At 43.7% G+C, this 144,179-nt stretch overlaps 3 protein-coding genes across 4 annotated transcripts in view; 1 reads left to right on the top strand and 2 right to left on the bottom strand.

Annotated features, from left to right (window-relative positions):
- Positions 1 to 20,734: 20,734 nt before the first annotated feature.
- skia (v-ski avian sarcoma viral oncogene homolog a) lies at positions 20,735 to 91,195 on the bottom strand. The gene is made up of 7 exons (XM_038723447.1): positions 89,826 to 91,195; positions 29,930 to 30,046; positions 28,950 to 29,065; positions 28,100 to 28,404; positions 27,651 to 27,979; positions 25,245 to 25,475; positions 20,735 to 24,458 (listed from the first exon to the last, which is right to left on the bottom strand). Exons 1-7 carry the CDS (start codon positions 90,729 to 90,731, stop codon positions 24,270 to 24,272), a joined length of 2,193 nt encoding a protein of 730 aa, XP_038579375.1. The 5' UTR covers positions 90,732 to 91,195; the 3' UTR covers positions 20,735 to 24,269.
- An 8,918-nt stretch (positions 91,196 to 100,113) lies between these two features.
- Positions 100,114 to 112,761, top strand: si:ch73-70k4.1. Its single transcript, XM_038723450.1, has 4 exons — positions 100,114 to 100,314; positions 101,757 to 101,904; positions 109,177 to 109,700; positions 111,326 to 112,761. The coding sequence occupies exons 1-4, from the start codon at positions 100,166 to 100,168 to the stop codon at positions 111,396 to 111,398; spliced, it is 894 nt and encodes a 297-aa protein (XP_038579378.1). The 5' UTR covers positions 100,114 to 100,165; the 3' UTR covers positions 111,399 to 112,761.
- Positions 112,762 to 113,562: 801 nt separating this feature from the next.
- prkcz (protein kinase C, zeta) overlaps positions 113,563 to 144,179 on the bottom strand; it is a 135,591-nt gene continuing 104,974 nt past the window's right edge. For both annotated transcript variants that reach the window (XM_038723448.1, XM_038723449.1), the window contains 4 exons: positions 142,534 to 142,613; positions 140,301 to 140,390; positions 126,008 to 126,123; positions 113,563 to 117,132 (listed from right to left, as the gene is read on the bottom strand). In XM_038723448.1, the coding sequence (XP_038579376.1) occupies positions 117,045 to 117,132; positions 126,008 to 126,123; positions 140,301 to 140,390; positions 142,534 to 142,613 (374 nt within the window). In that variant the 3' untranslated portion in view covers positions 113,563 to 117,044. The remainder of the gene's footprint in view (positions 117,133 to 126,007; positions 126,124 to 140,300; positions 140,391 to 142,533; positions 142,614 to 144,179) is intronic.

Consider the following 144,179-nt stretch of genomic DNA (forward strand, 5'->3'; position numbering starts at 1 on the left):
TGGTCATCAGTATTCAGACCCTTTGCCGTGACACTCATATTTAACTCAGGTGCTGTCTATTTCTTCTGATCATCCTTGAGATGGTTCTACACCTTCATTTGAGTCCAGCTGTGTTTGATTATACTGATTGGACTTGATTAGGAAAGCCACACACCTGTCTATATAAGACCTTACAGCTCACAGTGCATGTCAGAGCAAATGAGAATCATGAGGTCAAAGGAACTGCCTGAAGAGCTCAGAGACAGAATTGTGGCAAGGCACAGATCTGGCCAAGGTTACAAAAAAATTTCTGCTGCACTTAAGGTTCCTAAGAGCACAGTGGCCTCCATAATCCTCAAATGGAAGACGTTTGGGACGACCAGGACCCTTCCTAGAGCTGGCCGTCCGGCCAAACTGAGCTATCGGGGGAGAAGAGCCTTGGTGAGAGAGGTAAAGAAGAACCCAAAGGTCACTGTGGCTGAGCTCCAGAGATGCAGTCGGGAGATGGGAGAAAGTTGTAGTAAGTCAACCATCACTGCAGCAATCCACCAGTCGGGGCTTTATGGCAGAGTGGCCCGACGGAAGCCTCTCCTCAGTGCAAGACACATGAAAGCCCGCATGGAGTTTGCTAAAAAACACCTGAAGGACTCCAAGATGGTGATAAATAAGATCCTCTGGTCTGATGAGACCAAGATAGAACTTTTTGGCCTTAATTCTAAGCGGTATGTGTGGAGAAAACCAGGCACTGCTCATCACCTGTCCAATACAGTCTCAACAGTGAAGCATGGTGGTGGCAGCATCATGCTGTGGGGGTGTTTTTCAGCTGCAGGGACAGGACGACCGGTTGCAATCGAGGGAAAGATGAATGCGGCCAAGTACAGGGATATCCTGGACGAAAACCTTTTCCAGAGTGCTCTGGACCTCAGACTGGGCCGAAGGTTTACCTTCCAACAAGACAATGACCCTAAGCACACCGCTAAAATAACGAAGGAGTGGCTTCACAACAACTCCGTGGCTGTTCTTGAATGGCCCAGCCAGAGCCCTGACTTAAACCCAATTGAGCATCTCTGGAGAGACCTGAAAATGGCTGTCCACCAACGTTTACCATCCAACCTGACAGAAGTGGAGAGGATCTGCAAGGAGGAATGGCAGAGGATACCCAAATCCAGATGTGAAAAACGTGTTGCATCTTTCCCAAAATGACTCATGGCTGTATTAGATCAAAAGGGTGCTTCTACTAAATACTGAGCAAAGGGTCTGAATACTTATGACCATGTGATATTTCAGTTTTTCTTTTTTAATAAATTTGCAAAAATTTCTACATTTCTGTTTTTTTCTGTCAAGATGGGGTGCTGAGTGTACATTACTGAGAAATAAAATGAACTTTTTTGATTTATGGAAAATGGCTGCAATGAAACAAAGAGTGAAAAATGTAAAGGGGTCTGAATACTTTCCGTACCCACTGTAGAATAATAAGTTGAGAAATGGGTCTGTTCTTAGTTCATCTTGCACTGCAGCAGCTAATAAAGCCCATTTAATGGAGCGGAAAACTACTTACCTTTCTCAAGTTGTACAGTAATGTCATATATGTGTATGAAGTGGACAGTGGATCAAACACAGCTAATCTTAAATGTCAAAGTGGAGAAGAGCCTAGTAGGCCTATTTATTTTCATTCTTTACACATTACACAAGATGAATAAACTATGCAGACAGTTGTAAATAATCTAGAATGTTCACACTTGTTATCCTGTAGTTACAGCCTATATGATATTAACACTACATAAAATAGCCTAGTGGCTAGCGGACTTTTCCTCTCCTCATAGCTTAACAAATTACATGCATTATTCATAATAATTCTTACTCACCGCTGGTTGAGTCACTGCATCTCCTGAGGGTTAGGAGAAGGGTTAGGGTTACACCACGTTTGAATTTTCACCCTTAATGGCGTTTTTTCACCGTAAATACTCGAACAGGAGTGCACTCCAGATTTTGCTGCGGCTAACTGACCATGTGGTTCTCAGAAACAACTGCTCACTTTCCTACAGTTCTGTGTCCGTGTAAGTTGCTAAATGAAAACTCTGTAGGTCCACACGAAAAAGAAGGACGACATGGCTGGTATTATTGTTGAGCAAGCTTGTTGATGTGTGCAGGTAGAGTAGGCCTAGAGCTCTCCCGTCTGACTGGTCCACCAATAGGGGAGAAGTTCACCCCCTGAGACACAGCCCCTCCTTATTTGCATAATGAGGCAGAAATGCATATGCTCCGTATTTGTATAGCGCCTTTCTAGTCTTTTCGACCACTCAAAGCGCTTTTACACTACATCTGCATTCACCAGTCAAACACATTCATTCACTGAGCCTAAGTGCTCAAACAGAAACTAACATTCACACTCATTCATATAACAGCCGCCAGGGGCAATTCGGGGTTCAGTATCTTGCCCAAGGACAATTTGACATGCAGCCTGGGGGAGCCGGGATTGAACCGCCAACCTTCCAATTAACGTCCAACCCCTCCTCATTTGCATAATGAGGCAGAAATGCATAGAGAAATGTATAAAGAGGAGACATAAATAGGGTAGAAAATGCAAAAGAAGAATAAAACAGACAAAAATATTAAAACACACACATAAATAAATACATTTAAACAAGAAGTAATTAATAAATAAAGTTGAAGATTATAACGGACAATAAATAAATAAGGTAATTATTACAAAGGTGAATAAGTAAAGATTTAAAAGAGATATATACATTTATGTCTCGTTGTATAATTTAATTAAGCCTACATTTTTTTATCTACTTTATTTTTTGTGCATTTAATCGGATGCTTACTTATTTATTGATCATTTATTTATTGCTGTATTTATTTCTGAATTTGTCAGGATCAGTCCTCCATACTCGTGGCGCAAGATCTCGTCACACCCCTATTTACCAGACTTACATTTCCTTGGATGGATGATAAGGTGGATGTAATGTGGTGGACTGTGTGTTGTAAAGATAGATAGATAGATGCATGTCTAAAGCTTCAAACTAAGATTACACATTAATGGAACTGCTCTAACAAACTGGCAGAGATTGTATTCTGAGCTGAGGGTGACTTGATGCTGTGTGATGTTTGACTGTTCAAAGAAATGACTGACAGCACATTAAAGCGGTACCTTCAGATAGTTCTTAGTAACAAACTGATATCTAAACGGGATTTAGATTCTGACATTCAGGCTGTGCGTGTGTGTGCTATGTCAGTGACTGCGTGTACCTGCGTCTACCCACCCGCCCTTTTGTCAGACGAGTTGATTATGGTGCCTGACCAGATCTGGAGCAAATAAAAGCCCCACCTTCCAGTGTGGCTTGTTCTTTTCTTCTTCCCTGCCACCGCTTGTACTTTATTTGGCTTTAACCTTTTACTTACTTTCACCCCACAGCACCTTGCGCACTATTTTCACACATCCACACTAACACTACTGATGTGTCTGACTGACACAGTCGAAGTTTCGTTTCAGTTTATTTGGATATGGAGGAAATGAAATGGAACAGGGAGGAGAGGGAGAGAAACTCAGGCTTAGGTTAGGTTCACAGAGTTACAGTTGAGGTAATTACTGCAGTAATCACAACAGTGAAAACGAGTGACATCTGAGGTCAAGGTCTAAATCTACAATTACTGTCTTTGCTCCGTAGGACATACTAGTGGCTAACGTTAGTGAGCCAGCTAAGAAGGCATAGCATGTGAATAAGCCACTGTGCCAAGCTAACACATCCTGGTCTAGTCTCACTACTGAAGCAAACAAGCCAACCCCAAAATGTCAGAGTAATGAAGCCTTACTGGGATTAGTAACTGTAATGTAATTACTAGGGATAAGAGAGTACACCACTATCTGTATCTGTATCTGTACTCTGAATGGGCAGGGCTTAACCCAGATATGGGTGGGACTAATCAAAAGCTACTTAAGGCTGAAATTGGCAGAGGTTGATAAGAAGGTGCAATAGTTGTTAGAAAACTATTTACAGAGAAGCCTCAGAAATAATCTTCAGAGCAACGTTTTTCATTGTAATAGTAAGAGAACCCTTTTTCAATAAGATTCATATATTTATAGTTTATTAGAAAACATATTGACATCTGATGATACTCATAAAAAGTACATTGTCTGTACTGGATGCTTGTTTCAAGTGAGTACTTGCTCAACCCTTTCAAATTCTAATCCCTTTTAAAAACTATTTGTTACTGAAAATGACATTACTATAACACGTAACTAAGTGATGCTTTACTGTCCAACACTGATGATATTTAATTGTCAGGCTTCCCCCAGGCTGTGAGAGTGAACTTTGTCCTTAGCACTACACCGTGCAAAATAGTTTATTTCTGTATATAATTGTTTGCTTTGAGAGTAGCAGGAAACGTCTCGGGTTACGTATGTAACCCTGGTTCCCCGAGAAGGGGAACGAGACACTGCGTCGGTTACGACACTATGGGAACGCCTCTAGGCGTAGCAGGTCTGAACGTGAATGAAATCACTCCATCCTATTGGCTTGTTGCTAGAACGGTAAGGTTTGACGGAATAACCGGAGGAGTATAAAGCACACCTGTACACACTCATCATTACCTTAAACTATGAAGCAGGCGCTTCAGACGGGGAGACCTTCTCGGGGGACATACGTAACCCGAGACATTCCCCTTCGAGGGAACTCGAACTGCGTCGGTTACAACACTATGGGAACGAGATACCCACTAAACCGTGCCGAAAACCCAGCCTGCCCCAGTGTGCGATAAAGTGGCACGACTAAGAGGAGAGTGCACGAGTGCCAGGTGCCAAAGGAAGGTCAAGACTGTAAAACTGAATGAATGTGTGCGGAGTGGCCCAGCCAGCCGCTAAACAAACATCCTGCAAAGAGGCCCCAGAAAGGAGGGCTCGAGAGGCCGCCATGCCTCTGGTAGAATGAGCCCTCACAGCCACAGGTGAAGGCAAACCACACACCTGATAGGCCAGGGAAATAGTCTGAACAATCCAGTTGCTAATAGTATGTTTGGATGCAGGGAGGGCAGCCCTGGGGGACCCAAAACACACTAGCAGCTGGTCAGCCTTCCTCCAACGGGAGGACCTCAGAGTGTAAACACTCAGTGCTCCTCCGCCGTCACATGAGGTGGAGGATGAAATGCCTGCAGCACTGTGGACCCTGCCGCACAAGAAGGCACTTTAGGGATGTATCCTGGACGAGGGTGCAGGATAGCCCTAATATTCCCCGGGGCAAACTCCAGGCTTTGCGGGGAAACCGAAAGCGCTTGGAGATCCCCCACCCTCCTCAGAGAGGTGATAGCAAGGAGAAAGGCCATCTTGAGGGTCAAGTGCTTAGCCTCAGCTGACTCCAGGGGTTCGAAGGAGGCCTCAGCCAACGCCCCAAGAACCACCGCCAGATCCCAAGTGGGAACCTTGGACCGAGTCACAGGTCTCATCCTCCGGGCACCACGGAGGAAACGTACAACCAAGGGAAGTTTCCCCAAAGACCCCTCCCTCAAAGGGGTGTGGAAAGATAAAATAGCTGCCACGTACACCTTGAGGGTGGAAGGGGAAAGACCAGCAGAGAACCGGTCCTGGAGGAACTCAAGTACCTGAACCACCGGGCAGGTAACAGGGTCCACCGACTGCTCCCTACACCAAGTGGAGAAAACACTCCACTTCAGGCCGTATATCCTCTGTGTGGATGGGGCCCTGGAGCTGAGGAGGGTCTCGACTGCTCCGGCTGTTAGACCCGCCTCTAGGTACTGTGCCCCCTCAGGGGCCAGACCCACAGTCGCCATATGGCGGGGCAAGGGTGAAGAACCCGTCCCTGCGCCTGGGACAGCAGGTCTCTCCTCAGAGGGACCCGCCACGGCGGGCCGGCCAGGAGCGATCATGATGCCAGAACGGGGCTACGAGCAGTAGGCCGACCCCCGGGAGCAGAGCGACTGGGGGAAAAGCGTACAGACATAGCCTCGGCCACGAATGTGAGAGAAAACCATAGTGGGCAGTGCGTAGTCTCTTGAGACGCAAACAGATCCACGTCTATGGGGCCGAACTCTTCGCACAAGAGCTCCACCACTTCGGGGTGAAGTCTCCATTCCCCGGGCCTCAGCCCCTGCCTCGACAGCAGGTCTGCTCCCTGATTTTGCGTCCCCGGGTGATACATCGCCCTGAGCGATAGTAACCTCTGCTGGGACCACAGGAGGATCTGACTCGCCAGTCTGTACAGAGGGCGCGAGCGCAGACCGCCCTAGTGATTCAGATAGGCCACCACCGCTGTGTTGTCGGAACGAACCAGGACGTGGTGGCCTTGGAGATTGGGCAGGAAACTCCTTAGAGCCTGGAACGCCAACATCTCGAGACAGTTGATATGCCACTCGGATTGATGCACCTGCCAGGATCCCCTTGCAAAGCGGCTGTCCATGACCGCGCCCCAGCCCGTGAGGGAGGCGTCTGTCGAAATGACCAGCCGGCGACAAGACCCTCCCAGCACGGGCCCCTGGGACAGGAACCAAGTTTCCTTCCAAACTGATAGGGAACGAAGACACTTGCGCGTAACCCAAATCAGACGGAGAGGATTTCTCCTCGGGGAAAAACCCTTGGTCCTTAGCCACCACTGCAGGGGTCTCATGTGCAGCAGTCCAGATGGTATTACGCTGGACGCAGCCGCCAGGAGACCCAACACTTGTTGAAAGTGTTTTGTAGTGATGGCGTGGCCTAACTTCACCCCTTTCACGGCAGCCAATATGGTGTCGACACGTGCCGGAGACAATTGTGCCCGCATCGTTGTCGAATCCCATACTACCCCTAGGAACGTAGTCCGTTGGGTGGGCGCCAGCACACTCTTCTTTGCGTCTTCTTTGCAGCCCTAAACGCTGCAGATGAGCCAGAACGACATTTCGATGCCGAACTGCCAACTCTCGAGACTGGGCTAGGATGAGCCAGTCGTCGATGTAGTTGAAATCCGGATGCCCTGGAGCCTCAGCGGGGCCAGTGCTGCATCCATACACTTGGTGAATGTGCGAGGGGAAAGTGCCAGGCCGAATGGAAGAACCCAATACTGGTAAGCCACACCCCTGAAGGCGAACCTCAGGAACTTCCTGTGAGAAGGACGGATGGAGACGTGGAAATAGGCGTCCTTTAGATCTATCGTGACGAACCAATCCTCGAATTGGATGTGCGTCACGATGGCGGGGATGATGAGCATCTTGAACCTGAATCAGCCCTCCGTCCTTCTTGGGGACTATGAAGTACCGGCTGTAGAACCGGCGTCTCTGTCTGGGGGGGGGGACACGTTCCACGGCCCCTTTCCTCAGCAGAGTAAGAACTTCCTGTCCCAACACCGGACCTTGCTCCGGGCTGACCACAGTCCAAACCACCCCGTTGAATTTTGGAGGGCGGGTTTTGAACTGTAGTCGAAACCCATCTATGGCAGTGCGCAGTACCCACGGAGAAATGTTCGTCAGGCTCCGCCAAGCCTCTGCAAAGTCTGCCAACGGAACCAGCCCCTCGGGGCTGGTGGTCGGTGTCTCGTGTGATCTTCTGGTGGACCCCTGAAGCCCCAGAACGGCAGGGGAGAGCCACCGAAGATCCACGGTGAGTGAGTCTGAACGCCGCCTGACTGCAGACCCTCGGGCAGGCAGTACGGCGTGGACTCGATGGTGGCAGGTGCGTCCTGAACGTGTAAACGGCGGCACAACATCACCCGTTGCCACGGCGGAGGGGACCTCGATCGGCCTCCGGGGGGGGTGCGGCAGGGGAGAAAGACTCCCCTACCCCGGTCTTCCCTGAGCTCCGTCGGGACTGGATGACGGTCCTCAGATCACGTCTTTCAGAAGGCTGAGGGTGAGAGCGCCGTCTCGCTGCCCCAGCTCCTCGGGGGGGCCCCCGAGAAGCGACACTCTGCTTCCTCTCCTCTCCGTAGGAGCTCGTAGAGGGAAGGGACCTACGCCTGGCAGCCTCAGCTGCCTTGGGTCCAGACCGGCGAGGGAGGTACTGGCGGAACGCTTCGCCCTGCGTCTAACGCTCCGTGGTTCTGCGAAGCTCCGCCAGATCTTCCTCAGAGGGACCCCCCCTCTGAACCATCTCCTGTAGCAGGTTGGCTTGGTAGGCTTGAAGCACGGGCCTAATGATGAGTGTATACAGGTGTGCTTTATACTCCTCCGGTTATTCCTCACACCTTACCGTTCTAGCAACAAGCCAATAGGATTGGAGTGATTTCATTCACGTTCAGACCTGCTATGCCTAGAGGCGTTCCCATAGTGTCGTAACCAACGCAGTTCGAGTTCCCTCGAAGGGGAACTACAAATTTCAGCTCATTATACAACCGTGTGGTAAAATGACAAATAATATTGGAAATCACAATCAGTTAAAATCCAAAATAAAGTCATTACTTTTGTGAGGTGTCACTTCTTTTTCTGTTTTAACTGAGGATCCTAGATGGTTTATCAAAATCTGTCAGTGTTGGGTTTTAAATTATCATGCTGTTTTATATTTTTCATACAAAGCAACTCTACTAGGTTTTCCGCACACAAAGACTGGACTGAACAGTTATTTATGAAACTGTTTGGCCTTGGCACACAAGTAATTTTTCAATGTTTTACTCATTCACCATGAGGCCTTCAGCATGTGTATTCTTTTCATAGTGTTTAGTGTATTTAACGCTTACCCCAAATGGAGGTGATTTGACTAAAGTAGGATACAATTTAAATTGAATGAGTTTTTGGCACTGAAATGTTCAAAGAAAGACTTATAAGACTGAAAAAGGAAAAAGAAGTGAAGGCAGTGACAGCAGGAAAGACTCTCTTAGGAGGGTTACAGTAAATGGAGTTAGCAAACAGGAGAGTTGAAATGTGAATGCTCGACCTGATGTTGCCTCTACAAAAGTGACTGTGATTTTAGTTGGATACTGAAAAAGTAAAAGTCCTTTGATGAAACTATCTCAAGTCCCGCTTTCTTGCTTATTCCGGAGCTTTTGACGATCCCACACGGTCTTCATGGAGTTTTCTTAGTTGTCATGTAATTGTAGATTGTAGATCCTTTATTGTGAGCAACATTTACTCGTTCATGTGATTCAACAGTTGATTCTTTACCTTGGAAACAGCAGCTGAGCAAACAGTCTCACCTCAAAGTCCACTTAAGGGCTCAGTGTGCTTCAAACGAAGAAATCTGAAATTCATGTTCACCTCACAGAGTGTTTGGCCAGGTGTGCAGAGATGAGAGACTAGGCAAGGCGAGTTTATTTGTATAGCACATTTCAACAACAAGGCAATTCAAAGTGCTTTACATAAAATACAAAACAAAAACAACATAGGTCAATATAAAAAGACATTTCAAAATAATTCAGAGTTATAGAAAATACACAAGATAAAACACAAAAGTAAACGTTACAGTGCAGTGTAAGATATTAATCAAACAAACTGTTCTCACTCCCAAGTCATCACATGGTCAAGAGCCCTTGGCGTCAGTTTGTAACGCAGTGGGAAGCCCCCTTAGCAGCATAGTTCAACACACTGGGGGAAGCCCTGTAGCGTCATTTATGAACACTAAAAGCAGGTGTAAGATATAAAAAACAGAAAAGTCAGAGTAAGGAGATGGTTGGGGTGGACGGGTGGCCCAGAAACCGGACATTTACCCAGGACCCATGCGAACCAAAAATCAACATTGATTCTTTATAGTTATTTCAACTCCAACCACAATCTTTTCCTAAACCTAACCAAGTAGTTTTGGTGCCTAAACCTAACCAAATTGCGACATTTCACAACAGTAACACATGTTTTATTTTTAAAGTCTAACCAGATGTTGCATATTTGTTCTTGCTAAATTGACAGCAGAGCCCTAGACATCCAAAATCGATACCCAGTGTGTTAAAAAGCGAGGCTAAGGGGTCTTGAAAAAATGTCCATATGTGATAAGTTGGGAGTGAGAATGTGTTGAATCAAAAGTCTTAAAATTTGATTTAATAAAAGGCAAAAGAGTCAAATAGAAGGTCTTCATTCCTTGATTTAAAGGATCTGAGAGTTTCAGCAGACCTGTAGTTTTCTGACAGTTTGTTCCAGATATTTGGTGCAAAAAAACTGAACACTACTTATACAAGTTTTGAGTCTGAAGACAGACAGAAAGGAAGACCTAGGTGAATTCCAGTTCCATTATAATATGAGCAAACCCACTTATTTAGACTGTCGGACGCTGTCAAAATCTCTGGAATAAGCAAGTAAGTGGTGATTGAGTTGACATTGTTTTACTTTTATCAGGCTTTAGAGGCCAAAGTGGATTTGTAGTAAATTGTAGACTCAGAGAGCAGCTGGTGAACATAGTGGAGCATTTAGCGGCTATGGAGCCAGATGTCTCCCTTCAGGAGCAGGTGGAGACCAAACACAGCTAACAGAGAGAGAGAACTATACTCACATTCATCACATGAACCATCATGTTGCTCTGTAGCTGCTGGAGGTGGAAATAAGTTCAACATGTAAACTTAAAGTGATGATACGTCAGTGTTGTGGTCACACCTTTTTTCTGCTAAACATCAGTTATTGCAGATTTAAAGCTTGTGAAGCCAAGTCAATTTAAGCACATTCAAAAACAACCAATGTTGAGAATTCCACAGCCGCAACCGGAAAGACTCTGGGATGGCTAAAAGGAACTGGTTTGATGATGAAAGTGGCCTGGAAGAGTGATAAAACATTATGAGATCTGAAATATGAGATGGAGCCAGTCCATGTAATGCCTTAAAAACAATTAACAGTCTTATTATCATCAAATTACGAAAACGGATAGAGCAGTGCCTTTGAACAGTGGTGTACTGGGACTGAAATTCAGACTGGGGCCAATTTCTTGGACTCAACTTTAAGGGAGAGATCCTTAGCGTTCACCCAGACCATTTCACATGGAGTGTAGCTGGGGGCCGGTTTGCAGCGTCAGTTTGCTTGTTTGCATTTTGGTTGAAGCGTGAACTAGGGCAATCCTGGTCTTTTTCCAGATCCTAAAGCCATGGCACATCTGGGCCTGTATCGAGGGAACTGCCAGCTCACGTTCCTGGGAGGGAAACAGTGGGGGCTGATAACCAAGAGTGCACTGAAAAGGGGACATACCAGAAGAGGAATTGATTAAGGTGATGTGTGCGTACTCAACCCAGGGAAGCATAGTAATCCATGATGATGGGCTGGAAGCGATGATGCAGCGCAGTGCTGCTCAGTCAGACCATTAGTTTGGGGTGGTATCTGGAGGAAAGGCTGGTCATGATGCCTTGGGAGAGACAGAAGGCTTTCCAGACTTGAGATATGGGTTTAGAGAGAGGGGGGCTGGCTGTCCGGAGGGGTGGAAGTCCGCAGCGACGTGTGCGTGGTCAGGAGTGGAGCGTTTGCAGGATCAACTCTGAGTAGGCCTATCCCTGGCTCAGGTTCCCCTGTGTCATGGGGCTGCCCCATGCCTTCATTTAAGCAAGTGGTAGCATTGGTCTTGGCATGCTAAGCTAGCATGAGCATTAGCATTGGACTTTTAGCATTAGCATTACCTTTAGCACGTGGGCTAGCATCAATGGACACATGGTTTGTCATTTCATGTCACTTCATTTCAGTTCATTTAAGTACTAGTCGAAAGAGTAGAAATCATGATTAAATAAATACAACACATACACAATTATTTTCAAGTAATTTATTTTAGGATAATTGGATTTACCTATGGTCATCCAAATGTTTGCATGGTTCTTTTACCTGTTCTTATCTTCAAGCAGGGATCTGGGTTGAAGTGGCAAACAGGAATTGATGGAGTCTCGAGTAATTTATAGAGGGGAAGACCTGGAATGGTCCAAGTGTAAGCCAGTACAGAGGGGTGTACTTGAGTACCTAAAGTTTTTCTGTTTTGAGAAGCTTGTTCAGCATCTAACATTTAATTTCTGGTTTTATATATATATATTGTGTATTGATGTAGCCAGAAATGTTTGGGAATGTTGAGGAAGCATAATGTTGTTTGATTGATTTGTCTTGTAGGAGGGGCTTCCAGTATAAAGGAAGGAGGCAGACGCTCCTCTGGGCAGAACAGCTTTCGCCTGGAAGGGCACATGTGCTAGAGCCCAATAGTCAGGGCCTGATATTTTGTTTTTTTGGTGTTGTTTAATATCAGTTTGTAATGACAATTTGAATAGTTTATACTTAGTTTCCTTGTTGTTTGTTTTTACATTTTTGATATACTGTATTTTTGCAATAATTCACGCTTGCACTACTTCACTTTCCACGTGTCTGGTGAAGAAATAAATTGAAGCACCACGTGAAGAACTCCTGAGTCCATGTCTCCTCCTTCCACTATGGGGCTAAAGATTACACTCTGCTTTTACTGATTGTACAGCTACATATGCACGAGAAGAACATCAGTAATAAATATGACTAACAATAATCCATTCTGTAATTCTAAAAACACACTGCCCCTGTACCTGTCACTCTTTTGTCTGGTTCCATTTACCTTCTCCTCCTGCTGCTTCTGTTCCCTGTCCTCCTCCTCCTCTTGTTCATTCTCTTCCTTGTCTCCCTCCTCATCAACACGACTGGGGTCATCATCACCCTTCACCTCCACTGACTTTAACAGCTAATATACATAAACATACAGATATTCTAAGCTTATAGACAGATGTTGTCTTTGTGCGCTAACACATTGCAAACAGTTGGTTGTAATATAGGCTATATAAATACATAGCCTAATGTCTATGCCTATACATAAATGCATATATAAATAATTTCAGTATATAATAAATGCATTAGCCTCCTAATCGTGCACCTGTCTCTGCCTGTGCAGGGTTCTGGCACACCTGCTACAGCAACCTTTCTGCCAAGAAGTTGGTTAACTTGGCGCATTTAGCTGCCTCTTGTACCAACACTTATTTTTTCTAAATTATAATTTTTTCGGCACAACACATTTCTTTTTCCTCTTTCTCTCTTTTCGCCACATTTACCATGTCTGTTGTACTTATCACACAACCCAGCGCTGACTTCACCCCCAACAAAACGTTTGGAAATTGAACTTGCCCCAGATGATAAGTAAACTCCTTTGATCGGCTTTGTTGTGCCAATCAGATTTCAGCAAAAACGAGGATCAATCCACGTTGGGAGGGGCCGCTCGGATGTAAATGCTCCGTACTTGTATAGCGCCTTTCTAGTCTTTTCGACCACTCAAAGCGCTTTTACACTACATCCACCAGTCATACACATTCATACACTGAGCCTAAGTGCTCAAACAGAAACTAGCATTCACATTACAGAGATTCATTCATACACTGGCGGAACAGCCGCCAGGAGCAAATCGGGGTTCAGTATCTTGCCCAAGGACACTTCGACACAACCAGGGGGAGCCAGGGATTGAACCGCCAACCTTCCGATTAACGGCCAACCCGCTCTACCTCCTGAGCCACAGCCGCCCGAGCCCCCCTCCATATTGAAAGTTTGGTTTAGCCCAGTCTGATAGACTCACACGCAGCGTTCGCTGCATCTGACTAGCCGGCTGTCGCGGTTGCAGATCATAAAGTAAAACATTAGAACCTGAAAAATAACACCTGACCCCCTGCCGGTTTGGTCTGAAATGGACTGGCCACAATCGCCAGTCTGCCCCTGCCTTTGAACCACCTGGTTTTAGCAGTAAGTACAGCTGTGTATCATCAGCATAACACTGATGTTTACGGAGAATGGAGGCCAAAGGGAGCATACACAAAGAGAATAAAATGGGCCCCAGGATCGAACCTTGAGGTACTCCACATGTTATCGGTGCTGTAGAGGAGATCTTTCCACTATTAACAGAAAAGGTTCTTTCTATCAAACAGGAGTTAAACCACTGTAGAGCAACATACTTTGCTGGAGGCGATCCGGGTCAGGGTCAAAAGCAGCACTGAGTTCGGGCAAGAGTAAAATAACACAATTTCCAGAATCTCCAAACAGCAACAAATCATTTAATTGTGCTGTTTCTGTGCTTTGCTGTACTCTGAAACCGGACTGAAAGCACATTATTTTCAGTTACAAATGAGAAGAGCTGAGAAAGAACGACCTTCTCCAGACATAAGAAGAAATGCTGTAGAAATGGGCCTAGAATGGTTGAAATCATTAGGTACAAGATAGTTTTTTTTAGAGAGGCTGAATCACAGCATGTTTAAAGCTGGATGGAACAGTAATAAAAATAACTGTAGTTTTACAATATTTTTCCTTCCTTTGTTTCTCATTTAATTCTGTTAAATCCACCAGATGGCAGGTGAGGCTGCTGGCGTAGGAAACCCAAGTAAAGGATGCACAGTAATACATGTCAACATCCAATTATCTCATATTTATCAGGATTTCAGTTGTTCTCACTGTTGAATTTAACTGTAGGACAATCAAGCAAAGACTGTAGTAGAATTCAGAGCATTTACATATTCCTCCATCCATCTATCCATCCATCCATCCCTGCTGCAGAGCTCCCGGCTGGAGCGGCTTCCATGGCTAGGAATCCCAGCTTATTAGCTGTCTCTCTGTGACATCCTGACGGCTCATCACGGTGACATCCTGCAGGGCTGACCGCAATGGCAGTGTATGTGATGTGCAGAGCTGCTGGATTGACAGGCAGAGTGCCTGAGATGCTGATCTTTTTTGTCAAGCTGAGACAGTAAAATGCTGCAGCAACCCATAAATATTGAACCTGCCTACGGGCCAATGATCTACACCGGCTGAATGTGGCCTTTCTGGCAAGGCAAGTGGTTGTGTGTGAATGTTTGAGAGCGATTAGTCTATTAAGCTGCAGGGAAGTGTCCATTCAGAGGAGAAAGGGGGGAAAGGTCAAGTCTGCTGTATTTGGTGTTGTTGTTTTCTGGGTAGAATGATGCAATAATAAATAGTATCAACACATGCTTCACGTTCACATTTGCCTTATATTATACAAATCAAATTACAAATAAGATGTAATAGCATACATTTACTTTTCTTAACCATCATTGTCCATCATGTCTGCAACACACTCAGACTGCTGTGGGTAAAATGTTTCCCAGTAATGTGTTTCTTTTATAGATTAAACATGTGGCAGTTGGAAATGTGCATATGAAAACTAGCACGCTGATATAACCTGAAAAGTTTGTTCTTAAAGTTTTATTGTATTAATTGGTAACATTTTTTATCAATGGACAACATACATCAGCTAATTGGCATTCATAAAATTGGCTACAGCTACAATTCAAAGTGCTTTACATAAGACATAACAATGCATTAAAAAAGGATGTAAAGACACAGTGATTAAACAGACGAATAAAATCTTTTAGTATACAAATAAATAGCCCTGAACTACATTTAAGAAAAAGCAGTGTGAAACAGAAACGTTTTAAGACTCTGGAGACAGTAAGTAGACCTGTTCAAGACCTGCTAAAAGGTCTGGGACAGAATGTAGAAGATCAGGAATGTACTGTGGCAAAGATCTTGGGTGTTGACCCTGTCGATGAAATCCATTTAGAGGTTGAAAGCCTATAAATGGCAGCCATTTGGAGACAGACACAGTGGCAAGAAAAACTCACTTTTAACAGGCAGAAACCTCGATCAGAACCTGGACTCAGGGTGGACGGCCTCGACTGGTTAGAGAGGTGGGCGGGCACACAGTAGAGATATAAAATAATAATAATGGTAGTGGTAATAACACAAATATCAATACAAATAATACTAATAACAATAAAATAGTAGCAGCAGGTGTCAAGCAGGAATAGGGTGGCAGCAGGAAGCCCGCACCCACAGATCCAGACCCTACATCTCCCAAGAGACTAAGAGATGGTTCAGGACTCACCTGTGCCAGCCTTAACTTTAAGCTTTACTAAAGAGGAAAGTCTTAAGCCTACTCTTAAATCATAATTCTTCATCTACCACCGCTGGACCAGAAGCTGTGTTAGCTTGTGGCACCTGAGTGGCAATTAAACAAATGTATGATCACCTCCCAAGCTGCCTCAGGCAGGAAGCCCGCACCCACAGATCCAGACCCCACATCTCCTAAGGGACTAAGAGATGGTTCAGGACTCACCTGTGCCAGCCTTAACTATAAGCTTTACTAAGATGAAAGTCTTAAGCCTACTCTTAAATCATAATTCTTCATCTACCACCCACCAGAAGCTGTGTTAGCTTGTGGCACCTGAGTGGCAATTGTTTAAAAATGTATGATCTCCTCCCAAGCTGCCTCATTTTGTCAAGAACTCACAGTTTCAGCCTGAGACAAAAGAGATGATATAAAATCATTCTGGGATCGGATTAAACAAGCGAGATGATCTGGAGCTGGATTAACCAAACCAGGTGCAAAACAGTATCAGTATGTCCATATTGGACGCCCTGTTCTTCCCACTCTCTGTGCACTGTGAATGTATCCTGTTGCCTTTAAGTACCCATTGAAAACAGTGCACGTGGTCAGTTCATTGATGCCCAGAGCCAACCCTACCACCTGCCCCAGCTTTACTGTGTATCAGATAGTTTATGGAGATTTAATTCAACGCAAATTATGTGCAGCAAGTGAGCATCAACTGACATAACAAAGGGATCCAGATGAAATCCAGATACGGTTGAAGACACTTTGCCACATGTGTGCGTCTCTGTTGGACGGATCACAAATCCGTCTTTGTTTTCGGTTCCCTCCTCTGGCCCAGAAGGAGGTGGTTCCGAAGCAAAACACCATATTTATTAATTATAATTGTAAACTAAGAGCAAGACAAAAGTTTTGTAATACAACAACCTTGTAATTAATGGCCTTTCCTGTGTTTCCCCTGTTTTTTATAGACTTGTTATTGTTCTGTTGGATTACATTATACTGTCGGCTATTCATGTTATTTTGTCCACCTATTTACTTTTAATACACGTGTCTTTTTATCTCCAAAACATGCTGGCCTGAAAGACATGCCAGCGTATCTAAAACCGTTCATAAAGCCTCCTCAGAATGTACCAAATGAATTAAACATGACTTAGTAATTGACTGTACATTATAACACAGCAGGAGACACGGAGGCAGAGGAAGACTGAGCGAGTTGCACAGAGACTCCAGAGACTAATGAGCTAACTGCGGGGCGTTCTTCATTCTTCTTCTCATGTGACTGCTGTAATTGGGTCAGTCAATAGCCCTGTGTGGTGCTGCTGCTGGTTCAGAGGAGCCGAGGGCTGTCTGCCGTCCTGGCCCATGCCAGCCCTGACGATGTGGGCCACAGCAGCAGGAGAGCTGCCTCCAACCAGCCCAGTGTCTGCTCACTTCCTGTACCTGAGTACAGTCCTTTCCATAATAAGGCAGCTCAGTTTTGCACTTGGTTTCCTATTTAGCTGTACATTTCATGGGTCTGTGATTTTACCCTTACTCATACGCATTTTAAAGGACATCTGTTCTATATGAGCACTGCATCAGAGATCTATATGAATGAACATTAAAGTACACTGAAATAAAATAGAATAAAATAAAATAGTTACTATCTAACTAACTATCTATAACTATCTTACTATAGTTACCTGGAATAAGTTAAATATAAAGAGTCAGCATGTATTTACACACACAGTGATCGATACTAATTCCAGTGCAAATTATTCAGCAAAGGTGATCCATCTAATCTGATTTGCTTTATTTTATTGTATTTTATTTATTTATTTTATCATTTATATTTGTAGTTATGTTTGTTGTTTTTTTAAGTCAAAGTGAAAAAGTCTACATTCTAAAGTAACTTTTCCAACTCAATGTCCACATACTAGTTTTTCCTAAAGCTTTAAACCATCTGTGCTGAGAGATTGAAGAAGATGAAGACCGTGTTGGTTGTGTACTTCACTAGCTATCTAACAGCTACAGCAGAAGTCTGCTACCTGATCCAAACAAGGTATTGGGTTTCAAGCCACTTTGTTGAGTAAAGGCCTCAGGTAAGATTCGGTAATTTCTTTAAAGAATGTTTCTCTTTCTCTACCCGTGTCCATTCTGTATCCATGAATGTTATTTATTTCTTTCATAGTGGAAAAAGGAAGAGAAACAGTTGCATTAGCCTGACCAGCTAAAGGTCAGCAGTGGATAAATAGACGTAGTTCTGGGTCTCAACTGTGGCTGTTGCCGTCAAGTTCAGTCACAGTGGGACGGCTAGTTTCCCCTCTCAGTTTTAGGCTTGTGTAGAACTGTAGTGCACAATTGCTACAGTGGGTGTGTGGGACGAAGATGAATTCATGTGTACACACACAGATTGCAAAACACCCCAGCAGTCAAATTCATGTGGATAAAGTGAAGCCAAAATCATCATCATCATCATCATCATCGTCATCACCACACAGTAGTGGGTGTTGGTTGTTCAGTCTGTCTGCCACTGTGGTCCAGAATGAAATACGTCAACAACTATTAGATGGACATTCATGTTAACCAATAGATATATGCAACTTTTCACCTCGCACCACCAGCAGGTCAAAGTTTCCAGTTATCCAGTGAAAGATCTCAGCTCCTCATGGCTCCTAGCTGATAAATGTGATTAAACACTAGTGAGCCTTGACTTTGCTCGTAGTGCCACCAGATTGACATCTTTGGTTCAGAATGAAATGTCTCAGTAACTATTAGATGGACTGCCATGATACTTTGTTTAGACTTCATGTTCCCCTCAGGGTGAACCTTAAAATCTTTTGTAATAACCTTTTTTAACATGTTAACGTGTCCAACGCTTTGGTTCATGACCAAATACCTGCAGAACTAACGACATTCCCATCATCAGTTGCACACTGTGTTTGCTGCTAACTAGCAAATGTTAGCAACATGGAAAACATTACCAGCTAAAAATCAGCATGTCAAATTGTCATTGTGAGCATGTTAGCTCATAGCATTGCTGTGCCTTGGTAGCCTGGCAGTAGACTCTTTGCTTTGACCTGTAGAAAAGACAAGAGCAGGTTCTCAGTGGAGCAGAGTTTTCTGCGGGTTTAGTCTCTGCTGTTATCTTTCAGTTTCTAGCATCCTCTTTTTTTATTTATAGTTTAAAAATAAACTTCATTTGCTTTTATTTCGATATGGAATTAAATTTAAGGCCGCGTTGGAAAGTCTTTAATTTGTCTTTCAGAGAGCTGCATTATCTGGATACTGAGGAGCCTGCAGCTCACCTATACTGTGCACACACAGCAATATAACGTGGCTGTGTGTGTGTGCATACACACTAATTAATGTTTACATCAAGTCTTGTCAGGCAGAGTGGGTGTTAACTTGAGACCTAGTGTACATTCCTTTCTAGTTAAGTGTTTGCAGCTCTTCTTTTCCTTTTTAAGGTTTTCGTAGTAATTACGGGTTTTCTCCAGCAGCAGCTGCCCTAAAACCAGATCTGTGTACATAAACCGGATGAGAGGGTGAAACGAGAATGTTTGGTGTTGTGTTGGTATGCTGAAATGGCCTCTGCACTGAGACAGCTCGGCTTTGTTTTAGGTGAAAAGGGTTGGATCTATATTCTTCCACATGTAATGTATTTTTTATTGACTTTCGCCTTTGTCTCAGCGTGTTCAGCTGCTTTTATAAGCTGCTTCTATTCTCTGATTGCTGCAATTAGGGATTCACGCCTGTAAGGCTGAAACCAACTTGTTTGAGATTTGTTTCATTTGTCTTTAAATGCTCGGAGCCTCAGAAGCAGCTAGTCTCACAGCAGTCGTGTTTGTATCTCCTCTAATCATAATAAAAATTAAACATGGTCTGATGACAAGATTTATTGTTTTTAATAATAACTCCTGAGCTGCCTGGTCTCAGAGTTCCTTACTCAAGATTAATCCATTTACTTTTTTATATTATCTGCATCTATCAGTCAATGACAAGAAGTCCTAACTCATCTACACTGTTAGCACAAGGACCCATAGGATACACATGTTTGAAAGAGGCAAATGTGTCTGTCGCTGAAAAATGAACTCACAAAAAGTAGAACACATTATACGCAATATAACATGTCAGTTTACTCGTCATGGTTAGAAGTTTAAAAGACATGGGTATTTACATATATTTATGTAGCTCGTTTTCATTGAAACAGTTCTTTCTAATTAACACCAAGGCCACTGCTGACTAGACAAAGAAACAGTTTGCCAGCCAGGTTTTTCGTTCACTTTTGGTGTAATGCACCTGGAACGTTTTGAGGTTGGCAAATTTTCACTGGGAAATTTTGACATCCAATTGTGACTGGAACGCAGCATAACAAAGGACGTTATTTTGTTTAATTATGGGAAATGTAGGATCCACTGTTTTTGAAGCGTGACCCATACTAGAGACAAATGCAGCAGCTAAGTGAGCCAACTGCTTTTGTGTATTTGTTCCATGTATTTGTGTACTAGTTATGCTATGTTGTTGTTTTTGTATTGTGTATGCGTGTTTTTGGACTCCCTTGAAAATGAGATGCCGCATGTCAAGGGGCTATCCACTAATAAACTGAAATTAAATTGAAATTGAAATAAGCTGTGTACAGTAGCTTGGAACTCGGAAATATCCGACCTCCAACTACAAAAAGTACAACTGAAGTTCCTACTTCTGAACTCGATGGCCGACCTTTTAATTAACACCAAGAGCACTGCTGAGCGTTCAAGTGCGTGCACGCTTGACAAAGAAACCTCAGTCTGTCACGGTCAGCCATGTTTTTCTCTCTGTTGATCTCTCTGCTACTGCTGCTTCCTGTGTCTTTGATTTTGAAATCCTGACAGCAGGACACAATCCCTTTTGGACAGCAAATATTTTAGTGTACTGAACTGGATTCTGTCTGAAAATTTGGCAGCATAATCAGGGTTTATATTGTTTACCAAACAGGCAGCAAAAATATGAAACTGGGTCACTGGATCTGGACAAACAACTTTATTTCTGGTAATGCATCTATACACTGTACATTCAGTCACTGTAGTATATAAGCATAGCTATTTTCAAACATAATCTCATAAAGTCCTTTACTTTACAATATAGTCCGTGTCGTGAGAGAAGGGGAAGGGCGTCGTTGTAGGAGGGATGAGGAAAAAGGCGTGAAAAGATGAAGGAAACAAGGGAGATAGATGAATACGCCAAGCTTGGTTTTCATACTGTATATGTGGCATTAATAAATGGGAAAGCTTACATTTACCTCTTACATAAAAATAGTTCTAGACTTGTAAGGTTTATATAGTATTAGCAGCAGCATAGGGCTAAAAAGATACATGAGGATGAGGGGGAAACAACCTGCAAGGTGGCGTAGTCAAGTGTGTGTAGGTCTGCTATCTGATACTGAACATACTGTTAAAAATATATATGAACTGGTGAAAAAAGCCATTTCAATATAAAGACTCTACAGTAAAAAAAAGAAAAGAAATGGATTAACATTTGTATGTAGGGAATATTCTCTTACGCACTGCATTAACTCTTTTTGAAACATCTCAGTTAAAACACAAATTCAAAATCAAAAACAAAAAAACAAGACAGCTATTGTAAGAAAAGATTTCTTTTTGAAAAAGGAAACACCATGTACATATATTATACAATATTGTAAATGAAAAAAATATTTACATTTGTAAATTCTTATTCAAATCTTCACACTGGCTAGTATTTGCGTATTAATATGGACTGTTATTGCTGCTTTGCTGTCCATTATTTAGCAAAATGATCCTTTAGAAAACGAGACGTTGTTAAACTGCTTTTTTCTTTTACCGTGGGAGAGCGAAGAGCCAATGTTGTTATCATCTCCCTTCTTTTGTAGAAAACCATGAGTAAAGTAAACTACACACAGGCTGTCAACTCTTTTGAGTGTAAAAACAACTACAAAATGTACCAATTTTAGGTCTGCCAAAGTCGCAGACGCAGTGTTGTTCTGAGCAACATCAGTGATGTTCGATAAGAAAAGGGCCTTTAACATAATGCCCTCTTTATTATCCTCGACATGTCCGCCGCCTTGGGACAAGTCAACAAACTGGGAATAAACACTTAAGTCCCTATATACAAACCAAAGTAACAATTCACTGAAGCAAGTGGCTTTTCAAGATCTTCTATAAAAATTGTTTGAACATGCATATCATTGATTTCAAATAAAGGAAAAAAAATACTCATTCAGAAATAAAAAAGCCTTAAGCATTCTAGCATTTGTTCAATTGTTCTCTGCATTTTAAAAAGAAAACATGTTTGTAAACTGGTTGGTTTTAAGAATACTGATAAAAAGAGCTGCTGAGCGAGTGAGGGGCTTTTAATTTGAAACCTGCAAACAGGAAGTTTATGAGAGGCCCAGCCCCAACAGCTTCCTCATCAGTTTTCCTACTCTGGAAACCTTTTGCCCACGTCCAGGCACTTGAGGTTGTCCAGCATTGCATTTTAATTTTTTTTTCTTCTTTTGGTTTTTGCAAGTGTGAAGTTTTTACTAAAGAACAATATACGGCGTGTTGCTTCTTTTTTTAATTACCTTTTCCTCTTCTAAATAAGACAAATTGCTTTATATTGCATAACACAATAAAATCCTTACATGTACAGCATCGATGCCCAATAACTGACTATATGTGTGGCAAACCTTCTCAAATTTCATGCATAAAGAAAATATGAGTTTTGAACATAACAGACAAGCAGTAAAATATCTCCACGTTTAAAACAACATCAACAACCAAAGGAAAAATAGCATTAACTCAATGTACATTCTGATTGCATTGTACCCACTGTGTGACGGCAGATTCACGGCCTCTGCCTGCTGAATAAAATCTCATTTTATTGTCTGAAGGTGACTTTTTGTTCAAGCTCAACAATTCATGTTACATGTTGCAAACCAAGTTTTGACAAATTTGTTGTGAGTTGTAACCGTTAATCTGTTATAATTATATTACAAAAATAAAAATAAAAATGGGAGAATGCGCTGCCCGTAACTTTCCAACAATTCCAGACTGCATCAGCAAGCAAGAAGTGGAGCCTTTTTTCTTCACGTTTATTTACAATACTTTGCCTTTAAGAAAACAGTTTTTATTCGAAATGCATATTATCAAACAAAATGCTTACTGGGTTTATATGGTAGCAGTCGTGTATAAAGATGATATTTTCAAAGTAAGATTGAAGACAATAGTGGGAGTACAATGCATTATACCAGTATTTTGTTATGACAAAGTGCGATTCATTATTGTAAAGTAAAAAAAAAAAAACAACAACATATATTCATATTTACATACCTTAATTTAATTAAAATGAACATTTTTTTTGTGGTTCTTGCTAAGGTTGCCCTGTCCAGTCCACTATGATTTCATACACAATGGTTCTGATTGGTTCTGGAGTAAAAACATGCCGGATTTTCATCACTCAAACGGCCACACACACATCTGGAGTTTTTTTATCTTTATAAGATAAAGACTTCAGGGTTTTAACCCAAATGCTTAAAATAACATATGGCAACCAGTGTGTGTGTGTGTGTGTGTGTGTGTGTGTCTCAGAGACTGTAGGAAATTGTTATTGATCATCCAAAAGGTGCCTTTAACACAGCATGTTTTTATGTAAGCATGTAATTCCCAATGCAGGGTTTTATCCAGAGAGAGAAAGATATCACCCTGCAGCTTGGAGAAATTAGAAATCAGAGATTTTATAAAACAACAACGGGAGGAAACGGCGAGGTCGACCTTGATGGTTTTTCCTTCTGTGGACTGCGATGGCTTCCTGAAAAACCGACAAAACCACGGTGGCACTGTGGAAAGTTCATTTACTTGTTTTGTTCATCTTCTAATTTATTTGTATCTTTTATATTTTCACACTCCAAAAGCACAGAGAAACAAAGAAAGTCTTTTTTTTCTTTACATATCGCTATGTAGTCTCTTAAATAGCTTATAATGTGCTCAAAACCCTCCATCTTCGTCACGGCGAGGGACGGCGGTGGAGGCTTTTTTTTCGGGAACTGGGAGTTAAATGTGTCCTCCTGGCCACACCGCTCTAACACCTCTCAACAGCTGATCACTTTCAGCATTTCTTATCACACGTCTGTCCAAAAGTCTCACCGCCTGTTCCTGTCAGAGGAAATCCATATCTTGTGCTATACATCCATTTTTCTTTCGTTCTTCACAATCTACTTTTCAGTTCTGTGAGTTTGGAAGGTGCGAGCCAGTGCTTGATTTAGAAACACGCGTTTCCTTGTTGCATCATTGTGCTATTTCCAGTCTTCAAGAAAACCACTCACTTGACTTTTCGTGCGCATGGACGAGGACACAGGCCCTCGTTTCTTCTCTCTGCCTCTGGGTGGATGGTGAGAGTCTTTTATTTTTGTGTTCTGGAGGGCGAGCGTGATGGGCAATGGTGCGATGTGGCCGGCCCCGGACTCCTGGTGTATTTATGGTCAGATGTTGGGGATCATGGCAATGGCGAGGGGAATGGTCGGGCGGTGACATTGGCTCCTGGGTTAGTTGACAACTGGCGTGTCCTTGGGCGTCCCCTCCTTGTCGCTGTTGGATTTGGGCCAGAGTTGCTGCTGTAGCTCCTTCACCACCCTCTCCAGGTGCTCCCTGGCCTCCCGCTCCTGCAGCAAGTCGGCTCGGAGCTGCTCGCGGTCGGCCTCGGCATGCTGCAGCTTCATCTGGAGGTCCTCGATCTGGAAAACACATGACAGGAAACACCTGAAATCACACCGCAGAAGACATCTGACAGGACTGCAGCTGGATGACTCTGAGCTGTTTAAATACACTGCTTATGGAAAATTTCATTCATGTCGGATTGACCATAACTGACTTGTAAATAACGTTCACGCTAACATCCGATGACCTGAAGTTTTTCCCATCTCTTCCACTTGTCCCATAGGATAAGAACATGGCGATCTCTGCACGACAGAATGTGAATGTGATGTTGTTTAACTGGTCTTTGTCCCTGGATTGTTTCAGTTTCTCGGTCTGGTTTCTGGTCTTAAAACCCCTCTCTAACATGCAAAACAAGATGTTTTTATTTTACTATTTCTGCCAAGTTCCGAAAGTCTAAATAGTTAAAACATATATACAAAATTCCAAAGTCGACTGCAGTCTCTGCAGGGCGGTCCACAGATGCAGCTGGAGAGCATAACCTCCCTCTTGTTTTGTCTAATCTGCATTTCCCATGGTGCCTGAGGGAAGTCGACGTCTCTTCCTGTTTTCCTTTTGGAGGGGGGCTTATCATACGTCTGTGCACTTGGGGCTACGCCCATTTATTTTTGACTGGGGAAGAGGAAATGTGTTTGACACAATCAAGTGTGATGACTTTCTGCCATCACACTTGCAAACTTTGGACTATTAGTGTCTGTCTACATGCACAGCCTTGTTTGGCCTCTTATGATAAAATATTTTAAGCCCAAGGACTGATTAATTGACAGATTCTCGAACTTTTCACAAGCTCCATTGAGCTAACTGACCTGTGCAGAGTATTTTGCGCGGAGACGTCCGGCCTCACAGCCTTTATCGCAGACCCTCAGCTGCCGGGCCTGCTCCAGCTCCCGCTTCAGACGGATCCGCGACTCGTTGGCTTCCTTCATTTTCTTCTCGCTCTCAGCTCGCAGGCGCTCGATTTCCTTCCTCAGGTTTCGCTTTGCCTCGGTTGCCTCCCGCAGCTTCTCCTTCTTGGCCACCCGCAAGAACTCCAACTCCTGGAAAGAAGAGATTGTAGGGGTTAGCGCCGAAGAGAGGGACTGTCCAATGTAATTTGTCCCACGCTGCTTATGCAACTGCTGTGAATGCCGGTGGATTTGTCTGACACGTGGCTGTTTACCTTGAGCTGTTGACACCTGAGAGCAGTCACTGGTTAAAGCAGGCTGCAGTGTCCATGTAAGTGAGACTGAGCCAAGTCGGGGGTTAGGACAATGTGCGGGCTGACAGAAGTTAGGCTTCCTTCCTCTGAATCACTGAAAGACTGTGTGTGTGTGTGTGTGTGTGTGTGTGTGTGTGTGTGTGTGTGTGTGTGTGTGTGTGTGTGTGTGTGTGTGTGTGTGTGTGTGTTTGTGTAGTGGTGAAACGCCCAACTCCTACTTATGGGAACACAGCAGTTGGGACAAACATGTCTATCATCAAGCTTTGTTGGTTCCTACAAAAAGTGTGAAAAGAAATTATTTCCAGTACACCCTTCTTTCTACACAGGCTTTACATTGGATCTCTTCAGTAACATCAGGGTTAGGGTTAGTTCAGCTAAACAGAGCAGGAATTATACCAGTGGCTTGTTTTAAAATAACTCTTCATTTAGTGTTTACCACAGGTCGTTTGGATTTGTGTTGCCCCCCCCCCCAGCTCCTCTGAACACTGATGGAAAGTGAAAGTGGAATGCTGTCGTGCTGGAAATCGCTTTTCTTTGCTCAGGATGCATTTTGTGTTGCTCACCCACACAGACTCCTTCGTCTGCTGTTTTTTGTTCTGAGTCCAAGACTAAAAATAAAAATGGAAGTCTGGCCTTTCCCTTTGCAGCAACATCCGCTCTCATTGTTAGCACTTGCCAACTCATGCTAAGCTTTGCGGACAGAGATAATTCACTTCTAATCCACTTCACATTTTGAAGCCTGAGCTGAAGTAATTTCCTCAGTGTGCCAACTTTGAAAAGTTTCTGTCTAATCTTATTTCAAGAATGTACGGGGAAGCTTTAGGTTTGTATGTGTTGTCACGGGCAGCTACGGTTGGGAAATCCCTTTTCTATCAGCCAGCAGTGATGGTGCATTCACTTAAATGAAATCATATACTATGTAAATATAACATATCAGTGTGAGAAGAGAGACACTTGTGACCCCATCCACACTAATGCGTTTTGTTTTAAAACAAAGACCTTTTGGTACATTTGCACCTGTCCAGACTACAACAGTGAAAACAAACACCTAAAACGGAGACGATGCTAGTGACAGTGTTTTTGATTTAGTATTTTTATTAAAACATTTTGTACCATGCTAATAATACTTAGGCTATAGCCTACAATAGTAGGCTACTACTGTGTATGTCGCTGTAATTACTTTGCGACGACTCCCAGTCTGTTTTCCGCCGCCATAGCCGCTTTTAACTCGTGTGTTACATACAGTAACAGTCCAGGCTCATTATTGGTCCATGCAAAAAAATATCTGGTGTGGTTCTTCGTCTGTATTACTTTATTCTTTTGCCAAATCATCTATAACTACAGAATAGACCATCTGCTTCATGTTTACACCGGCACCTAGTGTACATGGCCACTCAATGTGCATTTTCAGTCTTTTTAATGTAGACAGAGATCAACACTAAAACGCAGCTAAAATGCTGGTGTGGACGGAGATCATATTCGTTTCAAAACTCGAGTAGTGTGGATGGGGCCTTAATCACTGGGGTTGTAGATCTAACCACTGATGGCTATCAGGTTGTCGCTATGGGCACCAAAGGCAACACATTCATAAGTCATTGTTTGTATGACTGTTCAATTATTTGCCCACAGCATAATCACAGTTACTCAGACACATTTGACCGGCTGGTGGACTTGAATGCCACAGAGGTTAGTTTGGGTTAAGCAGTGTGCTCATAAATGTGGTATAATGATTTAAAATCTTTTTCAAAATGTCTTTGGCAGAGCTGTTCTCTAAGCTTCTGGGACAAATGCAAGTTCCAGCCGGGTGTCAGGTCACGTCAGGTCAGAGGTGGCAGGTCAAGGAGCTACTCTTTCCAGTCTCTGACGAGCATTAAAAAGAGACCCACTTTTATCCATTCAAGCCTCAAGTAGGTCAAGTGTCAGACCGAGGCAGAGGTCAAGTTTGTGACTTGGTGTGAGTGTGTTGCTGTATTTTGTTTCTCTTAATGAATACGTCATGTGACATTAACCATACCTGCTGGAGGCTGCGCTTGGCCTGCAGGGCCGACCCCAACTTTTCCTCCTGCTTCACTCTCATCTTAACAATCTCGTGCAGAAACTTCTCCTTCGACTCCTTGGAGTCCAGTCCGCTTTCCAGCGCCTGCCTCAGGCTCTCCAACTCTGACTCCAGCCCCAGCTCTGGAGGGGCCGGCAGTGCTGGGACAGGTGCAGCCACAGGGGCGCCACCCTCGGCCGACGTGACTGTGCAGATGGGCCCCTGGGCGCCGGGCGAGCTCAAGTCCTTGGCTGAGCTGCTGGACGAGGTGAAAGATGGCGACGACAGGGAGGACAGGGACGAAGTGACTGTTGGGAGAGACCAGAGACATGAGCAAGGTTGGAATTAACTGAAGTTTCTGCAGATGTCATGACAAAAAACAAACAGTCAACACACATCTAGTTGCTGGTATTGAGTTCTTTGCTTACATTCGTCACGGCTCTCCACTTCGATCTCCACCTCAGAGTCTTTGTCGTCCTGAGGCAGTGCGGGCTTGCTGGCAGCTGAGGAAGGAGGGCAGGGGGCCTCGGCCACTGGGGGTGGGAGCTCCCCTGTGGCTCTTCTCTTGCGAGCCCTGGAGTTGCCGTTGGCGCCCTCACCTGGGGGTTCACCTCCACTTGGGTGGGAGGTGCTGGGTACCGAAGGAGACAGGGGGCCCACCTTCCCCAGGGGCAGTGGTGTAAGGGCGACGTTGGGGGCCACAGCTTTCTCCATGCTCTTGTAGTTGTAGAAGCTTAAAAAGGAAACCACACAGTTTAACTGCATATCTCGTGATGTGTACGTGCAGAAACCTAAACCAAGATCACTTAATTAACGAAAGCTGAATTCTGTATGCAAGTAAACACAGCCAGTGCCATGTTGTACAGTCCAACGTGAACAGCCTATGCCAACCAGGGGAGAGAAACATTCAAATAAAGTGCCTGCAGCTCTTTCCTCCCACTTAATGACAAACTGGGCCAGATCCACTGTGATATGGTGCAGCCTGCACTGACATCGCCATGCCAATTGAGTGCCCACAGAATGAGTGTGTGTCAAATGTGTGTGAATGATGGAGTGTGGGAGACTGTGGTACAGTCAGACTTGACCTCTCTGACACCAGCCCACCCAGACAAGTGAGAGAGCATGCTGGGAGCTCGTCAGATCCAGCTGAACAAAATCGCTGTCGTATCATACAGTAAAAGCCTCTTCTTGATGTTTCATTGTTTGGAATTCATTTTCAGTGAAGTGCTGTTTGGTTAGAGTGTCCTCCATTTTGGATCTGCACTGTGCTGGGCTCACCTGTCTCTCAGCAGGGCCAGGGGGTGACTGGAGGGCTCCTTATCACCAGCAGAGATGTGGGGGGACCAGGGTCTGAAAGCTGAGGGCCTCTGTCTAGGCTGGATGCAGTTAAGCCCCTTAAAAAAAGATGTGACAACAATTAAAATCACACATAATAAAGAAATGACATTTAGTGATGATACAAGCAGAGAGCTCAGTTAGGAACGGATATCCTCTGAAATGTTCATGCACTGTTTTACCTTACTTTGAGAGCCAGAAACATGTAATTCCTTTTTCATTTAACAAAGATAAGCAACATTTATCACATTGTGATATTTTGTCCATAATGTCAGTATACTGAATAATATTTCTTTATCTCCTTTCCTTAAACCTGTATAGTCTGTCACCTGGCCTGTCGAGGCAGTTACTGGCAGTTCTTCCATCATGATTTTCTCTGCATTTGGTTGTCTAATTTCAGCGCACAATTTTAGATCCACAAAGAATTTCTGTTGGATTCTGAGCGACTAAGGCCATAACTTAGAATCACTGCAGATGTTTACTCATCTAGTTTGAAAGCTCTCCATTCCCAAAAAAAAAATAAATAAATAAAAAGACATTTACTTATTAGCATTACGACGTGCTGTAGGCTGCGGACGGTCCATATATATTAAAAGTGTGTGAATACGTCTGTTGTTGAAGAGTATGCTGCCATTCTAACCGTATGTCCAAGGCAGTTTTTTTAGGGAATATTGATCTTCACAGGGGACATCCATCATTATATTGTGGTTATATTCTGTTACACTGCTGTCTCAAACTCCAGCTCAGTAAGTGAATCGTGGCGTCTATAGTTACCCCCTCTCTCAGCACAGCATGCCAAGTCTAAATTTAAGCGCTACCCTCACCCGAAAACTTCTGTATAATATTACATGACATCTCATCTCATGCATCATCATTCTCATCATCAGCATCAACGTCTCCTTCCTGAGCTGAGCGACACTGACCTTATTGGAGGCGGACAGGGACTGGAGCCAGTCGTGCTGCTTCTCCTTGTCAGCCAGCGGGGACTGCGACGGGAAGTCTTCATATTTGGACTTCTTGATCGGGATGGGATCAGATGTCTGGGAGAAAAGAAGAACATTTGTTGATCAGGACTACATTCAGTCTGCAAAGAGAACAAGTAGCACAAGGCTGAATGTACACAAACACATCCAAGACGATTATTTCTCCCATGCAATGGAAATGCACCAAGAGCTGGCCACTTGGCAGGTGACTAAGGGCTGTCACAATTAAAAGTGAACTAAAAATGCACCTAATAGTGTCAAACAGACTGATTACTGTATGTGTGTGTGTGGATGCCTGATAGGGGAGTTCCAGCAGAGGTGTGCGATTAAATGATAGGTGTGGCGTTCACTTTGAGTATATCTTTCCCCACACACATACACAATCCAGGTTATAGTAATGTGTTACACACACATACACAATATAGCTAGGTGTGTTTGCTCATGACCAGCCAAGAGGTGACTGGGGCAGTGTGTGCGTGTCATACACAGATAGACCCATACAGACAGACAAGTAGAGGTTTGTTTCTCTTTCCCCCGTGAGGCTGGCTTTGTGGCTATGAGCTCAGCCTCTCCAAGCTGTGGCTGTCACTAGCCTGCCTGCCTGCCTGCCTGCCTGCCTGCCTGCACACACACACACACACACACACACACAGCATTTGCAATGTATTTCTGATTGAACAGAGTGTATGTTTTAGACTTCATGATCTTACAGATAGACTTAAAAATGGACCATCCCACAAATGTGACATTCTGTGAGTTATATAATATTTGTATTAAATGGAAATGCAAAAACACGTCCTTTAAATCACTATTCCGCAGCAGCCAAACATACAGAGGAAAACTACATGATTAGTCCTGACTACTAAAATGAAGTCCAACTTTCTTTAATTCTGAAATTATCATACATGTTCTATGTTTTCACTCGTTCTTGGTGTTTAGAGGTCATGTGTTGGAGTGGAGGTCACATATGTGATGCAGATCTGGGCTGGCTGTGATGAACAACCGATTTTTCTAGAGGGGATATATTCACTCTCGCTCTCCGTCTCTGGTTCACTTTGCGGTGCTCTCTCGCCCTTATTTTCTCTCTCGGAGGATCTCCCTCAGGAATCCACAGCGTTCGGGCAGCAAACTGCTGCAGTGTGCAGGAGTGGGCAGGACACGCCATCACACACACACACACACCCACACACCATGCATGGTGTCAACAGGTGGTCATTTGCAACGGGGTTAGATACTCTCTCTCTGCCTCTCTCGGCCATGTTGGCAGTGTGTCATGCTGTGCCACATGTCTGTGTAATCAGAGCTGGTCTCCCAGGAAAGCAGCGTGGCTAGACGAACAAATACCGCCGGGGCCTGCCGACGTGACAGCTGTCCTCGATCCACCATGGTCCTGATGTACAACTCTATGACTTTCAATGATTTTCCATGACGACGTCAGAGTGCTTCTAAGACTATTTCTGAAGGCTTGTATCTATTATATGTTAACAAAGTCCTTTAAATGTGTAAACTACATTTATGGATTTCTAGTTGTTTCATTTTAAAGAGCTCTTATAAGGGGCATTAGACAACAGGACCTTGTTATAAAGCTCTCTAGGTAGGTAGGTAGGTAGATAGATAGATATCCATATATATACACACACGTGCTGGTCATATAATTAAAATATCATCAAAAAGTTGATTTTATTTCAGTAATTCCATTCAAAAAGTGAAACTTGTATAATGTATACATTCATTCCACACAGACTGATGTATTTCAAGTGTTCATTCCTTTTAAATTTGATGATTATAACTGACAACTAATGAAAACCCCAAAATCAGTATCTCAGAAAATTAGAATATTGTGAAAAGGTTCAATATTGAAGACACCTGGTGCCACACTCTAATCAGCTAATTAACTCAAACTTAAATGGTCTCTCAGTCTAGTTCTGTAGGCTACACAATCATGGGGAAGACTGCTGACTTGACAGCTGTCCAAAAGACGACCATTGACACCTTGAATAAGGAGGGCAAGACACAAAAGGTCATTGCTAAAGAGGCTGACTGTTCACAGAGCTCTGTGTCTGCTGGAGTCAGTGCTTCAAGAACCACCACGCACAGACGTATGCAAGACATGGGTTTCAGCTGTCGCATTCCTTGTGTCAAGCCACTCTTGAACAAGACACAGCGTCAGAAGCGTCTCGCCTGGGCTAAAGACAAAAAGGACTGGACTGCTGCTGAGTGGTCCAAAGTTATGTTCTCTGATGAAAGTAAATTTTGCATTTCCTTTGGAAATCAAGGTCCCAGAGTCTGGAGGAAGAGAGGAGAGGCACAGAATCCACATTGCTTGAAGTCCAGTGTAAAGTTTCCACAGTCAGTGATGGTTTGGGGTGCCATGTCATCTGCTGGTGTTGGTCTGAGGTCCAAGGTCAACGCAACCGTCTACCAGGAAGTTTTCGAGCACTTCATGCTTCCTGCTGCTGACCAACTTTATGGAGATGCAGATTTCATTTTCCAACAGGACTTGGCACCTGCACACAGTGCCAAAGCTACCAGTACCTGGTTTAAGGACCATGGTATCTCTGTTCTTAATTGGCCAGCAAACTGGCCTGACCTTAACCCTATAGAAAATCTATGGGGTATTGTGAAGAGGAAGATGCGATACGCCAGAGCCAACAATGCAGAAGAGCTGAAGGCCACTATCAGAACCTGGGCTCTCATAACACCTGAGCAGTGCCACAGACAGATGGACTCCATGCCACGCCGCATTGCTGCAGTAATTCAGGCAAAAGGAGCCCCAACTAAGTATTGAGTGCTGTACATGCTCATACTTTTCATGTTCATACTTTTCAGTTGTCCAACATTTCTAAAAATCCTTTTTTTGTATTGGTCTTAAGTAATATTCTAATTTTCTGAGATACTGAATTTGGGATTTTCATTAGTTGTTAGTTTTAATCATCACAATGAAATGAAATAAACATTTGAAATATATCAGTCTGTGTGTAATGAATGCGTATAATATCAAAGTTTCACTTTTTGAATGGAAATAGTGAAATAAATCAACTTTTTGATGATATTCTAATTATATGACCAGCATATCTCTCGATCGATCGATCGATAGATCGATAGATCGATAGATAGATAGATAGATAGATAGATCGATAGATCGATAGATCGATAGATATGCAGTAGTTTTGAAGATTTTCAGGCTTAGGTTTTATATACAGACTAAAGTGCACCACAAATCGGTCACATCATGGAGTGCTGTGTCACTTGATGCATTCCACTTGATGTCTGTAGCGCAGACAAACACAAGCGCTGTATCCATAGTTGACACCACCATTGGCAAGTTAAAATTTTCACCTCATGGTGGCACTTGATGAAAAGACAGGGGATCACCAGAGTGGAGCGAGTCAGTAGGATTCATCCTCTGGGTACCTTAAATACCTGTATTAAATTTCATGGCAATCCATCTGAGTGTTGTGGGAATACTGGAGCCACACTGCCAGCATAGTTTTGCATAATCATTGTTTTCATCATGGCCTTCACATTGTGCAGGATTCACTGCACTTTGGCTAAAATACCCACCAGACAGACTACATTACACAAGTGTTAAAGTGTTGAAGGGGTTGTTGCATCTAATGAAACCTACCAGCTACAGCCCAGACTGTAGCTGGTAGGTTTGTGGGTTATCTAGAGATGAAGAGACGTGTCCTACTTATCAGGGAAGCAAAGCAGGGCTAGAGGCGAGAGGCTAGTGCCTGCAGTTCAGCCCAGAGAGTGGCTGATGGCACACACACACACACACACACACACACACACACACACACAGGGAAAAGTCTCTGTGCCACGTGCCAGTCCTCGTCTCGTGGATTACCAGTTGCCAGCCCTGTGGCTTTCCATCAGGGTGAGATCCGGCCCGGGTAATCTTGGACGGAGGAGAGCATTGGGGGGTCAACAATTGGCAGCTGAGCTTGTGGGATTCGGCGGTGGGGGCTTCAGGGAGGTAGAAAGCTGCATGTCTAGATTACTGAACAGTGGGACTGTGAGGCACGAAGCAACCAGACGGCCGGGTGGGATTCCCTTTTTTCAATAAACGCCTTGACTGTGGTACTGGATCTCAGGGGCCAGTTTCTGGTGAGCCAGTGCAAAAAAGGAGGAGCAGCGTAAATTCACTGTGATATCTTCCTACAAATGGGGGGTCTCTGTGGCTGAGGGTGTGACATGGCGACGTGAGAAATCCTCCTCCAATAGACACACACACACACACACACACACACACACACAGACCCTGACTGAGAGGTGAGTAAGACACTTTTAATGGAAACTTGACAGAGCTCTCCTGATAAGCATCTGACTTATAGCAGGTGACAGACCTGGGCTAACGTTAAGACACCCAAAAGTGTGTGTGTGTGTGTGTGTGTGTGTGTGTGTGTGTGTGTGTGTGTGTGTGTGTGTGTAAATACAGTTTACCCTACCCTTATGATTCAGTATGGATTACACAGCACAGACAGGATGTCACACTAAAATAAGGCTTTCCGATTAGCCGAGATGTGTGTTAGACGTGCCCAGCTTGCGCAGTCTATGCACTCAGCTCCAACACCTCACACTGAGAACATGACACCTCGCCACATCTGTGCACTAGCATTGCAACGTTATCTGTGAGATGACACCGGTCTTTTATTAACAGCCAGATATTGGTTTATTACTATTAGACTTGCTTTCAGTGAAGAGTTGCAGTGCTCTGGGGGTCTAAGAGCTCATTTCTTTGGCATGATATTAGCAAAGCAATGGCACAAAACATCTGCAGTGGACCTTTGAATCTGTCAGATGCTCATTTACAGGCCCTTCACTTCACACATGGCAGCTAGGAATAGTCCCTTCATGAGAAACTCACTAAGCCTCAAGTCATGGGGCAGCATATGTGGAAATAGGCTTGCCTCAGCTGCCATAGGGGGGGCCCCATGAAGGGGCTTATGTGTGAGCACGTGTCTGGGCGAGTGGATGTGGGTGTATACGTCTGTTAGTATGTGTGTATGTGTGGCAGAGACAGGATGGGTGGAGTGATAACAGTCTTATTGGTTGAAGACTGTCTGTGCCTTTTGAAAGCCTCGCAGCTTCAGAACACTTCCTCTGTCTGCAGGCCGCTGGTGTTTGTCACAGTGAGACAAACTGCTATGAATAGCATTTCTTGAACAATATACACTGAAGGCTTTCTGAAGGCTTGTTCCTTGGTACAACCATTTTTGCTGCTCTAAATCAGCCTTTTTAAAAGGTTCTTTGTGTGTCAACACAGCAGACATTTATGGAGAGAAAAGGCTTAATTTCTAAAAAAAAATTCCCCAAGTGTTTCTTGCTGAGGACATTCAAATGAATGTGCGTTAGACCACGAAGCCCAGATTCAAGAGATATTTCCACAAGAACTCCCATCTGACGAGGAATCTGCAGATGCATGTAGTTTAGAGAAGACATACATAGCTGTTAGAAAGAAAGCTGGGGAAATGAAACTTCTTTGTTACACTTTCACAGTGTTGACCTTTAGGCAGTTAAATAATAAGTCTTCCTCACCAAGTTGCAGAAATTCGTGGTCCCACTTTGGGGAAGCACTGCTGTTTAAAAAAAAGCCTGCAAGGAATGAAAGAAGTGTTCAAAATCAGCCGTGCTTTTTGGAGATGCACTGGCTTCTTTATTCTGTTGTGCCTTTTTTAAGACATCCGAAGGGTTTTATCTGTTAGCAAGAAAACTGAGGAAGCAAAGGTTACACAAGAGTCAGTCAGGAGAGAGTTCATGAAGAGGTAAAGGTGGAGAAAAGTCTGTGGCATTCTCTTCATAAAGACACCAGTGAGATTTATGTCAAACACCCAAAATAAGTCCTCTGATCAACACATCCTCCCTCAATTTCTAGTTCAAGTTCTACTAAATTCGTTTGTAACAAGCAGTCAATAAAGCCACAAACGTGATTTCAGGACATGAACTCCAGGCTGAGATGAAACTCAGGAAGGTGCTGAAGTGAGAAGTGAAAATAGGAGTGACTCGAGAGAAAAAAAAAAGGCCAGCAAATTCTGCAGCTTGAATTTGATTAGAGCTGATCTGGTGACAGACAGCTTTATGAGGTAACACATAATCTTTTTCTTGATAAAACCTCATCCCCCACCCCCCGCTATCTAACCAATCCCCCCTCCCCACCACCGCCCCGCTCCATTCGTCTATCTGTCTGAGTGCGTTTCCTGTGTCATAGATTACAGGATGTCCTCTACAAACAAGCAAGATTCCAGTTGCAGAGAAAGAAAGCAAGCAAAATGAGTTCAACAGAAACTTCCAAAAGCATGTGTAAACAAAGTGTCTGCAGCTAAAAGGAGCTCCCAGCGCAATCTCACGGAACAAGAGGCTGTCATGAACCAAAATACACCAAAAAGAAAACATCAGTACACTCGACTGTAAAATATAAAGTTCAGGACATTTCAGTTTCTGCTTGTTATTATTATTTAACAAAAACATCAACTGTTTTTGCCAAATATTCCCAAAGTATTACTAAAATAAAAACACGTAATGGCAGAGCAATGTTAGCTAAATTTGAAAAGTTGTTTAAGAAAAATACCTATTAAATTGTTGTAATACTTTTTATTTTTATTTTCTTCTGTAAGTCACTTTGGATAAAGCGTCAGCTAAATGTTCTCTCTCTGTATTTTTATACTGTGTAAATCTTGGGTATTCCCTAAAATGTCACTTTTATTTCCTTTCTGCAGAAAAGATTTGTTGCTCAGTGTCAAGACTGCAGGCTGTCAGAGACACTCGCAGGTCATCTAACCCAACATCCCTCAGACTAGGCCAAGATGAAAGGCCAAACAACCTGTTTTCTTTGCTCTTTCTTCACTCCGAGGGTGAATGGAGCCGCACCCTGCCTGTGACCTGACTTTGGCCTCCCTGCATGTCTTGCTAAGGGGCCCATAGCGGTAGAAAGGGAGGGGCCCTTCCTGGCTCATATAGCATTGGCCACAAAAAACACATACACACACACACACACACACACACACACGCTGGGAAACAAACAGGTGTCAGACAACATGTCGCTCCACTGTTTATGCAAAAAAAAGAAGGAAAGAAAAGGCTGACCTGGGACGCTCAGGTTCGAGGCTGACTTCATTAGCTATTGGCCTTGGAGCAAACAAACAAGCAGCATGTAGCGCTGTGGTTTCCCCTGAGGTCTGAGTGGGATTTGTGTCTGTTACAAGCTGAATTGTTATGAGCTGTGTTGGGAAAGTGAGCGTTGTCTAGAGAGTTGAAATCTCCTTTCTATGCTAATCTCTCCAGTCAGAATGCCACTTACTGCTCTCCTCGTAACATTGTGTGAGTTACATTCAGGACAGAAATAAAGCGAGCGCTGCTGCTCACTCGAGTGAGATTCCTCGACTGTGTGTTTGTGGGTTACACATGCGCACGCAGAGCTCCAATTTTGGCAACTAGTTCATCCCACCATCGTCTCCTTGGCTGAGGAGTCACAGAGAACAATAGGGCCTCTGTCTCCAATGAAGCAAATAGCAAAAACACTACATAGTTACATTGAAAGTATTGCAGCACTGCACTGCAAAGGATCAAAATAATCTTATTATTCAAGCCTCTATGGTTCTCAGTCCTGCTGAGGCTCAGTTCTGACTTTGAGATGAACTGGTTTGCTGACTACACTTGAAATTACCTCATCTAATATTCACTTTGATATCGTGAGGATTAATTTCTCCCGTGCTCAGCACATAAGTAACTGTGTTTATTCACTTCAAGTTTGGAATCATAAAGAGCAAGTATTGACCTGTTGAGCTTGGGGGAGAGTGGCGTTAGAACTTGAAGGTGAAGACACCTGCCAGGCAAAAACTGCATGAGTGTGTGTGTGTGTGTGTGTACACACAGACAAATGTCAGATGTTCAGACTATCAGGTAGCTGTATATAGAAAGGAGGCCCCAGCAGTACCTGCCTGTACCACCTCTCCCCGCATAACCCATCATTTATCCCTTTTGCAGCGAATCGTCTCCTACATTGAAAAAAAACAGAAAGGCACTTCCACGGTCCTCGCCAAAAACAGCTGTACTGATACTGCTGCTCCGTACAAACATGCTAGCTCGTCTGTCACCTCCTAGCTTTTCCTGGAGGGACAGCATAATAATGCTAGACATCTCACATTTCAATCCCCTCCTATTTCAACATTTACATTTGAGAATTCTTTTCCCTGAAAATTGTATAGCAGTGGGTCTGCTGTTCTTCCAGAGATCTCCTCTTCCAGGAAGATCCCAGAGAGGCTAGTACACAAAACCTCCAAAAGCTGCTGTTGCTAGCCAGGCTAAAGGTTAAACGCTTGTAGCAACTAAAGAAAAACAACTGCCAGATAATCTTTCAATATGTAATGAAATATGTCTTCCATTACACAATATACTTACCTTTTAATAATGAGGAGCTTTTGTTTTCTACATTTCAACCATACTTCAGCAGAACAAAGAGACAGGTGGCTAGTGAAACCTTTTGGTACTGTAGCACCAAGCTTAGGTACCTAGCCCCGTGTATGTTTCTTCTGGTGAACCTACAACAATGTGACTGAGCACAAAATCTAAATTTGGGGACATTTAATCACACAATCAGAGGTTCCTTCATGAAACACTACCCTTTGCTACAAAAGGTAGAGGCGATGCTAGATTAGCTTAGCTATGTTAAACTACACAATGCTTAGCTAGGCTACTGTTATTACAACTGAGAGGACAAGAGGCTAAATAAGTCCCCAAGTCCCAAAGTAAAGGGGGGCAGCATTCCAACCAGTTTGTGGCGAGCGATCAAGTATGAACAGAGAGCAACAGTCAGACACACAAACAGACGGCTTCTCAGATTAAATTCTGCTTCTCCAAAAGGTTTTCGCTAGACCACCAGTCTGTCTGATGGGTCTTTAAAGTTACCATTAGCTGCAAGGGTCACATCCCGTGGAAGACCATGCAAGTCACAAAAATTGTTTCAAAGTGATGTGCAGAGTGAGAGAGAATAACAAGAGGGAAGGCAACGAGTGACTCCTCCAAGCCTTCCCACTGCTACAGAACAGCTTTGAATGCACGCACACACACACACACACACACACACACACACGCACAAAGAGAGAAGGAAAGGGAAGAGATGGGGAGGTTTGGGAAGGGAGCAGGGTCTCCATTTCCTCTCGCCAAATTTGCTTTGGCAACTCTTTCCGTGGGAATGATGAGAGACCAGCTCTTCTCAGCCGTAGAGAGCCAGGGATCGGCCCACCGAGGAGACGGGAAGCTCAATAACGTAAGATGGAGATGGGGGGGGGGGGGTTGTGTAAGTAAATACAGCTGGACTTTTCCATAGTTTTTCCTTTTCATCCCTTCCTTGGCTTTTGCTGTTTTTGGAGGGATTGAATGCTAGGCAGATAGGCTTAATGCGCACAATGGAGTGTCAACACCAGCGTGTCGAATAAGACCAACATCAACATCAGTTCAATATTGGACATCTACATATTGACTCCATTTCAGTAGAGTCCGAATGATACTGAATTTTTGAAGCTAATACCAATATTTAAAGAAATCGGATGATACATATGCAGATAATATTTTGGACCCATAACATTTGTTCTTAAGAATTAAATATATGAATGTAAATGCAAACATACAGTGTAAAAATAAACTTGACAGTGCTGTCTAGTAGATAAACTCTGCAAAGGCAATTTAGGATTTCTTATCAGTTTGCTTTTATCGGTTCGACAATAAATATGCTATGGATCAACCTTAATTATAATCATTATTTTGAAGGTGGATGACGCTGACTGGCAGACGGCCATATCAACAGACGGCTGCTTACAAAGCATGTTTACGTCTGCAGCTTTGCTTTTAGACCAGACTAGTTATGAAACGGATAAATAAATCCAAAAACAGAATTTAATGTCCCTTTTATGGTCTTTGACAACAAATGTTTTATAGCCATCTAAAAGCAGGATAATTCAATTTGCTCAGTTTTTAAAGCTGTTCTATTCCCCGCTTATAAACTAATGGACATTTCCATTGATCTGGGTGTGTGAGTATGTGTGTGTGCATGCACTTCTGATTGTGTATCCAACCTCATATAAAGATGTCTGAATGCTTAATAGCTCATAATATTAGATGACAACCTAAACCTTTATAATAACTGGCATGGCTGCACATCAGTCTGCAGCCATACAGTATTTCTGTTTGTGTTTGAAAAGCAAAGGTCTGTAGTTCAGCATATACAATTTTTGCAGTTATAGTATCAACTATTTCATAATTTGGATCAATTGACGGAGGCTGTGATGAGCCAGAATTTTGTTTGGCATCAGAACTGTGGAGTAGCAGAGGAGAGACGAGAATTCCTGCATTTACAGCCCTCGTAAACGTTGCTTTCTGGTTGGAGGAAGGTTTTAGGGAGAGAGCAGGAATCTGCTGATGGCTCTTTTTCTTGCATCGGTGCAAAAAGCTGCCCCGTTTTAAAGGATGCCAGATGTGAATTATGGGTGATGAGGGGAGGAGTTTGTGTGTGTGTGTGTGCGCGTGCGCACAGAATCGGGGAATGCGGGACATAGGGCATATTTCTGCTTGGCGTGTAAAGTGCCCTAAGGTTGAGGTTGCTTGTGAAAGGGTTAAGTCGCATGACTGAGCAAATACATAAATAGCACTGGGGGCTGTGTCTGGGCATGGATGGTGCTGCCAGCTGGCGTAGAGGGAGAGGGGGCGCACACACACACACACACACACACAAACTGGCAGTTTGATTTCCAAGTATTACTTATGGGGCACTGCAAGCAGACATTTTCAGGTACCCCAGACAGACTGCAGCACATGCCTTAACATGTGACAGCCTAGCCGAGAGCGCTGTGCAAACACACATTTGAAGTCACACTAACTTACACACACATACAAATGCAAACACACCGAAAAAAAGCTAACCGGCCTCCTCCCACACTTCAAAGGAGCTCGTAGCAGCAGAGTGAAGCTGCAGAGACGGGCCACATCCCATAATAATAAATCACATCCCAACACCTAAAACAAACTTTCAACCTTTCTTAACTGCACCAAGATGGACACCCCAAACAAAACAGATGACTGTTGGACAGGTTTAGTCTACACGTGCAGCATTAGTTGTGTTTCTCACCCATGTCCGCAGCTGTTAACTGCTTACTGCATTCAGTAGGTTAAAAGGTGTGGGAAGACTTTCTAACATGGGACAGGTGAATGGCTAATAATGGTCTGCCACAGTGTGAGTGCATCGTGTGTCCTTGCACTGGCAGTTTGCCGTGCACGGATCCTCCTGTCAGAGGGTGAGAGGGATTTAAGCGAGGGTAGGGGCTTGCAGTCAAATCCCCTCTCATCTTACAGGCATCATTACGCCTGCTAAAGCCTCATCCCTGGAGCCCTCTACTACCAGGGACCGGGACAGACCACCAATTACAGTCTTAACCTCTCTCTTGCCCTCTCTGTCTCTATCTCTCTGACACCTATAGCTGAAGGGGGGGTGAGGGTTGATAAAGATGCTGCCTCATGGGAGACATTGAGAGCTGCCGCCATTACAGGAATTATCTGCTGAGCTTGAGTAAGACGCGGTATTTCCTCTACATAGAGCCATCTGTGGTTCACTGCCACATTTTTACATCTTAAACAATGAAAACTCCGTAATGATATTAAATTTTACTATAAAGCTGTACTTAGTGGTGCGTGAGGAAAGAAACAGAACTGCGGTCACAGATATTGTGGTGAAGATAGAAAGGTATGCTTCTTTAACTGGTGTATTACCCAGGGCTGCAGTACTCGAGTCCTGTCTCCTGTTCTATTATCTCAGACATGTCTTGGTCTATACTTTTTGTGTGTGTTTTTAGGTCATAACTTATATCTATATTGAGTATGACAGCAGCTCATCAAATATAAAGTAAGAGTGTTGCAATCAAGTTCAAATAAACAAGACTAATATATGATCAACAAGGTCTATAGTGCAACATAAGGGGACACAGCCTGGACTGTCAGTTAATGCTTCCAGCATACAGCTACAGTATAAATAAAAATGCTCCTGGGATGATAATTCACAGTCTGCTGTGACAGTTGCTGTAAATGAATAAATAAACAAGCCTTTAGCACTCGAGACTGCAAAGGTGATGTGACGTGTAGAGGACAATGGAAGGTGTGAATCTACACGTGTGAGTCCGAACGGGTCAATTCATGAACACATCCAGCTCCCATCCACGGGAGCACCTGGAGGAGCGGTGAGCCACAGTAAACAAGCGAGGTCACTGGCTCAGAATGAATGAATACATGCATATGTGTGATTACCCAGTTCAGCCATGTGTGTCTGTGTTTACAGATTGTGTTAACTGTAAACACAGAGTGAGGGTGTAGCAAAAAATCTGCAGGAAAACACTTAGTATTTCTAATTCAGGAAGTGGAGCTGTTTTGGCACTGGAGCCAAGACGCTTCATCCAAACCCCTGCACGACTGCTGCAGTGACGCCAAAGCATCAGCTACAAATTTCCATAAGAAAATCCACCACCTTTCTCTAACAGCTGAACTCCAACTTCTGCCCAAAGCATGATATGGGGAGAAACGTAGGGTCGGGCAGGATGTGGCGGGATTAGGACTGTTAAAGGGATTGACACCAGAGGGGTTCACCAATGACGGCTAAATCCTCCGACCGCTGTCTGCTCAATCCCTTTGATAAAAGCAGGCAATAAGTAATCTCGCTGTGTGCAGGGTTAAAGCTTTGGACACATGTAATCTAGAGGGGAAACTTGTGGGAATCCACTGGGTTGTGACAGACACTAGGGTTCAGTTGTTCTTTGCTTTCAATATTCAAACTGAAAAAATATGACAACTAACTAACTTCTCTGAAATTCCACCAAATTCAGTTCCTGAACACGTTTGAGAGGCGCCAGTCACAGATCAGTCCAACACACATCACGTCATGCTTATTCAGTTATCAGTGGAGGTTTTCTACACTAAATCTAGAGAATTTACAGTATGTAGTTTAAAAAGCTAGAGTTTAAGTGTCCAAATCCTGGTCTATGGTCTAAATTTAGATTTCATCTATAAGACAATAAAATTCTGGGTACTCTTTTTCAGTTCAAAATATATTTTTATTAATAGCTTCCATCCAAAATTATCAAAACTTATAACAGTTGTAGCTAGACAAGTAAAAGCTCCCTTCTAGCCATGCTGTTTCTCAAAGATCCTCCAACTGCTTGTCGAATGACTAACCCTTCGCTGTACACAAAACAACTAGTCTTTCAGAGACCGCAGCTTTTCCTTCCTGTCTGTGGGGTAGGATTAGGTCAGGCTGTCAGCTGTTTCAGACACCATGACTCGCCACCGGGACTCTCCTAACCAGGCCCTCGTCTGACAAGCCCTGCTGCCCAGGCCCGCCTGCTTTTTAGACAGACCACCAAACACACTGGGTCCTCACAAGCAGACAGCGGCCGCCTATGTGCTGCATAAAAAGGCGGCTGTATCTATTGATGGCCGTGTTTGTTGTAGTTGGGCATTAAGTGGGCCAAGCATGGCCACACTAATGGATTTGCAGACATAGCGGGTCAATTAGAGCACCACGCTGAGCCCATCATCTAACATGGAGAAACAGGCTCTTACACATGCCAGCTGCTGAGACGCAAGCTGTGGTCTACAAGTGTTATTATGTGGAGAGACAGGGGGAAAAAAAGGTGGAGGGGGGTTCGATGAATGAAGTGTTCTGTGTACTATTTGACATACTAGCTATATTTGTATACATTTATATATATATATAGACAGAGAGAGAGAGGGAGAAAGAGGCAGAGGGAGGTATGCAAGCTGCAGAAAATGTCTGCCAGAAACTATGGAGGGTAATTATTAGGGCCCGAGCACGAATTGTGCGAGGTCCCTATTCTTTTTCTTCTAAGTAAGCTCAATTTTGGGGGCCTAAACATACTCGAAAACTCATCAAACTTTGCACACATGTCAGAACTGGTGAAAAATTTCGTATTTTATGGGTTTCGCGCATGGGCGTGGCAAAATGACTCGCTAGCGCCACCTAGAAAATTGGAAAAAATTAGCCCCTTGTCCACATTCAACCTACATGCAAAATGTTCAGAGGACATGTATCATATCAAGACACACAAAAAAGCCTCAAGAACCCATACCCTAAACTCAACAGGAAGTCGGCCATTTTGAATTTTACGGCCATTTTTGGATGATTTACACACTTCGTACTTTAACGAACTCCTCCTAGGGATTTAGTTGGATCGACTTTAAATTTCTGATGTGCCTTCTAAAGGCATTGCCGATGAAAAGTTGTGCTATTTGTGAGTTTTCGTCAATGGGCGTGTCCGTGGCGTGGCGTCAAAGATCAACTCTTCGCCATGACACAGGAAGTTGTTGTAACTTCAATGTACATGCTCACATCTGCACAAAAAATCTGAAGTATCAAACCCAAGCCAAGACGACCCTGATGACATATTGTCAAACTTTACAAAGCTACCACCAGAGCTACAGAAGACCTTAATCAAATGTTTTCCCGTCCTTGTAATACTCCTTGTGACAACTAAACTGATTTTACAGTCTTCTTAGTTTCCTGGTTTGTTAACGATGTGTCTGACTGGTTTTCACTTAAACAACTAATGACTTGAAAGCTCAAAGGGACATATTTGTTAAGTTCTCTGATATTTCATGACTTCCCCAAATGATATATCAAACAGGAATTCCATCAGCAGCACAACAACCCCTTTGGAAAGTATGGCAGGTTTAGGGTGAAGACCCCTGCTTAGAGTGGCAGTAGCGCTGCTCCCGCACAGACAGCCCTTCCACTTTCCTTCACATTTCAAGCACAACACACTCAAGCAGCCAATGCTGCTGAACTGCCAGTAACAACCAGCTTTCCCACAGTAAATACTGTAGTATCATCAGAGCCGACTCGGAATTAGCATTAACACCATTCCCATCAGTTAAAAGGCACTCGCAATTAGAGTATCTGTCAAGTGAATACACCTGAACGTGGCCAGTGATTGCTTTCCCTTCACTCAGACAGCCTAATGGTATAGAGATGAGAGGGTTCTGCTTTTTCATATTGCCTCTGCTTGTCCTCTTGCATCAGGAAAGATTGCATTTGCATGTGAGCCTGTGGTGTTTTATCAGCACTTTACATCTCACTTCCAAACCATTTAAAAAGGCAGAGGGGCTGAACTTGCCCAAACAAACAAGAATGTAAATAGAAGTCTATCAGACAAAATGAAGAAAAAAGAATTCAGAGATTAGAAAAGAGAAATTAGGTCATGTCCTCCTAAGGCTAAGTGGTGCGTCTTGGGGATCTGTATGAAAAGACACACCAGCCATGTTCCTATGATGCTGCAGCAGGAAACTGTGGCTATTACAAGTCACTAACCAGCAGACTGGAGTTCCAGCTAACACTTGAAATATTTATCCCACAGGGGACAGGGCAGCAAGCAGAGTGAGCTCCATCCATTGCTGTTTCCATACAGGCATTTTTTGGGAGGGATAAACTGTCCAGGCAAAGTCCCAAAACTGTCACATGCATTTTCCTGAGGTGAGAGACGCTCCAGTGAGACTCTTGACACACTCGAATAAGGTGAGAGAAAATGGCTGCCACCACACACGTGCTGCATGTACCCAAGTCACATCTCAGTGTCTGCAGGGCTCTGTCTGCCGGCTTACTCAGGAAGTGGAGGCCTAATGGTCTGGGTTGTTAGCGAGCACTCCAGTTGCGCTGTGATGGGAATGTTTTCGACAGCTTTCAGACACTTGGCACTAATGATGTTCTGCATGCCCTGTGGCCAGCTGGGAGTTTTTTTCTCTTCTCCCTCCAATCAGCATGTTGAACAATTTTACCAGCAGCCACGCAAACTCGTAGAAACATGCCAGCTCAGCCAGGCTGCTGCTGCTGCTTGTGTTTAGACAAGATAAAATAGTAATGTGTTTAACAGAAAGTAGGTGTTCTGTCCTGTTGAATCATCTGAAGTGCCTCTATCTAAACATTTAAATCAAAGTTTAACACAATTTAATTCAGAAAATACCCATAGTTGTGAAAATCAGTCTACACTAAAGGTCTTCACAGGTCCAGAAGGTTCCTAGTAACCGAGGCTTGACCCAGGACTCAGATCTGCTGGGTCAAATTACAGTCTGTGGGAAAAAGTGTCAAATACCCGGATGGATCCAGCTCGGCTGGGGAAGGTTTTCTATGGGAGCTTTCAGATTAGGTCTGGCTTTTTTAAATAAATGTGTGCACACTGGTTTTGCGTAGGTTTTCCTAAGGTCCATTTCAGATTGGACCTGTGAATACCTCTTCTGTGCAAACGCTCATCCAAGTCATCACTGTGAGTCTTTTCTGTGAGTTTGCTGTTGATGAAGTGTGGAGGGTGCTTGTGGCAGCCATTGCTGGTCCTGCCAACTACCCAGTTCTGCTTCCAAAGGTCCAGAGAACGGCCTATCAGACACTGATATTAGATCAATATCAATTTGCGCTGGTGGCAACCCAAAAGCAGATGACTCTATTGGCATCCAGCAGTAAATTCAATCTCTGTCATGTTGAAGTAGGGGAGCCTGTGTTAGGTGAAAGCCTAGTTAGAGCCAGTCAGACAGCGCGGACAGGAGGAACCAATCAATGAGCACCAGAGGCTCCCTGAGGGCCAGCACAGAGGAGGGGAGGGTTATTGTAAATCAATTGTCGGCCATTTCATTTCCATTGATAGCATCAGAATAATGACACGCCGTAATAAAATGGTAATCAGGGCCTTTAGCTGCGGGCGGTGGAGAGTCGTTTGGCAATCTGAGCTGCAGGGAAAGTGGCAGTGGCCCACATTCTCCTCTCCTGCACTGCTGAACATGTGTGCACTTATCCGTGTGTGTGCATCTGCACTATTTGCTCGACAGACTGTGCCATTTGTTTTTGTTGTGGCTGGGTATGTGTGTGTGCCGTAGCGGGAGTGTAACTCGCTGTGTGCGAGTGTTGCACAGGGAGCATCTCACGTGCTGCACAGCCTCTGCTTTAATCCCTAAGATATGCAGCTCAGCGACGGCGGCAGATGGCTCGGTGACCAGATTAAAATCTCAACAGCTAACCTCGCGCCAACCCAAACAGACACACTTTAAGTCAGTAAGAGGAACTGAGACAACTGTCGCACAAATCCAAGCAGAAGCAGAGCCAAGGGGAAGGAGAAAAAAAACAGACATGATGTTTAGATGATTTTGTTTGGTACTTAAGGAACCACAGATAGCCTAAACCTCCTCCAATCAATGTCAGGGGAACCGATATTAAAACCACGGTTCACAGCTGAGGTCAAACCTCATGAATCAGCATAATTGGATGAGATATGGGTGTTATGAGGGAGTGAGGGAAGACCATAATATGCTTGGTCACATTGTGGGTGGCAAGGCAAACAACTGCTCCTTTAGCGTTGGTGGGTAATGAAATGTGGGGCATATTAAGGTGATGCCATTGCAGAAATTTAACCGAGGCTTCCCATAACCTCACCTGAGGCTTTAGTGTGAGCGGTTCTTCCTTTTAACAATATTCTACAACTCAGGTAGTTTCAAATATTTAAATGAGAGAAAAGTAGAAAGCAAAAGCAGCACACATGACAATGGCAAAGGGCATTTTGTACATTCCCTACTGAAAGGCGAGGTATTTGACACTCCCCTGCATTGACAATGACAAGTGTCTGAAATACATAATGCCCCCATCAGAAAAGAAACTGGAATAGAACCAGATGGGCCTCTTTCCCTGTTTATGCCAGGAGGATGGAGGAACACTGCTGCCAGGACCAGTGCCCTATTTCCACCCATAAAATGTGCACACACGATTGATGTGCCAGCCTCCCCAGAGCCATCCACCGCCATGTTGGCAGTGATTTCAGAGAAGATAAAGATACCAGTCACTACCAGTAATCTCAGCTCAAATATGGACTGCTGCCCATCCAAGGTCTCCCACATTATGTGGTGCCACAACAATTCAGCTGATAACTTTTATTATTTACCGACAATGCGACTAAAAGTGTGTCTTCTGGTCTTGCCTGGGTGTACCTCAGAGTTAGCAACGTAGTGTCTGTACTATGAAAATACTGACACAGCTGTTGTCACAATACTAAGTTACTTTATATCAGCGGCCAAGCAGCTTTAACCAAAATATTTTACAAAGTCAAACCATACTGTCGGCCTGATTAAATAAACTAAATTAAATGAAGTGGTAAACTGTGGGTCGAGGCATGGAGGAAGTGTTGCACTGCTGCAGCAGCAGTTTTAATGAGTAAAAGGAGTGCAGTCCACTGAAGTTGTCCAAAGGGCAGGTTAGGAGGGTGAAGTTGGGGTTGCTTTGTTTTATGCTCCAAGAGGGGACACTGGTGTCTGTTGCAGGAGTTCATCAGGAGGTGAGCAAGCAGACCCATGCCATAAACAAGTCTGAAGTTTATAGCCACTATTTGGGTTTGTTGTTCCGCCACATTCTGGCCCTGACGGCTCACCGTGGGGGGGTGGACAAAGACACAACAGAGACGAGCAAAGCGAGGACGCTGTAAAAAACAAAGAGACGTGTACAAAAAAAACATGTGGCTCACAGGGAGGCCAAGTGGCCACTAAAATGTGGGGTCATTCAGAGAGCAGCTTCAGGTCCAACTCCTCAGGTCAGTCGTGCTGCCATCTTGGTTCTTGTTCTTACTGCATGTAACTCTCTACAGCATTGGAGGAACAAGTCGCTAGCTTCCAGAAAAGTAAGGGAAAGATGGGAACGGGAAAAGAAAAGGGAAGAAAAACAAATGACAAGATGTTGCGGTTATGTGTGTGTGAGCATGTGTGTGTGTTTTTATGTGGGGGTAGCAGTGGCTCTTCTTTCCTCACTGGAATCTGTCTTAATTAAAAAGGATTGGTTTTACAGTGAGTGTGTACCTGAGGGGAGCAAGGAGGGGTCGGACACTTTTGAGTGCTTATATCCTTACACGCTCTTAACAAGACGAGTTCTGTACAGTACGGCAACAAGGTTCTTTAAGTGCGAGTCATGGCGGGACCTTTACATGGTGCAGGGAGGCAGGAGATCTCAAACATGCCAGAGATCCAAATTAGACCAGACTGAATGTAAGAATCCGTAGCTCTCGACTGCCACTTTGCAGACTGAAGCACCCTGTTTTTTTCCAGGTGTGAAGATTTATTAGCAGGTGATGGGAGTTGAATGAAGAACCAGTTTGCAGGTTGAGTGAAAAAACAATAATGAAGCTAGAAACAACTCACGGTATATGTGTGTGTGTGTGTGTGTGTATACTTGGCCTCCATCCAGATTCTGTCTCATCAATCAAGGTTTGTTTAGATGTGTTAACTGCCATGCCTTTGTCAGAATCTGCACATATCCATGTCCACCTAACTGACTGTCCATCACAAGATCCCAGACCACAAGGTGATGTCTCCACAGCACACTGCCTGTCTTTTAACTCTCTAATACTCAAAGCTATTCAATTAATAATGATATAGGCAGCATTTTCCATGCTGTAATTTAAAGATATTTTCATTCAAAAGAAGCATCAGGAACGTTAGTGGGCTGAAGCCCAAGAAAACTTAATAAATTGATATAATAGAGTATAAAAATGTATTAGTTTAACCCAAAGTCAGCCCAGGCCTGCCGTGTCACTGGGGTCAAGGCAGCCGTCCATGTCGATGTAGGAAACACTTGCAGCTCATCGGCAGTGAATGATGGAGGCAGCCAGTCAGGCTCTGGGAGTACCAGAGCTGTCACTGTGGCAACTGGTAAACCATTGCTTTTGTGGAGAAGTGTAGACTAAACTGTTGATACAGAGTCAAAGCAGACCGGTCCTCACTGACCTGAGTCACCTTGCTGACACACACACACACACACACACACACACAGAGCGCAGGGATCACTGTGACCTGCCAGAAACAAGCTGTACACTGTTGTTTTTTCGGTCAGAGTGACATCTGTTTGCTCGTGGATTTGGCTAGATGTTCAGCATGTATGAACGTGTTGTGTGCGTGACAGCGTGTGTGGGAGAGTGCTGCGCACACACACGCACACACACACGCACACACACACACGCACACACACACACACACACACACACACACACACACACACACACACACACACACACACACACAGCATGAGTAGAAGGGCAATGAGACTGCCAGTGACTCACCTCACCTGTTAGCAGACAACACTAGCCATGAGAAGTGTGAATGTGTGTGTGTGTGTGTGTGTGTGTGTGTGTGTGTGTGTGTGTGTGTGTGTGTGTGTGCGCACTGCATCTCTTACAAAGAAACATGTGTGTGTGCTGGCACATTTTGTGTGTGGGAGTTATTTTACTGCAGGTGAGCTGCATACCATGAGTTAAGCTGTAGATAGATGGACTGATAGCAGACAAGCAGGTACAGGCATGACACACACACACACACACACACACACAGAGGTGGAATGATGAACAAAGAGAGATTCGATGCAGCTGCAGCAGACTGACAAAAAAACAAGAGTGCTTTGATTTAGTCTAAACATTCATTTTAGCACACCTGCAGACACACACCAATCAAGGAAATGGCATAGCAGCAGCAGTCTCACACTCACCGCTGACCTTTCACTCACTTCAATCTGTTAAATAAAATGCACCCCATCAATCCGGTTTTGGCACTGCTTACATACTATACCTTGAGACACACACACACACAATCAAATGTCAGTGTGCGCTAATGCACCTCATCTTTCATTTGTGGAGAGGAAACTGCATGAATAAGCAACAGCTCTGAAATGTGGGATTAGCATGGCTAACTGAGCTGAAGCTATCACTGAATGGACTCGATACAAACACAGCACTCTCCACCGAGTGGACGTGTCACTCTCCACTTGGCGGACGTGTCCGCATGATGCTGCATGCCTTAGTTTATTTTGGCACAGAGACAAACACCATCTTTTTATCGACACTTTACTATGAGGAATTTAGGAAATAGAAGCCAATCTTCCCTAATGATGACTAGACGCAAGCAGCCGACTTTGCTTAAATTAACTTGTGTAAAACTGGCAAAAACAGTCTATTAGGATAGGGCTCTGGGAACCCTTTTCACAATTTTCTGATATGTTCAAGACAATAATGTCTGAAATGTATCTAATCTAATAATTCTATCGCTAATAAATCAGATAAAATGAATCCAAATTTGACCAAACCCAGCAAACTCCATCAGTTCATTAAGACTGTAGGTGCGGTTTAAAGCACCTGAACAAGCTAGAAAGTGGACCCTTTTGTTTTGGGATCATTCTCCAACTTTGGCACGGCAACATCACTGGAACGAGACCTACACACAAGTTTTATATACGTTATGATCAAAATCAGGTGTGCAATGACTTTCTTTAGCTCCGCTTCCTGCTACTTTCAGTGCAGCTCATTGTGTTATTTGCAGACTTTATAAGCACCTATAATGAGAAAATAAAAAAAGGAAATGGAATTCATCTGATTCACCCTCTCCATTAGGTGAATCATTTGCATTTGCAATTGAGTCTGAGCGCAGTGGCTCATGTAAATGCCTGAAAGCCTTCAAACATGAAATGATTCAAATAATATTGCTGTTACGAGTCTGTTCTGATATCAGTTATTGGTTGCTTCGTTTTGTATAAGCCTTTTAAAACTCTTGTCTTGCGTTTGCTGTTTTAGAAAAGGTGCAACATGGGAATCAGGACTTTTTATTCCTTTTAGGCTCAGTTTATCCACCGAGTAACGAAAGAGGCTTCAGTGTTTCGGTCTACTGCACATAAACTTTTGTCTGTCGAGTCTTGCTCACTGTGATTCCACACCCTCGTAATTCTTGGAATCGAGTTTCCCTCGCTACCCCACCGCCACTGCCCCCCCTCCTCATCCCTGCACATGCTTCTTTTTTTCTTTTTTTCTTCCTTGTACTAGTCAAGTCTGGCATGGCCTGTGTTTTTCACCATAGAAACCGACATAACAGACCGACACAGCCATCTCAGGCTCAGCAAACAGAGACCAAATAAAATCCATCATTCAGTCGGTGAGTGCGAAAGCCTTTTTTCTTTCCCCCTCTCTCCTTGAGGCACTCACGTGTTATTTTAGAGCAGTTCCAGAAGGACAAGGAGGGTGGGGGAAGGCTCGAACAAAGTTTTGTACACAGAACAAGTCGCCTGCTGAAGGCAATGAGCATTTCAACGTGCAAGAATAATCCAAAAATTCTTCTAAAAACATTACAAAACCTGCAAATGGAATAATATGCCAGACAATATAATACCATGTTCAGAGGAGTCCTGTAATGTTATGATAAAATTATTCATGACTATATCACCTGGTGAGACATGACATTATGTGCTCCAGACCGGCTGCTAGAGAGTGATCTTGTACAAATCCTTTGTTCTTACAACGAACTCGCTTTAAAAACGGCAGCTCAGCACCTTCCCAGCACATAAACGCAACTAAAACCTACCAATCTGATCCCATTCTTATGATGTAATCCCCTAAAATGTCGGATATTTGTTTTAGTTATGTAAGCCCTCGGCCCCTTCAAACCCTCCACTGGGTCTGCCAGATGGAACAAATGACGAATCTCAGACGTTTGGCGTTTCCTGGCCAGAGAAGCAGGGGAGTGCTTCCAAGCCATTCCCTAAGATGCAAACTGTTCAATGAAACCCACACATATCAGAGAGCGCCCGAATCTGTGGAAAACAACAGCAGATAAAAGAGCCGACTGCATGCGTTGTGCTGCGGCAATGCCTACGTTTCGCTGCAGTAATGCCAGTAATTGCAGTAATTCCCTGAGCCAACTTTAAGACTTTTTAAGACCTCATTAATGCTAGATGCAATTGAGTTTAAGGCCAATTTGAGAACAAAATGGAAGAAACAAATCTGATGAAATATGGCTTTCTGGTAATGTATGTGCTGGTGGATGTTTCTGAAAGTTTTGGCAGCAACAAATGGATTTCCAAACAAGCAACCAACAGAATAAGTAGCTGCTGGTCACTAGGCGGTGTGCGCTAGAGTCGACAGAGAAACATGCTGAAAAATAAGACCATTAACTAGTTTGAATAGTATCTGAAAACTTTTTAAAGGAACCGTGGGTAACCTAGAACTTTCTGAGCTTAAGTCTCATAAATAACACGCTTTTCTATTCCCAAAAAGCACACATTGTACAATACGTACACACACACACACACACACACACACAGACCCCGTCAGCTGACACTGGCCAGCGCCAGGCCAATCGGCCCAGCCGTCTGTCGCTCTGGACAATCAGCCCCGCCACCCTCCGCCATCCCCACGGCCCTCTGGGATATCTGGGCTGGGAGAGAGGGAGAGGGGAAAGGGAGGGAGGGCGAGCACCGGTGGTGGCTATAGGAAAAGTGTACGTGACACACAGAGAAGAGCCAGAGAGACAGACTTTGGCAGAAGACGTCACAGACTCTATATCAGCTGTCTCTGGACTCTGTCAGCTGTCTGTTACCATCTCTCTTTTTCTCTTTACATATCCTTTAACCTCCATCTCTAAAATGTCTTCCCTTTACCCTGTCTGTCCCTGTCAATTAGGAACCCCAGCAGCCCCTGTTACTCACTTTGAAACCTGTAAACATGAAGAGCTTTTTAGCTACTGCTTTCTTGTACAGCTTTTTGTTTTATCTATAAATTGAATTTATGTTTTACTAGACTTTTCAGTGGTCCACAACTTTCCTTCCAGTTAAGTACAAGGTCTTTCCTCTTGTCCAGACGCCTCCCACCCTCCTCATTTCCCCATCCTCCGCAACCATGACACAGTTACATAATTGCATTTGGTAAACTATGTGACACCCCCCACCTCCTCCTCCTCCCTTAAACTCCCTCCAATTTCACATCGCACTCATCTGTTATGTCTGAGGCCGCAGAGACGAGATTCCCAGACAGACTTATCACAGTCTGTTTTCTTGCTGTGCCGTGGAACACACAGTTACTTTCATCTGTTCCTTCAAAAGAAAATAATTCCTCCCAATCAAAGATTGAATTTGCGGGCCGTCGCTTCAATGCTGAGAAACTCCAGATAAAGTCACCCGTCTGTAATCTCCAGTTAATCAGTTAAGCACAATACGGCAAGACTTTTCGTATCGGCCGTGTGTGTGTTTGTGTGCAGTTTCCTCTCAGTGAGCTCATTGTTTCTGAGAACATCATGCTTTATCAGTGCTGGGGACTTGGTCGGCACAAATACTAATGCTAATGTTGGTGACACAACCGGACAGCACATGCCTAACTAACCTCGTAAATGGTACACTTGAAGACCTGATGGAATTAGAAAACACATTTCAATGGTGTAAAGCCATCCGCCCATGTTCAAAGCAGTCAACGCAAATGCAGATACAGGGACTTTCGGCTCTGGGCAGTGCTGTCATTGTACACTCAGGCAAAACAGGCCTGTAATTTTTAAGGCTTCTTGCACAAGCTGCTCCTGACCTCTTTTGTTCAGTTTGACATGAGGCCTGGAAGAAAAAATTCAAGCTTTTCGGGGGCCTAATTTGCCCACTGGGAAACCTCCAAAGGTCTTGAACGGGGAGGGGGGTAAAGTTGGAGAGCAGAAAGATAGAACATCTGTCTTTCTTTCTCTCAGAGGACAGGAGAAATCAAAGTGTTGTGTCCAGAGACAAGAATGTACCAGTTGGAATGGCAGGCCTGGAGATTTTCCACGAGCTGTACTTCCCTAAGAGGTATCTCTCTCTCCAATCTCTGCCTCTTTTTCTCTTCACTGAACACTTTTCATTTTGTCCCAAGACAAAGTGTGAAGATAAGCCTTTCACATAGACACTAAACAAAAGGAGTATGGAGAAAGGGGGAAAAGGGAATGGGGTGTAAAAGCTGATGTGGTGGCAAGAAGAGGAAACGACCATTTCCTCCACTTCCCCATTCCCTTTATTTTTTCCTGTCACGTGGGAGGGAGACTATAGCTCCATGCCAGGAAGGAGAAAGTAGGAAGAGACAAAAAACAGAGGCAGAAAATATCACAACGAAAGGGGGTGGGGGGAGATAAAAAAAAAAATGAATCAAGAGCTGAGGACGGCAGGAAGCTGCCTGTGGGCTTAAGTGCAGGGAAATTAACATCAAACTGTCTTTAGCTCCGCTGCTCACCACAAACAAGGGCCTAGCCTCTCCCCGGCATCTCTACGGTCTGTAAAAAATACATTTAAAGGAAGGAAATACACTTGCTTGTCTCGCCGTCGAGGTGAAACCACGCACTTCACAGCGAATACGTTAACACAAGGCCAAAGTTTCAAATGTGACGGGCAGCCGTGTTCACGCCAGCAGATAAGCGCTGAGGGCCGATAATAGATGTGGTGAATTAGAAGGAAGCTAAGGTGCTAATGGCCCGAGACTAATAAGGGCACTTAAGTCAATTAGGGGGAGTACAACTATCATCCCTCAACTGGCTTCACCCCTCCATTCGTCTAGTTTTATGTTCCCTCTTACTGCAAAGCCAACAGCTCTTAGTTATTTAACTGGATTAGTCATGAAAAATGACTTCCAACACTTGCAGTGTGTAGGACTGTGTTTCAGCAATAAAGTATGGACAAGTACTGGCATGTGTGTGAGATGGTTTCAGAAAGGCGGTGTCAGAGGCAACCGCTGAGATCGCACTGCAAAATCGCTCTGTTGTCACTTTGTGCGCTACCACCATGTGACCACACACACTGAAGGTAGGTTTGTGCAACCACGGTTGGATGTGAAACTGAGTGAGTGTGTGTGTGTGTGTGTGTGTGTGTGTGTGTGTGTAGTCCCCCAACATGATCTGACCCAATACCTCCCAGGCACTGGTGGTGGTGGTGGTCAGGGGGGGGCTTAAGTAGGCAACCCAACACTGGAGAGTCTGTACCGGCCGCTCTGAGTAGTGACGCCGATCGATTTCATTGCGTAGATTAGATTTGGGGAGTGCACTGGGATGGAGCTGATGGTGCTTTGAGTTTGGGGGGGGGGGGGGGGGTGGCAATCATCAGGCGCCTAGTTGGTCTTTTGGAGTCTGCCACAGCCAACACACACACAGTGGCGAGGGTGGAAGAGGGGGGTGAAATCAAGGCTGGCTGGGGGTGCAGTTAGGCAGCTGTTAGTGTTTCAGAAAAAATTAGCACCAGGTTCATCTGTAAACAATGAGCTCATTCTCTCTGCTGCAGCGCAGTGCAACACACCACATCTGTTTTGGAACAAGCAGTCTTATTCAAGGCCCACACTGAGGTAATCCACACTCCCCTTGTAAAAATCTAATTGGGAAAAGCGCTTGAGAGGACCTTATAGTCATGTAATGCAATGCAGTTAGTGATATTTCTTATATGCGTGACTAGCACGACGGACCAGTGAAGAGAAGATTAATATTAATGAAGAAAGACTTGTTGTTGACTTGGAGGGTGGAGGGAGGACGATGGGACTTCAGATGTTTCAATTACATCATCTGGGAAAGAGGGTATCTGCTTCCTACCAGAAAATACGGTTTACTTCACCAAGAAGGTTTTAGCTGCAGAGCCACAAAATGTCTGAGACAAACTTCAGAGACAGCTGTCAATAGGCCTGAGCTCTTCATGTCACGGTTAGGACTGTTAAAGAGCCAATGGAGGCAGCTGAACTACTTTGCTAGGGTTAGGGAAGGATTGTGGTCATGGTTAAAAGAAACCATGACCAATGAAACTGTTGGTAGGAAATGGGATGCAAATGGCAGTCTTCTGTGGCACTGACGTCTTCCCTAAAATCTTGTCTTTTCTCTGGGGAGGAGCTTCATTATCAGCAGAATATAATCAGCAGTGATGTAAAGGTGATTTGTAATTAAATGGCTAAAACAAACAAACTCACCTGCACAGCCCCTTAAGTCAGTCAGCAAATCTTTTATGATGTGAGTGCACGCTAAAACAAAAATGTTTCCATCCTGGAGATCCTTCGTGTAGAAGGATGACAAAGCCGTGGAAGTTGACGCAGAGACAACAGGCACATCTATAGCAAGCGACTGTATATAGGTCAACCTTTAAGTCTCCTATAGCAGCATGTGAGGACCCATGCAGCAACCACTGGACATGCTCAGAGGCGGATCCAGACAAACTACTACTTGCAACTATGTGAGTCTATCCTTATTTTTGTCACTGGGCATTCATAACTTTCAACTTTTCAATTCAAACTACAGACGAAGAGAGGAGTAGGCATGATGGAGTTGGTGGAACCTGAAAATAGAAAACTCTCTTCTCCTCACAGTTTTTAGTCATGTGGTCCTTGTGTGTGTGTGTGTGTGTGTGTGTGTGTGTGTGTGTGTGTGTGTGTGTGTGTGTGTGTGTGTGTGTGTGTGTGTGTGTGTGTTTCTGGCAAGAGGGTCAAACAGACAAGAAGAGCAGGTGGCACCCAGGTGGGTGCTGCCTGGTTGGTGGGTGAGGATTGGTGGGCGCTGCCCTTTCACGATCCACGTGCCATCTGCCTCGGCCGGCAGTGACAGCGTCCCGTGACAAAGAGGGAACAGAGGGATGGAGGAGGAGAACTGCACCGCAATGTTAGAATACCTACGGACCGCTTTAACCGCTGTCTTCCGCTTTGTCCTCGCTTCAGAAACAGCTCTGAAAGACTTGGCCCTGCAGTAAACCGCAATACTGTTAAACTGGCGTGATATTATGCCAGCAGCGCCTATATTAATGGTGACAATAAATGTGGTGATTTAAGCGCAGCTCGTGTCATCTTACACAAACCTACATCTGTTTTGCATGGAGTAAAGTGGAGGGACTGTCCCCGTCTCCACAGAGACCTGATGTCACACTCTGCCAATTTAATTTGGCAAACCAATTTGTGGAATAGTTAATTGCAACACTGCTCTATTTAACAGTCAAATGAGCTCTGGAAGATGTCCTCGGTCTTGTGACCTTAGAAATGTCACATATTTTAATCAGAGCTGGGAAGTGGCTTGAGCTCACCGTCCTTTGTGACAAAATTAAATTTTGAGTTTTGACAAACTATTTTTTTTTTTTTGCGGCAGCTTCTGCAGCTTTCCGTCTTCTCCATCAGGACAGGGTGAATGAGGGGGGTCGGGGTGTCCATGCGGTCTGCAGGAGGCTCGTGTTTATGAGGGGCTGCTACACCTGGCTTTCTTGTTATAAAAAGGAAGACTGGCAGAAATAAAACGGGGGCTTGTTGCGGTGCTTAAATCCGTCTCAGCTTTCTCCATCTTCCTCCCATCCAAACGAGAGGTGTGTTTGTGTGTGTGTGGGGGGGGGGTCGTATGAGCTATTTACGAGGAAGGTCAAACTGAGAGGGCATGGCAAGGAGCCAGCTCTCTCCTCTCCTCCTCCCCCTCCTCCCCATGTCTTTCTTTTATCCTCTCCACTCTACCTCTCTCTGAATCCTAAAATCGACACTTTTATTTTGGGACTGAACCTGTAGGTGCAGCAGTATTCACTATCTTCCAATGAGCCAATTATAATGAGTATATTTTCAAAAAAGTATATTGTAGTTCAGTAAATGGTGCTGGTCCTTTGTGGCTGTTTGAGGAACGATTCCTCCTCTTCAACAACATGTCGACTGAACTCGGCCTACTGCGACAGTTCTGTGCTAGTTCTGTCTCTATCTGCTCTCTCCTCTGTCGGCTAGGATAGATGGAAGGATAGAGGGATGGTGGAGGGAGTCTCTGGTCAGGAGCTCAATAATAACTTTTAGCAGTCTAGCCAGGAGGCTGGAGGCCCAGACTGCAGCTGTTCCATTCTCCCGCCTCCCCTCCCCACTAATACCCGCCTCTCTCTCTCTGCCTCAGTGGTTGTTTGACAGCACTAATGTATTCTGCTCTCTCTCTCTCTCTCTCTCTCTCTCTCTCTCTCTGTGGCAGGCACGAGGTTGCACAGCTCTTCCACCTCCCTCTCTCACCAGTTTAATTAGTGCAGCCCACAGACTAGAAGCAGGGATGTGTGTTCTGCAGATATTGAGGGCCAGTACGGGCTTTAATTAAAGCTCCAATGTCATCTGCTGATGATGCATGATACTGTGTGAGACGGTTTATCGATATTATTGTCAAGCTGATCAATGCTACTCTTTGTTGTAGCCCCTAACCTGCGCTGATTGATTATGTTATTCCATCAAATGATTTTTTTGTTGTTTTCTTTAAAGGATCGGTTTATGTAGTTAATAAAAAAGTGAGAAAGTGTTTTTACTTGATAGCTTTACTTGAACCGACCTTTTAAAGCTGCTTTAGAAGCTTTTGAATTTAGAATTGAATACCTTTCGCCATCTTGAACATCAGCACAAAATATTGACAGTTGCACCCTGATGTGGTTTTTCTCTCTCGCCTCCGAGCCTCAGCAACCCCCCTCACCACCATCCTGCCCCCCACCACCTCACACTCACACACTTGAAAACTAAAGAGAGCACTCCAGCAGGAGTAGGCAGCAGCAGCAGAAGCAGAAGAGGGTTAGATTGGGTGTGAAATACGTTCTGCAACTTTCAAACAAGGAAAAAGCACCGTGGCATCGCTGGCGAGTGAGAGCACCTAGAGGATGGCTCTCCCCTTGATGTTTAATTTAGAGAGAGGGAGGAAGGGAGAGGCTAAATGGATGGGGAGTGGATGGAGGGAGAGATGGTAGAAGTGTTGAGTGTGCTTAAACTCCACTGTTTTCCATCAAAGGAGACTACAGGCTGGAGTACAGCAGATGAGACAAAAGGCTTGGGGACAGTGACTAAGGAAAGAGGAGAGGAGGAGGGAAGGAAGGAAGGAGAGAAGTGAAAAGAGGTTCTGGTGGAGGATCGAGCCAAATCTGGCTCATAGAAGACGTTTCCTCCACCATTTCCTCTCTTCCTCTTATTTCCCCTCTCTGTCTTCATCTCTCCTCCTTCTCTCCCATCTCTCCTTCTCACTCTGTCCCTCGTCCCCTCCATCTCTCCTTCCTCTCTCCTCTGCTGGGGAGTCCGTCCTCCTCTTTTCTGCTCACTGAGTGAGATGTGGAGCTGTGTGCCAGGCGGAGGAAGCAATTAAAAATTAATGGAAGCTGAGTGATGGAGAAACCTGCAAGGGCGTGCCGCCCGCCACACACACACACACACACACACACACACACACACACACACACCCACCCTCCTCTTTTCCTGTGCTCTGTCTCTCCCTTCCTCAGGTTCTCTTCAGCTCTTCCTGCCTCAGTGTGTCTGATGGAGCGTCAGCCGGGGCAAGGTGAGATGGAAACTCTGCACACAGCAGAGGCCGAACCCAGACCCCCGCTGTCAGACAGCTACAACTTCCTGAATAAATGTGTCATGAACTTGCATATTTTGTGGAGATAAATGAGAAGTTTGATATCGTGTCTGATCTTGTTTGCAGACAGCTTCTTATACTCTGAAGCGCAGACAAAACAAAATCAATGATAGTGCATGTGAAAACACAAAATGGTGGGCATGCAGTCAAAATAAGCGTTGCATCTGGTTCGAATCGTGGCTTGTCAACTTGAACTTGTCGGGTTTTCAAACAGCCTGCAGCTGTCACATGATTGGCAGCCTTTTTACGTGTCACTGGGCGTGCTTATAACATGGTCAAGAACTACTTCTCAACCCACAGCAACATGCAAGCTGCTTCATCTGACACTTGCGCACTGTACAGAATTCAAATTAGATTTCCTTTGACGTATCATCTGTTATTATTTCCTGGGATACACCTGCTTGTTACTGTGTTATGATCCTGTGCAGGCTTTGAGAATCACTGGTCAGCTGGCTGTATTAATGAGCCATTACAGGGTTTGGTTTTTCATTGATATGTGATAAGGTTGTTGAGAAATTTACGACAGCCAGCTCAGCATTATTGATGTGCTTGTCATCTGTGAGCGTCCCAACGGCACCTCATCTCCTTCTCCCTCTCTCTCTCTCGCTGTCCTGAGCGAAGGACATGACCTCTCACCCCTGTCCCCGGATAGCCTCTCTTATCTCCCAAACAGACACACACACATTAACACACAGACTGGGAGCCCTCAGGGGTCAGCGGCCATGCTATCAGAACTCATTTGCATTGCCGAAAAGGAGGATGTAGACCATGTTACGCCACACACACACAGACCCACTGTGACTTGACCTGGCAGCCCCTTTCCCCTTCCCCCTAGGTCTCCCTCATCCCACAGATGAGCTGCTGCATTATTCCCGAGAGGTGGATGGCTGGCCCTTTGTTCTGAGAAGCCACAGTGTGTCCATCTTTTTTTTTGGTGCAGGAAGTGGATTTAAATCTTAAAAAGAAGTCTGCACAACATTCTTGTTTCGTCAAAAAGAAGTGAACTTTGTTCCAGTGCAGAGGAGCTGACATCAGTTACCTCCTCCCACATACAAACACACTGGAAATCCACTAAGGCAGAAGCAGAACAATGCATTGATTTTTCCTCTCAGGTGCAGGTGTTTGAATTCAGGTTGACTGTGGACTGTGTAACCTGTGTCCACTGTATACTGCAATAATCCTCATGTTGTAATATCCATTTTAAAGGAGCTCCAAACTCCATCTGCTGAGGAGAACAGTGAGGTGAAAGCTCTGGAAAAAGCCATTAAAGATTTCTTTGTCAAACTACTGTTTTTCAAGTCAAGAACTTTCACCCTCAACGCAGCTTATGACATGGCTAACAGTTTTTAACAGGGGTGATCAGTGATGCTAAAATGGGGATTAGCTGGAAGGTACAAAAGTACAAAGCATAAAATGACAATGAATCATGGTCGGTGAAAGAACGGGCTCTCTGCAAAGCTCTGTGGCTTTAAGGAGCTCTGTGGAGCAGCTTGATGCAAACAGAAAGTTGGTGGCAGGTACAGTTGTTAAAAAAAAGCTGTAAGACATGAGGTTGAACAAAGCAAAGCCTTGCCGTGCACACACACTTCACAGTTTGTAGCACGCAGCATGCAACGCTGCTACATGGAAGATAGCACAAGCATGTGGTTACACCCTACTCCATCTCACAGAGGCCTGTGGCGGGCGGCCATTTTGGTTAAACCCACGTCGGTCTGCGCTGGGGGTTTCACTACCGCACCCTTCTCCTCCCCTGCCTCCCCCACGCCGCGACTCCTCCCTCCTAAAACTACCAGACAAATCTCAGTTTACAGCGTTTGAATGCAGGGCACATGTGGGCGAGTGTTGCTGCTGCCGCCGTAAAATCACAATTATGCAGCACGTGTAACATGACTAACCTGAGCAGACTGCATGTGTTTTACTGCAGCTCCAGTGTAAGTTATCATCGTGTGAAAGGCTGCAGTGTTTAGTGTGTAGTGTGTCATGGAGGGGAGAATGGACAACGGCTGCAACATCTAACATGGTGTCGTGACTGCAGCTGTGGATACAAACAAGGAGAGGGCCCTGAGATAGAAAGTATGAAGAACTACAGAGACACTCACCTAGAGGTGGAAAACAGAAGCAGGAACACGCCGCAGAACCATGGAAAAGGAGAAAAGAGAGAAAAGTTACAAAACATCTTCAGGCAAAATAAACAAGCACAATAAAAAAAAGCCTCAGTTCACAAAGTGGTCATTCAGGGGGTTCCAGCAAAATGAGGAATAGCTTCATTTCAGTTTAATTGAATATATCCTCATTAGAGCATGCGTAAGACTTACTGTTCTCATCATTAGTTTCATCCTCATCATTTATGTTTCCCCACAGAAAGTGTAGAATTGGTACATATGGGGCCTCTTCAGATCCAGGGCCCCAAAATGAGACTACTTAGGAATTCATGGAAAAAGACTTTCTTGTATAAAGCAATTAAAACACTAGAATTTTACATTTTTATGGGCAGACTCGTGAATTCAGTCTAGGAGGTGGCTTATTGGAGTTAATCAACACACACGACACACGTGTGAAAGGTGATTTTCATTCCCCCATCTGAAGACGGGCAGCTGCCTCTCTCAGTAGTGGTTTTATATTTTTCCTGCACTTGGCTTAAGTGACACGTCAGATGGGGCCTGTGAAATTCCAGACAGCCCCATTAAAGTGCAGTAATTGTTTTGCGTACAGCAGCTCATAAAAAGGCCCCATCTCTTCCAATAAAAGCCGAGTGGGTAGGAATTTATAGAGGTGCAGGACAAGGGGGGACCCCAACTGCAGAAGTGTTGGTGGAGAAGGGGGTGGAGGTGTGTGTTTGGGGCAATGATGCCTCAAATGATCTTCCTCCCATCTCTTAATGTGACTCCATGCTGAGGTTTGTGCGATTCATCAGTTTATTATTATGGCCAGATTGATCAATATAGAGTTGGTTGTCTACAGGCAGACTTAATTTCGACTAATGAGTAGCTTCACTCCAGAAATATCAGTATTGGTTGTGGTATCAGCCTTCTGAACACCCTTTTAACGCCCCGCCAAGTACCCACACACCAGCCGATACCACGAGTACGAATGATTAGTCATGCATGCAGAGTGCAGGCACCCACACAGCTCCTAACATACAAGACACAGTCTTCACAACCAAATCTGCCATGACTGTCTTCTCTGTGGAGAGGCTGTGACCCCCAGCACAAAATAACCCCACTTTTATTTTATCTGCTGACATCGCTCTCTCAGCACATAGCCAGACGCCTGCAGACCAAATAAAAAGGCTTCTCCTTCATTGCACATCTAATGAGGTAATAAGGGTGAAGCTTCACCAAAATGTGTTTGTTTTTCACACCCGAGCCCTGCTAATTGCCTCCTCTCGCAGCCCCACAGTTTGCATAATGATGCCTGTTGACACACCATTCTTCCCATGCTAATGATGACTAAGGCCGCGTCAACGCTGTGTCGGCTACGTTAGAAAAAGCATCTTTTCCTCTAGCAGCGTTTCAAAAACGCTCTCTGGAGTGGATCATTTTAAGAAAGATGCAAAATGAGTGAAAGCCTGTTTCTCAGGACACATTTCTACGGGAGCAGCTGAAAGCACAATTTTTTTGATTGATTTCCTCAGAGTCTGATTTTCAGAGCTTGGCTGTGTGAGAGCTGGTTTTGTTTGATGAATAAATTTTGAAAAAAAGAAACAATAGCAAAGAAGAGTAGATGAAATTTTGCGGTGGAGAAATCCCTCAGTAGGTTTCAATTTCACATGGTGATTAATCACTTAAGAAGATTGCGTCCTCCCCCTGTAGCACCCCCCCCCCAGCGCTGATGCTCATAACAGGATTGGTCTGGATAATGTCTCTCCGCTTAACATATTTCAAGCCCTGGATGAAAAGTGGCACGTTTTCATCTGAAAAGGAAGATAAATCGCAAAGACAAAAGACAGATGATAGTCCTTGACTTTCTCTCCTCTGGTGGGGGCGTATCTACCCCTCCTTTGCTTGGCTTTTCTCTCTGCATAGTTTCCTCTGTGTAGTCACAGCGTGCTAGCAGGGAGTCTCCACTTTCTCTGCAGCTAAAGGGATTAAGCTGTAATTGGGACAAAAGCAGTGTCCTCGAGCTTCTTCCGCCCTGGGCCCCCTCTTCAGCACGCATCATATCAGTTCTGACTAGTCAAATATGTTCTGCTTGGAGTACTTTTGAACTTCAGCTGCAGGAAAAGAACTGTACTCTAAGAAGCTCGCAGACTCATTTAGAGACTTCTGGAAAGAATTCTTTGATAATTTCACGTTTGAGGGTTAAGAATACATGTTGGACTAAGGAACCATTTCATTTATCTGTGACCTTTCCACTGGCCCGGCTGTTATTTCTGCCTTGTCTAGTTCTGGTGGCGCTGAGAATGCTCACATTTTTCCTTTCTCACTCTCTTATCTGACATGTTTGTGAGGCCCTGCCGCATATGAAAGTGATGCCATTAAGACTGGTGTATAAGGCTGGGGAAGAAAATGCAAGTTCACGACTGTTAGAGAAAAGCGGTTTCTGCATGTTGTCTATTTTAAGTCTTGTGCAGCAGTTCTTCACTGTCGTCAGCTGTTTGCGCGGAGTAAAAAAAAAAAACTGGATGCGTATTGAATATTGCAGCAACATCCTCCATGTAACCTTCAGTGTGCATTCTGCTGCAAGAAATCAATAAATGATGAAGGAGCGCTGGCCATTTGGCAGGTTACTATATTTGTGAAGATGCTTAGGTCAGTTGACAACCCACTGACACAGTTGTTGCAGCTCTTCACACCAACAGTGCTTGTTGCTGTGAAAACTTCCACATGAATACGCAAAGAAAAACTATCCAGAAACCTTAACCTGAAACAAACACCAAGGGCAAACGTGACATTATTAAATTATTATATTATTAATTAAACTGCAGTCCTAAGGCGAGGAGCAAAACAGAAGTTCTGCGTCTTCTCCCACCTAAACTCACCCCCAGAGAGCCCAGTACAAAAGCCAGGCTCAGTGAGCTGACTTTATGGCTGCCAGATGGCATGAGAGGGGTCTGGGTTGCCTGTGAACTAGTCTCCACCCCTGTAAAACAGTCACCAGTTGACCCTGGGCCATATAAACCTGGCGTCTAAGACAACAAGGCTCCAACCACCGAGACACGTCACTTCGGTCAAGTCACCCGAGGAGGCCAGCTTAGCGTTTAAACTTGCTCCCTGTGGCATTCTATTTCCAGTTCTCTCCACAAAAGCTCAGTGTGAGGGAAACATGGCTGTGCAGCGAGAAGACCTTGGTGGCTGGTCTTCTACTCATAAGGACAGTAGCAGACTGAAGTCTGATTTTAAGTACATTTGAAACGTTGTTGCAGCATGCAAACGTGCAACTTTCCCCTTTCACCCTTGTTCTGCTTTTGCTGCAACATAGAAGATGTTCGTTCTGCAGTGTCAAGTAGCTCATGTAGCCCTGCAGTCATGAAATATTAGGAGCCCTAATGACACCAATTGATACAGAAGTGTATCTGACAGAGACTTTCCTCAGAGGGCTGGTTTCTAGGTGTCACAGAAGGTTCACGACCCTTTGCGACCTCACTACGGAACAGCCAAAGCCACCTCTTGACTGACTTCTGGACCACTGTAAAAATACAACAAAAAGAAAGAGAGTGGTGCTGGGAGGCGACTGCGTATGGCCTTAAGAGATCCAGGCTCAATCTAGAAACACTATCTTGAGAAGTAATCAAGGGAGGGACAATTACAGGCTTAATTGCACCAAATGTCTTTTAATGACCCCAAGTCCCAGCCCTTCTTTACGTCCTCAGTTTTTAACAGCCAGAGAGCCGGGGCCACAGCGAGGTCAGAGAGGGGTCAGGTTGAATAACAGGCCAACAGAAAGTTTGGGCTGCAGCCAGAGCTGCTAACAGCGGTACAGCCTACTTGGGCAGCGGCTGGGAGGTGAAAACTGAGGGCCTTATAAAGGAGCTGTTGTGGCTTCTGAGAGAGTAGTTTGTTCTAGAAGAGGAGGAGTGGAGGCCAGAATATTCAAGGCCAAGTGTACATTGTCGGGGGGGGGACACTAATAGCCGTGTTTACAAATCGGATTCCTTTGCAGAGTGAAATTAGAAGGCTGTGGTTTAGTCAGGGGATCCACCTCCCACCTGACAAAGACCACTGACCACGAGCCAGACTGAAACTGGAGCCAGGATGAGTCTTTAAGTCAAGGATAGTCTGTTTGTGTCGTCACACTCTCTTTTGTCCATCCTGTTCTCCTCATTTCCCTCCTTTCCTCTCACATCTGGAAAGCAGGACTGCCATTCGCCACACACAGACACACAGACACACAGACACACAGACACACAGACACACAGACACACAGACACACACACACACACACACACACACACACACAGCTCTGCCTGATGGGAAGCATATGAACTGAGAAAGGAACATTGGAGGAAGGGGGTGTTGTCACCAGAACCGGTTATCTTCCAAAACTCAAGTAAAACTCACTTTTTCCATGTCTTTTTTTCTTATCATACAAGGCTGCTGCTGCTGCTGCTTTAAGACGGCCGGACAGCAGATTCTTCCCTTCCCGATTGCAATGTAATCTTTCTTTCCCTGGTTTAAATATTAATTAAGTTCATTACATTCCAAAAACAAGCAATTTTGCTTTAGCTATCAGTGAATGAGGAATCCAACGTCTGCTCATCTGTAGTCTGAAGCTTCTTCCAGTTAGTGCATCCTATCAGTGGTGGATGACAGTGATTGTACTTTATGGCTTTTAATAAAAGGCCAATAACAGCACTCTGTGTCATTCCAGGTATAGCATTTAGCTGTAAGTAACAAGTTTAAGAAGCAGGAACTGCTGGCTCTGCATGTGGAACTTCAGACCAGAGTTCTTTTGCACTCCTCCTTCTTGTAAAACCGTGCGGGGGGGATGTTGAAGAACTTTTCTTGGCTCTGGCAGGACAATTGTTGCCTGCCTGCCCACCATTCATTGGCTAACTCTTTCCATAGCTGCACAAATATCTGAGCCAAAACAACCCCCCCTCTGTTTGGTTGTTTGCCACCATCATCACCACTATCATCACTACTTCTCCAGGAGCCAAAATGGTTGCCTCAAAAGGGAAAAAAAAGAAAAAAGTCAATAATGCAACTGGAAGTGGTGTATGTGGGGGATGTGGATAGAGGTTGTTGGCAAAAGTTGCACCTGATCTGTTATTGATTCATCTTCATTATTACAAGTTGCTACCAAGAAACAATCTGACTTCTCATATATTATCTGCTGTGTGTTATTTCTGGCACATTATTAGAGATGAACTCATATCCCAACTGATCGTTGTTGCTGACAGTTTTGTTCTGCACCAATATGACCAAAGAGCACCATGTCGACACCAAATCTGATCTTCTCCATTGCACTTTTCTGATCATCATTTTCTTCTTTCCTTCTTCCATCCTTTTATTTATCTTTGGTTTCTACTCAGCACGGTAACACCATATTGGTGCCACCTGCCACCAGGAAAAATCTAAGAAGGCTTGAAATGATCAGTCACGCAAACACACACACAGCCTAACACACAGCCAGCCATAAGCACAAGTGCTGTGCATTCACCAAGAATGAGAGGTAAACAACAGCACCCACTCGCATAACTGTGAGAACAAAACAGCAAAAACAAGAATCCGATTAAAGCAGCGAGCAGGGTGAGGTGGTGCTGGAAATGAATTGTGCGTACTTTGCAGTTGGTATATAAGCCCTTTCGTGCTGAGGGGCGATTACCTAGTTTGCAGCGCTGGTAATCTGAAAAGCAGCTTGGAGAGAGTTTTTAAAGACGCAGCAGTGGTGGCAGCCTGTCCTCTCTCCCCCCGACCGGCATGTGCCGGCCACGCAAGGCTGCTGAACAGAACCACATAGAGGTGCATCACATCAAATTACCAGATCCAATGTGAGCACAAAGTGCTTTGTAAAGTAGGTCAGCTGATAAAAGTAGGGCCCCCAAACGCACGCTCAGCCTCCCACAAGAAGTGCATTAATGGTGTTCACACATTCTGTAAACACTGATTCACCAGTCAAGTAAAAGATACCAATGTGAAAAGATAATCTGATGAGCTTTTCAGAATTCTTGGCAGCTGTTTTGATGCCCCGGACAGCACCAAATCACTGCTCAGAGGTCCTACAGGGCATGCCCAAAGGAGAAAGTGCAGGCGCTGCTCTATTTGCGAGGCTGCTGACCTTCATCTCCTTTCTCCTCAGGAGAATAAAGATGAGTCGGGGCTGGAAATGATACCAGACTGCCGTTAAGCAGGAAGAGAGACTGAGGTGGTCTGAAAAGTTACACCCTGACTCCACCGTCTGAAGGGTTTCAGATGATGTTAGACGGTCTGAGTTTTTACAGTTTTCAAACAGCTACCAGTTGCTGCTATTAGCTACATAACAGCTTCTCTATATCATAACTCACACACTGCAAAAAACTTATCTTAATTGAAGGCAAAATATACTTGTTTTTTTTCTGACAAGATATTTCTTCTTACCAAGCAGCTTTTATTTCACTTTCAATTTCACTTGTTACAAGGTTTTTTGGCCTTAAGAAGCAATTGAAATATTCTTGTTCTGTTGGCAGATAATTTTGCTTATTTTAAGTAATATTTCCCCCATTTTAATGCTTTTTTCCCCTTGTTTTTGAGAGCTCAGTTTTTGCAGTGCAAGACATAACCCTATAACAGGTCTATTTATGAGTCGATGACCAAAAAACCCAGCAGGATAATATAGCATGCAAACTGTATATGCCTTAACAACACCTTTCATAACACTCAAACTATGGCGATACAATGTTTTTGTGTCCAACCAGAAGAACAGAAAGGAAAGAGAGCGAGAGAAAGGAGGGATTAGTGGGAGGAATAGAGCCAGAGGCCCACATCTGGATAATTGGGGGTGACAGTCCCTGGATCATCCCTCCTGACAACAGAACCTCTGAAAGATGGACAGGCAGGGGGGGTGACTGTGGGTGTGCGATGCCAAACTTTACAGAGTGTGTAATGAGGAGCAGTGCAATGGCAGCTTGGACACATAAGGACCATACTGCTGTTTTTATACACTTTAAATTAACTTGTAGACACTTGAAACTTTCTTGAGAGAGAGAGAACATTTGGACAGCACTGTATTTTATCAGCCTGTGGACAGAAAATTTAATTGAGGGCCAAAGAAGAGGCCATGGTAGTGTGTGTGTGTGTGTGTGTGTGTGTGTGTGTGTGTGTGTGTGTGTGTGTGTGTGTGTGCACACTGAAACGTCCTCCCACCTGCCCAATGAAATCGAAAACATGTTAACACCCTCTGCTCCTCGCTGGCACACCTCCAGCAGCAGGTTGGCAGGTTAAACTGGCCCCTCAAGACTCCTCAGAGATGGTTTTGCATATAGTGATGCGCTGCACAGGAAGCATTTTGTATTCAGTGAATATCAGGCATGCACATTCCCCTTCCTTTATTTCATGAAGGAACAGATGCAATAATGTTGTGGTTTGATATCTAAAATGGAAAAAGATGATTTCAAGTTTCATCCTAAACTTTAACACAGATATGTAAATCCTGTCCCATTGAACAGCATGGAGGCAGACAGCGCCACTCTCATTTTGTCTGCCATGAAGCCGCTGTGAAATTTTCAGTTCAGTTCCACTGAGGTAAGCATGCTGGGAGCCTGTGGGACCCTGTGTGTGTGTGCATGAAAGAGTGAACTGTGCAGCATGGGCGGTGAGGCACACTGTAATGCGGGGGGGAAAGAGAAAGAGAGAGCAAGAGAAGAACGGATGAGAGAGAGAAGGGAGAGCGAGGCAGAGCGAGGGAAGGGGGTGGATGGGAAAGAGAAAGAGAGGAAGAGAACAGAGAGACGCTCTGGTCAGGCACGCAATGCTTGGCTAGAATCAGGTCAGGCCCACATGAGGCCTCCCTCACACACACACTCTCAACAGAAAGGGTTCCACGCAGCAGCAGAGAACATTTCTGCAGGGTCGGACTATGGTACACGGTGCTGTAAAGAACCATTTAAAGGAGCAGTCCAACATTTTGGTGTGATCCAGAGTCAGGTCGGAGGAGGGTTGGGCATCAAACCGTCGTGTTAAAGAACAGACCAAAATGTGTCCAGAGCACCAAAAACTAAAAAGGCTTGGTCTGTATCTTCCTACCATCTATCCCAAGTTCTTCATTTTACACCACTGTATTGAGCAGCTTGGCATTTTTTGTTCAGCTGAAAAATTGGTTAAAATAGGTTTATGTTCCACAAACCAAGGTATCAAAATAATGTATTGTTTTGGCATCAGTGCCGAAACCCAGACTCCTGTTTGTGCACCAAAAGAAATGTTTCTGAGCACCAAGTATAGAAGTATCAAGCAGCCCCCCAAAAGTCAAAGTTCAGTTGTGGGTCTAGTTTTGGCCGCAGCATCAAGCGAACCAGCCATTCTTCACAAAGCTGGTCAAAACATTCTTCTCCACTGACTCTGGGTAAGACCGCAAATAAGAGGGTTTCCCAAAATATATATCGAAACATAGGGCTGCATCTAATGATTACTTTCCTTAGAAAGTACATTTATTTATATATATTTATATTAGAAAACAGAGAAAACTGAAAATCCTCACCTTTGCGAAGCTGCAACTGACGAACGTTTTGCTTGGTGAGAACTTGAAACGATTCATTGATTATGAAACTGCTTTCAGTTCATTTTTTGTAACCAACAAATCACGTCTGTTGGCACTTCTGGGTACACACATTTAATATGGAGGCTCTGATGTTCATTTTTAAACCCACTTCTTTCAGTGTTGCAGCAGCAGCAGTGACAGCATGAAGCGCTACTATTCACTGCCTCACAGTTTATACATTAGCTTTCATACAATACACACGGCGCAGCCACCAGCACTGATTTTCTATCTTGGATGACTCTGTTGTGTTGAAACTCAATAACCTAATGAAATATAAATTACTCTATTGGTATTAAAATGACAAATCATCAACAAAGCACAGTGTTTGGGGTGTTTACTCTACGCTGGGTGAGCACTGCGGTGGATGTGTCTCAGTAAGACAGACTGGTGGAGTAGCTTCGACGTAAGGTGGGGAAATGTGACACTGAGCGTGAAGCTAAAAGTAGATGACACCCTGCTCTTACACACAAACCCGCCGACATACAGACAGCACTACTGCCCTTAACCTGTTTGAAAGTGGATCCCTGGGTGCACCTTCGGGCCCTCCACATTACCACTTCTTGACTTCTTGACGATCTAATTGCTGGCCCGGTTGCTCTTGGGTCTCCTGACAAGAATGTGTCATGCTGGCCACTCTAACCAAACTGCTTTAATTAAAGCTGCCTTCAGGAACCAACCCCCAACCCCCAACCCCCACCCAGCCCCTCCCCATCCTTGCACCTCCATCTCGCTCTTTGACAGACAGTTGACCCCGAGTTGCCATCTCGCCTTACCGGCAACACGAGCCAGCGGCTGGCGGACTGATCGGCAACCGGAGATCCATCAGCAGCTTGGAAGAGACTTATCAACATGACACTATCTGCCTTTGATGAAATAAATGTACTATCCACTATATATTAGGGGTGGGAATCACCAGAGGCCCCACTATACCATATTATTACGATATTTATGTTGCGATTCGATTTTATTGCGATTTTAAATATTTTGAGATATATTGCAATTTATTACCTTTTTCCAACTTCCAATTAGGTCCCTAAAGTCAAACTTTGTCAACATCTGTTTATCTAAAAAGATACATTTCTCTGTTTGTTCATATCACTTTTTCAGTCCCCTATATGGTCAGTATTGCCATGGCAAATATCACGATACTATGCTGTATCGATTTTTCCCCCACCCCTACTATATATATCACACAACGCTGCTGTGAAACGACCGAGCAGTTAGATCTTTAAAAACTCTTAACTTTTTAAGATTGTTAAGAGTTTGGATTGAAGTTTTTGGCTGATATTAGTTGAAAAGGTGGCATTAACTATTGCTAATGCCACCTTTTCAACTAATATCAACCAAAAACTTCATCAATATTACAAGAACCCTACAATTAAACACAGGTGTTAGTCGAGCAATAGATAATTAGTGATTCACTGTTTTATGTCCTTGTAGATTAAAAAGTTTTACACAGTTGCACAAAACAAGTGATCATGCCTGTTTTTTGACATTTTATAAACTAAACAGCTGGTTAATCAAACAATAATAATCAAGACATGAAAGCTAGACTGTGTAAATACTTAATGATGAAATCATCAATCAAACATGTCTCCTCCTTCTTATCTATCGTGAAACATACCGTACGCTACCAGTCATACCAGACTGAGACTCCAGCAGAGTACTGAACTGAGAAAGGGTGTGGTTTGTTTCAACTCTGTAAAACAACAATCACTACACAAAAAACTATTACCAGTAGCTTATAAATACACACAGCAGTTGCTTTGTTTGAATCATCGGACGCCTTTTGTTGTGGCCCACCACTGCTCTCTCTCTCCGATTGTTTCACTCCTTATTACTCATCATCATCTTCTCGCCCTGAGCTGCTAATATGACAAACTGCAGAAAAAAAAACCTGTCTCTGGGTGGAACTCATCCGGCTGCTTCATTATCAAGTGAAATGACAAAACATTTGGACATCAGGGCCGGTTCCCCGCTGGAGCGGAGGCAATGACTAACTTCACAAGGTCTAAGGAATATTATTACAGCTCAGAGAAATTAACAAGAAGAATTGTTTTTAAATGAAGATGTCGGGCGCACTAGGCACTTGACAGACTGACACAGGTGAAAGAATAAAAACTACTTTCTGATGTCCATCTGGTGCTGCAGTGAAACAACCCTGCCATGTGTGTGTGTGCATGTCTTTGTGTGTGAGTCATGTTAGCACGCAGCAGCACCAAAGCCCGGCCCACCAGCCAGCCAGCCAGGAAGCAGTCTTACCCGCTCCGATTTAGCCCAAGAAAACTGCATTTGCTTAGCAACCACATTACCGCTCCAATCACAGCAGCAGCAGCAGCATTTGGGATAATGTAGGGCCAGAGCACGGTGCTGTGTGGTGTGGAGGCGGTGCATTAAACTCACAACCACACACACAAGTCTGATGCCTCTCTCACTTAATGCTGCAGCTCTCTCCAAACATGAAAAGGAAGGAAGAGGGAGAGTAGTTTTTTTTTTTCCACACAAGGCTGCCTTGCCTTAATGCTCAAGCTCCTGCTTAGCCCACTTTAAGAGAGAGCAAGAGCGGGGGGACACTGTCTGGCACCTTGAAACACACACTAAAGTAAATCCATTATCACTTTCCCCTTCCCCACTCTCTACGCCACAGAGGTGTCTGACTGTCTGCCCCCCCCCCCCCATTAGGTAGCTGCTGCTGGTGCTGGCTGTGCCCTGTAGCATCCACACACACACACACATACACACCGCATTTTAAGCCATCCTCTATTGTGCTATTTCTGTAATGAACTGCCGGTCGCTGAACTTCAGGTTAGCCTAATTAACACTCTGAATGGGACTTTGTATGACGCGACCTGCACGCAGCCAGCAGCCAACAATTAGGTGGCCCACGCTGTGTGTGTGTGAGTGGCAGGTAGTCTGCCACAGGCGCATGAGGCGTATCTCTGATGCTATAAAGCTGAGAGTTCAGGGTGGAATACTCAGGTCGCCACAGTGATTGGCCGCATTATCGAGTGCAGGAAACCGCATTCATGTGGCGGCCAACTGTGCTTTTACTATCACAGACGGCTCAAAGTTCATTAGCACCACGTTATGAAAACACATACACACAAACAGAGCAAATTCAGCCCAGTCAAAGTGGGGTTACAGGAGACGTAGCAGCCTGTAGAGTGTGTCTGGCTGGTAGGCTATCTGTTTATGGTGCTGATAGTCATGTGATTGTTATTGTTTTCAAAACACCGGCCCTGTTTGAAAAACTACTAAAATGTAAGGTCCGCTGTCCGTCCAGTAATCAATATGCAGATGATGCAGAAATGCAATCAAAGCTGTCATTAATTAAGTGCGATACTAAAGGTTTCGGGCTGTTGGTATCAAGACCTTACCTGTGCCTCTGGGAAACTGTGACTGGCGTCTTTTGCTGTTTCTTGACAAATGATGAAATAGTGGACTGATTCATCAATAATGAACAAAATCATTTGTTGCAACCCTCCTTGATGGTTTTTGACATACTGAAGGACACATTTCAGTTATAATATATTATTCAGCACTCACTGATTGCAAAGACGAACCTGAGCATTTGCATGGCCTTCATGATCTTAGCACAAGAGGAAGAGGAATGAGGGGAAGCCGACCACGTGGGACCTTTTCAGCTCAAATGGAAAACTTCCTTCCTCTGTTTCTCTCCGGCTTATTCACCAGGTTTTATTTGTGACCTCCGATTCTGGCAGCTCCTCCACTTGGACCCTGCGTGCAGGACTGCAGGCCGGGACACTGCTGTTGGTTTTGTTTTTGGACGTGTTTTTTTTGCTGCTCGGGGTACATCTTTGTGAGGGCAGAGCACAAAGAGGCCCTTTGGTTTAGCGCAGGGTGCTGGGCAGCCTCAAAATTGAGCCGGCTGGCCAGTACGTACTGGCACTTTCCACTCCGGAGCCGGACATTTTGTTCCACTGTTGAACTCTGGGAGAGTTTGAGCAATTCAAAGAGGGAGACATAGGGAGAAAGGGCCAAATCACATGGCTTCCAGTAGTGAGAAGGTCTGGGGAGGGCCTGGAGTTTGGTTTGAAACATTGAAGCTTCCTTCAGCCAGTATTTTATAATATTCAACATCTTTCAATTTAACATAATTCTGTTGTTTCACAATCTGGGTGTTTCATTTTGGTTGTTTTTTGAGGCTCAAACCATTCTGGGACAAGATAATGTACATTATCATGTACATGACATGGGGGACTGTTGCAGCACAAGAGCTGAAGACGTTTCCGACAGCAGGGCGGAGGCGCCACAGGAAGTCGGTGTGGTGTCGAAACCAGAAGTCTAAGTTGCTGCCTGCCACTGCTCTGCGGTACAAGTTCAGACTGACAGTCTGCAGGGTTGTTGTGGCCGACGGCTGACACGCTGCTCGCTCTGGCTGTACTCTGAAAAAGGGAAGTAGGAGGGCCTGCAGTGCAGCAGGTGAACATGTGACACTGCATGGGTTCACTTGTTCATTTTTGCGTGTACATGTACTGTGTTTTCATTTTGCACAAAAAGGCCCATCCCTGAGCTTCTGGCTGTTGTCCACAGTCACCCCACATGGGTCACATGGTGTAGGGGGAGGGGGCTTCCATTGGAGCAAACTCTGGTATCAGCAACCTCTCTGACCCCCCGTGATGAACTGTAGACCAGGCAAGGAACAACAGGATCCCACAGCAGAAAACGTTTACCCAGCCACAGACACGGTCCTGCAAAGGGGCTGGTGTTCAGGAAAGAGTTAGACTGTTAGTCAACACTGGTTCGATTTTGGCCCGTCTTCACTAAAACGCCTCCGGAGTCTTGAAACACAAAATGGGTCGGCAGGATTTCCAAACTTCTCCGTTTTAGGTCTTCGTTTTCGTCATTTTTGTCTGGAAGGGAGATGCAAACATAGCAAAAGGTCTCCGTTTTAATTCGAAAACGCAGTAGTGTGGATGGGGTGTTGAGGCTCTTCCATCCGTCCAAGAATAGAGCCTTTACTCCTAACTTATGTTTTGCATTTAATCTTTCGTAAATGCTCCGTATTAGTATAGCACCTTTCTAGTCTTTTCAACCACTCAAAGCGCTTTTACACTACATCTGCATTCACCAGTCACACACATTCATACGCTGAGCTCAAACAGAAACTAACATTCACACACTGTTGGAACAGCCAGAAAAGGCAACTCGACATGCAGCCTGGAGGAGCCGGGGATTGAACCGCAACCTGCACTACCTCCTGAGCCACAGCCACCCTCAAATCGTGTTCTCACTCAAGCAAAAAACCCCTAGAAGTTTCAACAAGGAGAAAAGCAGCTAAACATTATATGTTGATCAGTCAAAGCAGCGGGCCGAGACGACAGAGAGTACAACTTATGTCACTTCCTGTCCTCCATCTCATCCCCCCCTCTCTCTATCTACCAGCCAGGTTGGTTTCTCCTCTGGCGGAGGGAAGGCTAATGGACACATTAGCTGCCGGCCTGTCCCTCCGCGGCGATTAGGTGGCTGTGAGGTCATCCCTTCATTTCTGCTCCCATCCACATCAGGGATCTATCATTTCATTAGTGCTGTTGGGGAGGAGGAGGAGGAGGATGGTCGAGGCATCCGTCTACCCCTCCTTCAATTCATCCCTCTATCAGTTTCACTGCTGCTTCTTTTCAATGTCAAAATCAACCACGGAGGAGAAACGAACACAAGGTGGGCAGCAAGAGGATGATTTAGTATAGAATTAAAGTGTCTGATCAGAGGACCCAACGGAGCCACAATGAAACCGATGAGCTAATTGTCCTTATTTTACATCATCTAGACTAAGTGGGATCATTTAAATTGGACTGAATTATAATGAAATAAAAAACTTTTTATGTGGAAGACCCTAAAACTCCTTCAAAATCACTTGAACACCTCCCTCCATCTCGTCATTTGTTAGGCTCTTACATGTTACCTCATGCTCCTGCAGCCTCGCAGCACTCGTCTCTCCATGATCTAACTATAGCTGCACAATACCTCATTTGCATGTCACTTTAGACAAAAGCAAATGCCAAAAATGCCAAATTAATAAATGTAACTCCCTTTAGGATCTCCTGGAACCATCTCAAAGACCCACAGAACCCCAGTGAGTTACCCTGGAACTCCCTAATATATGCATAGAAGGACCCCTACCCACCCATTGGGAACTGTCCTCTGGGTGACTGCTTATTAAGAGGCAAAGCCCTTTTAACACCGATGGCTCCACATTGTAAGAGTTTAAAGATGTGAATGACCGTTGATTTGATTCATTGGGACTGACAGCTCCTCATTAGATCATCTGAAGGACATCCGGGCCTTTGCAACTCTCTTCCATTTTAAGGCTTAGAAATCAAATCACATTTGTTGTTCTGAAGAAAAGTACTTCTTACATGCATACAGTGTGAAATCACCCCAGTTGTGTGTGTGTGTGTGTGTGTGTGTGTGTGTGTGTGTGTGTGTGTGTGTGCGCGTGAGTGAGTGAGTGAGTGAGTGAGGGATAAAGAAACTGCCTGTGCATTCTCAGCTGTGGGTGTGTCTGCTGGACCTGAGATGTATTGATTCCTGCAGGAAGTGGAATCTGATGTTTCACAGCGCTTCCTGAGCTGGACATTTCGCCACTGACAGTGAAAGCAGTGAGAGGCAGGGGTCTGCGGGGCAGAGGAGGGGGTTTGACACTGGGGAAGTAACCAGTTTAAGAAAACATGAGAGGCTGAGAGAGAGAGAGAGCAGAAAGGCAGGGAGACATAATACCTCTGGCTCTGTCCTTGAGCCGAGACTAAACACTACCTCCCGTCTCGGCCTCTCCTCAGAACAAACATTGACTCTGCTCTGTGGAAAATAAAGCACACCCCAGTGCTCTCCTCTGTCTCAGGCCTGACGTCTCGTACAACGATGTGTCCAGATAGTGTCTAAATCTAGATAAGAACAGTACGTACCTCAACCTGACTTTAAAACACCAAACGTATCTAGACCAAGCACTGTGATTGGATCAAAGCTCCTTTCTCACATTTGATTATATCTGAGAAATATAAACACTTCTAAAGAGAAAACATACACATTCACACCCGGCTGAGGTGCCAGAGAGGAGGATGAGGCAGATATTCTATACCTCACCTCGATTATGATCTTCATGACCTTGTTGTAGTTTTCTTGTATCTACTGTGGGAGATTTATTCTACTAAGGCTTGATGGCAAATCACAGGAACACTTTTTTGTTTTTGCAAGATGTTTCTGATGTCTAGGCTGTGGAAATGGGGTTATTATAGCGTGCACAAAAAGGTTATTTTCAGTAGAATGTAAAATGTGTTGTGTATGTCATGCATTATGAAGTCTTACAAGTGGTGGTTTATTATTACGGCTCAACTGTTTTCCACATGTATGCATCGCTATGTTGTTTTTGCATTTGTTTGGGGAAAATAAATTCCAAATAAAATGTTGAATAACAGCCAAGCTTTAAGAAAAGTGTGATTTTTTCTATCTTTTTTGGCCCTATCACCAAGGCATATGGTGTCCTTTATGCACACGCTTCAAAGTTGACTTGGTGTTAAAATCAGTGCATTGGGGGTTGCATTTGCATTGGAACTGGCATATCAGCAAATCAATATGGTTTCACACTTGCCCAAAAGAAAAAAAAAAACAAGCGAGATGCTAGATCAAGCAACCTAACTTAGAGACCTGGTGCAACGCTCACAGTAAAAAAAAACAATATCTGGGTTTTACTCACAACAAAATAGATGAAATCTGATGGTCTAAACCTGCTGGAGCCTCAATCCTAGAAAGCAGGCCTATGTGGGAGACATACATCGTTGTTGTGATAACGCTGGTGGGAAAAAGTGTGACTGCTATGCAACCACAAGCACTCACACACACACACTCAGACGCGCACACACACACACAAACATACATGTCTGGTTTAATCCTCTGCAGAGCCATGCAGACAACCAGCAGCCATGCCTATAGAGGGGCAGGGAGGGAGGGGCAGGGAGGGAGGGAGGGGAAGGGGAGTAGGAGCGGAGGTAGTGTGGCAAGGTTCAGCTGCATCCCTGACCTCTAGTGTATGTGTGTGCGCTTGTGTGCTTGCGTGAGAAGATAATTAAACAGGGCAGACAGATGAGCCCAGTGAGAAGTCTAGAGGTCACATGGGATAAGTCAGCTTGTCCGACCTCCCCCGCTCCTCCCCTCCACACACTCACAGCAGACGTATAGAAATGGCAGTGGGTTTTATACTAACTGTGTCCTGGTGCTCAAGATAGTCTTGGCTCTGTTTCTTTAAAGGAAGACGATGAGAATAACGTCTTTGTGCTTACTGTGGGTCGGAGGCACTTGCACACTCCACACATTACCTTATCTTACAGATCTACAATTACATTAATTATAAGCCGAGGGCTTCAAGAGGTCTATTGTCTGCTCTGTAGGAGTGTATGTGCACGTGTGTGTGTGTGTACAGGAAGAGGATGTCATGTGTTTGTGCAGAAATGTGTTTAGGTCTTCTCTGTGTATGTGCTTTACAATAAGAAATGAATAGTGTGGATGGATGGGGGGGGGGGGGGGGGGGCGGTGAAGTCAATGGGGCGAGTTAAAAGGGTGGGGGGTTGGTTAAAGCAGAGGAGCAATTCTTGGCCGGGTTGAGGCTTCCTGAACCCGAGAAGCAGGCGTCCGTGCCAGGAGGAGGGATCTCCTTTCAGCATATTGTTTTATTTAGCGTCTGCATGGCCGCTTCATTTGCCAGAGTGCGGCTGGGATGGATTAATTCAGGAGATTGGTGACTTGGAGAGAAGGAATGGCCCGGACAGTCTGGAGGAAGGATGTTAACCACATTATAAGCCTGTGTTTCCAACACTTCATTCCTGAAGAGTAAAGTGAGCCTACTGGAGAGCCTACTGAGCCCGACCCCTTCACTGTCTCAACCAAGAGGCCCCGGTGTGCTCAAACAAACTCAAACACACACACACACACACACACACACACACACACACCTCTTCCACCTCGACTTCCTGACAAGCTGCAGCCGAGGTGTGGCCGCAGTTCACAGACTTTGTTTCGGTTTCTGCCCAGGCTGCCTAAATGAAAGGTGTCTAGTTCTGCTCCCCCAGCCAGGTTTAACCCTGGTCTCCAGTCTGCACCCACCGACTGGAACCGGCCTGAACCTGCCCTTCACTCACTGCTTTCACTTCAAACCCAGTGATCTCATCCTTCAAACTTCCCATGTGTCTCACTCCAATCAGCTAACCCCAAATCCTCTTTCAGTTGTATCTTTCGATTGTGGCACACCTGGCCTCACAGCACTTCTTCTAAATGACTCTGATAATCAGAGGAAGGTTACAGAGGCCAGTCAAAGTTCAGGACGAAGTTGCTTTGTTGGATCAATAGGGCAGGTCTGTCCACCTCCTGATTAATACAGTGTAAGATTAACCCAACCCACCTTAAGAAAACTAAAGGCAGATAGATGTAACTATGAGTCAGAGCAGACTAAACAAATGTAAAAAGGTGTTTACAGACTGTGCTGCCAAGAGAGACACCTTTTCCAAGAAAGGATGTGCGCAAGACAGCATTGAATCTATTACACTGTCTGGGGAACGCCTTACTGCAAAAGCCTGTGAAGCTTCTGGAGTATTCCTCTTTTGAAGAGACTCTCAAAGACTCTGGTATAAAAATATTCCCTCAGGTGCGTTGTGAAGTAGAAGTTTAGGGCAATGAATAATATGTATTCAGTTCTTTCCAAACAAATATGAAGTTTTATTCTATTTATTTTGGACTGAAGCTGCAGATTAGAACTGAATATGTTGCTTTTCTTTTTGTAACTTTAAAAAGGCCCAATTTACAAATCACAGGACCTGTTTCAAGCAAAGTAGCGTGTATAATGTGTCGTCCAATCACATCCGAAAGCAAAAGTGTGTCTTTGTAGTGTTGATGCAGCTGAGCATGCAAATGGATATGGAAGCATATTTTTGGACAGTCTCTCCTCCATTTACGTTGTTGCAGTAGTTTGAATGCACAAAAGACGGCCCCAAGTAGCTATTTGAAGAGACAGTCAAACCTACTTTCTCTACTCCACACACCTGACCAATTGCTCCATAAAGTAGGAGATTGTTTGATTCATGCAATACAAAAAAGTTCTCACTTTTTCACATCTGTCAAGTGTAAATGACAGCAGGTGGACAGACTGAAAGAGTCATTGTTGAAATTGCAGTTCAGCTCAGTAAAATGTGAGTAGGTATTTTCTACACAAACTGAGGGTAATCTCAATCACTGTGCTAAGAATACATGTTGAAAAAGAGCAGACAGTGTTCTGCAGGGCTACCTCGCCTCTTTGTTTGTTTGTGCTGGACAGCAGCAGCCATGACGCTTCCAGGAAAGATGAGCAAACAGACGCAAGAGGGAGGACGGAGGATGTAGGAGGGGGAGGCAAACAATGAGCACTGGTCCATGACTCAGGCGCTTTGGGGGCACTGATCATCCAACAGGGGGAGGGGCAGATAATCACATCTATCTGTCCCACAATCACAGCTGATACCCACCACAATTGAGGTGACAGCCCCCCCCCCCCCCACACACACACACACACACAATACCTCGCAGAGCTCCTGGGAGCTGCCCTTTCACATGGCTGAGGCCAAGCAGTGGGACAGCCTGCCTTCTCAACAGAAAATACACCTCCAGCCCTGTCAGACTTTTCTCAATGTCCACAAATGCTTGTTTTGAAGCGAGCTGAGACGGGCAGTGGAGGATTTAATGCCTTCCTCACACACAACATCTGTGCTCAAAAGAAAAAAGGTGCTGTGAACTAAGGTTTGTGTTCAAGGAGCTTCACTGGTGATGGACACACACCAAGGAACAAACCTGCAACCTCTTACTGATTAAAAAGATTTCTCGAACCCCCGGGACTGCACTGAGTACTGTGGTGGGACACAAGTCAAACCAGATGTACAGTGTGAACTTGGTCAGTATTGGCACTGATTTTCCTTGATTTTTTGCTTTGTGCCATTACAGCAGAGACAAGCCAGATGGTAAAAACACTGTAGGCCAATGTTGGCCATGGTTAATCCTCTTTCTTTTTAGCCTTGTAGATTATGCACTACACAGCTGTAACCATGGTGAATTGTAGTACATACAATGGGAATTAGATTTAATAGTTTCAGTAACGCATTTTTGACAGAAATCTCTATAAATGTAACCAGAATATAATGATCATGAGCCCACGTTTCATCTGTCATGGATTCCCAAAGCAGAAATAATAAAAGCTTTGTCGATGGTGTTGTTCTGCACCAACAGATTTCTGAAGCCAAAATGTTCAATTTTGCTGCTGTGCTTCTTTAAAATAAAAATCCATATCTCACTACTATCACCATCCCATCCACTTGACAGAGATTTTGCAAAGCTGCTGAATGGACTTGGCAGCTTCCTTCGCAGAGGAATCATGCCAGTTCAATCAGAAATAAGATTAGCACAATTTATTATTAGCTTGGAAATCTCCCCATGTCTGCCTTCTCTTTCTCTACATGTCCTTCCCAAACTTTGAGATGTTTAAAGGGAAGTCCTTTGGAGAAAACAGTCCACCCATGGACTGTTGTCCCAACTGGCTGAGATGGACCACTGGCTTCTGACAGGACACTATGGGAGGATATTCTAAGCCACGCCTGGTGGACGTTGTTACGCTCTGCCACTGCAGCTGACAAGTCTGTGTGTGTGTGTGTGTGTGTGTGTGTGTGTGTGTGTGCGCACTATTCTGTCTGCTTCTGTAATCATTGACTTTGGAGGTATTGCGGGGGTGGGATCTGGGTGTTGTGTGGATGTCTGTGCTCGTGTTGGTGTGTAGTCTGTAGTCTGTAGTGTGTGTGTGTGTGTGGTTGGGGGTTGGGGGGGTATCACTGTGGGAGACAGGCAGATGGGGATGGAAATGAGTAGGCAGTGAGCTCATGCTAATCTCCTCCTACAGCTGATCCAGGCATAAAATAAGCACGCACACACACACAAATTCCAAATCATACACCCAACCAGCCCCGTGCACAATCACACACACCAAATGAGGCAGAGGATGCCTTTGCTATTCAAATGATCCCCTGTGTCCCACATGCATGCTTTTGCGAGGTAAGCCCCCAAATCTTTCAACGAAATCTGAAACACATCCGAGTGCTCCGTTCATCACGCAAACATTCATTTCATTACATCACGTGCCTTCGTCAGACAGCCATCTGCCCCATGGGAGTTGCTCAGCAGCACGCGATTGTCCGCCTGCGCTTCAAGAGAGGCAAGGGGTGAGGTGGGTCACCTCTTTATTTGGGGAGGGAAAGGTCACGTAGTGCTGGCTGCTCTCCCAAACATATAGGGGGGTGGGGCAACTCCATAGGCCAACACTGCTGTCATATACAAAGGGTAATCCTGGGCTGACGCAGCACAAAGTCAACCCCCCATCCCACCAGTCCATCTCGCAATGAAAGCTGTTTCCCGGCATGAAACCTACATTCTCAACATCTACTGCTGCAGTTTATGCTGTTGTTTAAACACTTACAGGTACTTATAATGATCTCATCTGGAGCTCTTTTCCCATTAAAAGGTCAGAGCTTGAAGAAATCTCTCTAAAGGTGATGGGTGAATCACCTTTAGAGTCATTTTTGTTTTGGGCTAAAACTAAAAATAGAACAAGACAATAGGATGACTGGTATTTTCCTAAACGAAGCATGTCCTACACAGATATCAGATGTGATGCCTCGCAAGCCTCAGCAGCTGTATCTTTCTCAACACTTCATATGGATTTGCTTTGAGCCCTGTGATAGCGTAATACAAGCCTTAACGTCAAAACAAACAGATAGCATAACTGCTCTCGGATATGACTTGGATTTTTATCATGCGTGCAATCCATACACAAACAGTGGAGGAGCCGCCCCATCCAGAACCACACTGAGAACTCACAGTGAGAAGACATCTATGCGTCTTTGTTAACCCTAACCTTGTGTTCAGTAGCATTTCAATGACATTATTTGTAGATGGTGTAATGAAACATCTTCCTTGATGTTGAAACTGCACAAATTTGTCTTGACATTTCAATCAAACTAAAAGTCTTTCCACTTAAATATCTACAAAATAGCTCACTGGTCACAGTTTGGTCTGACTGACATCTGAGCATCACTGATGCATCCCTGGTAAAGCGGCCGCGGGGCATGTTGAAGCAGGCGAAAGGTTAGAGGATGGTGCTTGGGGATGTGTAGTTAAGACAATAGCTGGGCTTACAGTGCCATGTGTGTTGATGAATATTTCAAACACGCTCTCATAAATAAACACGCAGGACCTCGCCACCTACAGTAACCTATCATCAATATTGGATTCCCACAAAATAATTGACACAGTGCCGTTCACAAGCCAACAGGCAGGTCAGACATCAAACTACACCCTCTTATGGAGGAAGAGCTTCTTTACCATGCAACACCTGGAGGAGGTCACCAGGTTCCTCCTTCCACGCCACTCTTACAATAATCTCAACGAGACACCCTCAAGGTCCTTCGAAGACTTAAAAATAGCCACTGCGAGCTGAATGTGCTTGTTATTTTCACGCTTTATCGGCAGGCTATGAATACTCTGACAGGGATTTCAGCAAGTGGAAGGAAATACTTTATTTCCACGCATGCTCTTGGCTCTTCAAGCGCATTTGCTCTGAGCTTTGCGTGCACAACTTTCCCTGACAGCTTGCATGCATGGCTGCAACGACAACATGGAGTACTTCTTGGGAACCTTTATTTCCCTCGCTATTTCTTGAGTGGACAGGTGGGTAGGTGGGAAGTAGCCCAGTAGCCCCAGAAAGCCTTGTTTTCCTTCCCCCGCCCCTCATCTCCTCCTCCGGACTCTTCATAAAGCACTCGGCTGGCCGCTCTGCCATTTGTCACAAAGACACTGCTGATAGATGGAGAAGCCAGTAGGCCAGGGAAGACGGGGGAGGGAAGCGCATCCAAGCGGGGTGGAGGGCAGACAATGTTGGGCAAAGAGGGCTTGAACTTCTCCTTTTCTGGTTTTCCTTAGTGATTCTGTCCTCCCGAATGAGACTCTATGTCGAGGTTTTTGAACTCACTGAGAATATGAGACAGCATGATTGTTTACATCTTAAAAATAGAATCAAATTCTGGGTAGGGCTAGATATATTATTTAGTGCTGATGTGATACCTGAGATTATGTACAGATACTATTTTTGCTGCTGAGTGGCATTAAAGTCAGAATCATTCAACAATCTACCACCAACACACACCGCTTCTATATGCTTTCAACTGTTGTGCACAATCAGGCAGCAACTGGGAAAATCCCCGTCTGAAATAAACAGCTTGTGGCAGGGAGACATGTTGTATGAAAAGAATCACTGCATTTTATTTATTTTCCGCTGCTACTTCAATGGCAGCCTTTTGAAAATGTTCCAGACAACAGAACAAGCTAAATAACCTGTGATGCTCTTCCACTCTCCCTCCCTCTCTCTCTCATGTGTGTTAAAGTGCTATCCTGTCTACAGCTGTGGTGGAAACACAGGCAGAGACAGACGTTTTTAAAGGCGCACCTTCTCATCTCACAACACAATTGTTCCTCAGAGTTTTTGTGGAGGAGCCTCGGAGCAAAGTCGCTCTTCAATGAGCGGGAAAAGAGCAAAATAACTGTGGTTTTTGCAGTTGATTTCCTGCATAGGGGAGGAAAAATGAAAGAGCTTTGGAAAAGCCGCAGTTTATGTGGAAAGTAATTAGCAAATGTTTCAGCACACAAACTTAACTACTAATTAAACACCCTCTTTTTAATTGATTTTGATTTGCATACCATTCAGGCTAAAAGCTAGTACAGAAGAAGAAACCTCTCTCTCTCAGAATGCAATCCGTTCCTTCAACCCAAAATGTATATTTACAGCTTTATCCTTGGCTAGATAACATGCAATTTACTTCGGAGCCAACTAGCCAGTGAACTCCACTGAGGAGAGACTCTCTGCGTTGGTCCGTCACTCCGGTTTAATCGAGCTCGAGAAGCGATGGGAGGTTTCAATCACACTTGACATAAAGACACTTAAACGTGAAAGCGGCATTGATCTCTCCGACCCTCAGTCATGCCTCACAGCACGGACTGACTGTCTTCCATTAGAAACCCAGAACGGCATCCAGGCAACAGAACTCATTAAACAGGCCTAATTGAATCGGTGGCTTCCTCCATTTTTCAAAGCGCAGAGGACAAATTCTAAATTCTACTAAAATAATATGCAGCATTGAATCTCTTAAAAACACTTTTCCTCACACCCACGCAATCAAGATAAAATGATGCTCTGCAGTAGATTTTTGCAACCAACACATTTTGCCAAACAACAAGAATGAAATATTCCCTCAGTAGCGATTGAAATGCACAGCTACCAGCTGTTGTCCTGTCCGTGTGGGCATGGCTGGCTGTCAGCAGGCTTAGCCAACACTGCGCCTTGCATATGAAACAGGACATGGCCCTGTATCCCCTTGGGGAGTTCACTTCCTCTGAGCCCCCACCACCACTGCCCCACCTCCCTTCTGAAACAAGCAGCCCCTTCAGCTGGAGGCCAGATATCCCGAGCAGCAGTGGGGGCGTCTCAGGAGTTGGGGCGATTGTGGAAGTAAAAGGGGACAGCGGCCAAATATTTGAGTGCAATGCTTTGGAACCAAGTATCACAAACCCACCAAAGACACGTTTTGTCTCCTTTTTCCATTTTCTGGGCTTAATATTTCTGTTACAACACTTTAATTTCAGCCTTTCCTATAATGAGCCACAGGATAAAGCCTGCAGGAATGTGTCGCGTGTCAGCACAGCATATGTGAAGCATAAACGCAAAATGGCTTCTATCCTGCCTTATTGTTCTCACTGGGTTCTTTCTTCATGCCTGCCTCTAAACAAATCACTTCCCACCCCTTCAGAATGAACATGAATCACTGGATAAGGAGGAAATCTGGAGTCCTTCAACCATGAGCAGCGGAGTCACGGTTGACTGTAAGGACACAGGGACAGGTTTCACTCAAGCCCAGTAAAGACTGTTTTCATTACTAGATGTGTAAAACATCTCCACCTCTCTGAAGTAGTGGCGGGTCTGAAATGTCAGCACAGACTGACTGCCTGTCTGTCTGCATCTCATGAATGAGCATTCATGTGTAAAAAAAATTCCATGACTCCAACAAAGACACATTGCTCTATTTCCAAAACTGAAAGAGGTGTTACGGAACAGGAGCATCGCCATTTAGGAAAGTGCCAAAAAAAGAAACAGTCTGATGTAAACCTGCTGGGTTTGAACCACGCATGAGTCAAGCTGGAGCTGGCTCGACAGCAAGCATCCCCCTCCACCCCCCGCCCCTATTCCCTTTCACATATCTCCCTTAAACAGACGATTGTGCAGAAATCACATCATCTTGAGGGCGAATTATAAAGTTAGCAACATACTAAATCTGCAGCCGCAATCCTTATCTAAACATCCTGATGCGGAAAGCCACTGATTATGTGTGCCACCCACATGTGTACCAGCCAGAAACCAGACGACTCGCAGCCAAGGGCTGGCCTGAGCAACTCGGAGAAGTGTTCCACACCCAGCACATAAACTAATTTAAACAATTCAATAGTTCACTGCATGTGCTCACTGCTGTGGCTCACATCCCCAAGATAAGAACAGAGAATAAGCTTTTACTGCACTTCTTCCACGAATGCATGCACGCTGCAAAAAAAGCTGTTTTTACGCAAACAGGCTGTGATTCAAACACATGTATTCGTCTCAGAAGGAAACTCTCAAAAGAGCGTCTGCAAGGAGGGAAGTGTGGCAATATCACTTCCTGTGTCTGTCTGCATGCGAGACGGCTGCTAACACTTTTGTAACGCCCTCATTAATATTCACAGAGCCGCCCGGTTCCTCCTCTGACAGCACTCAGATGATGGCGTTTTCTCTTGCGCTGAAAGGCAGAAGGCAGCGCAACGCCGTCTAGCACTTTGCTTCACATCCTCCAAGAACATTTTCAAAGTGCCTTGGCTGTGCTGAAATGTGCTGACAAAGGGGAGCTCTGCTGCCATAAGTTTAGCAATATTCCTCAACTCCTACCCAGCATGCATTCCCTCATTAGTTTTTCTTGAAACAGGGTACTTGAGGAAAAACAAGGAGGAGTCGAATTAAAAAGCGTTGTAGAGGCTCAAATGAGCCTTGGGCTTAACACTTGGGTGCCCCATCGGCACTTATAAAAACAGAAGAGGCCCCTGAAAGTGGGGGTCCTTGAGGTGTGCCCACTCGAGTCTGAATGAAAGTGTGTGCCAAGAGTAGGTATTCACCATGCATGGCAGGACTTTGGCACTCTCCAGGACTTCAAGGGTCTCCCTGATTTCTCTTTCTTTGGCAGATTCCCCTGAAAGAAGCCTTAGTGGAGGGCTGGAGGGAAGCTGCCTGTAAACACTTCTGCAGTTGCTTTCTGCACCTCATCAACAAGTCCACCACCCACAGAAGTCTGCTCTGGCTTCAAATCAGATGTAAAAAGTTAAAAAAGTAGGTGAGAGGGGGAGGATGGGTGTGAGTGTGTGTGTGTCATGCCTGGGGTAGGTGGATGTTTGGAGGGGGGATGGGTTCGATGTTTGCTGAATGCTCTCCTTTGTTTGGATCATATTATGTTTCCACCACAATACTTCTAAACCCTGCTTCATCAGCTCCATTCATGTGTAACAGTTCATGCAAATGGCTGCACTAGCCTTTTTTTCCCCTAGGGGGTGGGGTGGGGTGGGGGTGGGATTCCTTTTATCAGTCTACCACCAAACTACAACTCTGTAAACTCCTGCCTGCACACCAAAGTCCAGATTATAATCCCTTCATACATCTTTACAGTCAGCAGAGCTGGGGGAAGCATGGAAAACCAGATTCTGAGTCTAAACTACTTCATCTGGTCGGAAGTCTTGTATCTGTTCACAGAAACCACAGGAAACATGCAGAGCCAAAACTAGCGCGGCTGCTCTAATTCAGATTATTCAAACATTTACAACCATCTCCAGTAAAAAGCGAGTTGGGTGATGTGGATCCAACCAGAGTGCCGATTATAGCCACAGAAAGCCAGACACACAACAGCCAGGCGGACATTACATACATTAAATGTCACACACACACACACACACACACACACGAAACTGGAAAATTATTAGTCATAATAACCATAATCCCGCTGCTGACCGAGTGTATCCCTTCCCATGGGAACACACAATGAAAGACCAAGCAGAAATGCAGACGAGGAAGAGATAGCTTCTTTCCGACTGAAGAGTGTGAGGGTGTAAGGAAATGCCTTTTAATCTGCAGAAGGGAAGTAGAATTTCTTCACTTACATCTGAATTCATGTTTAATCTACACCCGTAGCTGTTGTTTACTGTGTCCCGTTGAGCCATTTGTTGTTAAATGAGATTGTATTTACAGTAGAGGCCAATAAAAGTGAAGCTGAGCGGTGTTTCACGGGCACATAATGGTTTTATTGCCACCAGAGGCGTTTGTGTTGTCACTGCTGGATGAGGTCCAATTAGTGACAATATGTCAATGATGAGCAAATACTGATTGGGACCCTTACACCGGCCCCCAGGTAGGCTACACACCTACTACACAATCCTTATAAGATTTAGCCCCAGATGGATATGGGGAATGATTAAGTGGTGTGGGGCCAACAGGGAATCTGTTAAACTGGTATCTACAGCACACCTTCTCACTGGAACCAGTTCTAGTCATATGCAGAGACATTTTGCTGGGACCCCCTGAACCCAGGAGGGCCACTAGGTTCCATTTAGAGGGCCACACTATCAACCTGATGGATATTTGGATCCGTTTAGCTGTATTTTAAAAAGCAACTTCAAACCCAGCTCTGTGCTGTCAGAGGGAGGAGAGGAAAATAAATACAAGTCAAACTGAGCTGCAGTGCACAAACTGGGAAATAAAATAAAAACAAACCAAAAAAGTACAAAAGCTTCACACCAAACTGGCCGAGGCGCAGCATGAGGGCCAACTTACCCTGGATGATGCTTTCCTCTTGTACTTGTTGGCGAAGTCAAATTTCTCCTTGATCTCGTCCAGGAGCTGCTCCAGGCGGGCCTTCTCCTCTTTCCCCGTGTAATCCTGTCCCAGGAGGATGTACGCCCTCCAGTTGGCCGAGTCGAAGCCCCAGTGGCAAGTCCTGTTCTCTTGCGCCTTGTGGCTGTGCACCACGAACTTGTGGGTCGGGTACATGAGTCTGCAGTCCATGCACTGGATGCACGCTGCGTTGGGGCTGGTGTACAGCTCCGGCACGAACAAGCCCTTGCACTTGCCGAAGCACTCGTGGTAGACTTTGAAGCTCCTCTCGGTGAGCTCCAGCTCCAGCGAGCCCCCGCTCAGCTCCTTCTTGCAGCGCGGCGGGTAGGCGCCTCCGTAGATCAGAGCGTTGCAGAGCCGCTCGGCGTCCGTCTTGGTGATGAGGCCGCAGGACGGCGCGGAGAAGGGCAGGATCCCCATAACTTTGAGGATCTCCAGCTGGTCCGCCGTGCACCGGGAGCAGTAAATGTGCAGTTCGTCGCACACCGAGTTGATCTGCTGCAGGCTGAAGTCCCGCAGGACCGTGTTCAGGATCTGCGGCAGGCACAAGCGCTTCTCCCCGCCGACCACGAAGCACGAGATGGTCTCGCTCTCCAGCACCGTCTCGCACCTCTCCGTGGAGCGGTCCGACGGGATGAACAGCGGGCCCGGCATCACCGGCGGCGGCAGATGCTGCAGAACCGGCTCGGGCTCCTTCCCGTCCTTCTTGAAGAGGAGCTCATGTTGCCACCGGGCAGAGAAAGCCGCCGGTCCGCCCAGAGAGCTCATAGAGCTGAGGTGAAACTGCTTGAGAGTTTGTTGCAGTCCCGGATGAGGCTGGAAGCTCTGCCGACTTACAGTCTCCATGTTTTTCCTACAACTTCAGAAGCGTAAATCCTTTTTGTCGTTGAATCGCGAGTATCAATCCGTCCCTGAACCTGATAAATCCACGGTGTCCCAGAACTGAACAAATTTGCGGAGCGCTTCATCAAACATCCAGTAAAAAGTCCCAGACGGCGAGTTTACAGTTTTATTCCCGTGACTACAGAGTGAACACCGGACAGTCGCTCCCTGCAGCGGCGCGCCGACTGTCCATAACTAAAGAGACGCGGCTCTCCAAAACTCCAGAGAAGCCAAAAGTTGCCTTTGTTGAATTCCAAAACGAAGTAGGCGAAGATGAACCCAAAGCAGGAGCTGTGAGTCGATACAGGTCGATAAGACAATCCTTATTTGAGGCTCTTTCCGCTGTCGAGGACTGCAGCACTCCGCTCCGTCGGCCCCCGCAGTTCACTCTGACTGTATGGAGATGAGAAGTCTGAGAGCCAGCCTGCTCGCACTCCCTCGCTCGCGCACTCTCTCTCTCCTCCCCAGTCTATGGCTCGCTCTCCGTCTCTCTCTCTCTCTCTCTCTCTCTCACCCCTCCCCCTCCCTCTGTGTTTGTGTCTGGCTCAGTCATTGAATCCCAGCCAGGAATGTGAGTGACTCTGCAGGCAGGCCGGGCTCTTCCAGGAACAAGCAATCACCCCCCGCCGCCCTGCGGAGCGCGCAAGAGGAGAGGCGCAAGTGAAGGGAAGACGGGTGCTGCGTTCAGGTCCTGTGGGGGGGAAAATTACTGTAAACTTTCTTACAGTAAATTCTGCAGTGGTGGTCAGTAACTAGATATCCCATGCAGATATCCCGAGTATCTCCATTTCATGCTCCTTTCATACTTCTACTGCACCAGAACTCGAAGGGAAATTTTCAAAAATATTTTTACTGTAGCTACTATTAATTTCACAGCAGGTTTTACATACAAAGCAGAACATAAAGCCATATTTAAAATAGTTAAAATAAGCTCGGCCAAGCTGCTTGATTATTAAAATACTTAGGTCTACATGTTAATAATAATAGCACATTACTAATACAGGTAGATAAGGGGTCATTCTGCATAAGTACTTTTATACTTCCTTTTTCTGAAGGCAGGGCTGTAATTGGCAGCAACTGAGTAGCCTATTGTTTTACGTTGCATTAATATTTTTTAGAACTTATATTTATTCAGGGAGTTTCACTGAGAGCAACCTCTCACTTGCAGGAAGGCCCTGATCACAATCACACCATTACACATTCACACCTGGAAGCTGCCCAGTACAACCGCAGCCTGGTCTGCCGGCCACTGAGCAGCTCCACTGGAGCAGTTGAGATTATGGGCCTTACTCAAGGGTACTTCGGTGGTGGTAAATCTTTTACTTTCCACACCCAGATTTATCCTGCCGTTCTGGGGATTGAACCTGCGACCTCCCGGTCACAAAGTCGCTTCTCTAACTTTTGGGCCGCTACTGCCCACAATAAATAAATAAGCCTAAATATTGTGCTAATGCCTTCTTTTTTTTACACAGGCTATGTCCTTATTAGCCTTCGTTGACTTGTAATAGATTTTTTGTAGAAGCTCTATTTATAGATGTGAGGAGTTCTTCCATCACTGAAATCACTGCTTGAGAAAGATTTAGGTTAAAAATAAATTAAGCTTAGACTAAAAGCTGCGTTTAAATCACGTGGCGTTAGAAGCAGTGGAGCCGACTTGCAAGACATTTTTCCCCAGTTATTGACCGGATTTGAAATCAACATACAGTTTTCCACGTGTGACTGCAGGCGTGTGGACGTCGACGTCAGATTTGCGGTCATTCAGCAACTGGATCGGAATTTCCACACAGAAGCTGATATTTACCGTCTTTGCCTGAACGTGTCAGAAGCATAGAGAGCGCTTCTGTGTGGATCGTTTGGTTCAGAGAGAGAGAAAAAAGCCCCGAGGACGATGGGTGCTGTTCTGCGAGAAAAGACAAATTTAGCTTTGGAAGGTGAAACGCAAACTTGCAGAACTGACTGCGGTTTGTTTATTTTCCCTTCTGCTTGAATGTGTTAAAATTGTTTGGCAAGTTGCGGCGAACAAACAGGTTTCATGTGCTGGCGACTTTGAGAGACAATCTCGCTAATGAAATGACGAGAGAAGGTGTTTTCCTTTTGTTTTCACAGATCAGCTGTGAGAAACTGTCAGGATCAAATCACTGGCACATAAAAAGTATATATTTTTAATTATTAAATGATTCTTTCCAACACGTTGACTTTGACATGTAGATTTTCTTTAAATAAATGCACTGTTACAAAGATTCCTTTTTTAGGTCACCATTGGATTAGATGTATGGCCTATTGATAACATAATTGTTCACGTTGTGTTCAGGGATGTTTTGGGGCCACATTATGTAAAAGAGTTATTTCTAAGGTTGACCTATGTGCAGATAACTTACTATGTCTCTACATCTTATTATAGGGAGTGAAGGAGTTACAGTAAAAGCTAAGTAACCATTCCTCAGGAAGTCATGTGTCCAGAGCAAGTTCAACTCCAGTGCTGATGAAGCAGTTTGCTGCTCCTGTGGCGTCCCCTAGCCAAACCCTGCTGTAACTGCAGCATGATGGGAGGGGGGGGCAAGACCTGCAAGCCAGCAGAGTCTGAGGGACAAATGATTAAATGTGTAAATGCACACATGAATATACTGTAAACCCCTGTCAAATATTATGATGATAACAATAGTGACTGTGTCAAATATGTATTTAATATTTTCATATTTAAACGGTCTTGGTCTTGGACATTGAGGACTCGGGACCAGTCAAGACCATAACGCTGGGAATATCAATAAATTGCTTTTGCATTGTCTGATTTATGTTAACATCCTAACTTTGATTGGATGCTAAATGTATTGCTTCAAATGCAACCAATAACCCTAATTATATATATTTTGTTCCTGTTAACAAGTATAAAGTATATCTTCTTAACGACTGTGATTGTAAACATGGAAAAGTTGAATAAAGATGCTTACGTTTATTTCAGCTCTTAGTGTTTGTATGTGGGTGTTTTAATGGGAATGTGGATCTTTCAAATCAATTTGAGAAGTATCTATGAGCTCGTTCCACATTTTATTGTGTGTCATGTAATGTGGGGAACTGGTCTTGGTCTTGACTCGGTCTCGCCCTCCCTCGGTCTTGGTCTCGACTTGGTCTCAGCCCCTAAAAGTCTTGGTCTTGTCTCGGCCTCAATAAACTCTGGTCTTGGTGTTGAGTTGGTCTCAGTTTGGGCGGTCTTGACTACAACGCTAGTCTAGGGGCCCTTGTGCAGCTACAGTGGACACCTATAGCCTGCTTCAGATGAGCTAAATGACTCACTGTGCTTTGGTGTAAGCCAGTGGTTCTCAAACCTTTACTGTCATGACCCCCTTTTAAAAGCTGAAAAAGTTAATGCCCCCCACTACATGTAAACAGATTGAATTCTTGGGGCGAGAAACAAATAAAAGAGCATGTTAGCATCACCAAAATGTTGCTTTTTTATTTCCCATCATAAATCATGTTCATTCATCCTGTGCATGTGTTCACTGCTGTATGTTTCTTGTGCTTTTTAACCTCGCTGCAGCAACAAATTGCCCATTTGGGACAAATAATAAACTGAATTGAGTGGAACAAGGAATCCACAAGAAACAAGTGGAATAAAAAGGGTTTCAATAAAAATAATAAATAAGTAAAGAGCTGAAGAACGCAAGAAAGGAAGAAAATACGTCATGAAATGAATCTGTGAATATATAACAGTGACGGGATGCTTGCATTATTGATCAAATGTACTGACCCTCCATCTAGACATATTTAACACAAAAACAATTCACAGGAAATGATGCATACGGTGAAACTCGTATCAATCTGAAGGTAGCCCACTTAATAAACATGAGAAACAGTCAAAGTGAAAATGAGTGTGAGCAGTTGCATAAACGAGTGTGGACGGTGGATGTGATGAGTTCACTGGGGCACTCATTGGCATGTATGAACAATGGCCACAAGGTTGGTGTCCTCTAGGTGGTGGTAGAGAGGCAATGGTGCCATGTTCCGCACTTAGAAGATAAGTGAAATTTATACTACTGCTTCAAATCGACGGCGTAGCCTCTGCGTAGCCCCCCTACCCTACGCCGTCACCTACCTGACATGCACCTCCTCAAAAATATAACACTCGTCAAGGCAACGCGGACCGTAAAGCTTGATTTATACTCCTGCGTAGCCAGGCATTTATACTTGTGCGTCCGTCAATCTGCAATTACACCCCCAAACGCTAGTCGGAAGTAGCGCTACAGCGTTCACTGTCTTGACTTTTGCCGAGAGGCAGAGGCTATGCCGACGATTTGACGCAGAAGTGCACTTAAGCTCTGTGATTGGTCACAGACCAGGATGAATTAAACAGAACACAGAATACATGAACTACCAAATGGGCCAAGGATGAATGAAACACAGAGCACATGTAAAATCTAAACGGGAAACAACAAACTAGTAAACAGAGCAAAGAACTAACACACAGAACCAGGACTTAACACTAAGACGTGAACAAAGACACAGAACTAAGATATGAAAACCTGGAAATGCAACGTGCAAGGCTGAACAGAGGAAAACCCAAAACCATGACATTAACAGTGTGTTCTTCTACGAATATTGCTGTTTATGCGTTCTGTCCTCCTTACTTGTTGTGGACGTGCCCCAAAAATTGATGCGGTATGATTGTGACACGATAAATTTGAGTTTTCATGTGTTGAGTAAGTTGTAGAAAGAGTGAGATCTGTGTGTCCATGATTGATCAGTGTAGTTTAAGTGATGTTGACCAGTTCCAGCTAGAGCTGATGGCAGCGACAAAAACATTCCCTGTTCATTTCATTCAGACGGACAGCCTCGGAAAATGTTAACTGGAGCGCAGCCTGCAAGACCAACAAAAGACAACATTTATGCTAGTTTACAGTATAATTACAGCCATTACAGACTACCTAGCTTCATGGTTATTAAATATGTGTATTCCCAAACTGGAGCTGGAGTAGGACATGGTTAGCCTAGCGGTGCATAACACGTTTTTTATTTTTTATTTTGTTTGAATTTGTAATTTTGGCGGAATTACATATTTTTGAACTTTTGGACAGAGCTAGCTGTTTCCCCCTGCTTCCAGCCTTAATGCTAATCTAGGCTAATCACGTTGGGCTTCCAAGCTTTGTACTAACCACACAGATATGAGACTGATGTTCATCTTCCCATCTCATTGTCTGCAAGAAATGTTCTTTATTTCCACAGTTCAAATGCAGTGAACCAACTGCATCACATCATCGTATCTGAGCTGAAAGACACTGAATAGATCATTTTTTAAATATAATACATTACTGTAACCCACTTTGGTGGCCCACAAAGCAGTATCATGCTGATGCTTCCAGTGTTGGAGCCACAGGGCTGGGCTCCATCCCATTCAGCTGGCAGATACTGTAAGTGACCTTTTCTGATGGGGACCAGAGCCTCTGCCGGGCTTATCAGTCTGGCATGAAGCCATCCTTTCAGCCAGCTCTGGCAGCTACAGGCTGGATGTGGGCCTACAGTCCTACACTGGCATACTGCATCACTGTCTCTGTGTGTACATTAAGTGGTAATAGAAACAAGTGAGTTACAAAGCCTGTGCTTCCTTCAGGCTTCTCATCCTATTAAGGACAAAGCTGCTAGACAGTATGGAGTGAATGCCAAGCCTCGTTTTCATTGATTCATACAGTTGCCAGCATGCAGCGCTTGTCCTCCTGTTCTGCTTTCTCATTAGCTCATCTTACTTTTAATTTGTCGCCCTTCCCTCTCCTTGCACATTATCTGCCACTTACGTGAACACAGAGGTCTTGCTCGATGTGATGGCCGTGACTTCTCCCTTTCCCCTCATCACAGTGAACACTGCATTGCATAATGTCTTTAGCAGAGTTACTTTATCGTTGCATGACAAGTTGCACGTATGAGCTGGTCTGAAAACTCCTCCCTGTTGCTGTGTTCAAGAAATCTCTGTTTCACAGTTTGGAGAAAAAATCTACTACTTTACTTTCACACCTGCACACACATAGCCAACCGCTGCATAAAACTGGGTAATTGTCTGCTTTGGAAAATTTACTTGCCTGAAATGCCACTGTCCAAAATCGTTGTTTTCCGGGGCTGTCAGAATAGCAGACAAACTCTTTGTTTGAGGCACACTGATGCTCTTAGGTATTAGTATGAGAGGTCCCTTCTCTTCATTAAAGTACCACCCAACCAAATAATGTATAAATCAAAGGCCTGTTGTCCTCTTTGAGTCTGAACTTTTACAGCGTCGAGGTTGGACTGGAGAAGTGCTGGGGGGTGTGGTCAAAATTACAACATACTGCTACTAACAGTGAAATTTCCTTTTCACTTTGAATGGATGTCAGTATCTGGTTTCTTTCCTACAGTTAAAAAAATCATCCAACGTGCAACATGTTAATTCCCCCTGCTTTCAGCCTTTATGCTAAGCTAAGCTAATCTAACAACATCTTGACTCATCTAGTTTTGTACTTAACACGCAGAGAGGCTGGAGTCGATCTTCTTGTCTCAGTCTTGGAAAGAAAGGGAATAAGGCTATTTCCCAACCATTCCTTTAATTTCTTAATTCAAATGTACACTGATGACTATTAACCATTAAAACCAATAAATTATATTTGAAAATAACCACATGTGAACCTGACCAATGCCCAAAGCTTGACAGAACGGCCAGTGTCCCAAAATGATCCGCTTGAAAGTACAACATATGACCATTACCCAAAATGACATATAAGAGTGTTGGCAAGTACCAGTCCAGTGACATGCGCACCGGACCTTGAGTATGTTAGGTAAGTTTCATGGCGTTTAACATGCGTTAACGTAACAGTTAACTTCAAACATGTCACCTTTTGACTTTCTTTATTTCATGACAGGACATTTGAGAGACAGGGAATATGGGCAAAAGAGAGGGGATGACATGCAACAAGGGGCTGCGGGTTGCACGGTCTAAGCTAACCAGCGCCCCACCTTTGACTTTCTTTCACACGGTACTTGAACCTCTTTCTCCTGATTCAAAGTCCTTAGTTTACTTGACTCATCCATCCACCCCACCACCTCCTTACATGGACTTTGTCGCTCTTTATTCTACATCAGCTGACTTCTTCTGCCACTAGAAGTCACGGCCTGACAAATAACATAGACTAAATATGGGTTGTAATAATCTGCTGCTTAATCGACCTAGGACCAGTTGCCTGTAGCATATGAGGCTAACCGTTTTAACCCCATATAAGGGTGTATGGTATGGCTCAGGAAGGACAATTATTGTTTTCGTTATTTGTTTTGTCTTACCTTCACGTGGGTGTTGAGAGAAAGGCAATTTCAATCCATTGTGTGCCCAATACATAGTAGAATTGACAATAAAGTTGACTTTGGCAAAATAAGTATGACACAGAAGAACATGAAGGAAAGTTTCCATCCTAAGGTACATGTCAGGAAACCAAAGCTGAACTTACATGAACTTAACATTGGAGGAGGCTCAACATGCTGCTGAAGACATTTTAAACGACAGAGGGAGCTTACTGTTTCTGCTTTATCCCTCACAGGGGATGAAGATAATTATAATTAATAGATAATTATAATATTATTATAATTATAATATTATAGATAATTAAAGTTAAAGTTAAATAAGAAGGTTTCTAACTGGCTACCTCCATGGAGAAGTTGACCGGTGGTATAACCTCCCAAACACTTGGTGTGTATTTCTTTAACTTAAGTTTGCTGCTACCTCACTTTTATGCTCCTCATCATCTTCATCGTCACCATGGCAACGGAGCACAACACAGCATCACGTGAGACTGATGACATAACTGTTTCTTTCCAGGCGCCGGATTGCTTTTTCCCAGAGTAGCACCATGTACCGCAGGCCTGGCCCTTGGCTCTGCTTTTGTGTTTCTTCCCCTCTGTGGTTGAGGTAGGCTGATTGGCCAGTGTCAGCGTTTCAGGAGCAGTCCTTCTGGGATACTCATCTTATGGGGCACTGTGTCCAAAAAAATGCTCTCACCTTATTTCAAAGTGGCAGGTTTTCCCATAGTGTTGTTTTCCGTTCTTGTCAATAATGCTCTCCTCTTTCCTTTCTTTCCTTTTCCTTCCGTTCAGTCCAGCTTTCCCCAGTCGGTTTCCATTGCATAATTGTAGCCACTCTCCGTTGGTCCCTCTCTTCTGGCCAACAGCTTAAAGGGCTCAGAAAGTCCCACCATTATTATGACTTCAACTTTCCACTTTATGTGTGTCCTAGCAGAGGGAACAAAGTATTATCATTGCAGTTAGCGTTCCTGTGTGATGTAACCTTCTTTAGTGTGCACTGAGCAGAAATCCTTGTGCAAGAGTGACAGAATATCTTGTGTATTAAAAGTGAGAGTTGATGATACATATGGTAGACCATAAACTGCTCTTTATCGTGTAGTTTTATAGCAAAAGTCATAATCAAATCACATTTTGAGAGAGTCTGACACTTTGATGAACTCTGGGCTAAGCAACAACAGCAACTTTGATGAACTTCCTGTTGATATTAATTCCACAACAGGCAGCCATTACTTACTGTTATTTTTCAGTATGTTTTTTTAAAGGAATCTAGATTTTGCTCTAAATTTTCCTTAAAGGCTAAACAATCTCTTAGGCCAGACCTGGAAAAATTTGCAGTCATTTTCCAATAGCGAGGAGCTGTCACAGAAAAGGAGCAACTTTTTAGACAAAACATACAATAGGTTTAACTGAATGTAAAAGCACTTTTCCGTGTCCCGTGAAAAATTATCTTTAGCCCTTTCACTATACAGTGGAAGCTGTGCACAATCTTTGTGATTCATCTGTAGAAAACTAACACCATAGTCTCACTAATAGAGAAACATAGTCGATCTGATTTATATTTATTGTGAAACAGTTTTGGTGCCGGCAGTGTATAGAGACAGATAACACAACGGCAATAATCAATACAGAAATTAATAAACAACAGGGTATACATGCAGACTGGGGAGGCAAAAGCACCATACGTGGTATCAATGGATGATTTTTAACATCCCACAAAGATTAACCTGGAGCCCACAGATAAAAACAGTCCCAAAAACATTTGAGTTATGTTCAAACTTTATTGGGTGACATTAGTGGCTGATTCTCATCAACAATGTCACTAACAGCTGCTTCTACAGACAAAAAAAAAACTAAACCAAGGTTTTTATGGAGCTTTTATCCACCTCCCTCAGTCCTCCTCCCTCACTTGATTACCATCACTACTTCACACTAAGGAGAAAAATTATATTAAACCTCAGTGCGAGTGTGTGTGTGAAGAAGGCCTTTTCTGATTGGCTTGAATCAAGTGACGTAAACTTTCAGGAATAAGGAAGTCCCCGTTACTCGCACAGTACCGCGAAATTTCGAAGCTGTTGTGTAAGTAACTTCATGAAATGGCTGAAAATAATTCAAAGTCTAAACTTAAACGAAAGAAATCCTCTGTCGAAGATTTCCAGCCGGAACTATATTCCAGGGGAGCCCTAAAGAAGAGGCATACGACGTTGTTTTCCAGTCGCATTGACGTTACAGCAGAGTCTGGGAGGTGTGTGTTCTGCTTAACTTTCCGTGTCAGTTTTCACCCAAAACCCACCAACAATATTCAAACCTGGCCTAAGCTTATCTTTGTTTTTTTAATACACTGGCCCCCGTTTTATCTCGGGACTTTAATAAAGCCTATACCTAGTGAGAAAACGAACCGTCAGACGAGAGAACCAGCCTCCGCTAAAATATTTAGCAGTTTAACGTTTAAGCGCATGATTGAGAAAGCATAACTGAAGACATTTTACGAACAAGTGGGTGCCACTGGATAATTCCGCATGTCGGCGATCTAACAATACACATCTGTTGATCTGTGGATAGAAAGCTCAACTTTTAGAATTGCCCTATAGTTGCTTGGTTATTTTTAATATTATTATTATTATTATTTAGGAAGATAACAGACTTGGCATTTATAAAAGCAGGTATGTGGAATCGTTGCATGCCGAATGAAGGTATATCATAATGTTTTATAAAAGTGTGCATATTTCCCCATTAAATCCAAAATAATGATAAATGTCAGTTTCTGGAAAGGGGTTTGGTGTTGCTCTTTCCACAGGAGGATAGGGGTTAGTGGGTGTGTGTGTGTGTGTGTGGGGGGGGGGGGGGGGGATTGTGTTAACAGGATACAGCAGAAGGTAACAAGAAAAACATTGGGAGGAAATCAAATGAGGGCTGAAAAACAGCAAAAAGGAATAAACAAATAAATGAATATACCAATGTATTGATTGTAAACAAATTACATTTTCAGTATTCAAAATGGAAACCAATACATTTCAGATGTTTTTGTTATATAAAGACCAAAATGTCAGAGCTCCCTGGAGAGTTTTACACTCAGTGGCTATGGAAGTGTAGAGGAGGAAACAAAAAAAGATGTAGCCAGGTGGAGAAAATACTCACTCCTCTCTGACACGGTGCAGCCAACAAACAGACTATTACAGGCAGGATTTATTGCACGGCTGTTGCATTTGATTGCACAGGTGCACCTAATAAAATCATAACTTACTATAAGAATACATCCAAGCTTTGAAAAAAAATCCTTTGAAAGTTTTTTAGGAGAATTTTCTCCCAGATGGATCAACCAAACGGGAGCACATTGGTGGATGTCACACAAAGTAAAACCACAGCAGAGCAGTCAGATGTGGAGCAGCCTTGTTGTTACACAAAATATTCCAAACATTTGAATCAAGTCACCTTCTTGTTTTTAAAAATGCAAGTAAATTTAAGCTACTTTACTACTTTTAAGACACACAGGGTTGGATCTATATTTTTCTCTCTGCTGCTTTGTTATTTACACAATCAGAAACTGTGCACCAGATCAAAGAGTGGTTTCATTAATAATTTGATTGACAGATTAAAAATGCATACAAAATCATTTTTTTAAATTGGGGAAAAAGCAAAACTAAAAACATCACAAGCAACAGGCGCTGTGTGATATCTGGTTTACAGGTCAGCGTCTCCTGCAGCAGCGTGGTGGAACAGAGAGCAGCTGCCTGCTGTGGAGGGTCTGTGGGCGTTGTCACTGAAGTCTGCTCTGCCGTACCTGGAGAACCAGCACTGGGACCTAGTTCCTGATCTTCCCCATCCACGTGAAGCGGTATGTTACCGCATGTCATTACACAGTTCCTATAGTAAAAATGATGAAACTAACGACAAGACTCGCACTAACACACATAAGTCCCAAATGTTCAAAGTTCAGATGTGTAAAATGTTCTTGGACTGGTGATAGTGACGTGTGTCTACGTGCTCAGGCTGAGAAGTTCTTGAAGAAGTGACTGATTTCTGTCTAATTCAGTTGTTGTGCATCACATAGAAAATGTAAAAACACAAAAATAGTTTCTAATCCGTACTCCATGTTCTTATACTAAAGTCTCAAAGCATTTGAATGCTGTAGGCAGAAGCAGGGCTTTATCTTAGAGACGGGATTTTAGTCCTAATTTCCCCAATTCAAAACTCCCTTCATGCTTACCTAGGCCTGTCACGATAACTACTTTTGTTTGACGATTATTGTCCCAGATGTAATTGCAATAAAAGATATCATCGTCATTTTATCCCACTGATATAATGATAAAACTTTTTATTCAGAATAATCTTCAGACAGTGGATTTGGAAATTGTGAAAAAAAATATTAAAGGTTCAGTGTGTAATATTTCTGAGGATCTATTGACAGAAATGCAGTATAAGATCCATAACTGTGTTTTCAGTGGTGTGTAAAGACCTACCATACTAAACCGTTATGCTTTTATTACCTCAGAATGAGACATTTCTATCTACATAACCACGGGTCCCCCCTTAATGCTGTCCACATACAACGCAAATTTAATCCTTGCAGCGCTTTCCTCACGCAGGTTTTATCGCTGGACAACATGATAAGCGAATAAACACAACTTGCGAATCCGACAGCTGTATGAACCCAAATGATTTGTTAGCCCTAATGCTGCATTCAGACCAAACGCAAATTTTCGCCCTCGTGACGCTTTCCTCGCGTGAGTACATTCGCTGCAAGTGTTCGCACACAAGGCGATTTTAACGTGATAACGTTAATAAACACAACTTGCCTTTACTACAGCTGTATGAACCCAAAGTAAACATTTTGCTGTGATTAAATAGCAATAAACGGATCAAACTGATGCCGAAATAACTACAATATGATGCAGTTTTGTTAAACATATGAATTCATGCTTTGTCAGGTCTGTCAGCAAGACAGCAGGACAACAACTTCTAAAATGTTTGTTTTCTGAATGAAGTTTGGATCGATCAGGGCTATGCTAACTTGGTCAGAGTAAAGTACAACGATAGCTGGACTAAAGTTCCATACACATGTTTTCTTAACTCACCAGGTAGTTCAACCTCCTCGCTTTCTTTTCTCCCAGCAATGTCCAGTTTTGTCCGGTTTTTATATAAATATGAAGTAGTGCCAAACGATGCTAACAACACTGGAACCGGATGTGCACGGAATCTAGCTGCTGAGAAGAAGCAAGAGAAATAACGTTTTAATCCTAAAAACTAAAGTAAAAAGCTAATTTAATAAAAGCAGTTTACTCCTCCCTCCTCCCTCGAGCAAACGGCGTAGTTGCGAGCAAAGTCCAGTCCGACCACGGGTGTTTATTTGTCCGAAAGCTGGAGCGCTGCTCCTTGCTCCTCTCCCCCAAGTTTAGCAGCTCTCAGCCGGCCAGCAGATTTTCGATCGCCCGCTCTGCCTGGCCCTCTCCACACAACGCTCTGAAGCTGTCGGTGACTTACGGACAATCTCAACGTTGATAGTCTATCGCGACTCAGTGTCATGCGAATTCCTTCGCGTTGCCAGCACTGTCCCCTGCACTTCACGCCGCCCGACAGGAAATCGCGGCTCTACGCATCTTTGCATTGACTTTGTATGTAAACTCACCGCCCCGAACGCTCGCTTCGCTTTTGGTCTGAAAGCACCATAAAAACACATGCTTTGTCATGTCTGTCAGCAAGTCAGCTGGATAACAACTTTTTAAATGTTTGTTTTCTGAATGTTTTCTGAATTTCTTTCTTTTCTCCAAGGGATCCCAGCAGCGAAGCTGTTGAAGCCCTATTGTTTTTGTTCTCATTATTCTTTCTTTCTTTCTTCTTTTTCTCCGCTAAAAGTGTTTGGGCAGCAAAAGCTGCTGGACGAAAAATCACCAAAATTGGCAGGTGGGCTGCAAATTCCACCCACTACTCAGGCAAAAAAATGTCACTCAAAGACCTCATGGTGGCGCTATAACAACCAACTTAACGTTTTTGCAATTATCTCAAACGGCTTGGTTTAGAGTTAAACTTCTTTCATCATTTCAATCTCTGGATTCATCTTCATCTTTGCTCCAGTGGTCTTCTGCTCTAATAATCACTTTTCTCTAAAACCTATTCTTGTGAACTCGTCCCAAATCACAGGAATTTGCATCTTTGCATTGACTTTGTATGTAATGAAGCCGCCCAAAACATCAACAACTTTCAGTGTGAATGGAAAATGATGCAAACCTACACACGAAACAACTGTTTGTTATTATAATGACGAAGAATCTGGGTGAGAGAATGGATTAGCACATGCAGGTAGTGGGGATTGTCTGAGCTACAGAGAGAGCTGGAGGTAAGTAAAAAGTGTTTTGCTGTGAAAAAGCAGCTGCCTGCTCTCATTGGCTGGATGTGGATGTTGAGTCGGCCGACTCCTTCCAAATATTTGGCATGTTAAGGCTCGTGCAGACTACACGACTTTCAGCGTTGGCCAATGGTTCACACTACATAACTTGCCGTCGTGTGGCGACAGTCTTGAAGTCGTTGTGGCGTTCACACTACGTGAGCTGACAGTGGCTGTGTCACCCGACGCTGGTCTCCAAACCACGTTTTCTCAAGAAAACACACGTGAAATGTAAAATGGGAAATGACGCGAACCTACAGACAAAACAGCTGTTGTTGGTTATTATAAAGATAGCAATTATAAAGACAAAGAATCTGGGTGAAAGGATGGATTAGCACACGCAGGTAGCAGGGATCGTCTGAGCTACAGAGAGAGCTGGAGGGGAGTAAAAAGTGTTTTGCAGTGAAAAAGTAGCTGCCTGCTCTGCCAGCTGCCTGCTCTCATTGGCTGGATGTGGATGTCGCCCTCACTAAAAGACCATGACCGTCCCTCCACAGCTGAGAGGAGGCTGCTCCATCAGCAGGAGCCTCGAGTGGTGGGGGAGAAGAGGGGAGGAAAAGGAGGAGAGGCTGGTCCAGTCAACAGAGAGCTCCTCACAGGCGGCCGACTCAGCCACATATTTGGCATGTTAGATATCTGGCTGACGTCAGCGATGTGTCAGAAATGTGTTGGGGAGCCATTTTGATGCGTCGTTGAGTAGTTCACACATAACGACTGGCAGCTGCAGATCGATCGCTGATTTACCCCTGATCACCCCTGACGGTCGCCGAGCTCACTGACCGGCAAACTGGGCTTAAAATCATGTAGTGTGAACTAGGCTTTACATGGATGTCACCATGTTGCATCGTCATGTTTCTACAGTATCTGAAAATGGACAAACAGCACTACAGAGCACGTTTCGACACTATGTTCTTCTTCTTCTTCTCATAGATTTCTGGCAGTGTAGACACTCATCACTACGTTGACTATGTACCTACGAAGAAGAAGAAGAACTAATATACAGCAGGGGTTGGCAGATAAGTTTTGCATTGGATTTTTTATCCATTATTAGATAGTGGGTGAGAATATAAGACATTACATTTTTGGTTGGAAATTCAAGTATCCAGTAGCATACGAAACATACATACATTAAACATACAGTGGGTACGGAAAGTATTCAGACCCCTTTAAATTTTTCACTCTTTGTTTCATTGCAGCCATTTTCCAAAAATCAAAAAAGTTCATTTTATTTCTCAGTAATGTACACTCAGCACCCCATCTTGACAGAAAAAAACAGAAATGTAGAAATTTTTGCTAATTTATTAAAAAAGAAAAACTGAAATATCACATGGTCATCAGTATTCAGACCCTTTGCCGTGACACTCATATTTAACTCAGGTGCTGTCTATTTCTTCTGATCATCCTTGAGATGGTTCTACACCTTCATTTGAGTCCAGCTGTGTTTGATTATACTGATTGGACTTGATTAGGAAAGCCACACACCTGTCTATATAAGACCTTACAGCTCACAGTGCATGTCAGAGCAAATGAGAATCATGAGGTCAAAGGAACTGCCTGAAGAGCTCAGAGACAGAATTGTGGCAAGGCACAGATCTGGCCAAGGTTACAAAAAAATTTCTGCTGCACTTAAGGTTCCTAAGAGCACAGTGGCCTCCATAATCCTCAAATGGAAGACGTTTGGGACGACCAGAACCCTTCCTAGAGCTGGCCGTCCGGCCAAACTGAGCTATCAGGGGAGAAGAGCCTTGGTGAGAGAGGTAAAGAAGAACCCAAAGGTCACTGTGGCTGAGCTCCAGAGATGCAGTCGGGAGATGGGAGAAAGTTGTAGTAAGTCAACCATCACTGCAGCAATCCACCAGTCGGGGCTTTATGGCAGAGTGGCCCGACGGAAGCCTCTCCTCAGTGCAAGACACATGAAAGCCCGCATGGAGTTTGCTAAAAAACACCTGAAGGACTCCAAGATGATGAGACCAAGATAGAACTTTTTGGCCTTAATTCTAAGCGGTATGTGTGGAGAAAACCAGGCACTGCTCATCACCTGTCCAATACAGTCTCAACAGTGAAGCATGGTGGTGGCAGCATCATGCTGTGGGGGTGTTTTTCAGCTGCAGGGACAGGACGACTGGTTGCAATCGAGGATGAATGCGGCCAAGTACAGGGATATCCTGGACGAAAACCTTTTCCAGAGTGCTCTGGACCTCAGACTGGGCCGAAGGTTTACCTTCCAACAAGACAATGACCCTAAGCACACCGCTAAAATAACGAAGGAGTGGCTTCACAACAACTCCGTGGCTGTTCTTGAATGGCCCAGCCAGAGCCCTGACTTAAACCCAATTGAGCATCTCTGGAAAGACCTGAAAATGGCTGTCCACCAACGTTTACCATCCAACCTGACAGAAGTGGAGAGGATCTGCAAGGAGGAATGGCAGAGGATACCCAAATCCAGATGTGAAAAACTTGTTGCATCTTTCCCAAAACGACTCATGGCTGTATTAGATCAAAAGGGTGCTTCTACTAAATACTGAGCAAAGGGTCTGAATACTTATGACCATGTGATATTTCAGTTTTTCTTTTTTAATAAATTTGCAAAAATTTCTACATTTCTGTTTTTTTCTGTCAAGATGGGGTGCTGAGTGTACATTACTGAGAAATAAAATGAACTTGATTTTTGGAAAATGGCTGCAATGAAACAAAGAGTGAAAAATCTAAAGGGGTCTGAATACTTTCCGTACCCACTGTACATTTAACATATTTTAAAATCAAATTAAAAAAATTGAAATAAACTTATAACACAGTAGCCACAGTAAACAGTGCAAAAACAGTAAACAGTGCGAATGGAGGTAGAAATCGTCCTGTTGTCTGTTGTCCTCCCTGCCTTGACTAGGAGCTGTTGTACAGTGTAATGGCCAGGGGGACAAAGGAGTTTTTAAAGGGATACTATGCGATTCTGCAGAAAGTTTGTTGATAAACAAACTCATGAACGTGCATTGCCATGGTAACCATTCCTACTCTGCTGAAATATAGCAGAATCCGCAGCGTCTGCTGCACGAGAGCATGTTAGCCTCAATAAGAGGGCATGTTTTAGCAGCACTGTAGAAGGTGTGACAACAAGCCTGACAATATTTAAATATGTATTGAAGCAAAATACTTTTCTAAGCCTAAATCTAAGATACGGAGTCTAGTTTATTTATCGGTAGGAAAATCGAGAGGAACTTAAATAGTTAATTAGTGAACAAACATCAAACAAACAATATGTGTAAGTGAGTAATGTGTAACAGTGACAGTGTTACACACAGTAACGTATGGTTTGGCATAGAACATGTAGTTGTACTGTCGCTTTTAGGTGCCACTGTATTTAAACAAAGTCGACACACCGGCTTGTTAACGTTAACTGGCTCGCCTCTGAAACTCCCAACACAGACCATGAGCCAGCAGAACCAGAAATGACAGTGAGGCGTGTCTCTGCATAGTTTTTTTCCTGTTTGGCTAAGTGTTATGATGGTGGGGAAAATCCTGCTGTTTATTCGGGTGATGTCTAAGATGTTGGAGACATTCTCATGTAAACAAACACACATGTAAACATAACAGGAAATACGAGGTTAGCAAAAATGATCAAGGTCATGTTCACATATTGTATGAGAAGTCTATATGAGAGGCCTATGCTGCTCTCAGTTCCTCTTCGCTAACAGTGTTTATTAACCAGTTGCTTCCATGGATCATTACCGTCAGTATCTCAGCCCTTCCTGCACAGATGTTTCAGGTTGAAAGTCCTCCAGTGGCTGAAAAATCGTAAACCATCCCGTTTGCGGTAGGCTTTGAATATTATAATATGAAAAACCTGCAGGAAGTGTTGCATTTCATTGACTTCAGCTTTACAGCAAATGAAAATAACATCAAAGTGGAACAGATTGGAAATATGTAGTGATGGTGAATATGACGTGACTCAAAATTAACTTACAGTAGAGCTAATTGTTTTTTTTGACCTGGTCTTTATGTGTTGGTACTGACCTCTAAAAATGATTGGAATATAAAGTCTGAAAGGGCCATATTTGTCTCATTAAAGGATAACCCATTAGGATACCATGGAAATCAGCTAATCTTCCTAATAGTCAATACCTGACATACTTTACAGAACACATTACATGATATTACATTAATATATGTTTAAAAAATGCATATATATACAATTAAAAGCTAGTCATCACTGAACACCAATGTTTAGATAATATTTAAAAGAAGGAGAATTCATATGAAGCGGAACATGAACAGTGAGAAACTGGCACATAGTTCTACCTCCTATTGTTCAGTCTGCCATCTGCTTATAATAACTGCTTTATCACGAGTCAGCAAAGCAGATTTGATTTTAAAAAGGTGTGTTCACTGTGATTGATTGTCTAATCTGCAGCAGTTTCTGCATGACGTAAGTTTACATACTTTGTATTTAAAGTGCTAATCTTTATAAAACCTCTGGCGTGGTAAAAATGAAAGCCTGATGATAGATTTAAATTGTTTCCACTCGTGCATACAAACCAGGACAAGTTGTGCAACGTGTCTCTGAGACAGTGACCTTTAATGAAATCCCCTCTGTTATTTTTTTTATAAATATAGTGCAACTTTATAGTCCAACTCATCTGTCTCAAGTTGGTAAAAACGAACCTCCCTCTCCTGGTTGCTAAAAGGTCTTAAATTCAGACAGAGTCTGTTTTTCTTTCCATGTCACTTCAGAGACCTGCAGCACTAACGCTTGATGTACAGTGGTGGTGTGACTTCAGTGAAGAGGTTACTGCCTTCCCTGAACCCTTTCCACCTTCTCCGAGGACTTCATCGAGTCCAGATCCTTTCAGGCTCAGCTACTCCCAGCAGGACCTCTCAACACAGACCAGACCTGAACCACAGACGGCTGACAGACAGCTGTCCTCTCACAGCAGGCAGAGTCACGATGGCAAGACGGCATCCCTTCAAGCCCTCACTAAAAGACCACGACCGTCCCTCCACAGCCGAGAGGAGGCTGCTCCATCAGCAGGAGCCTCGAGTGGTGGGGGAGAAGAGGGGAGGAAAGGAGGAGAGGCTGGTCCAGTCAACAGAGAGCTCCTCACAGACCAGGTGAGGGTGTATGACAGCCGGGTTTCTCAGCTGGAGGAGGCTGAAAATAAAGAGGAGGTGCAGAATAGTGTCAGAGCAGGAGGAGGAGAAGGAGGAGGGCAGCGGCTGCAGAGCTGTCCCATGTGCCTGCTGGAGTTCCCTGTCGGGTAAGAGGTGCAACACACTTTCATTCTTGCACATAAACATACACTGTCTTGTCTCAACGCTACCAATCAGGACTTGGTCTCGGACAGGGACGGACCCTCCTGGTAGAGAAAGAACTACTAATACACTACTACTACTGATCTGAAATAAGTGATTTTATTTAAAAGTAAGTAAAGTATGCTCTCACAGAAGAGAAAAGAAAAAGCTGTTTTATAAAATTTTTAAGGAAAAAACTAAGGAAAGTCAAAACATTTTAAAACTTTTTTAAACACTATATTAGCTTACTTACATCACTTAAGTCCATGTTTAGAGAAATCACTGAGTAAGAATGTGACATCTTTATGCTTTAAACATTTGTAATTTTAAGATTAAAAAGATCTATTGTATCAATAATTTAAGATCAGCTTAATAATATTGAACTAGCGATGGGCAAAGCGTTTTTTTTTCAGTGCACTGAATCATTAGAATCAGTTCATTAAAAAGATTCCTTCACTGACTCGTTCAGTGCTTGACCGGAGCTCCATCCTGAAACACATCCCGATGAGTACAGATGTAGCAATTGAGCTCTATGTAGCTCTCACTGTGTCACAGCTGGGTGTCAGGCGAGCAGCACAACAAAGCAACTGCTCCATACACTCTATAAGCAAACACTAAAGCTACTAAATACACATCTGATTCTTTAAATCCTCATAGCTGTCCTCTTAGTAATGTGTGTGTGTGTGCCCAGTAACAGTAAATGTTAGCTTATGCATATGATAGAATAACACCTATTTAAAGTCATGTTGGGATTGTACCTAAACACACTGTTTTGAAGCAGGACCTTCAATATTTGGATCAAGTAGCTTGTTAAAAATAAGGCGAGTGTGATTTAGTAGCTACAGGTGTTATTTAAGTGTTGAAGACGTTTAACTGACATTTAAGTAAATATAGGATTTGGATCAAAGTCTGACTCTGCTTTGAGCCAGAAAACCTTCTTGGGACATCCCTGTTCAAAACTCATCCAGAAGGTCAGAAGGTGGGTTTGGTGCTGTGTCGTGGTGTGGACGAGGATCAGCAGCCCAGCTCCATCTGTGTGAACAGTCCTGTCTTTGTGCTGCTGTTGGTCCGGTCCTGCTCTGACCCGGTGGCTCTGTGTGCGTTGGCCCCAGACTGCATGACCGGGCTGTGCTCACTCTGCAGGTCTCCGGCAGAAACAATGATTACCTCTGTGTGAGCGGACACAGAGGAGGGCTGGCTGTCCTCCACTCATATTCCCTTGCTCTTGTGCACACTCGTCGTAAACAACTTTAAATAATCGTGCTCAGAATTATACAAATTGATTCAGTGAAGGTTCAGAGGGACATGACAGTGTTTCCAATCAGTCCATATCATAGCATGCTAATATGTTAAACTGTACCTGCTGAACATCAACATGTTTACAATCTCATTGTGACTATTTAAATCTTTTTCATTTCTAAAGCCTGATGAATTGGATTCCCGTGTCTGTTTGACAGTGAGTTTCTAAGTACATGAGTTTTGACAACAGGCCAACACAGAATGTATGTGTCGGTGTGTGAAAGTGTGTGTTCACACTGTGTGTGTTCACCGTCAGTACCATCAGTGCATCTCCTTGTTCCTGTCTCTCCAGGTTCACCCAGATGGACTGTGACGGCCACCTGGCCCAGTGTCTGTCGGAGGTGAATGTGGACGTGACCTGGTGAGCCGACAGGACGCTGGCTGCTCTCCAGGATCTATGGGCAGCCCAGATGCCCCACACACTCCAGTATCCTATCGCATGGAGAAGGACGCACCCAGAGAGCAGCTCGTATGGAGAACACTCACAGGATGTATGCTGAGAAAGGGACTCCTGGACACTGCGTTATACGTCAAGGTGAGAAAGCAGGGTGTTCACCTCTTTTGGAGAAGAAGCATGCACATTGGAAAGATCATTCCTGCCATGGAAGAGGGTTAGTTTTGAGATTTTACACCAGGGGGATTTTGAAAGCTCTGGTTGCAATAACTCAAAGACTCCCCTCAGAGGTGCCTGATCCTGAATTTGGGTCTCTGCGAGCCTGTCCTCTTGGCCTCCGATGCCTTTGATTCCAGCTAGTCAAGAAGATCTCCAAACTAAACTGGCAATCCGACCTGCCTCCGAGAGACCAAAGTGGAGCCGAGCCACCTCCTCCTCACAAAGCCGACCTGTCGATGGAGAGGTTTTCTCTTAGACTGGTCGGATGTGAATTGCCCGGCAGTCATGATAACGTGATCACATTGTTTTATTAAATTCTCTTGTTGGAATGAATGAGTTCAAGCTAAAATGAATGTTTTGAATGTACTAAGGCTGTAAGTTAAGGAAGGAAATGGGCTCCCCTAGAGGGGCTGAAATGTTGTCTTGAATAAGTCAAGCGGATGAAAAGCTATTTATCCAACACCACACAGCCTGTGTTTTTAATGGTGCTTTCTTCTCCCCTAAATGCTTACAGTGCGGCGAGCCCCATGGGAGCTGCTTATCAGTATTTACCAATGACATGAGTTATGTGTTGGATAAGTGCAGTGTTGCTCTATTTGCAGATGACATGCCACTAATAAAGTCAATCAGCTGCATCACTCAAAGGCTCAGATATTAAACGGGTTCGAGAGGCCAAATATTTTGAAAATATTGTTAAGAAAATGTATGGAGAAAGATTGGCACTATTGATGACGGCTCAGCTGTCTGGTTGGTGCAGAGATCTGTCTAAGCTCAGAACAAAGCTGCAAGGCTCGGCTGCCCTGCCCGCTGGGTACAGAGGGAGTGCACGTCTCCAGTGGCTCGTGGTTAACACACAATCTATTGAGTTTATTTAGACATAACAACCAAATTGCCTGTATTCACAAATGAATTACCTGCCCCCAGTACTGTGACCTATATAGTAACGCTTCTGGGGGTTATCTAGTTAAAGAAAACCCCAGAACATGTGCAGATCTGTAACGTGTAGAGCCGTCAGTGTGGAACGAGCACCCAGTAAGTCACATTTTAAAAGACGTTAACAATAAACGACCTGAAACACTAATATGGAATTAAACATGTTCTTAATTCTTATCTTATATCTTGTATTTTGTTGTGTGCGAAACCCAGGAAGAGTAGCTGCTACCGTAATGGCAGCTAATGGGAATTCGAATATAAAAGAAATCACCCTTAAAATCACAAATTGTGTATTTTTGAAACCTTACACAGAGCCAGGCTAGCTGTTCCTCTTTGCTTCAAGTGCGTTTGCTAAGCCAGGCTAACCATGTCCTGCTTCCAGTTCTGTACTGAATGAGATTGATTGATCCCTCTTCTATTAAATGACTTAGGGGTATTAAGAATCAGTTGAACAAAACTTCATCTTTATTTTTTCTATGTGTTCTGTGTGTTGGTTCCATCTCAGATCAGGCCTGGCTCGTTGCAGTTTTCAACATGCAAAAATATTCAAGTTATTGTGCAATCTGGAAAAAAAATATTCATACAGATCATGAACAGTTCCTATTTACTCTAAAAATACATAAAAAATTATATTTCTGTCTTTGTCGTACTGACTTTTTCCAAATGTGCTTGGCAAGAAACGGTCAAGGGACGGTAAATAAATCTGCACACTGGCCTAAACACGTATATACAAAATTTTTTAATAATAGTTTCTAATGGTTTGTGTTAATTTTCTCTATATCAAATAAACACAGAAAATGGTGCTGGATAAGGAATATTGGTAAATTGCCTCTTCCAGTCTCCCAGTATGAGCAGATTAAGTGGTGATCAGAGGATGTTCTGGCGTTTGAGGCCGACTTCCAGGCAACACACACACACACACACAAAACTGTAGCATCTGCAAAGATTTTTCTGCTGCCATCTGCAAAAAAGGAAAGACTCAGTTCACGGAAAACCAGTATCATTTTTAATAATTACATATATTTACAAATATGCAGTGAAGCAAAATTAAGCATATCCAACTGGCATTATGTTAGAAAAAAAATCATGGACTAATTTAAATCATTTTTAGATGTCTGAATGGCCCTCGCTGCTCTGTAATGTGGTTTCAAGAACTCCCAGTCAATCCATTGGTCCCTCAAGAAAAGAAGAATGCCACTAACGTATCACCTGGTGTGCAAATAGATCAACAAAACACGGCTCTGATCAACTCAGATGGAGTTTTGGGGGTCGGATGAGGAAGCTTGTCGAATGTGGAAGTGATTTCCAGCTTTTTGAAGTGTGTGTGTGCGGTGACTGTGGATCTGCTTCATTATCGCTCCTCTCCCAATCTGTTTCTTCTGTCCCTTTAAAGGCCCTGCAGCTAATTGAGACCCTTTGACTCGGGATCAGCTAATTAATCCTATTATGTGGTTATCAAATTAGCACGGGTCAGATTTCATCAAATCCATCTCAGCCAACCGAGAGCGCTTCTTCTCCCGGGGATCAACACAAAGCTCATTTCAGAGTCCGTGGCATTAATCCATGCTCCTAGTTGATATTCACAGTTGTGCATGTGTTTGATTTTATCCCGGCCTTTTAACAGCTCAAGGCTCCTAAATTTGGTTCCAAATAAGTCGCTTGCTGTGTATAAAGGTGGCAGTATACGAAGTTAAACTTGCATGAACTAGAAACAGCTTAAAGCTTCCTGTATACAAATAAACTCATGGCTTCTTGTTTGGCTTCTTGCTGGTTTTGTACATACTCTGCACCAGCTGGGGAAGTGAAAATCATGATTTAGAAACCCCTTTGATGGATCAGAACCAAAGAGAAATGAGCTGATGTTGGAGAGCTGACCATGTGTTGGGCTGGCTTTACACTGGGCTCCTGCTGTCAGCTGCAGGTTACAGCTCTCAATCAGGACTGGGTGATAACAGAGTTCAATATACTAATATATTGTATTAGTGGGGGGTGGTGATGGCGCAATGGATAAGACACATGCCTTTGGTGTGAGAGACCCGGATTCAATCCCTCACTGTGACCCATCCACCAATGTGTCCCTGAGGAAGACATTAACTCCTAGTTGCTCCAGAGGCGTGCGACCTCCGATATATATAGCAATTGTAAGTCGCTTTGGATAAAAGCGTCAGCTAAAATTAATAAATGTAAATGTACTAATATGATACTCAGAACTGCTCAGTGCATTATTGTTAAATAAAGCTTTGTAAAAGAATCTAAATAAAATATAGCCTGAAGTTGGAAACACTTCCCAATTTGGATCAATTTAATGAAGCAATTAAAGCCAATTTTTGATATGACAGTTTTCAACAGCCAATATTACAGATACATTTTGGGCAGTACTCGAAATGTACTGAGCTTCATAATACAGCCCTCGTCCTGATACTATGGGCAGTTCTGTTTATACTGCATTGGGTGTCTGCATACACAGATGTGTTCAGAAGTTTGGACTGTACCCGGACAGGTGGGAAATTAACACCATGGATGCGGAGAGTACAATAAAGTGTGGAAATTGTTGTTAAATCCAGGCCACCTACTGTCCGTAAAGTTAAGTAATTTAGTCAAATGCATCACGTACAGAACGGGATGAGGACATGTTTGACGTGAAACTGAAATTAAACTGCGTCTCTGCTCTGTGATTAACAGGTCCTACGCTTTCAAATATTTGATATCTTTTGCTTTCTTGATAAAAGGTCTTTATTATTCAGCAGCACTGCTAACAGGATGCTGCCTGTACACTGTGGTGCAGACTAGTGTCTCTGTACACCGGCCCGCCCTCTCAGAGGCTAAAAGAAGACCTTTTATTCCTCTTAGACATAAAACAATATTTAAAATACATTTGAATTTCATTTAAACATGATTTTTGATTATTTGTCATTTTATTTGGTCTTTTTTTTAACTAAAGAGAAATCTAACATCTGAAGTTGCACTGAGCTGTGGTTGCACCATGTAAAGCCAGCCTTAGCGTGGAGACGGAAACACACAATGAGCCCAAAATGGAGACGTTTCCACAAGACAGCACAACCAACCTGTCGCATGATATTTTCGACCGGCTGCATATGGTCACGCAGTGGCAGCTGGTGTGGAAGAATCTGAGCTCAGCCAGCAGGCCTGTACACACTGTGGAGGCCACAGCCAATGAGCTGCTTTGTTTTTCAGCTGACATCCTGATATAATGTGTTTCTAAAGCTGCCAGACTTTTAGTATACCATGGCCTTTACACACCTTTCTAAATACAGGACTGTATGAATGCTGTCTGCTGCACAACACCTACCTGTGACATTTCTGAATGATAATTTGGCTTTGGGAAAACTCGTATTGCAGGACGCCATCTATACATCATGCTTTAATGCTGACGCTCCGTCTCTTCCTGACACCACATCTGAGGTTGGCTTAGATGCTACTCTTGTGAATATATAGGCCGGTCATAAATAATTTGCTCTGTATGGATTATTTGAATGGATTCATTAAAAATAAAAAGATCCAGTCAGGACTGAAGCAGGCTACTGTGCTCCGAAAATACCGAGTCCCCTACAGATTGGATTTGACCAACCCCGATAGAGTCTAGCCTTCAGGTGATCTGTACCTACTGAAGCCATGATGGGTGAAGACATGTTCAATAAGAGATAAGTGCAATCAGAGACATGGTAATTAATACGATCTTTGAGGCACTTATTAAATAAAAAGTCGTCTCCCAGTTAACCCCCCTCCCACCCCAACCAAAAAAAGAAAAGTTTGTGGTTACGGATGAAAATGTGCCACTTGCATCAATAAAAAGGCATCGTCAATTTTGGATTCACTACCTACATTATAATACACAATAATAACTTATTTTTTCCTTTGTCATTGTACATTCTTGTTTTGTGTGAGGCATCGCCCCCCCTCCCTACAAGATAGAGAAAAAAAAATAATTAATAAAACAACAAAAGTGCACGTAAAATTTCAAGTCCTTCAGCAGAACTGTCATATTGATCCAGGGACATGAGACGGACATGAGAAGTGTGTTCATGACGGCAGGCACAGAATGAAACAGCTCTCTGTTCAAATTACAAAGCCAGTCGTGCTTCGACACGAGGATGGACAGTCGAAGGAGGGAAGGAATGAAGCTGACGGAGAAAAAGAAAAGAAAGGGGAAGACAACGTAACGACAGGGAATGTTCTTGAAGTCCAGTATCTTTGTTTTCCTTGTAGATGACAAGAAGAGTTCAGTACCCGACACAACAATCTGAATCGTCCAGGAAGGAAACTCTCCCATTTTCCTGTTTGCTTTGCCTTGTTGACAGGTCCAGAGGGGGAGTTCGTCCTCCCTGTTGTCCTTTACTCTTCCTCCTCCTCCTCGCCTTTCAGAGTTGGCTTGCGAGTGGTTTTTTGGCTGAGACGGCAGCTTGGACAAACAGTAGGTGGGCGAAGGAGGAAGCTGGTCTCTCCTTCATACAGACTCGTCTGTGGATAGCAGCAGGGGGTTGATGTATTCAAATCCCTCAAACTCGGACTGGTCTATTCTCTTGATGACGTCCCTGAGGAAGAGGGAGACAGAAAGAGGAATTAGAGCCGTCGTTTTATCACGAACCCAGAACACAATGGCAAACCTGGATCAAGTCCTGAACAAAGGCAGGGACAGATTTGTTTCACAGCTCTGACAGAGAAAGCCCCCCTACTATTTTAAAGTGTCATAGAGGCACATGTTAGACGTATGCCTATGAAACCCAAAGTTACTGTAACATATAGCTTTTAAAAATACACGTCCTAAAAACTGTACCTGCTGCTACTGTTTTAAAAAGTCTACACCTGTGCGCGAGCTGTAAAACCACCTGATGGGTTCGTGTTTCTTGTTTGTTGCTCTCAGAATAAATCCTTAAAAGCCTGTAAAATGGCCTCTGAGTACATGATGTCAGACAGACAGAAAGAACATGGTGCAGACTAATAAGTGGAGGAACTCGAGCAGCTTCTTTGTTTCCTGAGTATGCTGTTTCTATTAACAAAGGCACAATCACAGGTAAATGGAGCAGAACCCATAACTAGTGGGCTCAGAGAGGTTGGGTAAAAATAATTGTAGCCCCTTAGCAACACTGCTGACTTCTCCTGTAGCAACATGCTGTTTACTCATCTGTGTGTGTGTGTGTGTGTGTGTGTGTGTGTGTGTGTGTGTGACGAAGAATTGCAGCCCAAAAAGGAGGCCTCTCGCTGGGAAAGGCCGAGAGGCTTTCTCCCTTCAGACACTAAGCAGAGGGCTTTGAAGTTAAAACAATAGGTGCGTTCACTGGACCTTCCCCTGGTGTAACAGGTGGGTGGGGGCCTCACTTTAGGGGCCACCGGCAGCGTCGAACAGGTTGCAGATCCCACCCACATAGAGTGCAAGGACAAGTGAATGAAATGCTACAGTGTCTTTCTTTCAGTTTGCCGACTGGAATACTGATGAAGCACATATCTGGTCTCTCTGGTGAAGTACTCTCTCTGTAGGAGTAGGTCAACCACCAAAACAACAATTAGATTTAGAAAATGTTTTTCTATTTTGGAGGTCCAGAGAGAACAGGGAGGGAGAAAGAAAGACCACAGAGAGGGACGCACAAAGGAGAGGGGAAAAGGTTTGGGAGTTGACCAAGACAAACAGTGTGTGCAACCAATGTAAATGTTGCCCTTTTTTTCCAGGCTTGGATGACTTGAAAGCATTACCAGATGCAGAATGAAGAGGAGAGAACGAAGGAGGAAGAGAAGTGAGAGAGACAGAACAAGAGTGAGGCAGGAAGGCATGAGCACATCTAAAAAGCATCGGAACTGTTCTTTTGAAAACATATATGAACATTTTGTGCCAGTATTAAACTAAGAAATTACCAGTTGGTGGCAATTTAAGGAATCATTTTAACCATCTAAAACATCTGTGGCACAGGGTACGGAAAGCTTCATTCACCCCTCTCTACGGCGTTCATCCAGCTGCTGAGGGAACGTTCTGATTCACTCTGAATGTGATGGACATTTTTAATTGATGCAAAGATGCGAGTGGACACAAATAGGTGCAAATTAGCTCTAGAAGGTGTGAAGTGAAGTAAAGACGCATTCGTGAGAGTTTAAAATAGAAAAAAAAATGACACCAACACGTTATTGTACACAAACTACATAAAATAAGGTAGCGGTACCTGAAAGGAAATTACAGGGAAGCTTTGAGATCAGTCAGAGAGACTGGTTTACAAGCTAGCTACAACTAACATCTGTGCAAGTGGTGCATTGGCTTTTTATGGCAAATAAACACAGAATGCACAAATACTTCAGCAGCCACGTTTGTACAGACAAACGGAGGTGAAATTTGCTTTGTGTTGCTCACACATCACACTCCTCGACTGTAATTAAGTTACGTGCAGCTACATCTGACCAGAACTCCAGAACAGTTGTGTCATCACGTTCAGAGAGTCAGCGATGACTCTGCTGAGGAGTTACTAATAGGTAAGAAGAAGTGTGGAGCCACTGGTGTTGCAGGGGTTAAATTCCCAGGTCCATAGAGAACCTTCTGCTAAATATGCTGGATGTAAGACAGTTCAGTGTCATGAATAAATGACCTACAGTGCTGGGAGAAGCAACAGGCTCACTAGACGGACTACAGCGGTATTCTGGTCCCAGCCACTGTATTCAAGTACCTGAAAACCAGCACCAAGGACCGAGGCTGCAGAAGAAGATCTGGGCACTGGCTGGGAGACAAGGAGCTGGCATAGAAAAACTAAAGCCTCTCTCACCCTCCCCTCACCATGCTGGCGAGGGCCCCCAGCAATCCTGCCTTTTAATGTCGCAATGTAAATCTCCAACATGGAGGGTTTACCCTTCTCTCTCCCTAAACGGCTCTCACTCCTCTTTCTTCTTGTGCCAAGCCCATCACAAGTGGGAGAGAGTTGGAGACTGGAGAGCTTTTAGCATCACCCCCTCCTAGCAGGAGTGGGCGACATCAGCCCCTCTCCTTGGTAACAGAGGGAAGAGGAAAGGGTGGGGAGATAAAACGCAAGACGCAGGGAGGAGGCGTGCGTGTTCTTTTGATGTGCTGTGCTGTTTGATGCCAGGTTGATATCTCCACTACTGAGATGGCAGTGCCCCCCCCCCCTTCCACAATTGCCTCCCCAAAAGTCTTGTCACTGACTCCCGTCGTCAAACCCTGTCACAAACGAGCTTCACAACCGTCTCGCTGCAGCCCCTTAATGAGCTGCGAGGCTCACGGAGGCTGGTTTGAAGATCAGCGTCTAGTGAACAGCAGAGCAGCACCTTCAAACTGAGGGAGAGTCATGGTAGCTACCCAAAGACATCTGTCATGGGTGCAGAGCATGATGGGCATTTAATAAGGCTCCAATTAACACTGGGAGCTCCTGTTGCTCCGTGCCCTGGCATTTCACAATGATGTATTATTGCAGCACATGTTCAAAAGTCGCAAATTGCAAAAGCAGTGAAAAGCCATGATGGTGCCAATGTCAGTCTCCACTTCCCCCAACTTCTAAGTTCGATGCTGACCTGGTGGTGATAATCACTGACAGCTTGAATGGCACCATTTATTCTGGAGAGACAATCCTAATTCAGCTTCATCTGACCGTATGAAGTCAGGAATTATAGGAGGTGTAGCCAGGGCTTGAAGTGGAAAAAATAGGTGCCAGTACTCCCCCCCCCCCCCGCACTATCTTCAACACTAAATTACTGTTTTATATTTATTTATTTATATATTTTTGTGGGTTGTTGTCATTTATTAAATTATTGTTCAAGAAAAATGCTCTACATGGTAAGTACAATGCAAACTAACTTGTCATAATCATTAACATTCATGTCGAAAAATTAGTTCAATATTTCAAAAGTTTGCTGATTGGGTCGTCACTTTTCACTGTGTTGTAAAGTGTGGGGACATAAGGACTCAGATTAGGGGTGTGACAACACTCTTGGGTCACGAGAACAACAATATGTTTTAACAGTATTTTGAATAAATATCCGATGCTGAAATTTAGCAGTGCGGGGGTCTGGAGGTCCTCCCCCAGAAGACTTTAAGCATTAAACATTTAATTTCTGCACCAATTTATGGTGGAAATGTATTTATTTATATGAAGGAAAACAAAATTAAGGTGGCAGGTGACAATTCAAAATATAATGGAATGTAATGTAGAAATCAGCAGCTTGTTGTTTTAGCTTAAGATACTTTTTTGGAAAATGCACATTTGTTTCTTCTATATTTCAACTGCATTGCATTTTTTCATATTGCGCATAGTTTCATTTGTTATTTAACATTTCTTGTTGCTGTTTTTTAGAACATTTTTAACAAAAGCTTTAAAAAAGTGATGGAGACATTCTGAGTCTGACCTGTCGCCAGCGTCCCCAGTGTAAATGACACCTATCTGTCAATATTTTTAAATGTCCCGCCCCATCCAGGCTGTAATTGGTTGGTTCACGAAATCTGACATTGATGAGCTACATTCAGCGCACGGCTGCGTGAAAGGTACCCGAGCTTCTCTTCTCCCTCGTCGACAGAGTTTAGCTGGCAGGCGAGAACGGGAGGGAACAGGTGAGCGTCAAGCAGCACCCAGAGAACCTAATATGGAGAAGGCAGAGGAGAGGACCTGCAGCTTGGGAGAAGTCCCGGTACACAAGAAAATGTCCTGGTACTCCAAAGAGCAAAATGTCGAGGTGCCGGTACTGTGTACTGGTGCGTACCGGTCCACTTCAAGCACTGGGTGTAGCTTATTAACAGACATGTAACAGTAACTGCTGTGCTCTCCCATGGAGACAGCAACCACGTTAAACCTCACAGCAGCGCTACCTTGTGGGCCATGTGCTGCCTGGATAGTAAGACATCATTATACTTCCAAGTAAGTGTCTGACACTTTTGTCATACGACCTTGTTCGTTTCAAGCATACTGAATCCTTCACGCTTTGTTGCTGCACTCAAAGGACTAGAGATTAGTGATGTGACTATCAAATGTTCATGCTACGATTATTGTGGGCACAAATATAATTGTAAACGGTATCATCTTTCCTGAAATACAAAAAAAAACCGAGTTGACATCATGGTTGCCTTGGATTTTATTAAACTTAAACTGAATACTGTATGAAGCAACTTGAGTGTTTTTTCTCCAGTGGCCTGTCCATCATCTCTCACTGATGAAAAACATATCATCCACCCAAAACCATTTTAGTAATCAGGTTCTACCATCTTGTGTTAAACTCAAACACAAGCAGCCTTAGCTAGATTCTTTGTGCTGTCTCTTAGTGCTACCTGTTGCACATTGGTGACAAACCTATGCTCCACTTGGCCTCTTTAACGCCTCTGAGCCCCATCTTGTGGAGAGTAAGGAGTTCATATTAATGATCATGTGATGAGGAGTGAATGAGAAGTGCAAGTAGCACCCTAGCCCATCCATCCATAAACTGCTCTGCCTTACTAGTACATTACCATCCCATATTTTCCATGTATAGGACAACACAGAGGGTGATTTTAAAATGGGCAAGGTGCATGGTGTTTTTCATTTTCAGTTCAGCACGGCTGTTGAGAAATGGTTTTCTAACATCAGTCCAAACTTTGCAGGAAAAACAAATGTTGGAGCCGGAAAAATCAATCCAGCGTGGATTTAAATGAAAATATTGTCCAACGTAAGCCTGGTAATATCTATTGGCAGGGTCTGACAAAGCCTTATGGAATCCATTTTGTGACAGCACAGAGGAAAACAGGCCGTGCTTGTGTTTTCGTGCTGTGGCTGCAGACAGTCTGCAGCAGCAGAGCCGTCACCGTGTCTGTTGTTGTGCCAGATCTCTGTAGCTTTTTCCCTCCAAAGTTAAATCTTAAACAAGGGCTCCTGTCACATCCTGAAGGCCACATATTTGCATTAATCAAAACAATGTCCCTGATGGATAAAGACGGCGGTGTGGGGAACTCGCAGTGGGGGATGTTTTTCTTTATTGGATGCAGAAGTCTTCTGGGAAGACTGCACAGCAGAGTACATGTAAAATCAGAGTTCTTTATCATGGTCTCTATGACCATGACAGTTTTTACTGATCACATGTGCCTTATAGCTGCACACCTTTACAACTGGAAACATTCGCACCTGCTGAGTACGAGCAGAGTTTGGTGTCAAGTGCCAGTGACCAGCAACTTGGCTGTAATATGACTAGGGTTGGGTATCGTGTAAATTTTTACAATACCAGTACCAAAAGCAGTACCCTTAAAGTGATACCGATACTTCATTCGATTCCTTGCATAAAATGCCACCTGTTGAAGCCATAGTAGTTGATTGGCAGCCTTTTTTTTAATTGTTATTATGGACAAGCAAGGTGATTTTATTTATTTTATTTTTATTTTTTTCTTGTTTCAAATAACTGTTACATAAAAGTATTGGGAAATTGTATCAGATCCTCCTCATCCTAATTATGTCATCCTCATGGGTAGTATTATACGGAGAAAGACTACAGCTTGCAAATGTTTGATCTGAATTAGAGAGGAGGAGTGAAATAGTTCAGTGACCAAATAAGTTGTGGGAAACGAATTTAAGGTAATTTTTTTATACGTGTTGAAAGTAAACAACGGAAAATTATTTTCTTAACTTTCGATCAATAAACTGAAATGAAAGATCTCCGCGAGTGCTTTTTCCTTTAGTGGTTAGTTGCAAACCTCCTCCAAAAACAACAGTCACAAGTAAAAACAAGTAAGGAGTCTATTAAAACAAGTCACTTAACTACATCAAAGACTCACAAACAGAGGAAAAGAGAATCCACATGTCCAGCCGATCAAAACAACTTCACCTGAAGCAGCCGCAGCCTCTGTGAGTAAAATCAGCTGATCAATCAGTGACAAGTGATGTTAATGGAAAATAAAAATGACAGAGAATTGTTAAATGATACCAGTAGATGAAACAAACAGAAAGCCAAGCTTGTGGTGATAAACTTGCAACAGTGACGAACATGCCTGAGACCGCAGCCAAAGGTGAGCGGTTGCTAACATCAGGCATGGACTTTTTTTATACAGTTTATGATGCAGGCCCATAAGTAAAAATAAAAGGCATGTTCTTCTCTTCCTTTTGGTGTGTTGCTTGCGTGTTTGGCTGCAAGCAAAACCATACAAATAGCCTAGTCATTTTTGCCATGATCTGGTTACAAAAAGTATCGACTGAAGTAGTGGTTTGACTGGAGACGTTTTGATTCGACTCTATACTGGGCTGTTTCGGTATTGAGTAGCGATACCATCCCTAGATATGACGCTCTGTTTCATTAACTGATGTGACACCATTCAAAAGCAAAAGACAAATTATGTCTTTTGCTTTTGAATGGTGTCACATCAGTGACAAGGTTGGTTTGCAAGGTAGAATACAGAAGCACTGTAGAAGACACATTGAATAAAAGCAAGCAAAGATGTATAATGAATTATATGAATATATCTTCTTGTAATTATTTTCCTGCAGTGATATCACCCCATTATATCGTTTTCTCCACTGGGTCAATACTGTAGTATGATTGGTGGCTGTCAGCAGCCCAGGGAGTGTCATTTATTGGTTTCAACTCAGCTGGGGGCCCATGGGGGGACATTGTTGTCCATCACTTAGCATCAACAGTGACCTCAGCACTTTGCATGTTACTACGTTTACTACGGGCGGCTGTGGCTCAGGAGATAGAGCGGGTTGCCCGTTAATCGGCGGTTCAATCCCCGGCTCCTCCAGGCTGCATGTTGAAGTGTCCTTGGGCAAGATACTGAACCCCGAATTGTCCCTGGTGGCTGTTCCGCAAGTGTATGAACGAGTGTGAATGTTAGTTTCCGTTTGAGCACTTAGGCTCAGTGAATGAATGAGTGTGAATGTTAGTTTCCGTTTGAGCACTTAGGCTCAGTGAATGAATGAGTGTGAATGGTGAATGCAGATGTAGTGTAAAAGCACTTTGAGTGGTCGAAAAGACTAGAAAGGCGCTATACGGAGCATTTACATTTGCGTGACTGATTCGAATCACTGCATAATGTATGGAGTGCTGGTTTTACAGTCCATGTCTGGATAAATGAAACAGAAACAGTTAACACTAACCGTATCATGATGCTGAATGTTATAAAGGGACAGACATCTTAAATCACAGATGGTTTGTAGCTAACGTAATGTGGACCTGATGGAAAATGCCTTGTATTAATGTTCATAGGATTGCTCGGGCAGCTCACCATAGAAGTTAACAATGTATCTCCTAACGGTGCCGGTTTTAAGAATGAGTGCTCAGGAACTGTGCTGGCCAGCTAGCAGGTGTCCTCAGACATCTATAACTTCCCCCTGAGCCAGGCTGTGGTCCCTGCGAGCTTCAAAAAGACCACCATCATTCCACTGCCTTTTAACAGTCACATGTCTCTGCCCCCTCCCCCATCCAAGACATCTTCTGGACACACTGTGTACCCACAGCCTCTGCCTTTATAAAGGACCCTTCCCACCCCTCATGCAGTGGGTTTGTCCCTCTACCATCAGGCAGGAGGTTCTGCAGCATCAGGACCCGCACTGCAAGGCTCTGCAGTAGCTTCTTCCCCTAAACTGTCAGAGCCCTGAATACCCTGGTGCCCCCCAACATCTCATCCCCATAATCGTCTCACCCCCATTGACATAGGACTCAAGAACATACGAATAACTGTCATTTTAAATAGACTACGGGCATTAAAATGTACAGCTGTACACTGACAAATTAATAGTTTGCGCTCTGGTTAAATTGCACTACCTGCTGTCTATCTGTCACTTTATTCACTGTTTACTGTGTATTGTTTTGTGTGTATCGGGTGAATGGTTTGAGGGCTGTGTTGCTCTGTCTATTGTAGTATGTTTTGAGGAGTTGTTTATTCTTGTGTTGTTTATTTCATTCAGATGTATACTTGTATGTGACAATAAAGCCTTGACTTGACTTTAAACTGACACTCAAGCAATGTCACGGGAAACACCCACGCAGAGGCTTGAGGCCAAAAAGAAAAAGGATCATATAAAAATAATAAACTAAACTCTAAAACCGGTTTTGGAGAACAGAAACTATGCACAATAGCTTAAGCATTATTACAATTTCATTTCCTTACATTAAAAGTGACACTAATTAAAATTTCAGTTTGATTTTGAAGGGCTGTGAAGGTGTAGGGTTAGATATCTGAATGTTTTTCACATTTTCTAGGTAGTTACTGATTTCCATTTATTTCACAGTCAACTTGCAGAGACCTCAAATTATACACATTATAATTTATTGCTGTCTAAATTGATGTCTTTTGTAGTAGATTACCTTAAGCAAGTTTCTAGTCTCTGCAGACAGATCTTCATACAGTGTGTAACAGTGTGTAAGTGTGCAGTTTTGCCTTGACAGATGCACATGTGAAAGAGTGCTGTAAATTATTCAGGTACGGTTGACTTTAATGCTGGCGGTGATGCGAGCTGAAGATGCAGTACTTACTCATCATCTGGTGTTAGCTGCACTGGTTCATTAGTAAACTGCGTGTCGAAGTTTTCGAGGCCGTAGTCATCAGAGATTTGAGGTTTGAAGGGTGGTGTCACCTCTTTCTTCTCCAGCTGAGGGAAAACAACCACATAAAAATGTATTACATATAACAACTGTTTTCACTCAGTGACGGGGGGCGGAGACCGAGCAGGATAAAGTGCTCTAAGTTCTGTAAACTCTACATTTACAGGGCATTCATTTGCTGCATGCATGCAACTGAGATCAAAATAGAAGGAAACACACACATCACTAATTATCTAAAGGACATGGAGCTGTATTTAAGCGCTGATTCCATGAAGTGTCACATTAATCAACCTTTTTTAGCTCACATTTTAAAGCTCTGAAGTGTACACTGACAGCAGTGTTTGCAGCTTCATCAAACTAATGGACATGAGAACTGTCGCTTCTTGCAACACCCTCACTTATCAGAATCTGCTTTATTGTCCAGGAGGCTCACACCTACAAGGAATGTGTTTTGGTGGTTTGGTGCATTACAATAAACATTAAATATATTAAGATTAAAAATATTAAATTGACATGGTATAAAACATTTTAGGATAATAGTAATTCAGAATCAGGTTTACATTGGCAATTTACAGTATGTACTGTAAAAAACTGGTGGCTTGAGATTTTGGTCCTGATGGACCGCAGCCTCTTGCCGAAGGGGAGAGTCTGAAACAGTCTGTGTCTGAAGTGGGAGGGGTCGGCCTCAATCTCTCCTGCTCGCCTCAGAGTCCTGGAGGCGTACAGGTCCTGGAGTGATGGTAGACTGCAGCCAATCACTTCTCTGCAAAACGAATGATACGCTGTGGTCTGCCTTTGTCCTTTGGCAGTGGCAGCAGGGACCAGATGGTGATGGAGGAGGTGAGGACGGACTCCATGATGGCGGTGTAGACGGCGCTCAAAAGACTTCATTACAACAGAGGGCTGGGTGACAGGTCTTATGCTGTCTTATTGGAAAGGCAGTTGCCTCCGCTGTTTTCTGTGTAAACATGATGGGAGCAACAAGGAGTTGCTGCGGTTCAACTTTTTCAACTTTTAGCCGCGGCTCGCTGTGTGACCATGGCAACCACAGACACCACATAGGGTTAAACGATACAGGAGCGAATAATACTGTATCTGAGTTTCCTGAATGATTCCCCTCTTCGCCAGCAGAGAACAAACAGAACAATGAAGAGAAACCTCACTGCAGCTACATCACAGCTTCAAGTCTGATTATCAGGGACAACAAAAGTTAATTATACTAGTTAGCAAATCCTGCATAATAATCATGTCGTATTGCTCCTGTTTTACTCTCCAAACTGCTCTATTTAGCTGTGTGATGAGGTGATATCAGGTGGACAGCAGCAGTCTGTGGCGTACAGGCTGGTAGGATTGGTGGTCAGCACCTCCGGCGTTGCACAAGCTGCCGCTGATTCAAACTGTAGAACGCGGACTCACTGTCCTTTACCTTGAGGTAATAATGTGCTCCTTGGCCTTGAAAGTAATGCTTAGTTACTTCTATAAGTAGGAAGCTAGCTAGCCGGGCAGTCTAACAGTAGTGCAGACACACAGTTTATTCCAGCAAATGCACAATTTTTGTTTGTTTGTTTGCTAGTAACTACAGCGAGCAGCTGTTTTAGGAAATTACAGGGCCTCATGAAAAATGAAACTATATTTCTGTGAGGTGTTTTCAAAGATTTATGTCTTCAGTAGGAATCAATGAGCTTGGAGCTGAGAGCCATAGACAGGAAGTCAGACAGTACTGAGAGACGGACTGACATGTTGTTAGTTTAGTAGTTACAGAAGAGTGAGACAAACTTTTTTTTCAATGAATAGACAGAGCTACCTGAGGTTGATTCTGCCGTCAGCCATCAGGATGTTCAATCAATGATCTATCTGTCTGTCTATCTAATGTTTAAATGTCAAACGTTTTAATTGATGTTTGACAAATGTCATCAATACCTTCTTTTGACAGAGTCAGTGTCTGATAAATCTAAGGAAAGAAGAGGCACCTTGACGATCTGGCAGGGCGCTCAACAAACAGTGTGACATACATAACATCAGTTTATACACTGTGGCTCTTCCGTATAGTTCGACAGATCTGCTGCACCTCGTTGCTTCATTTATCAGTGGCAAAAAGAAAGGACTGAAAAAGGGAGAGAAAAACAGCAGCGTGGAGAGAGCTGAGGCAGGAGAGTAATTGTGCCCGAGTGATTCAGCCGGCAGAGTTTTTGTCTGGTTTGTTTCCATGGTTTCACATCAGTCCCTCATCCTGTTCAAATGCACCGAGGAAATTTTCTGAGAACACAATGAAGTCAGATGGGCATGCAAGCCACAGGTACTCTGTGTTGTTTGCTCAATCTAAGAATATACTACTTTTTAAAACCCTGGTTTGAAGAAGGCTTAGCGGAAGCTTAAAATAGAGGTAAATCAATACGTTTTTTAAAGGCGGATCCAGGTGCTGTCTAATATCTTCCAGCTAAATCAGTTTATGTCAAAAAGTTTTTTTCTGTTTCCCTCAAAAAAGACAATACATTTTGGATTAAATTTGTAGTTATAATAATAGAATAGCAGCACAATAATGAAGATCTTGATACCTAGAGGTTCCATTATTATTATTATTTTAAGGCTGCGACCTTAAAGCTAAAGTCAGTCAATAATGTGTGTGTGTGTGTGTGTGTGTGTGTGTGTGTGTGTGTGTGTGTGTGTCCTGGGAGAGAAGCCTGATGATTGTGTGTAAACATGTTTGTTTACACCGCCTGTCAAACCTTTTCTGCTGGAAGTAAGTGAAGATCACCAGACATGAAAGATCAATATTTCTCTATGTCTATTATTGTTATCGTCTTAATAAAAACAAAACAATAATAATAAGGACACGTACCAGACTTCACACAGCTCCCTCTCAACACACAAAAGGCTTCATACAGTTCCTTTTAACCAAATCGTTTTTTGTTAAACCAGATCACAGCGGTGACAGATCAGAAAATTGCTTTTGTAATACTCATGTGAGTCGTTCTGGAAGGAATACTGAGGACTCTATTAAACATTCACAACTTGCTTTCCAGCTCCACTTTTTGTTTGTTGGTAGTTTCATGAGAGTCTATGTGTGTTTTAGTTCTTGAAAAAGTCCTGGTGCTCCTACTGATTTTTGCAGCAGCTTCTTTGCTTCATTAGTGTTATTGGTTCAAAGCGAAAACAGCTTCAAACAAACAAACAACACGAAACAGCCCACTTTCTCTCTGAGACAGAAACGCTTCCCTTCGCTCCCTCGCCATCAAATTGGCCCACCTTCCCCACAATCTCTCTCTCTCTCTCTCTCTCTGCTAATTTCTTTTTCAGCATTTTCAGCGCCTACCTACACTCCCCTGTCAGTTTCACCCCCTCACATCCTGTCTCCGTCTCTCTCCTCTCAGTTTGTCTCTGTCAATTCTTTCATCTCCTCACATCGCTCTCCTCTCTCCTCCTACTTTCCCCAGTCTCTCTGATGTGTTGTTGGGCAGGCTGCAGCTCTGTGTGGTGGTAATGAAGCGGACCGAAGGCCAGCACCTTCGCAGACACACGCACACAAACACACACACACGGGAAGCCCCTGAGGCCAGAGGGGCACATGAAAGAGGTAACTGTGTGCCGGGGTTATACAGGTGGTCCGTCGGTTCTCAGATCACCACACGTCAGTTTGTGTGTGTATGTGCGTGTGTGTGCATGCCTGTGTACATTCCAGCCGCATCGATGTTTTCAGAACTTGATTGAAAGAGGTGACAATCGGCCTGATCTGAAGCTGCTGTTAATAAGGATGCACCGAAATGAAAATTCTTGGCCAAAGCTGAATACCATTTTTTTTTTACCGTTGCATAAATTAAATAGTTTGGAGAGACTATGGTGGGGGGGTCCGAGGCCCGAGAGGGTCCGGTAAAGTAAATTACACTTGTCTCTTTCCTTTTAATGGACACGTGTAATATGTTTTATACTTTCTGTGAATATAATCCAATTAATCTTATTTCCATCCTGTATAGACGCCTTATTTTGAAAACCAGACCTACCCAATTTGATAAATAATGTTGTATGTGGTTCTCGTATGGCGTAACATGAAGACTTCATGGCCTCTCTTCAGGTAGGACTTTGTAAAGAGAGAAACTGACTGATAAAGTCGCTAACCTTGAATGAAGGCTTGAATACGTGTGCACTCCAAATTTAGGTGCGGCTAGCTTAATCGCCTTCTCAGAAACGAGTAACAGAAACACTCAAAGTGGATCCGACCGTTTGTTGCCTTTTCTAGTCAGCCACAGATGGAGTGGATGTGCTAGGAGACAATTCAGACCGTTAACGACCGTTAACAGATGTGAAGCAATGCGTGTCACACACACACACACGACACTGCAGAGTCTGAGTGGCTCTCTTCGTCTGTCCGTCGTTCTCCACAGTCGTGTAAAAGCAAATCTCCATTTTTTAAGTTTTGGAAGTGAAATATATTTGAAAATATCTGCTTCCCACAACGAAACATGCAGATGTTTATGTAAACAACATGTTTGGAAAGAAAACATAGTACTGTGTGTATGTGTGTGTTTGTTGTTAAGCTTTAAGTTCCCATCAAATCAAAATGTTTTTATGATGTGCCTTGCACTGTAGCCACCAATGCACCAGGATCCGGCCCAACACGGACAAAAGCATTGTTTTGAAGGTATTCTTGATGGTATTTTACAATTTGTCATTTCCTGGAAAACGATTTCAAAATGTTGATGACTCATCCTGCACCCGGGGGCGTGTATTAATTTAGTATCCAATGAAAAGGTTTCTCAATTCTTATGACGCCACTGGAGATGAGTGTTTCTGGGGGCTTACTGGGTCCCACTGATTAATGTACAAAAACACAACTTTATTCTCTGATTTTGGTGAAAATGGATCATTTGTTTATTCAGAACACCAGCCAGAAAACTCTAGTGTGTTAAACCCACATGATCTGACGAAAGAGAGCTACCTGATTGGTCTAACTCGACTGCTACCTCAGTGGAGCTCTTGCTGGACTTGGCATTGTTGTACAGAACAAAGACAGAGAATTTTATCCTCCATGTCTTTATCGCCTCTTGTCTATTATGTGGAGGTCCACTTTGGCTTCTGGCTTTCAACACTGAACCTTTTTTAAAGACACAATGAGATAAAAAATACATGTTGCCAGTTGTGATCCTGTGTTGATTGTCAATTTATCTCGTGTTACATGCCAAATATTATCTTTTAGTATTTTCACAGTCCCATTTTTTCTTCTCCCTTATAGCCCAATATAGCAGAAATTTTGGGCCTTATTTTAAAGATATAAGTGCCTGGCATGAAGCGCATGACGCAGGTGCATTTAGGGCGTGTCCAAATCCACTTTAGTTTAACGGGGGAAAAAGTGGTCAGTGCGCCAGGCACATGGTTCACAAGGGTTGTAATTCGTCTTAGTCTCCCATTCTCTTTAAAAGCCAGGGGCTCCCTCACCTGGCGCATTGCTATAATAATAATAATAATAATAATAATAATAATCTTTATTTGTAGAGCACTTTTCAAAAACAAGTTACAAAGTGCTTCAACAAGTGCAAAGACAATAATACAATACCCAAAATACACGTTTAAGATAAATATAAAATAAGTAAAATAGAAAATAAAATAATAGGGATAAAATAAAGTCAAATAAGATCAGGAAAGGCTCTCCTATAAAAGTATGTTTTAAGAAGGGACTTAAAAGATTTCCTCGGGCAGGCTGTTCCAGAGCCTCGGGGCCCTGATTGCAAACGCTCTGTCCCCTTTAGTTTTCAGTCGAGACTCTGGAACAGACAACAGACCTCTGCCCGAGGATCTAAAGGTACGTGCTGGTGTGTATGGGACTAAAAGTTCAGAAATATAACAAGTCGAGAGGCCATGAAGAGCTTCAATAAAAATGATCAATAAAATTTTAAAGTCAATTCTAAAACATACTGGTAGCCAGTGTAATGAAGCTAAAATAGGGGTGATGTGGTCACATTTCTTTGTTCTGGTTAAAAGCCTGGCAGCTGAGTTCTGGACAGTCTGGAGTTGATCAGTAGATTTTTGGGTTAAACAAGTGAAAAGGCTGTTGCAATAATCCAGGCGTGATGAGATGAAGGCGTGTAAAATGGTCTTGGTGTCCTTAAAAGTTGACATAGATCGAATTTTTGTTGAAGTTGATAAAAACATGATTGAACAAGCTTTGTGGTGTGCTGCTCGAAATTTAAATTACTATCAAACCAGACACCAAGGTTCTTCGCAACAGGCTTAATGTGATTTACCAGGGAACCAGCAGATGGCAGTATTTGTTTTGCCATCTGCTGCGACCCGATGACCAGGATTTCTGTTTTGTCTGAGTTCAGCTGGAGGAAATTATTTGACATCCATTTTTTTACTTCACAAAGGCAGTTGTTAAGTGAACTCAGCATTCCAGGGTCTGTGGATCTGACGGGCAAGTACATTTGTGTGTCATCAGCATAAATGTGAAAAGAAATACCATGTTTATGGATAATATGTCCAAGGGGAAGCAGATACAAGGAAAACAAAATGGGTCCTAAGACCGACCCCTGAGGCACACCATATTTAATTGGACAGAACGAAGAGACATAGTTGTTTACAGACACGCAAATCTTCCTATTTGACAGGTAGGATGAAAACCATTCTAGGGCCGTACCAGAGATCCCCACCCAGTGCCTCAGTCTGTCTAACATGATGTTGTGAACAATGGTGTCACATTGTGCAGCGCTAAGGTCCAGGAGTACCAGGACTGAGCACATGCCTTCATCAGCAGACATTAAAAGGTCATTGGTGACTTTAAGCAGGGCAGTCTCAGTGCTGTGGTACTTCCTGAAACCAGATTGAAACTTTTCAAATAATTTGTTATTTTCCAGTACAGTGAGCAGCTGGTTGGACACAATTCTTTCTAGAATCTTTGCAATAAAAGGCAGTTTTGAAATTGGTCTAAAATTTTGTGGGAAGGAGGGATCTAAACCAGGTTTCTTTAAAAGCGGGTTCACGCAAGCCGTTATAAAATAATCAGGGACACAACCAGTAGATAGGGAGCTGTTAAAAACAGAGATCAAATGGGGCCCAACAGAATCTATTACTTTAAGTAAAAATTTTGTAGGTATTACATCAAGTGGGCTGGAGGACACTCTCATTTGTGATACTGTTTTTAAAACCATGTTATTGTAGTTAATTAATAAATCCTTCAGACTGAGGTAATGGACTTGGAGACTGGATTTCTTCCATCTGCGCTCTGCTTTCCTGCATTCCCTTTTTAGGCTGCGAATGCTGTCATTTATCCAGGGTTGCTTACTAGCTTTAGACGTAGGCCTAACCTTTAGAGGAGCAGTAATATTTAGTGACAACAAGCAGATACCAGATTGTTGGTGTTGGAATCAGACAGGTGTTGGCTTTGGCTCTGAAAGAATGTGCAAAACTTTGAAACACTTTGTTCATTAAAGATGTGAGAACACACGGAGCTCGGTGAGGCGGCATGAGTAACAGGCGAATCGCAGCTAAAAACAATGCATTTGTTGTCAGATATGGTCATGTCCACCAATTCCACAGAGGAAATGCTGACACCCAGGGGAAAAACCAAGTCCAGTGTATGACCACGGTTATGTGTTTGCCCTTTGACATGTTGTTTGAAGTTAAAAGAAGTGGCCATGTTTAAAAAGTCAGTTGCATTAACATTAGTGGGGTCATCAACATGAATATTAAAATCACCACAAGAACAATTCTGTCATAATTTAAAACCAGAGTAGATAAAAATTCAGGAAGTTCTGATAAAAATCCTCCAGGCGGTTTTGGGGGGCGATAAATTATAACAAATATGATGCAGCCCTCCAACTTTAAGAGTGAGAACTTCAAAGGAGTTAAATTCACCATAGCGTACTTGATGACATTTTAAATTTTTCCTATACCCACTCACTAGCCCACTACCACGACCACTGACCCTCTGTTGACTAAAACAATCATATTGAGGCGGACATATTTCAGCTAGCTGGCTATAGTCATTCATTTGCAACCAGGATTCAGTTAAAAACATAAAATCTAGATTTGCAGACAAGATAAAATCATTTAAGATGAAAGTCTTACTTGAAAGTGATCTCACATTGAAGAGAGCCATTTTAAATGAGTTTGTTCTGGGTGCTGGAGTTGGTGCAGTTGTCCTAATCCTTAAGAGATTACTAATATTTCTGTGTGGGATGTGCACATTTCGGTTTACTGGTCTATGCGTGATGATGACAGGAATAGAAGTCTGTGGAACAACGCTGGTAGGAGACGGCTTTACATGCCAGCAGGTGGAGACAGTTGTTTGTGGCAGTGAGGCAGAGATCTGTTCAGTGAGCGGTGGTGTGTCCAGGTGTGCTGCATGAATGATTAGTCATTCACGTAAATCATGTGTGGACCGCACCACATGCTGTATGTGAGCAGCTAACATTTCTGAGCCCTGTTTGTTTGGGTGAAGTCCGTCTGTCTTAAAAAGAGACATTCCTTGCCAGAAAATATTAAAGTTATCGACATAACACACACCATGAGCCCTGCAGGCGGACTGGAGCCAGTCGTGGAGGCCAAGGAGTCTACTGAAGCGGCCAGCACTGCGTCCAACTGAGCGATGGCATCAGGTCCTGGAGTTTTTTTTAAATGTCAGCCGTGGTGGCACCGGGGAAGCAGTGAGTGGTAGTGTTAAAGAAATTGGTTGGAAACTAGCAGTGGCACTTGAGCTGCACTGCGCGCCACTTTGCATCATGTGAGAGATAGGATGTGTTTTACAGCATGTAGAAAATGTTTGCAGCTCACTGATGATCGATGGTAACAGCTACGGTGCTTTCCTCATTTACTGTACACAGCATGCTGTCTTAAGGTGATTTTGTATCTGTGTGTCATGAAGAGTGAACATAATAAACAGAAGACGTCAATAACAAAGCATCGCAAAATATTCTGTCAATTGTCAACAAATAGAGGCATTTATACTCTCAAAACACTCAAAAGTGCATTTCACCGGGGGCGTAGGTGGCTCAGTTGGTAGAGTGCGCCCGTTGTACAGGGCTGAACCCTTGCTGCAGCGGCCCAGGGTCCATCCTGTGGCCCTTCGTCCCTTCTCTCTCTCCCCTGTTTCCAGACGCTATCCACTATCACTCACACAGCATTTCAGGAGCTGCTGGTGTGTGAAGACAACAGAGTGAGATGCTGCGACCACTCATCTGCTAGAAAGGCAGTGGTCTCACATAACGTGACGTAGTAAACATGAGAGGGTAGTCTATGTACTGCAAATGAAGCAAAAGTACAAAGCTCTAACCAGTCACATGACACTGTTGACCAATTACTGGCAACTGTGCTGGGGAGGTGAACCAGGCCGTGAGAAACATCTGAGTTCTGCCGACCAGTCAGCGAACGTGGTTACCAAAGCCAAATGTTAAAATGCTTCTTGATCCAAACACATACTCCTGCCTGTACGAAAGTTACAGTAAACTATGTATTGGTCCAAAGGTTTCCTGCCTAAATGCGATCTCTGTGTCAATGAAAACCTGCCTCTCAACGCTCGTCAGCCTGACAGTTCTCTGGCATAAAGAACTGTAGATGTGGAGGACAGCAGGTAAATGATATTCAAAAGTGTCATCTCTTCAGAGAGAAAACTCAGCGCTCCCTCAGGAACGGTCTGATGAATATTAATATGTGGTAACAACAGTCGCTGCGTGCCAGGCCTGTCAGGTCTGGAGACAGGTTCTAGTTTGAGGGCAGAGAGCGTCGCTTCTCCACCTCTCACAGCTTTGTCAACTTGTTTTCCCTCCGCGCTACATAGAAGCTTTGTCGCTGGGCTGAGGATTTCTCTTTGCTTTGATATCTTTCCCCGGTTTGCCTTTGGTGTGTACTTCACAGGCAGTGTGGCAGCACTCATTAACACTCTGACGGTTGTTTTCCTCTTCTTTTGTGCCACTATACTACCTGCCAGCCCACCTAATTGTCCCATGAGGGACAGGGCAACAATGAGGATAGAGAAAAGCCTTAATTCATCTTAAATTAGCATTTGTGCTAATGTCTGATAAAGCAGCATGTTAATGGTGCTTTCACGACATAATTGGAAGCTGGAAACAATTTGGGGCTGAAAAGAGAAAATAAGGGCGTCATTTGGGATATTTTTAATGGATTTAAATACATAAACTAGCTTTGCAACTGTTAAGAAGTATGATATTTCTAATGTTGATATTTGCCAATACATAAAAATACGAAAGCCAAGTGAACACTTTCTCGCATGGATTTTGACTATTGGTTTATACAGTAGTTAGTTCACATTTAATTTAACAATTATGTGAATCATAAGCTTACGGTTATGGATTTTTGGGAGGGTTTTCATTATACAGCCTAACGGCCTCATGCAAGAACGTATTGACGGTGTTCTAAGCCAGATGTGCCAAACTCTCCTAAATGCACAAGCTTGTTGTAAATCGCTTCTTTCTACTTGGTGAACTGCACCTGTACATGAATGAAGGTGCATGCTTGTGAGCCTTAATCATTGCCACTATCAAAGCAAATTGTCAAATTGCTATATATATATAGGGCTACCTGTTCTGCTACATCTGTGGGCAGGTTCACTCACAGAAATATTCCCCTGCAGTGCACAAAGAAGAAAGTCCTGCTGCCAGAAATAAGCAGGTGAAGAGTTTAGCAGAGTCAGTGGGGATGTTGTGATTTCAAACCAATGTGAAAATATTCCTACAGCTGTCAATTCTGTGACATTAGGCAGCAGGACCAACATAAATAAAGATGCAACAGTTTGACATGAATCTTGATGCTAAAACACGTCTTTAAAAAAGTGGTTTATGACTTTGATGGGAGACTTTCCAAGCAACTACTAAATTGTAAACATTGTTGTGCCAACATATGAGGCCAAAGAAACAGAGAACTGCTGAGTAAACCCTTGTTTTTTCAGATGAAGGCTTTATGAGTGCGCCATCTGTGCATGACTCATGCTACAGAGCCCTGACACACTGTTTATTCATATAGTCACTTAAGTTGCTCAGCCCTCTTGGTTAAAAAACTGAATATATGCAGATGTGATAGTCCTTAAATAAAGTTTTTATAACTAGATTCGGGAACTAAGACCACGTCTTGAACGCATCCCATTTCCGCCCATCAAGTACTTAAGCACACCTTTTCCATTCAATTCCCCTTGACTCAGTTTTCACATCCCCTCTTGGCTCTCCCTTCTCTCTCTTTGTCTGCATACAGGAACCAGGGGCTCGGTACACCTACCTATGAAGAGACGGCTCCCCCACTCAGAGACTCGACTCCCACCGGTTCCCGCTCATCTTCTATCGGTCTCCTCTACACTCCAACATCCAACAGCCATGGACCCAATTCCTCCCCTAATCACTTCATCCCCCACCCTCCTCCATCACACCTCGACCCTCCTCCCCATTCCCGCATCCCTCAGTCCTCCCTCCGGACCCTTAATCCATTGTCGCAGTTCACCTCCATTACGTCCAATAAACCATTTTAAGTCTACAGGTGCTGGTCATATAATTAGAATATCATCAAAAAGTTGATTTATTTCAGTAATTCCATTCAAAAAGTGAAACTTGGATATTATATCCATCCTGGTAGCTTTGGCACTGTGTGCAGGTGCCAAGTCCTGTTGGAAAATGAAATCTGCATCTCCATAAAGTTGGTCAGCAGCAGGAAGCATGAAGTGCTCTAAAACTTCCTGGTAGATGGCTGCATTGTCCTTGGACCTCAGAAAACACAGTGGACCAACACCAGCAGATGACATGGCACCCCAAACCATCACTGACTGTGGAAACTTTACACTGGACTTCAAGCAACGTGGATTCTGTGCCTCTCCTCTCTTCCTCCAGACTCTGGGACCTTGATTTCCAAAGGAAATGCAAAATTTACTTTCATCAGAGAACATAACTTTGGACCACTCAGCAGCAGTCCAGTCCTTTTTGTCTTTAGCCCAGGCGAGACGCTTCTGACGCTGTGTCTTGTTCAAGAGTGGCTTGACACAAGGAATGCGACAGCTGAAACCCATGTCTTGCATACGTCTGTGCGTGGTGGTTCTTGAAGCACTGACTCCAGCTGCAGTCCACTCTTTGTGAATCTCCCCCACATTTTTGAATGGCTTTTGTTTCACAATCCTCTCCAGGTGCGGTTATCCCTATTGCTTGTACACTTTTTTCTACCACATCTTTTCCTTCCCTTCGCCTCTCTATTAATGTGCTTGGACACAGAGCTCTGTGAACAGCCAGCCTCTTTAGCAATGACCTTTTGTGTCTTGCCCTCCTTGTGTCAATGGTCGTCTTTTGGACAGCTGTCAAGTCAGCAGTCTTCCCCATGATTGTGTAGCCTACAGAACTAGACTGAGAGACCATTTAAAGGCCTTTGCAGGTGTTTTGAGTTAATTAGCTGATTAGAGTGTGGCACCAGGTGTCTTCAATATTGAACCTTTTCACAATATTAAAATTTTCTGAGATACTGATTTTGGTGTTTTCATTAGTTGTCAGTCTGTGTGGAATTAATGTATACATTATACAAGTTTCACTTTTTGAATGGAATTACTGAAATAAATCAACTTTTTGATGATATTCTAATTATATGACCAGCACCTGTACATCTTTGCAGGTGTGGTCTTTGATTGTGAATATTAAATTGCTTCTATCCTTCACATAACGCTGTGTTCAAATTTGCCCTAATGAATTGTACCAAGAGGGAAAACAAACCCACAGTCTAATTCAGTTGGATTAAACAGCGCAGGTTTGAAAACACCCTCAGGTGAGCAAAAGGTGATCAAATAAATAAACAGCACAATATTAGTCAGTGTAGGGCTGTCCTCGACTAAGGATTTAATTAGTCGAATCAGAATTGTCAAGTCCTGCCTATAGTTGACTGAAAGTCGAATCATGTGCGCGGGGGGGTTTACACACAGTAGCTCCGCTTTAATCTTGAGAAGCTGTAGAGCTGCAGTCTCTATTCATTCAACTTACACTGTAAATTTGCAGTTAAACTGAGGCTTTCTGAAGACCCTTTCTCTCTCTCTCTCGCCAGTCATTCAGAGTTTTACGTGCATTACTGCTGCCGACAACAGCATGCACGTTGCGGTTCCTCGCGGATCTATTTCAAGTAGCCGGCTACTTGAAAATGATAAAATATTCTTTGTGTGGTTCATCAACTGTGATAAATTATCCAAAAGTCCCGCGAGGTGTGGACAACTCAGCATAAGACCAGTGAAGCCGGGTCTCAGTCTCTTCAGCAAGTGTTCCCCTTCTGCCACCACACACATGCTACGCCTTCACATGCGCACTGACGACCAAGGGTTAGGGTTACAATTTTGGATTTATTCATGCAATTTAATAACATTTATTGAAAGTTTTATTAGTTTTATTTACTTTTTAAATGTTTATTTACTAAATGTTGAAATGCATTTTGTAATAGGCTGTATATTAACTAATTGGGAGAAAACTGGTAGTTCTGTACAAAATCGTTGAGCACCCCCATATTGCCAAAATGGCATGATCCTTGTTTCACTGCGAAGCTTTGACTGTGAGATTGACAGTTGAATCAGGCTCCGACCATCGAAGCATCGAATCTTTGACTATTCGGGGTCAGCCCTAAGTCAGTGAAATGCTTTAAGTCCTGTATCCTGAAATAATCACTCCCTAGGCAATGAACACTTAAACAGGGTTAATTTTGTCAAAACTAAAGATATCTTAGTTTAGTTTTGGTCTGTGAATCATCAGTTTAGTTGTGCATATTTTGTGTGTGTTCTTGTCTGTAGCGAGTTTAGCAAAAAATACAATGTTTACCTGTTTGTACCAGACTGTAAAACAACAGACTCCTCGCTGAATCCAGCTGTCACTCACTCTCTGTCGTGACCAATCATTATTAAAATCACCTGCACTCTCCTATGCAGAGCAGCTGATCATTCAGAAGCTGGACTCGCTCTTCATTCATTGTTTTACTTCATTGAAGTGAAAACGTTCACTGCTTCATTTTCCTTAAAAATATCTTTGTTGCGATGACAAAATTTCAGATGACTTATAAGATTGTTGTGTTAAAACTCGTATATCTTTACCCCTCCTCTCAGAAACCCTTGCAGAACATGTATTGCAAATTGCAATCCTGTTGTCTTCTTCTGAAATTGTAAGAAATGTTTGAATTGATTTCTTTCTCCCCGTTCCTTTTGTGTGTTGATTGAGTAGCTTTTGAAAGATTCCAGTGTATATTTGGTTTTGACACTTCTCCTCACTCCGTCAGCTCTTACCTGGTCCCAGTCTATACTGCGGAAAAATGTGTGTGACTTGATATCGGTGAAGCCTGTCTGGACCTGGCATCCCAGCCGCTCCTTAGGATCCTGTTGGGACCAAGACAGCTGGTCAGGAACACAAACAGGAGCAAAGATGTGAGAGTCTTTATTTATTCTTTATAATTTACATCTCCACGTAGAAGGTGCAGACTTTCTGTGGGAGTGATTCTACTTTATGTGGACAGTAATAAAGTCGAGAGGGGAGGACGCCGAAAGACGGAATTATATTTCAGATGTTATACAGTTCCTGAGAGAATGAAGCAATTCCCATCTGGACAATTAAAAATAAGGTTTGCTCCACATGTTTTCATCATGCACGACATGTGTATGTGTACATATAGCCCCCTGTAACTGCTTAACTTGGACTGTTTTCATCACTACAATGATTCTGGTGACTTACAGAGAAAAAAACAACATGAATCCAGGAGATGAAATGCAGAAACACACACATTTGCAGGGCCACACCGAAAAGTCTTTTTTTTCTGAACCGTTGTGACAAATACATTTCTTAAAAGGGCCACACAGTGTTTTTCCATGTTGTAGTTTACATTTACTACAAAATCACTGTTTTTTCTTTTAAGGCAGTTTTCTCACATTCATTTTACTAAAGTATAAAAATAGATAGAGATTTAAAACTTAACTCTAGTGTAATTCTATATTTTTCTTTTTGTCAGCATAGCCCTTCTGACTTCTTCTATGGTGGTTCTGATACTGAAGGCATAAATCTAGAAAAACACCTCCCACATATATAGTTTAATTTCCTCAAACAGCTGTTCATTGTAGTTTCTATCAGACAAACAGGAGGAAATAGCAAATTCTTTGGGGACTATTTCTAGCGGCGGATGAATCCACATGTGGTGCTGCAGTGAGAATTTGGGGCAACAGAGTCAGAATAAACTACATTGTGTTTATGGTGATGAAGGAACATGTGACTCAGTGCAGCAGTGGGGCTCACTGATGGTTTTAATAGTTTCTGGATGACAATGGAGCTCTACGGCTCAGAGGAAAGAGACAGTAAATTTTTTCGTTCTGTTCATTGTTGGTTTTGATTTTTCGTGGGATTTGTTGACCATACGAAAATCTATAGAATTTCCCCAGACTGATAGTTTAATCCATCACTGTGGATGTCTTGTTTAGACATAAACCTGCCTTTATCTGAAAGGCCTTTCCACGGAGCAGTAATTGAAAATAAAAGCAGACATGACGTCTCTGTGAGTGTTCATATTGCTGTGATGTGGATGTAAAGCAGTTGGTGCCTGAAAGGTGGATCAAAAAAAGAAATCTGAAACAATATAGTATTGTGTAGACAACTGCATGATGTGCAGTAGTAACATAGGTTTTTGTGAGAAAAGGTTATTAAACCCCATTTTAAAGGATAGTATTTTAACATTTTGTTAAAAATGTTTATTTGCGTTTTCTCTGGGAGTGAGACGTATCAGCTGGAGTCAGGTCATGGTTAGCTTAGCTTAGCATAAAGACGGGAAACAGGGGAAACTTACCAAAACACCTAGAGCTCACTAATTACCTTATAATATGTCCTTTTTTAAATTTGTACACAAACAGAAATGTTAAAATGACTATTTGTTTATGTTGGAACTTTTTTATTAGCAAAGTGATTTCCTGGAGTAACAGTAAGGTTGCCACTATGATGACTATGTCATTTTTAGATTTCTCCTTCAGTCTTTATACTCTATGCTATGCTTAGCTAGGCTATGATCCTGATCTTCTCATTTTACTTTTAGAGAGGAACCAATAAGCATATTTCCAGAAATGTTGAACTATTCCTTTAAGTCCCAAGATTCTTCTAATCTCAGCCATTAAATGTTTGGTCAGTTTGATTATGGCATACTTCATAAACTGATATTATATTAAAGTGTTAGAACATTTAAAACCCCATTTCATTTATTTTACCATTTTATCTTGTTCTTGTTCCTTGACCCAAGCTGCATACTGAGTGTGAGGCTGAAACATGCAAAAACATGGATTCTATATTTCACTCGCGCTCTATCTTCGTTCTACTATCATTAAAGTTTCACTTTATTGTAACACAGGGATCAACACGTACACTGAATGAAGAGGCCTTCTCTGGCGGATCAAAACAATGCCCAGGTTCGTGACCATGATCCCACACATGGCGATTTGACTGAGCAGCAGCGTGCACGGACACAGAGAGAGAAAGGGCTGCGCTCACCTTGTTTAGAAAGCCCTTGAGCACGCTGGCAGCTTTCACAGACAGAGACCTTGGGATGCGAATGGGCTTCTCAAGAATAACTGTAGGCAAAAAAGAGGGGAAGGACAGCAACAAAAAAAAAAGAGAGAGAAAGAGGGCGAGAGAAAGAAAAGGACAATCGTGAGTAGGGAGGAGGATGATTCACGGTCCAACCTGCCTGTGGGTGACCATGTCTGCGGCGTGGGAGTCAAAGGAAGGGAGGAGATGCAGAGGACACTATTCTGTTCTTTCTCTCAATTCTGATGTCGTACACACAGCCTTGAGACTCCCACAGCTCAACAATGTCATGCTAACGAGAACAAAAACAAATGTGAAAAATAGTTTGTCCCTCTAAACCTGAATCCAAGGATGTAGTACTACATCAAAGATTTGTGCTTCATGCTGAGGTGTGACCGGTGTGTGTTCTCATACAGATGTTTCAGAAAGAGACGTGGATGTAACGATGTAGATGAGTATGCTCTCTGTGAAGTCATCTGTGGATGATGATTGCAGCAACAGCCCTGTTATTTCTGATAAGCTGCTGGGTGATGAGAAAACAAGATTTGTAGAAAATCTTGCTTAATACTTAATATTCAGAAAGGCTAAGAATTGTATTACGTGCTTCATTCAGGATATTTGTGCACATTGTCTTTCATTAGAAGTGCTTCAGAAACAACATGGAAGAGGACAGGATGGCCTTCTCTCTAAACAGCGGCCACAAATCAGATGAGAGATGAGATGAGCTGAGCTGATCAAAATGTTGATGCACTCATCTGTGACATTTCTAATTAGTATCGTGCGCTCTCAACAACACGCTTCTCGAGTGGCAGCGAGTGATGCGTGGCTTGTTCCTTCGTCTCAGTGGTATAATTGTTTACCACAATCAAAACGGTTATCACAGTTGTTCTACATGTGTATATGTTCGTGTGTTGCTCTTATGTTTTAGTGAGTCAAATATTCTGGCGGTCAATAAAGTAGTATTCTACTCCACAGGCTTCATTGTGTCCTCACCGTGTCCTGTCATGTCCCCTCCCCCACTGGTTATGATGTGTATATTATTGTCAATTAGGTTGTCTTCTGTTTCCCTCAGGTGTATCAAGTCAGGACTGTTTGAGAGGAAGCCAGTAAAGAGAGGGTGGGAAGAGAGATCACCTTCCAGCCTTGGCAGTAGCAGACTGATTGTGACCTGTGTAAAATAGATTGTTGTTTTCTTTGTGCTCTGACGGGTCTGGTAGTCCTGTCCGGCTTTATTTCTGTTTGGGAAGGTTTAGTTTAAGGTTGGTTAAGAACAGAGGGAAGACTCCAGAACGGCCCTTTGTGTGCTGGTCTGGAGGGCTTCCCTTTCTTTTGTTAATTTTGGCCGTCCCATCGGACCTATCTTGTTTTAGGTTGTTATTTAAGGCTGATTTTTTGGCACTTTTTCATTGTTTATTTAATAAACGTAATGTTTGCTTTTTGCAACTCCTTGACTCTCTTGATTATGTTAGACCTCTTCTGTAATGAGCCTTTCTGGGGGTCGTAACACAGGACAATATATCAGAGAAATACCAAAACAGGAAAGGATGGAAATGTTCCACAACTTCCCTTCTGGTACTCTTCATGATTACAGATGATAAATACAGGTATTG

This window comes from Micropterus salmoides, unplaced genomic scaffold (assembly GCF_014851395.1).
Source record: "Micropterus salmoides isolate LMB-PRFRI ecotype aquatic unplaced genomic scaffold, ASM1485139v1 Ms_hic_scaffold_16, whole genome shotgun sequence".
NCBI classification, from domain to species: domain Eukaryota; kingdom Metazoa; phylum Chordata; class Actinopteri; order Centrarchiformes; family Centrarchidae; genus Micropterus; species Micropterus salmoides.

What these genes read in the sequence shown, in the direction of transcription:
- skia (XM_038723447.1), bottom strand. Translation starts at nt 90,731, where the DNA reads ATGGAGACTGTAAGTCGGCAGAGCTTCCAGCCTCATCCGGGACTGCAA. An exon ending in CCCTGTCCGCCTCCAATAAG is followed by an intron (nt 29,066 to 29,929) that starts GTCAGTGTCGCT and finishes TCTTTTTTTAAG; the next exon opens with GGGCTTAACTGCATCCAGCC. An exon ending in CTGGCCCTGCTGAGAGACAG is followed by an intron (nt 28,405 to 28,949) that starts GTGAGCCCAGCA and finishes TTCCTTTTTAAG; the next exon opens with CTTCTACAACTACAAGAGCA.
- si:ch73-70k4.1 (XM_038723450.1), top strand. Translation starts at nt 100,166, where the DNA reads ATGGCTGAAAATAATTCAAAGTCTAAACTTAAACGAAAGAAATCCTCT. An exon ending in GTTACAGCAGAGTCTGGGAG is followed by an intron (nt 100,315 to 101,756) that starts GTGTGTGTTCTG and finishes TCTGGTTTACAG; the next exon opens with GTCAGCGTCTCCTGCAGCAG. An exon ending in CTGCTGGAGTTCCCTGTCGG is followed by an intron (nt 109,701 to 111,325) that starts GTAAGAGGTGCA and finishes CTGTCTCTCCAG; the next exon opens with GTTCACCCAGATGGACTGTG.